The 144,179-nt window shown below is 42.1% G+C and overlaps 1 protein-coding gene across 2 annotated transcripts; it reads right to left on the bottom strand.

Annotated features, from left to right (window-relative positions):
- Positions 1 to 26,621: 26,621 nt before the first annotated feature.
- On the bottom strand, positions 26,622 to 138,796 carry ACYP2 (acylphosphatase 2). 2 transcript variants are annotated; one of them, XM_063441483.1, is made up of 4 exons: positions 138,645 to 138,796; positions 130,933 to 130,949; positions 122,684 to 122,793; positions 26,622 to 27,832 (listed from the first exon to the last, which is right to left on the bottom strand). In XM_063441483.1, exons 1-4 carry the CDS (start codon positions 138,757 to 138,759, stop codon positions 27,718 to 27,720), a joined length of 357 nt encoding a protein of 118 aa, XP_063297553.1. In that variant the 5' UTR covers positions 138,760 to 138,796; the 3' UTR covers positions 26,622 to 27,717. The 2 variants fall into 2 exon arrangements, 1 of the variants encoding a protein (XP_063297553.1); XR_010086563.1 differs by lacking the exons at positions 26,622 to 27,832; positions 130,933 to 130,949 and adding an exon at positions 79,489 to 79,637 and having other exon boundaries at positions 138,628 to 138,730.
- Between the last annotated feature and the right edge of the window lie 5,383 nt (positions 138,797 to 144,179).

Below are 144,179 nucleotides of genomic sequence, written 5' to 3'. Positions count from 1 at the left end.
CCTTTATGGGAGAATGATAATCCACTAGTCTATAATTATAATGCCTTTGTAGCTGCGTTTAGAAGAACTTTTGACCCCCCTGGCAGAAAGGTCAATGCAGCTAGATTAATGTTGCGCCTTAGACAGGACAATCGAACACTTGTGGATTATGCACTAGAGTTCAGGTCCTTGGCGGCAGAAGTTAAGTGGAACGAACAGGCTTATATAGATGTGTTTCTGAATGGGTTATCAGATGTAATTCTTGACGAGGTCGCTACTAGAGAACTCCCTGAAAATTTGGAGGATTTAATTTCTTTTATATCTCGTATTGATGAACGCTTAAGAGAGAGGCAGAACACTCGAGATAGGACCCGTAGACCCTCCTTTAAACTAGCGCCTACCTTTCAAATCTCTGAGTTCGAGGACTTACGTATTCCTGAACCTATGCAGATAGGCAGTACTCATCTCACTGAAAGGGAGAGACAGTACAGGAGAAGGGAGGGTTTATGTATGTATTGTGGAGTCAGGGGTCATTTACGCCTAAATTGTCCCAATCGTTCGGGAAACGCTCGCACCTAAGTTCCTCTAGAGGACAGGCCTTGGGTGTTTCTACTTTGTCCTCTATTCATAACTACAAGGAGCTCAGGCTTTTGTTACCTGTTTCTTTAAAGTGGGAGAAGGGAGTAGTTAAGACTATGGCACTAATCGATTCTGGAGCTGCTGAGAGCTTTATAGATCAGGGTTTTGCTGCCAAGCATGCTATTCCATCCCAGTTAAAAGAGACACCACTGGCTGTTGAGGCCATCGATGGTAGACCGTTACTTGAGCCTGTTATTTTCCATGAGACCATACCGATTAACTTAACTGTTGGCATCCTACATAGAGAAGACATATCCTTACTGCTCATTTCTTCTCCGTCTATTCCCATAGTTCTGGGGTACTCCTGGTTGAGGAGACATAACCCTATTATTAATTGGGAGTCAGGGGAGATAGTTTCGTGGGGACAGAATTGTCAAGAGAAATGCTTGCGGAAGGTCTCACCTCTCGGCTTAACCAACACATCGGCTAACTCTGACAACCCTACAGAGACACAAATTCCGTCTCAGTATCTAGATTTAAAGGCTGTATTTGACAAAAAGAAAGCCGATACCTTACCTCCACACAGGTCCTTTGATTGCAAAATTAACCTACTCCCTGGTACCATGCCGCCCAGAGGTCATGTATACCCGTTATCTACGAAAGAGAACTCAGTTCTAGAGGAGTATATTCACGAAAATTTAGACAAGGGATTCATTAGAAGGTCCTCCTCCCCTGCCGGGGCTGGATTTTTTTTTGTTAAAAAGAAGGATGGTTCTTTGAGACCTTGTATTGATTATCGAGGCCTAAATAAGATAACCATTAAAAATGCCTACCCAATTCCCTTGATTACCGAACTCTTCGATCGTTTGAAGGGCTCTACGATTTTCACCAAGTTAGACCTCAGAGGGGCATATAACTTGGTGAGAATTCAGCAGGGACATGAGTGGATGACGGCATTCAATACTCGATATGGTCACTATGAATATACTGTTATGCCTTTTGGGTTATGCAATGCACCAGCTGTATTCCAAGATCTGATAAATGAGGTTCTTAGGGAATTTCAGCAAGATTGCGTCATTGTATACCTAGATGATATACTCATTCATTCTAGTGACATTGAGATTCATCACAAACAAGTCAGGAGGGTTTTGCACAAGCTTCTCCAGCATGGCTTGTACTGCAAGTTGGAGAAATGTAGCTTTGATCAAACCCAGGTAACCTTTCTCGGCTATGTGATCTCTGGGGAGGGATTCAAGATGGATCCGGATAAGCTCCAATCCATTCTAGAGTGGCCTTTACCCAAAGGTCTTAAAGCCGTACAGAGATTTATTGGTTTTTCTAATTACTATAGGCGCTTTATTAAGGGCTATTCTTCCATTATTGCACCTATCACTAACATGACCAAACAGGGGGCTGATACTAAGAATTGGACTACTGAAGCTCTCCTTGCGTTCAAGACTCTCAAGGAGCTTTTCGCTTCCGCTCCAATTTTAGTTCACCCCGACACTTCTCTGCCTTTTTTACTTGAGGTAGACGCATCAGAGACTGGTTTAGGTGCTGTCCTATCTCAAAGGTTGGGTGTTGATAAACCATTACATCCATGTGGATTTTTCTCTAAAAAATTGACCGGTACTGAAAGCAGGTATGACATTGGTGACAGAGAATTACTAGCGGTTATCAAGGCTTTGAAAGAATGGAGACACTTATTGGAAGGTACATTACATCCTGTTACCATTCTGACAGACCACAAAAACTTGTCTTATATCGGAGAGGCCAAGCGTCTGTCCTCCAGGCAGGCTCGTTGGTCGTTGTTTCTTACCCATTTCAATTACGTTCTGACTTACAGACCTGGGTCAAAGAATTCTAAAGCCGATGCGCTATCTCGCCAATATGAACCTTCTGCTTCAGTTGAACCACTTTTGTCCTCCATTGTACCCAAATGCAATATTATTGCTAATACCAGTCTCAAAATTCATTCTCCGCTACTTGACCAGATCTTGAAGTCACAACATCTAGCTCCCGGAAACACTCCTGAGGGAAGAAACTTTGTTCCTCCTGAACTACAACTGGAGCTCTTACAATGTTTTCATGAAAGTAAAATAGCTGGTCATCCTGGTATTCGCAAGACATACTCTCTGATATCCAAGGATTTCTGGTGGCCTTCACTTCGAAAAGATATTGAGGAGTTCGTCGCAGCTTGTGAGACTTGTGCCAAGACTAAACTACCTCATGCATCTCCATGTGGCCTGTTACACCCCTTGGACATTCCTGAGAAACCTTGGTCCTGTTTGTCCATAGACTTTATCGTTGATTTGCCTGCTTCCAAGAGACAGACTGTTATTCTCACGGTGGTGGATAGATTTACTAAGATGGCCCATTTCGTGCCATTACCTAAACTTCCGACTTCTCCTGAATTGGCGGAGATTTTTGCGAGAGAGGTTTTTCGCCTACATGGGATTCCTTCAGAGATTGTTTCTGATAGAGGTTCTCAATTTGTTTCACGTTTCTGGAGATCCTTTTGTTCTCAAATGGGCATCAAATTGAACTTCTCCTCTGCCTATCACCCTCAGTCTAACGGAGCTGCTGAACGTACTAATCAAAAGATCGAACAGTATCTGCGTTGCTTTGTTTCCGAACACCAGGACGATTGGGTCGGTCTGATTCCTTGGGCGGAGTTCGCACACAATAACCTTGTTTGCGATTCAACTCGCTCTAGCCCTTTCTTCATGAACTATGGCTTTCATCCTTCGATTTTTCCTTCGGTTTCCTCTTCTCAGGGGATACCGTCGGTTGATGATCATGTCGCCAACCTGAAGAAATTATGGGACCAGACTCGGCAAATTCTATTACATAGTTCCTCGCTGTTCAAGAAACACGCTGACAAACATAGAAGAGCGGCTCCTGTTTTTGTTCCTGGGGATAGGGTATGGTTGAGTACTAAGAATATTCGCCTAAAAGTTCCATCTATGAAATTTGCTCCTCGCTACATAGGTCCTTACAGGGTTCTCACTCGTATCAATCCGGTTGCGTATCGCCTTGCTCTGCCACCTGCCTTACGCATTCCTAACTCTTTTCATGTCTCCTTGTTGAAACCTCTCATTTGCAACAAATTCTCCTCTAAGGTCTCCTCGCCTCGTCCTGTTCAGGTGGAGGGTCGGGAGGAGTACGAGGTCAGCTCCATCATTGACTCCAGAATTTCAAGGGGAAAATTGCAATATCTGGTCAACTGGAGGGGATATGGTCCTGAGGAGAGGAGTTGGGTACCTCAGGAGGACGTTCATGCTTCTCGCCTTCGCAGAGCATTTCACCTCCGCTTCCCATCTCGCCCCGGTTCATTCCGCCCGGTGGGCGTATCTGAGAGGGGGGGTACTGTCAGGGTACCTGAGGCCTCTACCTCTAAGGGAGGTAGAGACTTGGTGGTTTATCCGTCCAGGCGAGCTGTTTCCTCCGTTCCTCGCGGTTCATCCAGTCACTTAAACACCGGCCGCGAGGAATCCACGTCCTTTTCTAGCAGGACGCTCAATACGTGACGTCATGACGCTATCACGAGCTATCTGTCACTCAAGTATCCGATATCCAATCGGTACTTGTCAGAGGCGTGATTTCCATCCAGAGCCAGGGTATTTAAGCTTACTCCTTACTTCAGCTCATTGCCCTGTCGTGGTTCTAGCCTGTCTAGTCACTCAGTGCTCTGGTATTCTAGTTTGCTCTATTGGTTTTGACTCGGCTCGTTGTACTATCCTGCTTCTCTGTTATCCCTTGACCCGGCTTGTCTCTCGCTTATCTGTCTTCTCGTTCCCTCGACCTCGGCTTGTCTCTGACTATTCTTTATTTACTCTCGGTACGTTAGTCCGGCCATTCTAAGGCCCGGTATACGTACCTTTCCACTCTTTGTACTCTGCGTGTTGGATCCCTGTCCCGATCCTGACAGCGAGAGACAAGCCGAATCAAGGGTAACAGAGATAAGCAGAGTAAGGTAAACAAGCCGGGTCAAAACCAAAAGGGATAATAGAATACACAAGCACTGAGTGACTAGAACAAGCTAGAACCACGACAGGGCAATGAGCTAATGAAAGAAGCTCTGTTAAATACCCTGTTCAGAGCAGTAACCACACCTCCGAGACGTCCTGATTGATCCTGCAGCAATTGACTGACAGGTCGATCCGGGGGAGTGTCCTGATGATGACTTCCTGCCTAGATGGTGTAAAAGGCAGTCACTCCCTCGCGGCCGGCCTTGCATGACCGGATAGACCGCGGGGAAGGGAGTCATCAGACCGTCTGGATGGTGGAACAGCTAAGTCTCTACCTCTTTTGGAGGTAGAGACCACAGGTACCCTGACACCACCCCCACTCCCGTGGGCATTAAAAATGTAGATTTCACACTGTAGCTTTCGCAGCACTCATCTCTGTTTGGCCGCCCAGCCTCCCTGGATGAGATCATCAACCATGGTGTTTTCAGCCAATCCAATAGTTCCCCAAAGAGAAGCATTGTGCATGTGCTGCAAACCACAGTTTTGCAAAAATCAGCATCTCCTGAGAGAGATGTGCGTAGTCAATGCATCTCTCTGGAGATAAATATAGAAACATAGAATGTGACGGGAGATAAGAACCATTCGGCCCATCTAGTCTGCCCAATTTTCTAAATACTTTAATTATTCCCTGGTAGAGATGTCCCGAACGGTTCGCTGGCGAATAGTTCCTGGCGAACATCGCGTGTTTGCTTCCGCCACGGACGGCGAACATATGCGATGTTCGGTCCGCCCTCTATTCTTCATCATTGAGTAAACTTTGACCCTGTACCTCACAGTCAGCAGACACATTTCAGCCAATCAGCAGCAGACCCTCCCTCCCAGACCCTCCCACCTCCTGGACAGCATCCATTTTAGATTCATTTGGAAGCTGCATATATATATATATATTTTTTTTTTTAATTAATTCTTTATTTTTGTAGTGCATGGAGGTATAACAAATGAGCATGTGGTACCCCAACGACATTCCTCATGCTTTTCAAGTAACAATTGTAACAATAGGGTATATGTTAATACCCTAGTCTGCGCGGAGCCCTCCATGGGTGAAGATGGATTTTTTTTGCGCTCAGGTTTTTTATTTTATTTTTAAGTTCGACGGGTATGATGGCTTTTTATTTGGCCTTTTTTGGGGCTGAAAAATGAAGACTTTAGAAAAAAAAAGACGTTGAATAGTAAGTTGAATTTTACTTTACAGGGTAGTAATTGTATTTCCCCCTCACTATTTTTAGGGTGAGGGGGGAGGTAGGGTTTTTTTATTTGGGTGGGGGGGGGGGGGTGGGTGACTAGGGGCTTGGGGACCCCTTGTCACCTTTGATGGGGGGGGATTTTGATTTAGGGCCCCCACCCGCCGCTCAGGGGTGGGGGCCGGGGGGGACAGTAGGTCCCTCCCTTATTGTTTTTTAGGGCCCCCACCCACCGCGCAGGGGTGGGGGGCGGGGGGAGGACAGTAGGTCCCCCCCCATTATTCTTTTATAGGGCCCCCACCCACAGAGGGGAGCCATGTTATATAGAGGGGAGCCATGTTACTCTGTATATAGAGGGAGCCATGTTACTCTGTATATAGAGGGGAGCCATGTTTACACGGTATATAGAGGGAAGCCATGTTACTCTTTATATAGTGAGGAGCCATGTTTACACTGTATATAGAGGGGAGCCATGTTACTCTGCATATATAGAAGATTAATGTTTACACTGTATATGGAGGGGATCCATGTTACTCTGTATATAGAGGGAGCCATGTTACCCTGTATATAGAGGGAGCCATGTTACCCTGTATATAGAGGGAGCCATGTTTACACGGTATATAGAGGGAAGCCATGTTACTCTGTATATAGAGAGGAGCCATGTTTACACTGTATATAGAGGGAGCCATGTTACTCTGTATATAGAGGGAGCCATGTTACTCTGTATATAGAGGGAGCCATGTTTACACGGTATATAGAGTTACTCTGTATATAGAGAGGAGCCATGTTTACACTGTAAATAGAGGGGAGCCATGTTACTCTGTATATAGAGGGAGCCATGTTTACACGGTATATAGAGGGGAGCCATGTTACTCTGTATATAGAGAGGAGCCATGTTTACACGGTATATAGAGGGGAGCCATGTTACTCTGTATATAGAGAGGAGCCATGTTTACAGTGTATATAGAGGGAGCCATGTTACTCTGTATATAGAGAGGAGCCATGTTTACACTGTATATAGAGGGAAGCCATGTTACTCTGTATATAGAGGGGAGCCATGTTACACCGTATATAGAGGGAGCCATGTTACTCTGTATATAGAGAGGAGCCATGTTTACAATGTATATAGAGGGGAGCCATGTTACTCTGTATATAGAGGGGAGCCATGTTACACTGTATATAGAGGGAGCCATGTTACTCTGTATATAGAGGGAGCCATGTTTATACGTATATAGAGGGGAGCCATGTTACTCTGTATATAGAGGGAGCCATGTTTACTCTGTATATAGAGGGAGCCATGTTACTATCTGAGGTGGTTAACTATGATTGGCCCTAGCATGTTTGTTAGTCTTGCCTGCATCGTTGTCTGGCATGAATAAAAGTAGCATGTTTCAACTATATTAGTAGTTAGACTAGTTTGCACAAAAACATGGAAGACATCCTAGTACGAATCATGATCAACCGCTCCCAGAGACTATGCATTGCGACATGTATATGATGTGGAAAGGTTTCACATCTGTTATGACTGTCTATAGACGAAGTGGCTTTAGCTGCACCTTAAGGATCACCAGTCCGTGGGTGCTGTATCTCTGCGACTGCTATTCAGGAACCATAGATTGCCGGGTATTGTTGCCAATGCTATTCAGGAGCCATAGATTGCCGGGTATTGTTGCCAATGCTATTCGGTGGGTGAGTCCTGTAGCCTCCTGGACTGTTTGTGGTTGTTTGCGGTGCGTTAAACGGGGAGTTTGGTCTGTCACTGTGAAGCGGGCGTAACCCTTACACTACCTGATCGATACAACATCATACCTGATGTTTTAAAGCACGTTATTCCAAACAATTTAGGAATGTTAGGTGATTTATGCCCTTTATGGATTAAAACCAGACTCTGCATCAACTATGTAATTTTCCATGGGAGTTTTGCCATGGATCCCCCTCCGGCATGCCACAGTCCAGGTGTTAGTCCCCTTGAAACAACTTTTCCATCACTATTGTGGCCAGAAAGAGTCCCTGTGTGTTTTAAAATTCGCCTGCCCATTGAAGTCTATGGCGGTTCGCCGGGTTCGCCCGTTCGCGAACATTTACGGAAGTTCGCGTTCGCCATTCGAGAACGGAAAATTTTGTGTTCGCGACATCTCTATTCCCTGGCCTTATCTTATATCTAGCATAGTTTATGCCTATCCCATGCATGCTTGAACTCCTTCACTGTGTTAACCTCTACCACTTCAGCTGGAAGGCTATTCCATGCATCCACTACCCTCTCAGTAAAGTAATACTTCCTGATATTATTTTTAAACCTTTGCCCCTCTAATTTAAGACTATGTCTTCTTTTTGTGGTAGTTTTTCTTATTTTAAATATAGTCTCCTCCTTTACTGTGTTGATTCCCTTTATGTAGTTAAAGGTTTCTATCATATCCCCCTCCTCCCACCTCCCCCCCGTGTCCAAGCTATACATGCATGCAGTGTTTCCATGCATACAGCATACATGTATACATCATACAGCGTTTCCATGAAAAGATTGCAGAACCTCATTCAGGAAGTCCCTCTAGTGGCTGTCCAAGTGGTGCACTTTGGCAGCAATGGAAACATTACCTTTTCTCAGAAAAGGCAGTGTTTACAATGCTAAGCATGAAGAAGAGGTTATATGCCCCAGAACCACAACATAAAGCTATAGTGCTTCTGATGACTATAGTGTCCCTTTAAGTAAATGTTGCATATTACTCTGTAAATAAACATCAGCAGATAGGGAAGTTTTATTAAGAGAAAACTCTTTGTATACAGCATGAGATACTGCTGCAATTCACAAATTATCTATGTGACGAACTGAACCTCGTCAAGGGTTCTTGGTAGTGGCGGATCCAGAGCCTGATCTCGGGAGGGGCACTTGTAGATTATTTAAATAAATAATCCTGGCACAATAACCACTACAGCTCAGTGTAGTAGTTATGGTGCCAGTAGTGCCAAGATCCCACCCCGGACTAAGTAGTCATACCATTTAAGAACAGTTTGACAACTTACCTGGGGTCTGCTGGGATATAGGGCATAGGAGTAGTGGTGTGTGTTAAGGGTGAAGTGTGTGTGAAAGGTGCAGTGTGTGTGTGAGTGCGTGAGGGCGGCAGTGTATGTCAGTGTTGCAGTGTGTGTTAGGGGGCAGTGTATGTGTGGGGCAGTGTGTGTGTGTGAGGGTGGCAGTGTGTGTATGGGGGGCACTGTATGTGTGTTTGGGGCAGTGTGTGTGGGGGCACTGTATGTCTGTGTGGGGCAGTGTGTGTATGGGGGCACTTTATGTATGTGTGGGGCAGTGTGTGTATGGGGGGACACTGTGTGTATGGGGTTGGTCGTGTGTGTGTGGGGCAATGTGAGTATGGGGGGCAGCAGTGTGTGTAGGGCACTGTATGTGTCTGTGTGTGTATGGGTGTGCAGTGTGTGTATGGGGGCAGTGTTTGTGGGGCAGTGTGTGTATGGGTGTGCTGTGCAGTGTGTGTGTGTGTGGGGGGCAGTGTGTGTATGGGTGTGCAGTGTGTGTATGGGGGCAGTGTGTGTATGTGTGTATGGGTGTGCAGTGTGTGTATGGGGGCAGTGTGTGTATGGGTGTGCAGTGTGTATATGGGGGCAGTGTTTGTGGGGCAGTGTGTATGGGGGGCAGTGTGTGTGTGTATAGGGGGCAGTGTATGTGTGTATGGGGGGCAGTGTGTGTGTATGGGGGCAGTGTGTGTGTATGGGGGGCAGTGTGTGTGAATGGAGGGGCAGAGTGTGTGAATGGAGGGGCAGTGTGTGTGTATGGGGGGCAGTGTGTGTGTATGGGGTCAGTGTGTGTGTGTATGAGGGGCAGTGTTTGTATGGGGGGAGGGTAGGGAGGCTTTTTAATTAATAAAAAATTGTATTTAATAAAATTAAATAAATGTATGGGGGACATATTTCGATCCCTGGTGGCCCAGTGGTTAGAGTGAACTCTAGCCCGCGCTCCAACGCTCCTTGCTCGCGAGAGGAGGACCCGGGGGAGCTGCAGGCTGATCTCCCGGGTCCTCTCCCTCCCTCTCCCTCCCCTGCTGGCTGTCAGCACAGTGCCTGCGGACCGGGGAGGGAGATCTGTGATCTCTGATCTCCCTCCCCGGTCCGCAGGCACATTGCAGGGCTGGCACTCGGACACTGCCAGCCCTGCATTAGCTGGCAGGGGAGAATCTCGAGGGGGGCAACTGCCCCGTTGCCCCCCCCTGGATCCGCCAATGGTTCTTTGAGGGGCCTGCTGGCCAGCCTCTTGCATTAGAACTATGGTCCCTGCAATATACCTTGCCCAATGCACTTTAAAAGGCTCTGTTCATGTTAATTTTATGCCCACTACCCTTAACCCTGCAAGTGTAATTATTGCAGTTTTTTTAAACTGCACTAATTACCTTACAGGGTTATCTCCTCCTCTGGTGGCTGTCTACTAGGGCACTTCCTGGTCTATAGCACAGGTTTTCTGTGCTATAGCGTCGCTGGACGTCCTCACGCTGTGTGAGGACCTCCAGTGTCGCTAAAATCCCCATAGGAAAGCATTGAAAAGCATTTTCAATACTTTACTATGGAGAGGTCTAATGCGCCTGTGCGGCATTGCCGTGCAGGTGCATTAGGTTTCCCCCGCCGGCTGACGTGATGAAGGGGAGGGGGAGCGTAAGCGGAGGAAAAAGCAGCAACGTGGGACATGTTGCTGCCTCTGGTAAGTCACTGAAGGTGTTTTCACCCCTTCAGCCACCAGGGATGGGAGGTGGGAGGGAGAGGGGACCTGCAGTGCCAGGAAAACGGATTGTTTTCCTGGCACTGGAGAGTCTCTTTAAGACTTCTAGGAAATTCTTGAACCCCTGAACTGATCTGGGTGATTTATGGATATGTTGGTCATCCAGATCAGGGCTATCAGGTGATGTAACTTTTGTGTTTTTTTTGTATTTTATGTATTATTAGGGTACTTTGGGGGTTTTGGGGAAAAAGTGTGCTTTCTGTGCTTGGAGATAATTGGATTAGATTAGTAAAGTTCCTGATCCAATTATCTCTCAGGCACAGAGGAGGGATTACCTGATTTTGTATGGGTGTGTCCTGGACCAATGTGATTGTGTATTTATTTCTACTGTGGTTTACTCTCAGATCCAGGGGGGAGTGCCCCTTGCATGGGGACTGTCATAAAAGGCCAGTTGTGGCTACCATTAAAGTGAGATTCGTTTTACCCTTCATGAAGTCTAGGCTCATGTTTGGGGGATTGGAGAGCTATATTCACACTCTGGACATTGCTATAAGCACTATACTCCCTTAGATCACAACGATTGCTCTTATAAGAGCAGCCTGCTTCGCTCTCTGGACTAGGAGAGGTCTACCCACTGGAAGCTAGATCCTGGTCTTGGGTGCAGGGTGGGTGGAGGACAGCGAGACCCCAACCAAGCTGCGGCGGTTTGTGGGGTTTTACGGTGGTTATAGTGTTCCAGTGCAGTGCTTATGATGCTCACAAGTACTAGGAAGCAGCGATTGACGGAGGTACCCGGTCGGGGTGCCAGATGGTCTGTCACAATCCACCAACCTGAATAATTACATCAACCTATTAAAAAGTCTAATGAATTGAAAGTATAAATAACTGTGAAACGTGTTCTTTAAATTGGCAAAAAAAAATTTTTATGGAAAAATAATACACAATATATTTCATGAAAGATATTTAAATATTGTTCTGTACCTACCACACACTGAAGTTTAACAGCTTCGAAAAATATTCATTATCTCATTATAGTAATAATATTTTAGTCCAATAAGGTATGGCTTAGGTAAGTAGACAAACTGTTCCCTATAATGGAGGGGGGCACAAGGGTACCTTTAGCACCATAACCACTGCTGCAAGAAATTAGGGTATCATGTGCAAATGGGGCAGCAAAATGCAACATCACATGTGTAATCTTGCATCAATCCTGCCGGTATATTTAAAAATATTGAAAAATAAAATTAAAGGTGGAATTCAATGCCTTTTTATCCTGCATCATGGTGCCTCCGTCTTGACTGTTTGGCAATCACGATTATAGGTTCTGTTCTTTACACCTGCTAGTCAAAAAAAAATAAAAATAGACCATCGCATGAAAATAAATTAAAATCACGAGTTAAAAATTATTTTGATTGTTTTATTTGATGGTTTAATTTCCAGACTAGCGACAATTCCCCTGTATGACTGACTGAGCATTGCTAGAAATATTGTTCATAAATATCTGGGGTGCATAGTTTACCCATCCCTATTATAGACAGGGTGCACATTCTGGGCCATGTTGGTCATAAATGTGCAAAGGTTGGGGGACCGAGGTATAAAGCCCTATAAATCTATTACGCTTTAATTCCAACTGAGTAGCGCGGATTGCTGACACTCTCAAAACAAACTGATGACTACTGAGTAATGTGCAGCCATAACAATGAGCAAAAGAGCAGATGAATGACTTTAAATGCATCATTTGTCACCGCTAATCCGGGGCCTGAATACCGTAATGCTGATTACATAAATTCATTATACTTGCTGTATCATCCAGCATTTTGTAAGGTTGAAGTGAGAAGGAATAGACTTTGTGTTGTAGGTTAGAGACCGTGTTAGATATCTTGGATGTCAATCACTGATTAAATCTAATTGCGGCTTAGCCCTGCGTGATCTATATTGTTTGCCGTGTTTTGGAATTTACATGAAGGCTATTCAGCTGCTTGTCTCCGGTTCTTTTGGACAAAAACAGTCCAGAGTTACAGGAAAATAGTCATATAAAAAGTTATAGACTCTAACAGCAACCAATTTACTGTCTGTCTTTTCACTACGTCACTGTATCTGTAACATATGTAGATAAAATCGACAACAGGTTATTTCAAGGCAAGTAAAAAAAAATATGCTACCGGTTAGGATAATACTGTTGTGCACTAAATTAGCCTTATAATTTGTGTTAGTGATATTTTCAGTCATTCTCCTCTGGGGTTTATCATGACACATCTTGAAAATTTCCTTTAGATGCATATTGTTATCTTCTTTCTATCGTAGTTTTCCTCTTTCCCACCTTAAAGGACCACTTTAGTGCCAGGAAAACATACTCGTTTTCCTGGCACTAGAGTGTCCTGAGGGTGCCCCCACCCTCAGGGACCCCCTCTCGCCCGGCTCTAGAAAGGGGAAAAGGGTTAAAACTTACCTTTTTCCAGTGCTGAGCGGGGAGCTCTCTGCCTCCGATCCTCCTCCGTTCCGCCCCGTCGGCTGAATGCGCACGCGTGGCAAGAGCTGCGCGCGCATTCAGCCGTTCGCATAGGAAAGCATTTACAATGCTTTCCTATGGACGCTTGCGTGCTCTCACTGTGATTTTCACAGTGAGAATCACGCAAGCGCCTCTAGCAGCTGTCAATGAGACAGCCACTAGAGGATTAGGGGGAAGGCTTAACCCATTTATAAACATAGCAGTTTCTCTGAAACTGCTATGTTTATAAAAAAAAATGGGTTAACCCTAGCTGGACCTGGCACCCAGACCACTTCATTAAGCTGAAGTGGTCTGGGTGCCTAGAGTGGTCCTTTAATATTTTCCTTTCTTTTTCCACTTGGCTTTTTTTTCTTTCTTTAAAAAAAAAAGAAATCTATTTTTAGGATGTTTCTGGGATTAGCATTAGTAAAGTTTAAAAAAAAAAATGTGAGTAAAAAAAAAAAAAGGTTTTCAATGGCATAATTTTGATTTCTAATTATGAAATATAATTACCTAGCAATACCATCTATAATCAGCTCCAAAAATCTAAAAAGAAAAAAAAAATGTTTTTAAGGGAAGTTGAATTTTCGGGGACAAGATGGGGTCCTGCTTTGATTTAGATGCACTGCCATGTCCACGGAGTTAGTACTCTTTACAATTTACCCATAGCCTGGCATGGGCACTGCATATGGATAATTTGCTCGTTATTTGGCTTGGATGAAATTTTTTTTTTCTTTTTTTTTTCTGCAGAATAATGTGAATTTAGGTTTCGCATCTAATTTTGACCCTTGAAAAAATCACTTTTTTTGTATATTTTAATGGGCGTGACAGCCTTTTTAAGTTTAAATTGTTAAGAGGTGCCTCCTACCCCTCTTACTATCCTTTCTCTGTGTTTTAGTCTCATTCATTTTACAACAGGAGTGTCTAGGAGAGATTGCAATGAGAGAGATTAGTAAATTAGTAAAATATCCTAGAAATGTATTTATTGAGAAAAACATTTTTGACTAAGAAGATTGGATTAGGACAGAGGCGGAACTACTAGGTTTGCAGTAATTGTTATTGCAACCAGGCCCTGGTGTTTTGCCTGACAAGGGGGGCCAAGTCTAGACATGGTTCCCCTTGCAAAACCATTCTTTAGTTTGTATATTGCCAAGTTGGCAAAATACTAAATAACAATAAACTTACCGCATGGCTCTTGCACTCAGAGTAACTTACCGCGTGGCTCTTGCACTCAGAGTATCAATCTCATTCAGTGAGCGCTCAGACACACTTTCCAAATGAAAGTTGGCCAACCTTGCATGAGTTTTTACTGAGATTTCCGCTACGCACAACCTTACCAATAAAATCCCTACTTGCGGCTGCTTTATTCAATGTATGAGAGCAGCGTTATGACGTTGTGTACCGCCTCTCCACACATTGCTGACCTCCTCTGGGATTTTATGAGGCTGCTTGGAGGGACAATCATGGCTAATTCTTCAGCAACTGCTCAACCAACACTGTATTAGTGACTGTACCTACTAGGAGGAAATTAACTGAAGGAATAAATGGGGAATGTGAAAATACATTAAAAGAATAGGTGCAGTATACTAAGGGTTGGGGACAAACATAATACGAGTTGTAGAAGACAAATATATGTGTATATTATTTTTTTATATAATTCTTTATTTTTGGAGTGACATACAATAATTAGTGATGTCGTGAACATGAAATTTTCCGTTCACGAACGGCGAACGTGAACTTCGGCAAATGTTCGCAAACCGGGTTAACCGCCATAGACTTCAATAGGCAGGCAAATTTTAAAACCCACAGGGACTCTTTCTGGCCACAATAGTGATGGAAAAGTTGTTTCAAGGGGACTAACACCTGGACTGTGGCATGCCGGAGGAGGATCCATGGCAAAACTCCCATGGAAAATTACATAGTTGATGCAGAGTCTGGTTTTAATCCATAAAGGGCATAAATCACATAACATTCCTAAATTGTTTGGAATAACGTGCTTTAAAACATCAGGTATGATGTTGTATCGATCAGGTAGTGTAAGGGTTACGCCCGCTTCACAGTGACAGACCAAACTCCCCGTTTAACGCACCGCAAACAACCGCAAACAGTCCATTTTCACAACCGCAAACTCCCCATTTGCACAAGGTTGGATACCAAGCTAGCCATGTCCCGTTCCTTGTCCTCACTGATGTCATTGAAGGTCTCTTCCTCCACCCAGCCACGTACAACACCAAGGGTCCCCGAAAGGTGACAACAAGCCCCCTGTATTTTTTTTTTAAATGTACACTACTGTTACACCAGATATGAGTTGCACTGGTGTGACACTGTGCCCTGGCCAGCCCTGAAACGCACACATGTGAAGGAAACTGACTGCTATTATTTCACAGTCAAATTTCTAGGTTTTTTTTTAGTGTACACTACTGTTACACCAGATATGAGTTGCAGTGGTGTGACACTGTGCCCTGGCAGGCCCTGAAACGCACACGTGTGAAGGAAACTGACTGCTATTATATTACAGTCAAAAAATTATTATTTTTTTTTAAATGCAAGCTTTTGTGACACCAGATATTAGTATTAAAATATTGGATATCGCTAAAAATCATGATCACTATATACTAGACATGTGCAATTCGTTTCGGTCCGAATTAAAATTCGGCCGAATTTCAGATAATTCGGACATTCGGGTGCTTCCGAATGTCCGAATAGTTGAATTGCTGAAGTGCCAAATTGCTGAAGTGCTGAAATTACCGAATTTCCGAAGTGTAGTAGTGCCGAAGTGCCGAAGTTCCGAAGTGCCGAAGTTCCGAGGTGTCAAAGTGCCGAAGTTCCGAGGTGTCAAAGTGCCGAAGTTCCGAAGCACAGTATTGCCTAAGTACAAATATACTTACCCAGTGAAAGAAGAAGAATGTTACACTGTATACAATTTCAAATAAAAAGTATACAAACATAGACAGGATTCAGCTGTAAGCATTTGCAACATTTACAACAATCAAGTAACACACATTCATATAAAATGTAAGTTACTAAGCCAGTCAGCGTAATGACAGGAATTAATAAGTAGATAACTCCCTAATTCCCACGGTATTAGGGAGCTATCTTCTAAAAGGCTGAAAGACCTAAATTGATCTTTCAGCCAAATTTACTAATACTAAGTAAAAATTACTTAGTATTAGTAAATTATGCCCCTACTCGCTATACCGCGAGTAGAGGCATGTCTATTAAACAGTGAGCAGTCTGTGGCTGCTCACTGTTAAAAAAAAAAAAAAAAGGGTCCCTCTCCCTGAGCGGGTGGGGGCCCTAAAGTAAAAAAAAGGGGGGAGGACCTATTGTCCTCCCCACCGGCCCCCACCCCTGAGCGGTGGGTGGGGGCCTTAAACAAGAATACGGGAGGGGGACCTAATGTCCGCCCTCCTGGCCCCAACCCCTGAGTGGTGGGTGGGGGCCATAAATACAAATTGGAGGGGGACCTAATGTCCTCCCCCTGGCCCCCACCCCTGAGCGGTGGGTGGGGGCCCTAAATACAAATTGGGGGGACCTAATGTCCTCCCCCCTGGCCTCCACCCCGAGTGGTGGGTGGGGGCCCTAAACACAAATTGGGGGGGGACCTAATGTCCTCCCCCCTGGCTCCCACCCCTGAGCGGTGGGTGGGGGCCTTAAACAAGAATACGGGAGGGGGACCTAATGTCCTCCCCCCTGGCCCTCACCCCTGAGCGGTGGGTGGGGGCCCTAAACACAAATTGGGGGGCACCTAATGTCCTCCCCCCTGGCCCCCACCCCTGAGCGGTGGGTGGGGGCCCTAAATAAAAATAAGGGGGGACACAACCTAATGTCCTCCCCCTGGCCCCCACCCCTGAGCGGCAGGTGGGGGCCCTAAATACATATTTAACCCCCCTCCCCCCAGGTGACTAGGGGTCCCCAAACCCCTAGTCACTCCCTCCCCCCAAAAAATAAACTCCTACCTACCCCCCTCACCCTAAAAATAATGAGGGGGGACCATTTAACTAAGTACCTTTAAAAATAAAAATACACTTACCATTTCATGTTTTCTTTCTTCTAAAATCTTCTTTTTTCAGCCCCAAAAAAGGCCAAATAAAAATCCATAATAACCGACGCAATAAAAAAAATAAAAAAATTAAAAAAACAGTGGTGGGTGGGGGCCCCAGCAATCAGAGTGCTCTGAGCCTAATTGAATGGCGGGGCAAGGCTTTATAAGCCTTCCCCCGCCCTGCAGAGCTCAGTCTGCGCAGAGCCCTCGCCGGGTGAAGATGGATTCTTTTTTTTTTTGCGCTCGTTTTTTTTTTATTGCGTCGGTTATTATGGATTGTTATTTGGCCTTTTTTGGGGCTGAACATTTTTTAGGTTGAGGGGGGTAGGTAGGAGTTTATTTTTTGGGGGGAGGGGGTGACTAGGGGTTTGGGGACCCCTAGTCACCTGGGGGGGAGCAGGGTTAAATTTTCATTTAGGGCCCTCACCCACCGCTCAGGGGTGGGGGCCAGTGGGGAGGACATTAGGTCCCCCCCTTATTCTTGTTTAGGGCCCCCACCCACTGCTCAGGGGTGGGGGCCAAGGGGGAGGACAATAGGTCCCCCCCATTTGTATTTAGGGCCCCCACCCGCCGCTCAGGGGTGGGGGCCAGGGGGGAGGCCATTAGGTCCCCCCCATTTGTATTTAGGGCCCCCACCCGCCGCTCACGGGTGGGGGCCAGGGGGGAGGACAATAGGTCCCCCCCCCTTATTTTTGTTTAGTGCCCCCACCCACTGCTCAGGGTTGGGAGCCAGGGGGAGGACAATAGGTCCCCCCCCTTATTCTTGTTTAGGCCCCCACCCACCGCTCAGGGGTGGGGGCCAGGGGGGAGGACATTAGGTCCCCCCCAATTTGTGTTTAGGGCCCCCACCCACCGCTCAGGGGTGGGGGCCAGGGGGGAGGACATTAGGTCCCCCCCATTTGTATTTAGGGCACCCACCCGTCGCTCAGGGGTGGGGGCCAGCGGGGAGGACATTAGGTGTGTCCCCCCCTATTCTTGTTAAGGGCCCCCACCCACCGCTCAGGGGTGGGGGCCAGGGGGAGGACATTAGGTCCCCCCCCCCAATTTGTATTTAGGTCCCCCACCGCCGCTCAGGGGTGGGGGCCGGTCGGGAGGACAATAGGTCCTGCCCCCTTTTTTTACTTTAGGGCCCCCACCCGCTCAGGGAGAGGGACCCTTTTTTTTATTTTTTAACAGTGAGCAGCCATAGGCTGCTCACTGTTTAATAGACATGCCCCTACTCGCGGTATTGCGAGTAGGGGCACAATTTACTAATACTAAGTAATTTTTACTTAGTAGTAGTAAATTTGGCTGAAAGACCAATTTAGGTCTTTCAGACTCTTGGTAGATAACTCCTAATACCGTGGGAATTAGGGAGTTATCTACCAAGCGGCTGCAACAAAAGTCCCGAAAAGTCCGGAAATGCGGGAGGAATAATGTATAATAAACACAGGTTACTGGCTATGGGAGGATAATGTATAATAAAAACAGGTTACTGGCTATGGGAGGATAATGTATAATAAACACAGGTTACTGGCTATGGGGGGATAATGTATAATAAGCACAGGTTACTGGCTATGGGGGAGATAATGTATAATAAGCACAGGTTACTGGCTATGGGGGAGATAATGTATAATAAGCACAGGTTACTGGCTATGAGGGGGGATAATGTATAATAAACACAGGTTACTGGCTATGGGGGAGATAATGTATAATAAGCACAGGTTACTGGCTATGAGGGGGGATAATGTATAATAAACACAGGTTACTGGCTATGGAGGGATAATGTATAATAAACACAGGTTACTGGCTATGGGAGGATAATGTATAATAAACACAGGCTACTGGCTATGGGGGGATAATGTATAATAAACACAGGTTACTGGCTATGGGGGGATAATGTATAATAAACACAGGTTACTGGTTGTGGGGGGATAATGTATAATAAACACAGGTTACTGGTTGGGGGGATAATGTATAATAAACACAGGTTACTGGCTATGGGGAAGATAATGTATAATAAACACAGGTTACTGGCTATGGAGGGATAATGTATAATAAACACAGGTTACTGGTTGTGGGGGGATAATGTATAATAAACACAGGCTACTGGCTATGGGGGGATAATGTATAATAAACACAGGTTACTGGCTATGGGGAGGATAATGTATAATAAACACAGGTTACTGGCAATGGGGGGATAATGTATAATAAGCACAGGTTACTGGCTATGGGGGAGATAATGTATAATAAGCACAGGTTACTGGCTATGGGGGTAATGTATAATAAACACAGGTTACTGGCTATGGGAGGATAATGTATAATAAACACAGGTTACTGGCTATGGGGGGATAATGTATAATAAACACAGGTTACTGGCTATGGAGGATAATGTATAATAAACACAGGTTACTGGCTATGGAGGATACTGTATAATAAACACAAAAAAATAATAATAATACAAAAAAAAATGAATGCAGCTTCAGAATTAATCTAAATTGTATGCTGTCTAGGAGGTGGGAGGGTCTGGGAGGGAGGGTCTGCTGCTGATTGGCTGAAATGTGTCTGCTGACTGTGAGGTACAGGGTCAAAGTTTACTCAATGAAGACGAATAGGGGGCGGACCGAACATCGCATATGTTCGCCATCCGTGGCGAACGCGAACACGCTATGTTTGCCAGGAACTATTCGCCAGCGAACCGTTCGGGACATCACTAACAATAATGTAAAACATACATGGCTTTGACAAGGCTTCAATAATAAAACAAATACAGAGGTACATGAGGAATATATCAATGGTGATATGGAGAAGCGAATTTTAAACCCTGTTAGTGAGTTGAGAAGACATATTTTTGACTACTAGGTAATACGCAAGTTTTATAACACACTAAATTCAGAGTTTAAAACCACAGATAACCCTGCGTAAAGGTTAGCAAGTGGGAAGGGTAAAACATATTTTATATTAATAAAAGCACAACCCCCATTCCACACACAATCACACACAACCCCCACACACAATCACACTCAGTCAACACCACACACAATCACACTCAGCCAAACTTCACATAGATTCTCACTCAGCCAACCACACACAATAACACTCAGCCAACACCACACACAATCACACTCAACCAAACCTCACACACATTCACAATCAGCTAACCTCACACGCATTCTCACGCAGTCCCCATACAAATCCTACTCAGGTGTATTGCTGAGGGGTGGCCAGTGGAGTTATCACTGGACTGTAATGTAAACACTGACTTTTCTCTGAAAACACAGTGTTTACTGCAAAAAGCCTGAAGGGAATGATTCTACTCACCAGAACAAATGCAATAAGCTGTAGTTGTTCTGGTGACTATAGTGTCCTTTTAAGTTGAGACACAGAGTTTCTATCAGAAAGTTCAGGCATTTAGAAGATTTGATGATTTCCGATAGATTATGCTAAAGGTGCTCTGTATGACAAATCTGCAGGACCTGCATGCTTGCTGAAACAAGGAATGTAAAGTAAGGAGCTTAAAGTGGACATTATTATAAGGAATGTCGTGGGCAGGAAGATCAGGGTATATAACTGTGTAAGCTTATAGACCTTAATTTGAGTTCCATACATTGAAAACAAAAAATGAATATCTGGACCATCTCATACATATGGCTAAAGGCTCCAAGGTTAAAGCAAATGGAAAGAGGACACACCTTTCAACATATAAACCAATGCTACTTGGCAACAAGAAACTTTATATATCTGGAGTCTTCTGGACAATCTGTTGGGCGTACGGATAAACGTAATTAGGTGAACAGGATTGTTGTTTGTTATTCAGAATCTTCTGGAAAGGAAACAGGATGAATACTATCTGGCAGCATGATGAGACTATAAGGCCATGACTCCATTCCACAATGGCTGAAGGGAAAAGCATGAACAGCGATGCTTCCCACTTTAATTGTCAGGGGACAGTGATGTCAAAAACATGTGCAGCAATGTAAAGGCACTGCAAGAGAGGCTTGATCTGAGGTTGTGCTCAGTATGTTAAGTTAAAGGGACACTATAGTCACCTGAACAACTTTAGCTTAATGAAGCAGTTTTGGTGTATATAACATGCCCCTGCAGCCTCACTGCTCAATCCTCTGCCATTTAGGAGTTAAATCCCTTTGTTTATGAACCCTAGTCACACCTCCCTGCATGTGACTTGCACAGCCTTCCATAAACACTTCCTGTAACGAGAGCCCTATTTAGGCTTTCTTTATTTCAAGTTCTGTTTAATTAATATTTTCTTTTCCCCTGCTATGTTAATAGCTTGCTAGACCCTGCAAGAGCCTTCTGTGTGTGATTAAAGTTCAATTTAGAGATTTAGATACAATTATTTAAGGTAAATTACATTTGTTTGAAAGTGAAACCAGTTTTTTTTTTATGCAGGTTCTGTCAATCATAGCCAGGGGAGGTGTGGCTAGGGCTGCAGAAACAGAAACAAAGTGATTTAACTCCTAAATGACAGTGAATTGAGCAGTGAAATTGCAGGGGAATGATCTATACACTAAAACTGCTTTATTTAGCTAAAGTAATTTAGGTGACTATAGTGTTCCTTTAATTCATTTTCTTATTATATTTGGTGGCCGATGGTTTGGAAGGAAGGCAACCTAAATGGTAGAGAAAACTGATAGAATTCAACGATTGAATGGGTCTAAAGTTGGAGAATCCTGTTTGTATGTTTACCCAGCCCTAGAAATGAAACAATGCCTTTTCAAGAGAGATGAGATAATCATCTAATAAATAAGAATATAATCTGGTCAGAGTGTTACATGGTTTTAAAAAGTCGTTCCAGATCATTAAAGACTTTCAAGCCCAGCAAATTGTGTGATTTGATAGGTTTCATAACCTTATTTTAGAGAAATTGTTCGATAATAGTGTCCTGGTGAGAAGGTTCTAAGGGTCTAAGAAAAAGCGTTCCTCCTGGATATATATGTATAACATGGGGACCATTGCTTGTAATGCCTGTTCGATAGGGATTGTATAAATGCTTTGGAAACCTTTTTTTTTCCCACCTTTAACAACCATTGCTGCTTAGTTGTAGCATTAGGGCATTTCCATAGAGTAGGCACTTGTGACGTTCAATAAATTATGCAAAATGTACATGTTATATTTTGATATAGGCAGAGGAGTAACATGAAGCAGGACATTTTTTAATGCAAATAGGGGTAGGGATTTCAATATGTCATTGAGGCTATCCCTGATCATCTGAAAGAATGGTCTGAAAAGTAGGCAATCCCACCAAATGTGTTGTGTGAATCCCTCCTCCATTATACACATCCAGCAATTAGGCAGATGGACACATCGTCTGGAGTGATTCAGGGGTGCGGTACCATTAGGAAAACAATTTGGTAGTTGATCTCCTGGTACTTAGAGCTGACAGAGTTCTTATAGTTTAGGAGTAAAACCTAGGTCCACTGAATGCCTGAAAATGAGGTTTCCAGAATCCTTTAGGCTTAACCAGATTGCCAGATGCCCTCCATCAGGAAGAAAGAAAATCTGAATCCACAGGAAAAGGATGAAGTCACCATTATTCTAATATGCCTCTGACTAATTTGCCTCTAATATCCAGGGTTGAGTGTAAAGGATCAGTACTGACACTTAAGGCCATTGAAGTTCAGAATATGTTGGATAGGGTCCTACAAAGGCCAAACTTCTAGATGATAAAACTCCAACCAGAAAGCTATTCTTGGTAAAAGGCAACAATGGGCACTAAGTCACAGAGAGTTTCAAAGTTCTCCAGAGTTGATACCACACTTTGAATGTTTGTGCTACTGGGGAAGTGTAGCATCTCCGGGGACAGCAGAGGGCACATTCCAAATCAGAGAAGGGAGTGGGGTTCAAGAACAAGCCTGCTCTAATTTGGGCTAAAGCTTTGTGGAGGCTGAAGCAAACCATTCCAAGATGATCTGTAATTAGCAGCCAGAAAATATTTACAAAATATACAAAAAATAGGCTAAGCCACCTGTAGCTCTCAGCAGACAGAGAATGTCATGCCTCAGGCAAAGTCTCTTCTCCTTCAATATGTATGACCGCATTGAGTATCTCAAAAATTTAGAAAAAGGCTTGTGGTATGTTAATCAGCATCATCTGGTATATGTAGAGAACCCAAACGAAGATGTTCATCTTGAGGTCAGAAATTCTCCTGAGCAAAGAAATGATAACTCCAGCATTTGAGTTCCAATTCAATAGAATTAAAAAGTAACGTATGGTTCATTTGATAAAGCTTTTCCAGATCAGTAATGACCAATACCCCTAGACATTTCATCTGGTCCTTACACCAGCGAAAGGGAAACTGGGACCGCGGCACTTTAAATTCTGGATGTGGAAATAAAATGTCAAGAACCTCACATTTGGTCATCTTAGGCATGAGATGAGACATAATGTTTAGAAGTGAAATTATGTTATCTACATATGCAGCTACTCTGTGTTCAAAGACCCATTGCGTTAAACCCAACAACATTTGGACTCTGCTTGATTGCTTCTAAAAATGCTCCAAAGTCAGAGCAAAAGGTAGAAGGTACAACAGGACTCCCTAATTGTAAGTTATTAACTACGTTTGTTTTACTTCGGGTATTTGGTTACTACAGTGTAAGTTAACCAGTGTCCTGTTTTGTGTATTAAGGTAAAGTCTACTTTCAATACAATGAGCTTGCATTGCGCATGTTGGCAACTACAGTATAGATTGCTATGAACTTAGCACGTAAGAGCTTTCAGTGTTCCAGTAGAAGTCTTACATGGTTATTATTAACTGAAGTGAGAATTTCAACTTTAAGGTTAAAATGGCTAAACTGGAAATATTAGCCTTTGATTTCAGATTGGCTACTCTGACCTTTCATTTGAAATTCAGTCTGACTACTGAAGGTTGAAGAAACGTTTTAAAGACTTCATTCCATCCAAATAACTGGCAGAATCCATTCATGCCAGGCTTCCCAGCCCACTGAGGTCAGCCCACACATGGAGCACTGTTGTAGTACTCCATGCATGGGCCTAGTGCCTTGAACTCAGTGTGAGCACTTCTAATGACATGCTTGAGCATAGCTTTCTGGGAACAGTTCCCCAAAAGCGAGACACCATGGAAACCCAGGATCACAGGAGAAAACCCTACAATCGGGTCAGGTGGAAGACCTAGTTCCCTGCAGTTTACTGAATGTGTTCAGACCCTTTCTCCTCCCTGGTGACTGTTATAATGCAGCAATAAAGTTTCTACTTCAATATGTGAGTACTCTGTAAGAGGGGGGAACAGGGGGCTGACATTTTCAATCCCTTTTGCCGAGGTGCAGAGGGATAAATAGGAGTTCTGGCAGAAAAAATATTTTACCAAATTAAAGCTGCAAAATTAAAATTTTCTTGTATATACACATTGTTGGAAGCGAACTAGTTAATCGGTACTTTATGCCATTACAAAGGATACTAAGTCGACTTTTTTCTTACAAAAAGTGATCCCAGATGACTACCATGGTTTCCTTATATTGAGACATATTTACATTCCCGTGTAAAACATATATAGAGGTTGGCAGCTTTATGCTTTCATTTCTAATTCAATTTAAATGTAAAGCCCTTCTACGTTACACAATATATCAGCGTTACTAAATATAGCTCAACCTGGCTGAGATGTAAAATTAATTTAATATCCTGAATTGACTCTGCAGCTACACTCGAGAGGAAGGAGCTGAAATAGAATTTGCAGTCAATCACATTCAGCAGCCAACATATTCACAATGTCTTCAGAAATGTATGTCCCTACATTAAAGGGACAATGAAGGGACACTCAGCACACATTCAGCATTTAGGGGCAATGTAACTGAGTCATCTCATTGAAGTGGTTATAGTATCTGGGGGTCTCTGGCGACGTTCTTCCATTCAGTTACTCCAACCCCAATTGTTTGTTTGTTTTTTGCGTTACTCCAACTCCAATTAACAAATAATTAATTTATACTCTAAATGCCCTATGGGGCATACCTATTAGGTCCTACCCTTTAAAAGCCAGAAAAAATGTTTTAACTGACCTTAATTCAACGCTGGGTGAAGCTCCTGACACTGAACTTCCACGCCCCATCATGACATCACCCGGCACTCACATGGACCAATACCAGGCTTCTCATTGAGAAGCCAGTGATTGCATTAATTTACCAGCTCATAGAGCACATTGGTGCGCTGTTGAGTAGGAGGGAGGAAACACCTACAACTAGAGATGTAGGTGCTCTGTCTGCGAAGGGAATATTTATATGTTTGTCGGCAGAGTTCCGTGCACAGAATTGACATTTGGAAGCCAGGAACAGAGTTCTAGGCTGCCCATGTCATGTGTGCTGGAGATGTAACTCGCCTCCGGCATACTAGTGCCAGTTACTCAGTATGTGCAGTGTTTCAAGCTGAAACATACATACTCCTGGCACCATGACCACTTCAAATCTCTGAAGTAGTCAAGGTGGTTGAAGTAACTCTTGGTTAATGGAGAAGTATTAGCCTGAGCAGCTGTAATTGGCTGAGGGTGTCAACTGACTGCCATCACACTATCAAAGTACCCATTGCTGGTATGAAGTGGTATGGCTAGAACATTTTGTTGTAATCTCTTCTTTAGCCATACTCCATTGGATTAATGGGGGTAACGGAGGCTTTGGGTGGCCAGAGACTCAAATTTAAAGTTAATATGCTTGAAATTGGTTTAAAACTAAATGTAGGAACAGCACCATAGGATTCCAGGCACTCTAACCAGCTCAATTTAATGAAATGGTTATAGTGCCTACAATGTCTCTTTAAATAGTTACTAGACCCCGTTTATCATCATTGCAGGTTTTTCTCTTTATTATGCCCTATTAGGCACTACTGAACCTGTCTATCTATACTATACTTCAAAAAAAAGCTATAAAACAGGTCAATTTATATTTTTCTAAATATTCATGACGTTTGGCCAGATTCTAACAAATTCATTCTGCTGACTATTTTTATAAAATAAACCAGCAAAATTTCCCTTATTTGATGAAGAACAAATATAGATCTGAATATTCCATGTGTTATTTCTGCTAAAAAATGTTTTAATCATTTTCAATGTTAATATTATTTGTATCTTCTCATTCTCTCTCTCAATCTTCTCATGAATTTTTCGAATTGTTTTTATTTATTTTTCTATTTTCAGATTCCTGGCTTAATGATAGCTTTTCATAAAACAATACAAAACTGTTTGGCTGAGAGTCAAGGTTCCTAATTCTTCATCCCCACCAACTCTAACCCTATGTGCACCTAATGCTGACCCTTCCTGAACTCTCTCTTACCCAAACTTTACCCTATTGACTCCCCTACAGGTATCATTACAAGGTAGTTTATATAAACTCAGAAGCAGTCCTGCGTTCTTACATCGACTTCAATAGTTATTATTATTATTATTATTATTATTGGTATTTAATCCCAGCGCTTTACAATATTATGAAAGGGGGGGGGGGGATTTACAATAAATGAGACAATTACACAATGACACAGGAACAATAGGTAGATGAGGGCCCTGCTCAAAAAAGCTTACAGGAGTTAAAATTCTAAGTATCAGCTATGACATTTTATATGTATATTACAGGAAGTATTGGTGAAAAGGAAATAATTCATACTGTTTTCAAAAGTCTATATATTACATTTATTGAAAACACAATGTACAACGTTTGAAATATAATGAGACTGACTAGGCTTTGGAGACTTCAGATGCTGTGTGCTGTATTGGTGGTCCTTATACATCTGTCCAGTTTGGGCTGTTTCAAGTGTCATTGGATCATGAGTCAGTTAGTTGGTAGTTTGAGGAGTGGCATTGATGTATGAAGGGAGCCACATGGCTTGTAACCCCCCTCCTGCTTCATTAATGGTATTTATTGAGGTGCAGGTTTGTGTGCTCTCTGGATGTTTAAGATGGACATGTCAAGCATCTAGTGGTCCTAGTGGCCCACGAACGAAGAAGGGATCTATCTTCGCTAGTCTCCTCACACAAATGGATTTCACGACAAGAGCAGGGACAAAGCTCTGTGTGGCCTTAAAATACACACTTCGTTATTTACTAAATTGAGAATTCAGAATTAACTAAAAGTGAATTTCAAGTTATAGGTCGAAGTAGCTGAACTGGACCACAGCTAACTTTTCCAAGTTGGCTATTTTGGCCTTATGTTTGAAATTAACTTTGAATTAACCTTGAAATCTTACTTTACTGTCTAACCCAGACATAACTCTGCACCTCAAATTCTTCAGGGCTAATAGAGGGGCTAAAAATGTCTATAGGCAGATTATAGCTGGGTGATGATATGAAGGAGTGGGAAAATGATATATGTGTATGCATATGACTATAGGAATATGGGGTGGTCAGAAAAGGCTGGGTAGAGTCTGGAGGTGGTATTAGGGAAATCTGGGGCACGATAGTTCTGTGGTGGAGTAAAGAAATGGCTAAATTGCTAAGTAGGGGCTAGAAGCAGAATAAAAGGTGCTCAAAGGCACATGGGAAAAGCTAAATAACATATCAGGATTCAGAGACAAAATGGGATTGGGTTTTGAAGATATTGTGATACAAATATCATTGTTGTTTTGAGCAGCTAAAACCAGCATTAGTTTAATCACTACAAACTCATGAATTCTTACTCCGTATAGATTCTAAATTGAAATCACGCTGTTTGTGTTTTACTGTCTAATTTACATACTGATATTAGGAAGCAGATACACTCTGCATTTTAGTATTTGGTGCTAAATCCATTATATTGGAGTTTTGTGATCTCCTTTTCATTGGAAAAATTTGTTCGATCTATCCGTGAGCTGGGGCTACCCACTTTACTCAGCCAAGATTTCCTGTAAAAGAAAGAAAAAAGAACACAAGATCAATAAATAAAACAAGAAACAAATACAAAATTTAGTTTGTAAGATTGATAGTGGGAGAATTGTACGGCGCTACGGAATTTTGCTGGCGCTATATAAATAATAAAATAATAAGAATAAGAAGTGTAACAACAAAGCTAACAACATAGAAGTGTAACAACCAAGCTACCAGTCATGGTCTTCTGTTTATTTTTAGAATTTAGTTCTTACATATTCTTTTTGCATATGTTGATTTGTGTGTGTTTTTTGTTTGTTTGTTTTGGTTTTGTTCGCAAAAAGTCAGTATTTTTTTGTCTTGTAAAGCAGAGATACTCCAGAGACGTGCTGCTTTGTCTTAGTACATATGTGTGTTGTTTATGGGATCGATCACTTAATGAAACTTTTCCAATTTATTTTGTTATTGTTATTATCGTTTTGTTAAGCTTGTTTTTTTTTTGTTGTGAGAAATTAGGAAAATAAGTTAGAAATCTGCAGCTGTAATAGTTTGCAGAAATTGAGCACTAAAATAAATAAATGTACAAAAATATAACAAAATAAAAGTCAAGTCACTCTAATAAGCAATATGACAGCCCTAGGTAGAGTACACGGTAAAAGCCTTATTATGGGTATTATAATAATATTTACACATGATATTAATGAAGAACATAGTCATAGTTTTGTCACTAATCTTTTATCAGACTACTAAACACGAGTAGGCACATACCTAGGGTATATGGCATCCAGGACAGAATTGTCTTTTGGCACCCCCAGAATTTAAATTTGTATTAATGTGTCTCTACACTGATTGTGTGTCTCTGCACTCCTTCCTGCCATCTTGTATGCTTCTCTGCACTCCCTAGACCCTGTGTTACAGTGAGACACCAGGCAGAAGAGCAGACTTTGGTCACATTTACTTTAAACAATGTCTAATGTCTTCCACTACCATGATCTTCTTAATAAAGTGATATTATATACTTCATGATATGGCAAGGGTGGAAGGCGTTAGTATCACTCTCCTTCAAGTAGGGCCCTCAAACTGATCTGTTCTTTGAGAGTACTGTCTGTCCGTCCGTCCAGCCATCTTCCTGTCTCTCTGCTTGTCTGTCTGTCTATCATTGTCAAAGAAAAAGATTGGTTTGAAGGTTGAAAGTTTCTAAGATTAATTTATGTCCAAGTCAAGATCAGATTAAATAACATGTGAAACCCAAAGGCAAAAAAAGAGTTCCTTTATTTTATTTTAAAAAGGTACCTTGTTCTAGCAATGTTGAAGTATAACATTTTGTCTACCTACTGCATACTTGTTACATGCTAACCATGTCTATGCAATGCAACGTGAAAATAAAGAATTACCAAAAAAAATAACATTTTGGAACGCATATATTCATTGTGTACTACAGGTATAAAATACATTGTATAACAACCATGTCAAACTCACGGTCCGAGGGCAGGATGCGGCCCACAATTAATATATTTGCGGCCCGGCGATCGGCGAGTTTGAGACATGCTTACTAAGGCAGAGTAGGCACCTGCTCTCCTTACATTGCAGGTGCCTACTCTGCTAAAAATTTATCAGGCCGGGGGGCGGAGCCTGACTGTCATGGAGGGAAGACGTGCCTAACTAGAGCTCCACACTAATCCGGGAAAAATGGTTGAAAAGGCACCCCTATCCAGCTACAAACCGTACCACAGGACTCCAAGCGACCTACTAATCCTCTACCCTTACAGGAAACCGGTGATGCGGCTTGTAAGCGGACTACAGACGGCAGAAAGCTCCCGCGAGGACATGTGGCCTGGCGGGCACCGGGTGGGAGAGTCGGCCGATCTCCCAGCCTGGAACCAACCGGAGACCACCTGCCACGAGCGGATACCCCGCAACCCCCCCCTTTGGTCCGGTGGGGGTGATCCCGGACCACCCATGAGGGTCCCCTCCAACACGATGGAGACAACAGTGACATGGGCCGGAGAGGTGAGCGGCCAACCTAAAATGGCGGAGACCATGCGGCCAGTAGACAGCCATGAGACACCACTAAGCCCCCTGTCCAGCATAGACAGGATATTCTTAAACTTCTGGCTCAAACTCGAAAACAGGCTGCAACAAGGCACCCCGCGACCACTCACTGCACGCCGCCCACCTCGACAAATGCCACCCGGCACTCAGCACCAGCTTGCAGCCAAGACGGGGCCTAAACTCACCCTACGGCGAAGTAAGCACGCACCCATCTTGTGCAGAACAGCAAGCGGGAGGAAACCGCGAAAAACAACCCCCGACCTCAAGCAGACACCCACCTCTCCACGAGAGACTCTATTTAGGCCCAGAGGCACGAACAACCGACCCCAACCACACTTGCTCACTCACCGCACCACAACGAATCTGAGAGCATCAAGGGGATCTTCCCCAAAGCACGCAGCGCACCTGCGGAGGGTGAAACCACAAGTCCCAGCAAACACCAAACCACAGCGACATACCGATATCGGAGATGCACGCAGCCCGACAAGCTTGAAACGGGTTCCCACTCAAGCCTGGAGCAGACAGAGTCCCAAGTTACGGATCAATGGGACATTCACCAGCCAAGGAGTAGGGAAGACGAAACTGGGGATTGGGTGAACTTTTTTTTTGTCATTCAGTATTTCAGTTACTGATTTATTTTATGCATCTTATTTGTTTACCTGACATGCAACAAACCCTACCTGGACTGCTGACACTAAGCACTTACTTCTCATCTCGTTAGGTCAGCCTATCGCCAACTCAGTGTTTCTCCTTTTCAAACTCCCATCACCCATAGCCAACATTGGTAAAGCTTGTTCCCAGTGGTCTCCTATAGACTTGCTTGTTTTACTAACCCAAAAATGTGTGCTACCTTACTCCAATCACCATGCAACTGTCCTAAACAGTTTTATTTCTCGCAATGTATTGTTCAGCTAAGATATAAGCCTCAAATAGATAACTCTTGTACTTACTTGTAACGTTAAGCTTGGTTATATATGTTCTTGATCAATCTTGCACAAGCTTATTTTCTCTTGTTCTACATAATCATTTCTTTGTCTAGATAGTACAGCAATGATACTTTATATACCATAAGCAAGAGCTAGACACGTTCACCTAGCATGTTAACTCCACAGGGTCCGGGATTAACCAGCGACTAGCCTACTAAACTCTGAGAAATGTTGATTTTCCGGATAACCGTGTTTTTTCACATAAAAAAAAAAAAGTGCTGTTAATGATGCCATGATACTGTAAAACTTGTATTTCTTCATCGGCTTGTACCCGCTATTGTGGCGATACAAGCGTGTTTGTTAAATCTCTGCACTGCAAAAATAAAGAATTAAAAAAAAAAAAAAAAAACATTTATCAGGCCGGAAGGAAAGGTCCCTCGCGCGCGCCCTCTGTAGTAATGCCGGGTGCCATAATATGACCTCATTCCGGCATCACTAAACTGCGCATGTGAGGGAGCAGTGAGAAGCAGGAAGACTGAGCTCCCGAGAGAAGATCCCCACTGGACACTAGGGAGAGGCCCGACACCAGCTCCCAAAGGTAGGGAGCAATAAAGAAAATTATGTTAGTGTGTGCAAGAATGTGGAATGTGTGTGTGTCTGTCAGTGAGTGTGTGTCTGTCAGAGTGTGTGTGTTTGTGTGTGTGTCTGTAAGAGAGTGAGTGTGTGTGTCTGTCAGAGGGTGCGTGTGTCTGTCTGTCAGTGTTGCGATGGCCACGGCTGGACAGTGGAGGGCCTGGAGGTGCACAGAGACACGCAACGCCACGTCACATTCCGACGTGACGTCAACATGCTCCACCTTTACAGGTTTTCAAGGAGTAGCGGGAGGATCCGCTTTGGCACAGGGTGTGGACGGCACCATTGGGGATAAACCAGAGGCTGGACTCCAGAGTCGGATACTGGCAGCGGCAATGTGAGTCTGCTTGTTGGCTTATATTGTTGTTATTTTTTAAACAAGGGCCGGGGTTTAGTAGAGGGGGTTGCTGGGATTTTTTTTTTTTTTTTTAATTCTTTATTTTTCAGTGCATAAGAGTGGTACATGCAGGTCTGAGGTGCCCCGAAAGCAGGGGTTGCTGGGATTTAGTATAGAGGGGGGGGGGGGGACTGGGAATTAGTATAGAGGGGGGGACTGGGATTTAGTACAGAGAAGGGGACTCGGGTTTTTGGTAGAGTAGGGCTGGGGTTTAGTAGAGGGGGTTGCTGGGATTTAGTATAGAGGGGGGAGGGGGGGGGGCTGGGAATTAGTATAGAGGGGGGTCTGGGATTTAGTACAGAGAAGGGGACTGGGGTTTTTGGTAGAGTAGGGCTGGGGTTTAGTAGAGGGGGATGCTCTGTTTTTTTTATACTGTACTTTTCAAAACAAACCTACGTTTCTGTGAAAATGTAAGTTTTTTTGTTTTGTTTTTTGCAGCCCACATAAACTTAAACCTTGTTTATGTGGCCCGTGCTAGACTTTGAGTTTGACGTGCTTGCTGTATAATGTTTTCCTCCATTGAGATCATCTACATTGGAAAAGTAGCACAACACTTCAACTTTTCTATAATTCATGTTGTTCAACTCATTATCTAGATTGTGTATAGTTTAATACAATGCATGTGTTTTAGACTAGTCAGCTTGATGTTCTTTAAATAAGAACTTTACAATGTAAGGAATCGTGGGATTTCCTTTGCTATCACTGATGTTTCTTACAATGCCACCGTAACTACGCAGAGGTGGTAATGAAGTGATAAGTGATTTGATGCTTTGTTATTACACTAGGATTTAAGTATTAAACTGCAGAAGACAAAGGGGGTTTCATATACTTATACTCGGGAGCAGCAGAAATTCTCTGTGGAAAACAAAAGCGATCGAGAAAGCCAGATCAACTGCCTTTATTTCACCCGAATGTTTTCTCTGCATAATATATAAATTACTGGTCTGTCTAAAAGGAAAACAATGCAGAAAATTGCAATCTCTGTCTCCTGTAAAAGACATCTAGTACCTTCCATGGGGGTTTATCTATCCTTCCATCCTCCCATTTATCCATCTATTTATCCATCCACCCATCCATTTATCCATCTATTTATCCATCCATCCATCCACCCATTTATTCATCCATCCACCCACCCATTTATCCATCTATTTATCCATCCAACCATCCATCTATCCATTTATTCATCCATCCACCCACCCATTTATCCATCTATTTATACATCTATTTATCCATCCATCCACCCATTTATTCATCTGTCCATTTATCAATCCATCCATCCATGTTTCTATCTTGCACCAAAATTGGTCTTTATAAATACAATCAATAAAATTGTTCTCAGTTGTTAAGATTTTGCAGAGGTTATTTACTTGATTTGCATTTGATTAACTGCGTGGCAAATTACATCTTACGTTGTTTATAGAGTAGAAAGTAACTCCAAACAAGTTATGGAAATCTTCCCCTACTGAATGAGTAACAGATATCGTTGAAGAATCAAAGATTGGATTCCTGTACCATTTGTGCACAAATATAATAGCATTATATTTCATTGGGCAGATTTCTTTGAGCAGAGCTGGCTCATTAGTGCAGTTGTGGGTGACTGCCTAAAACCTGGACTATCGAACTAGAAAGAGGTTTTTCCTATTTAGTGCTAATTTAACGTCTACTTTTACATCTAGCAAGTAACCTGCTTGTTTTCCATTATTCAACGTCTTGATTTGCAGATATGTGTATCAAGTTCAGCGAAAAAAATAAAAGCTTTTACTTAAACTAATCCCTAATCAAAATGTTTTTCTTTTGAAATTTGAATATGTGGCAGCATTGTGTAGCCTATTGTTATACCAGGTGTAAGTGTGAAGTAATTTGTTTTCTTACATTTCCAAGTGTAGGCTTCATTGCGGGATTTATTTATTAACATTTTACCGCCGAACATTGCATATGCATGCGCAAGCCAATGCAAAACAAAATGTAATCTGTCAAACCCCACAAATCCTCTGCCCTGTTTAAATGCCAGTCTTCACCTGACAGAGAAACTAAATTCCCTGGGATTCCAATCACTCCCTTTTCTGAACACATAGGGAGTTTAATAGCTTATTATTAGGGATGTGCATAGGCAAAAAAAATTTGGTTCGGTTCCGAAATTCGGGGAAGTAAAAAAATTTGTCTACTTTGGCAATTCGGACCAATGGCATTCAGTTTGGTTCGGCACTTCAGAACTTCAGCACCACGGAATTTCTGCACTATGGAATTTGTGGTGGCAGTCCTGGCACTGGGAGGCGGGAGCCTTATAGATGTGTAAGTGATTGTGGTGGCAGTCCAGGCACTGGGAAGCAGGAGCCCTCTAATGGGCAAGGGGCTCCCAGTGCCAGGACTGTCACTACAACCACTTACACATCTATAGGGCTCTTGCCTCCCAGTGCCTGGACTGCTACCACAACTATTTACACATCTATAGGGCTCCCAGTGCCAGGAATTAGCTTATTGGTCAGCATTCCTATCATCATTCACGTAATTTTCCCTCCTTCTCTCTTGTTTTGCCACTTTTCAGAAATCCAAAGCACTTCAGCAATTCGGAACTTCGGAAATTCGGCACTTTGGACATTCGGAAGCATCCGAATGTCCGAATTGCACGAAATTCATCCGAATATACATTCGGAATGAAACAAATTGCACATGTCTACTTATTATCATCCCTTACTGTACAAGAGCTGAAATTACTCAAAGTAGGTTGGCTGCATTATTGCAGCCATGTAGGCCGAAGGAGAGAGGTGTGATTTCAACTTACCGTAAAGATTATCTACAGGTTGCAAAAGAATCCTGCACTAACATGTATTTTATAGATGTCTGTTGTTGCCAGATAATAATATATATTTTATGTGAGTGTTATGCAGAGTAACAGTCATTATTTTAATATCCCCATGACATTTTTGGGAATTTGTAAATCTTAAAAGTGCGATTAGCTGCCCAAGTTGCACAAAATACTCAGTTTAAAGGCACTGTTTTCTCAAAGGAATGAAGATCTCTTTTCAGAATTAGTTTTAGTGTACATATTGTTACAATATTTAACATTAAATTAAATAAGGATAGGTCACTGAGCTCACTTTATAATTGCGCAATTTGTCACTAATATGTTTGTGTATGTAAATTATCCAATAAGTTAATTAGAAACTGTAACAGGGTTCTTAACCCCTTAAGGACCAAACTTCTGGAATAAAAGGGAATCATGAAATGTCACACATGTCATGTGTCCTTAAGGGGTTAAAGAAAAAATCTGGGCACCATAAAAACTTAATTCTAATGAAGTTGTTATGGTACCAGGAGGTCCCTGGCACTGGATTACCATCATGGGTTAAATTATTCACAAACGCAAAGCCTCCTCTCCAGTGGCGTTGCCCCCTGGCACCATAAAAACGTACTATCGATGAAGTTGTGATGGTGCCAGAAGTGATCCTTTAACTCAGAGTCAATGATTGTTAGAGCTTTTTTGTGCAAAGTTGAATATGGAAACAAATGGTGGAGATATTAGTGACTTCTTTCGTTTCTTTAAAGTTCTTATCATACAACAATAAACATGTCTGCGATTGTTTCATTTCTGTACTTGGTTTGAATAGCGTGGCACTCTATAGTTTACTGGATGAATGCGTGTGTTTCAGATTGCATACTATATAATACATAAGCACCACTTTGGATAAAACTGCATTGTTTTCTTGCTCTCAGTGACTCTGCTAACAGGTGCATGGAACAGTAATGAAAAGCTTCCTTGTGACACAGATGGGAGCTTATCGTACACACAAAGAAATCATTTAGCGTTCTTTAAGGCAATGTTGGAATCGAGACCAGTATTGTGAATTGGACAGCATTTTGCTCAAAAAGGCACTAAACTTCGCAAAGTTTTTTTTCTTTGATTGTTTTAAATCAGTCCTCACACTCACATAGCCTCCAAGGTTTGGGATTTAGGAATTAGAGGGGACTAAGAGAATGAAGAGAAATCCCCAATATATGGGAGAGTCCCTGTCTAGTATTGCTCAGTTAGAACAATGCTACCAGTCAGTACTGTTTCAACGCGACCTAAAAGGAAACAAAGTACAGTGGGGCCTCGGTATACAAACGTCTCAGTTAACATAATTTTCGGTTTACAAATGAAAATCCATTGAAAATAATGCCTCGGTTTACAAATTTGTTTCCCAATACAAAGCAAGTTTCCCCAGGATGCATAGCACCTGGGAGGTTTATAGCACCGCCCCCGGCATGCTGGAGCCTGTGGGTAGCACGTGGCGGCGAGTGTGGATGTGTTGGAGCGGCTTTTGCATCGAGTTTTGGAGCCATTCTGGAAAGAGGATTCAAAGGGGTTATATGCTGCCTTAAAGCATATCTACTGAAGAGTTTGGAGCCCATTTTTCTAGAAAGGCTCCTCACCATGTGAGTTTGTTACCATTTGCTCCCTTTATTTACCATATATTGTACCAACAATCCTGCACTATATACTCTTTATTTATCTCCTTATTTATGTATGATTGAATCAAACCACCCCAAAAGCTTGGTCTAAAGGGTGAGTTCAAGTCACAAATACACAGCACTGCACTAACCAATCACTGGGAGGTTGGGGGGTTTCTCATCTCTATACCTACACCCTGTGTATGTTTCTTTCCATTTTTGACTAGTGGGTGGTTTTGGAGGATCCACACAGTGTTCTAGCTGCTACGTTATATATTACCTCACGTTAAGCGCCTATATCTCACACATTTGTTCTGTATGTTTTTACCATTCTGGAAATTGTTTTCAGTTGTTTTGGGACTTTTTGGTGCATTTCTCAAGCTGTGGAAAGGTAGGGAGCTGAGCTTCGTCGTTTGCATGCCTTTTATTGTGTGTTCTGCATTGTGGGTTGGTTTCCATGCCAGTTAATTTTGACTTTTTTCTGACCTCCAGAACAGATTCATTGGTTTTCAATGCATTTCTATGGGAAACTGCGTTTCGGGTTTATAAACTTTTCACAATAAGAAACGTCCCAGAGAACGCATTAAATGTGTAAACCGATGTCCCACTGTACATCTAGTATGCTATCACCATTCTATGTACAATCATAGTACATAGTGAATTACATATGTATCTCTGAAAGCAGTAAAAACAAGCATAATCTGGAGCTCTATATTATATAAGGAAGACACATCCTTTCTCAGGGTTTATTGTGCCTCTATAGGTTAAATCAGTGGTGTATTAGCTACCTGGTTCTTCTCATTGTCCTGCCTATCAATTTCAGCCAGAACATGTACTATCCTCCCGAATATATACTGTGTGCACCAATTCTAAATAAAGTTATCTACTAAGTCCCTAAACATCCATTTTTTATTGTTTAACATGAAAACTCATAAATGGAAGAGAGAGAGAGACTCTGAGGACATACTGATTGGTGGCATTTTGCTGCTCATGCGCTGTAGTCTCTCAATACTTTCTAGGAAAGATTTGGATTGGCTGAGATTGTCAATTTTGATGATCTCAGTCAAGGTTTGCAGAGCGGCAACATGATCTACAGGGCCCTGGAATATAGGTACATGTTATACCTTTTTAAAGAGAGCCAAGGCGTCCGGTCACCTAAAATGTGTTTTAACACGATAGTGAATTTGTATTCCTGACACTATAGTGTTCCATTAATAGATACCATAGTATCTTCTACCCTCCATTGGAGCAATAAATAGAATATTGCACCATGTAGTTAAAGGGATACTCTAAGTACCAGAACCACTACAGCTTAATGTATTTTTTGGTGTAAAGAGACTGTCCCTGCAGTCTCTCAATTGAAAGCACTGCCTGTTCACATTGCTCCCTAAGTACACCTTTATTGGCTGTCAGACAGCTAGTAGGGGTTCTTCCTATTATAATCCTTGAAGTGTTGCAGTACTGTGGTTTGGCCTGCTCACGCTCTGCTTGAAAACGCTGCATACTCCCCAGAGAGATGAATTGGGATAATGCAGGTCTACGAAAAGCTGCTGACTGGCACAGCCTGGTAATTGCTGCGCATGCACAGTAACTCCTCCCCTATACTTCTCTATGGGGAATTAAATTACCGGAGATCATCAGTAATAATGAACACAGCCAGAGGAGAAGTGTCAGTCGTGGTGAGTAGTATAAAAGTGACAGTGCTCCTGTAATAATTAACATTGTTTTTACAATAAGTGTTCAGTATCCCATAATCTAGATTACATAACTCTCTCTACTCAGTGGAAACGCACTTTGACTCATAAATAATTTATATCTTGGCTGACATTCCTGTTGCCATTTGTTAATGATAAATGATCTGTGTAGAATCTCCAAAATATTTTAAATCAATACAATTCTTAAGTTAAGTTTACACTATATTTACATGTGTCAACTTGGTGTCTGTGTTTGATCCAATCAGGTTTCATCTTTTACCATTTCTATCAGTACATCCCTAACTCATTGTGACCAAATTTCCTTCTGCACGCTTGTTTCATTTTCACTGTAACTTTTTCCTCTCTGCGGACTCCCACCAGGGCTGTAACTTCATAAATCTATTAGCGCCAACCCAGAGTACTGAACCAGGCACGGGCGGTGGATTTAGAATAGAAAAAATGGGCACTGAATTAAACTGCTGCCAAAATAGATACTAACAATGTGTCACCCATCCCATGTTTATTAAAAAAAAACATACCAATTATTTTCAATCCAGTCACGCCATTCCATTCTCTTGAAATCAACTCTTTATACTACTTGAAACCTTTTTATTACAGCGTGTTTTGTATATAAACTATATTCGTGTTATGTTTATTTGAAACATGGGATGCAAAGCCATCATTTAAATGTAGGTTTTAAAAAAAATTGTGTATGGATTGCTGTTTAAGCAAATATAAAATGTTCTGATTACACAGTTTTAATATTTGATTTCTTTGCTTGTCTTTTGCAGAAATGTTCGGGGTATTTAAATAGTTTTGACAAATTTTACAGTAAACCTTTTCTTGCAATATTTCAGACAGGGTCTGAAATACTACCATAGTAGCAGTATCTCGGGAGTTTTATTATCTGAAAAAAGGGACATGGTCTTATTATTGTTGAAAATAAAAGACTTCAGGCATTCTAGCTACTACGTGTTTTTTTTTTTTTTTTTAATTTGTTTTACAATACATATACCATAGTTAATTTCTATTTTCAATGCATCATGTGGTTTTCCAGTGGTCTGTGTGGACAGCCATCTTTGTTTGGAAGCACCACATCTCACCTACATTCACCCTGTAATTTGAAATGACTGTAACAGTGTCAAAGTCACCCCAGGTATTTGTGTGACATCCGAATTTGTCAACACACACTAGCTCTCAATTACTGGCGTGGTTTTTGGTCACATATCCAATGTTTACGACCATAGGGGACTCAAAGAGGGCAGTTGGTGTGAAGTGATTTAAGATTTCCATTTTAAATAGCAAAATAAAAATGACTTATTTTCCTTTAAGAAGAAATTGATGCTACCCTGCTGTATGCAGCAGTAATTAAACATTCATAAGCTGTTATATATTTTCATGCTCTTTGGTCAGGCGCGTCCAAGAGTAACCAGAATACTGCAGATATCATGTTCTGCATTTGTAGTGACCTAAGGAGGTTATATACTAAAAGCCGATTCCTGTTGGATCATGGAATCTGTCCACCTTGCAACGTTGAAAACGTCTGACATTGAAGGCAAGAGTAAAAGCAGTGTCCTGTTTGCTTGGCTGTGTATTAGGTTTAAATTCATTGCTCTTACTACGGCCTCGAAGTGCATTGCTCTCTTCTGTAGCTCAAGTGGAGCGATGGCCGATGAAGTCATGGCAAGGTTTCAGCCACACCCCGCTATACACAGAGCTCTGTTGCTGGGATTCAATCCTCAGGAGTAAAGGGAAGAAAATGTATTTTTGCAGAGTGAGAATAGGAATCTGAGAAATCTTTAAAGACAAAGCATTTTGACAATTATTTTTACAGCTGTTGTCTTGTTTTTTTTTTTTTTTTTATGTATTCTGAATTGTGCATTGCTTGCCCAACAGCTTGCTAAATTATATGCCGCTTTGATGGCACAGGTACCGATTGAAGTATTATCTCATATTACATTCCCAGATGTTTCTGGACTACTTTTCCCATAATGCACTACCAGCCTAGGAGTCAAGGGAAATGTATTTCCAAAACATTTGGGATGTTAACAGTCACTGGTTTACAGGAAGACATAGCAGAAACTGATACAGGGCCATTCACTGAAGTGAAAATTCCAAGCGAATCTCAAACTTAAGGCCAGAGTAGCCAAACTCAAAGCATAGCTTAATTAAAGATGTTTCCAGTTGGGCAATTTTAACCTTAGAGAGAACACTGTAATGTTAGGACTACAAAGCTGTATTCCTAACGCTCTAGTGTCCCTCTGTCCCTCCGGCCCCCACGTGGAACTCGAACCTTTATACACTATCCAATTCCAGCACTGAAGTCCCTCTGTGCTGGCTCCACCTCCTCCGATGTCATTGCGAGGGGGAAACTAATGCGCATGCGCAGAATGCATTAAGCCTTCCCTACAGGAATTCATTGACTCAATGCTTTCCAATGGGGATTTTTAAGACGATGGATGTCATCAAGCACCACAGGAAGTGCCTCTAGCTGCTGTCTGGGAGACAGGCACTAGGGGCAGTCTTAACACGGCGCTGCAAACATTGCAGTTTGTCTAAAACCAGTGTTTTATATTGCAGGGTAAGGGGACTGGGACACAGCACCCAGACCACTTCAATGAGCTGAATTGGTCAGGGGGCCTATAGTGTCCCTTATAATTGGAAATTCACTTTTACAACACCTTGAATTACTCATTTTAGTAAATAATCATGATTTTCTTTTTTTAGGAAGCTGTAATGACTCAAAAAATATCAAACATGACTTTATCTTTATATTTCTGGAGCAAAAAAGGAAACACACGAAGCCGAGGAGGGACAGACAGCAGAAGTTAATTTGAGGGAACCTGAATTTATTCTCCCATGCCTCATGACTGTCATTTTGTTTTCTTGTTTTATGTTTGTTTTTTTGTCTTGTTTTTGCATGTTTTCTGTTTCATTTTGTCACAGCCTGTGGTACCCTGGCCACCACTGAATTTTCACTGAGCATTAATTATTGGATATTACAGGCTTGGGAAGTTAGTAATCTGCAAACGTTGATGACATAATGCAGACTGTTTGGACTCTGGATTACTGGATATGTTTATCTGTCCGCTGAGTACACACCATAGCCGACAGGAGGCAGAAACACAAGTTGGGGGTATGTATTTAAATCTATATATTAAGTGTGGGTCTACAGTCAAGGACAACCTATATCTATCACAGTCAGATTCACCTATCCACCCAATACCAATTCCTAAATACATTATTATTATTTTATTATTTATATAGCGCCAGCAAAATTCTGTAGCGCTGAACAATGGGTGGATAACAGACACGTAATTGTAACCAGACAAATGGACGCACAGGAACAGAGGGGTTGAGGGTCCTGCTCAATGAGCTTATATGCTAGCTGGAGAACATTATGCATACACTCACAAACACACATTACATACAGGCCGTCATAAAAACATTATATACACAAATCGCAAGTGCAAACACAAGGTCAGCTTAGGTTATAAATAGGCAAGTTTCATCTAGTGACTATTGGCAGATTATAGGTCCCCAAGTGATGGTATGCTGCCATTCTTTTAACTGATACAGTGTAGATATGGAATCTTGTCAAATGTACGCCTCTCGTTGGCATAAATCCTTAACTCAGACGTATTAGGTTATATAGTGATTAATCCAAAATTAGCACTGTGACCTGAATTGCCTTGATCACTATAGTTCTTCGTGCCCAGTGATTGGGAATGGGGAGGAACACCCACCATGTGCATAATGCATCCTGCATTTCTCTCTGTGGAGACCGGACATTTTTAAATCTAATATACAGAGTAGAGAATTAGAAAGTGTCTCCTCAGCAGCCTGGCTTCACTTTATTAATTATTCATCCACCATGTGCATTACGCTGCTGCATACACGGCTAGGATTCAGAGAACAGCCAGTAAAGTAGACGGTGCAGCATTTGGGATAAGTGGTGCCTGGCACTCACCTATGCGTGAATGGATTCTCCTCTAATTGGAGAGAAAATGGCCGAAGGCCCCGATCACTGGGGATTTGTAGTATTTATAGATAACATATTATTACATTTTCTACACTCACACTAAGACTTTCATCAAGTAATGGGGTTCTCTGACCTCTGTGGATCCTTCTGATGAGGTTTGGGTAAGTTAAACCAAGCCGTGGACCCAGTTAGAATGTTTCCATATTATTCAAGCAATGAATGTTGTTTTGTCAGCATATTTAAAGACTCCATGAAATACTGAAAAACAGTTTTTCTGGCCTCCCACTGCTTAAACAAAGTATGAAACAGCGTATTACAAGATCCTGGGGCTTATGTGGAGTTATGCTTTTTACAATCCTGGCAGTCTGAAGTATTGGCACAGAATATTATCTAATATGTGCATAAAAAAAAAAATCAAAACAAAACACAACTTTTTAAACAATATTATACAATAACATGGTAAATCACTAACGTGTGAATGGTCCCTTACTGAACAAGGCAAAACCTTAGAATGCCTCCACCCAGTTTTTATTTATTTTAAATAGCTCCCACGTGCCAGTGATCTGTTTACCCCCAACCCCCATTATTTATGCTCACGGGTTGGGGCACGGGGAAGACATGCATTGGTATACAGCACAGCACTAATGTTGGCTCCTGGCAGATGAAGCAGCAGTGTTTGGAGTGGGTCCCCCGGATGGACATGGCTGTGTCCGTAAGGGACATGATAGGCATAAAGGTAAGTAAAACTTTACCTGCACTCTCAGGCCACCGCAACACCTAACGGCAATGTCAAAATGTTACAATGTCACTATGCAATGAGCACAGAACTTGACAGAGCCACAACAATCTGTGATGGAGCTGATACGTCAGATCACATAAAGGCTTAACAACAGATTAGAGAGATGTGTATTGTGAAGATATAACAATATATACAGACCTATAGATGATACACTATCAGGCTTTTTCATTTAAGGGAGAACTGCTAGAAATTCTAAGTTAATTTAAAATTTAAAGGGACACTATAAGCACCAAAACAACTTTAGCTTAATGAACAGTTTTGGTGTATAGATCATGCCTCTACCTTGTCACTGTTCAATTCTTTGCCATTAACCCCTTAAGGACCAAACTTCTGGAATAAAAGGGAATCATGACATGTCACACATGTCCTGTGTCCTTAAGGGGAGTTTAATCACCTTATGCAACCCTAGTCACACCTCCCTGTATGTAACTTGTACAGCCTTCCTAAATACTTCATGTAAAGAGAGATCTAATTTTTCAACTTCTTTTATTGCACATTCTGTTTAATTTTGAATTTCTTATCTCCTGCTCTGTTAGTAGCCTTCTAGGCTTTGCAGAAGTCTCCTGTATGTGATAGAAGTTCAATTTACAGAGCATGACATGAGCTGGTGAAGAGGAGAAAGAGGAACACAAAGGGTCTTGGGGGAGGGAATGAGACACACAGAGGAGGTGGTAAGGGGAGAAAGAGACACACATAAAGGCTGGGGAAAGAAAGACACAATGGGGCTGTGAGTAAAAGAGACAAAGAGGCTGGGGAGAAGAGACACACAAAGGGGATGGCTTACAAAGATACACACATAGGGTCTTGATAATGCAGTCAAGGCATGCATGGCTCTTACTGTACTGTTCCCATATGATTATAACAAAAAAAGATGTAGGCACAAAATTGTTAACAACAAGTACAATAGTGCCATCCATGGTTTAACGGAGGAAATAAACCAATATACAAAAAATCTTTCAGGTACACCACACACTCATCCATTTTCAATGCTCAAAAAGACTTACAAAGTCCACCACCCGCTAAACCACCCAAAAAAAAAACACCTTCCCTAGAAGAACTCCAAGTATTGTTTCTATTGGAAATTTTACCTGCATTTGATTTTGCCATTATACCGAATGTGAACAACTTGAAAAAATGAAGGCTTTATAGGAGGAAGTGATCAACGGATAACTTGTTTAATTCACAGCCGCTAGATTCACACCTACTGACAAACATCGCTGGTTCTCTGAAATAGCAATGCTTTCATTTGTCAGCTAGCAGGGACAGCATCTAGGCCCTAGACTTGGGCAGTCGAGCAATTCTGCCATTCTTTTGAATGGCGACTGGTTCAATGCAAAACACAAAAGAAACAACGAGCAAATTGGTTGTCGGACTAAATATTAATTGTGCAAGTTGTTCCCCTATTTGTTAAATTATAAGGAAGGAGCTACAGTCCTCCCACCCCCCGTGCCCAGTTATGACGAGTTATAAAGTTATATTTAAAAGAAGAAAAACTACCACAACAAGAGGACATAATCTTAAATTAGAGAGACAAAGGTTCAAAAATAATATCAGGAAATATTGCTTTACTGAGAGGGTAGTGGATGCATGGAATAGCCTTCCAGCTGAAGTGGTAGAGGTTAACACAGTAAAGGAGTTTAAGCATGCGTGGGATATGCATAAGGCTATCCTAACTATAAGATAAGGCCAGGGACTAATGAAAGTATTTAGAAAATTGGGCAGACTAGATGGGCCGAATGGTTCTTATCTGCCGTCACATTCTATGTTTCTATGTGTCATATTGATCCCCATATAGTATAAAGTACTAATGACCCCACCCTCATTCGGCAGATAGGGGCATGTATGTTAAATAACGAGCAGCTGCCCAGTCACTAATCCTGGTCCCCATGGCTGGGCAATTAAAAAATAAATAAACAAATTAGTGGGTGTTATTTAAGGGTTTTGTTGTTGTAACATTTCCAAAGGTATCTCCGTATCAGTCTGTCTGTATCTAGTTTTATTAATTTAAGACTTTACGACTAACCGTCATTGTTTGAGGAAAACAAAATGCTAATTTACTCATGTTATTAAAGGGAAGTGGCGTGCATTTTTAGTGAAGGTGTATTTTGGCTGGCTTGGATTACAGACTGTGTTTAACCTAATGACTACGTCAGGGTGCAGCACCAGAAACTATTCTACCAATTCTAGAATAATAACATACGAAGTACATTTATTATAATACTGTCTCAGTAAATAATTTTCTATTAGTGAAAGCACTATATAGTCAGAAAAATCTGCAGTTAGTTATTTAATTTACTTCTAACCTTCTAAGTATGCTCCACTGATAAAAATGTTTTAATAAAGCCTACTCGCTAATCCCGAGCTGCCCTGAATTCAACTTAAAGTTCTCTGGTTAGAATGAAATATAAATAGAAATCTTTATTACTGCTGTGTGCTTTCTAAAAAAAAATGTGTGGTGTCTTTTCCTGATTGACCATTGTAGATGTTCCATTTTTTACTAAAATAATATTTAATCTCAACCTGTCCTTCCCCACACTTTTTTTTTTTGTGACCCGAAACTCTGAAACGTTATCTCTTTATTTGGTAACTACCACAGGTGAACGTGTAAAAAGTGTGATTTTACCTATTAATAGTTAGAAATTTGAATAGTTAGTAAAAGTTGGGTCCTATTTTTGGGGGGTTACATGCTGTATTTATATGGCTTTAGACCCCCCCGTCCCCGTGTCATCTAAAAACTAACTACTTACTAAAACCTTCATTCAATAAGCTTCCTAAATGATTCAATATTGTTAGAAAAAACTTTCCAAAAGACAAGAACGTAAAGGATCACTATAGTGTCAGGAAAACAAACTTGTTTTCTTGACACTATATAACCCTTAGGACCCCCCACCCTCAGGGTCCCCCTCCCGCTGGGCTGAAGGGGTTAAAGCCCCTTCAGCCACTTACCTTTATCCGGCATCGGGCTCCCTCGGCGCTGGTGACCTCTCCACCCGCGCCAATGTCAGCTTCCGAGTGGAGCGGAATGCGTATGCGTGGCAAGAGCCGCGTGCGCATTCAAACAGTCCATAGGAAATCATTTCTCAATGCTTTCCTATGGACGTTCTGCACACCGAATGCAATTTTTGCATCCAGCGTCGCAGTAGTGCCTCTAGCGGCTGTCAGGAAGACAGCCACGCGAGGCTGGATTAACCCTGTAATGTAAACATAGCAGTTTCTCTGAAACTGCTATGTTTACATCTGAATGGTTAAAACCCGGGGGACCTGGCACCCAGACCAATTCATTGAGCTGAAATGGTCTGGGTGACTATAGTGTCCCTTTAAGTATCAAAGGTTAGACAATAATTGTAAAAATCTCATAGAAGATACCAGTATTCCTTGTTTGAGCTTCATTCAATGCCATTGTGGGGATTTCACAGGTAGAAAGAGTTCATTGCTTAGAATGGTATAAATCCCAAGCCTGGGGTGCAACAACAAATACTGACTTGTCCATATCTCAATTTATATTACAGCACTGGTTATGACTATGTTTTAATATAAATAAAGACAATTACCGAATGTTCAATAAAAAAGATATAATTGTTGCAAGAGCGTAGACTGTTCTAGGATGCAAGCCAAATGTCCTTGAGGTGATGTGGTTTAGTTAGATAATGCTAACCTCTTGCAAAACCACAAGCAACATAGCAACCAAAAATAAAGTGATGTTTTCTCTCTTTTCTCTTTCGAAACTGAAAAAAATATATTCATGAAACTTACAAATTACATAACAGCAAAAGGTGTATAAAACAACCATGGAGAACTAACAACAAAAAAAACATATTCATGAAATGATCAGGCTACTAACCGCTAATGTTGGTATACTCCATGTGACGGTGGTCACCATCACCTGGACCTTCAGACAGACTACTTATGTAGGTTCACAGGAAATGTATGGTATACTACGTATACCAATTAGTGGAGTGCTGTAAAATGAGGATAGTGCAGAGGGTTAAACTTACCCCATCAATTCAGTGTGACAACAAACTTGAAAATGCAAACGGTACATATGGAAAAGAAGAAAATATAAAGTTTATAGTGCAGATGGTCTTGGACAATAATCGGTGATTGGTATTCCACTGTGTGTAGAGCTGCTTTTTAATTTAGGCACTTTATTGTATCACTTACTACCTCCTAGTAGAGTTAGATTTTGTTCTTATTGTTTACTTATCTAGGTTTTTGGACTTTACTTATGTTTTAGTCACCCTGTACCCATTATAGGTGCAGGGTGTGTGTAATGTAATTGTTTTATAATGTGTGTGTGTGTTGTGATCCTTGTCTGCAGGTAGCACTGCAGGGTAAACAACAGGCACAGTCCTTTGGTTTTCATATAATCCAGGCAACTTTATTGGCAAGTCCACACAGGAGACAGCAGTAAATGAAAACATAAATATAACACAAATCCCTATAAACAAAAACCTAGCTCGTCTGAGCACTAACTAACATTAGGTTCCATATCTCTCAGGGGTTAAACTAGAACAAAATTATTGGTTTCACCAACCTAGTGTCTTTGTCCGCTCTCAGCACTCCAAGCCAGCCTTGACTGCTTCCCTTTCTGCACTCCCAGTGCTCCAAACCAGCCTTGACTGCTTTTCTTTTGCACTCCTAGTGCTACAAGCCAGCCTTGACTGCTTCCTTTCTGCACTCCCAGTGCCTAGTCTCCTTGACTCTCTCTCTGGAGAGAACAGCCTCTCTCCCACCTGCTTCCTGGGAGGAAGCCAGCAATCCCGCCCTGTACCTGCCTAGCAGGGAGTGGTTTATTCCCACTGCTACAGCTGATTATCTGCAGCTTAGCAGTGGGTTGGAGACAGTTCCAAAAAACTCTGACCTGGACCTTATTTCTCCCAGTTGTGTCTAAACTGAGGAGTGGAGCATTGGCCCACCCTTCTCTCCAAATGCTCCACCCCAGGGGCCCATAACTAAACATAGCTTTGTGTTGTGCAACACACAAACTACATATACTCCCCCTGGGGTTAAATGGCCTCTCTGCCTTCACTTTATCACAGTGTGAATACTGTTAAATGTTTTGCCTGCTCTCTTGTACTGCTGAGGATTGCTACCAGCTAGGCGGATTTGGCTATGGAGCCTGTGTAGTGCCCTCTGTTGGTAGCAACAGCAATATGCACTAGCTGAATAACAAGGCTGGTTAATTTGCATATTCATGGAGATTTCCATATTGCAATTTCTGGAGGTAGGAGATATGGTATTTGTTAATTATTATCATTCCCACCCCTTTATAAATATGTCATTATGTTATTATAAGTTCCTGTGTGTTGTCTAATGTGATTTGACTGTATTTTTGAGTTGTCACAGCAATCTGGATGTAATAATCATATGGGCTAGTCCCAAGAAAAATAAGGCTTGTATGTCAATTCCTTTTGGAAATTGTGTCTTGTGTGGATTTGTATGGATCCCAGTGACAGTCTTCAGACCTGTTTGTTGGTTGCAGGATCCCTCTAGCCCTGGGATAAAGCAAAAGAGCTAGGCCGGAGTGCAGCTTATGCCTAATAGTAAAAAGGTTAGGAGAGGAGCAGACAAGTGAGTGCTAGGGGACAATCCTTGTGCATTTATACCAAGCTCAGGGTGCTGTCTGCACAATATACACTTAGTGGGTCAGCCTGCATGATTGGCTAACCTTCTAATTCTATGTGCAGACACGTGCCCTTTTTGGACATGTTCGCCCCTTTAGGCGGTTCTGGTTATGTGACTCGCATCAGTAGCCCGCCCGTCGACATCCTGATTCACCGGACACTGCTGTCAGGGGTATAGATTTACTTGTAAGATGAAAGCGAGAGATTAGCATAGGGTATGTGTTTTCTGATAGCTATATCCTGTGAGTTTCCCTCTAGCACTACCTCCACCACAGATACATGACATTTGGGAGGTATGACTGTTTTAGTGTTTTCTGTTGATAACATTCTGTAATTAGGTCCATCATAATTGTCAGCACCAGGTCCACTGGGCAGCACCAGGTCCACCGGCCTTGACCTATGTATTGCTAATAACACCTTTCCTTCTTCTATCATAAGCCAGGAAAACTCATTGTGCCAGAAGACATTTCATTTTACATCCCCCACATACACATAATACTGAGGAACATTTTGGTGGATCTTGTCTAGTTCCACACACCGTACAGAGACAGGGACACAATGTACTCAGAGATGAGGGAACTTATCTCTGTGACATGGAGACATCTGCATTATTGCCCTTGGTTACATATAACCCTTGGTTATCTCGTGTGTCAAGTGTCCCCGTCCTGGTCGTTGAGTCTGCTTTTTTGGAGTGTGTTTCCCTAGTCCCTAGGGTGTGTAGGTGGGGATTTGAGACCGGGTGAGCGTAGAGAGCTCTGGCTATCTTGCGTCTCTGAGTGTGGCGGTGGTGGGTGTGCCCTTTACCTATGGTGTGCTTGCTCCTGACCAAGGGAGCTGCGGTGGGGTAGGAGAGTGGGAGTGTCACCACTTTTCATTGTAGGGTGGGTATTCCGTGCCGTGTGTGTGTTGTGCCTCATGCGCAGGCTAGTCGGCACATAATAATATTTTCACTATCTCAAATTTAAGAAAATTAAATATAGTTTGCCTTAATTTGGATCTATACAATAGCCTTTTCTTCTTGTAGTATACAATAAAAAAAATCTGTCTTTAGAATATATAAAGCTGAAATATTCTGTATTACAGCCACCTGTCCTGCCATCTGTCAGTCATATACTGTACACACTTCAAATTATAAAAATGCATTAACGACAAAGAAAGAAGCTGACTTGGGCCATAGCACATGTACATTTAGCAATATCTGATTTTTTTAATTTACAGTCTTCACATAAACATCAAACACTTAACTGCTTGTTATTAAAAATATACAGATTTCAACAGGCTCTGTGTTCTTCAATTTATTTTGTCAGATATATTATTTTTGTGTGGCATCCGTTATTAAATTAATTTAACATGTCCTGATGCGTTGTGAGTGAAAGGTGATGTCATCAGGATCTTTTGAGATCATGCGGGATAGTTTGCAGTGTAAACTAAATACCCTTTTGTTGGAAGTTGGGGTTGCAAGTTGTGTCTCACTGTCATCAGTTGTTACAGATTGATGTGCATGCATTTTCGTCTTGTGTGCATGAGAATTCCATATCGATGCATCCAATAGGTAAGCTAGTCTGTGATGCACACATATTTCTACAGTTCTAAAAACAGGCCTTCTTCTTCAATAAGCAATAGCATGGGGGGGGGGGGGGGGGGGGGGCCAGGCCGCCATGCAGAGAGGATGCACAGTGGAGTAGCTCCTGCAAATCTCCCTAATCTAAGCCTCTAAAATCCAGCATTATACTTACCAAACGACTGACAGCGGTACCCTAGTGCAAGAGGCAGCCTGGTTCTGTGGAGAGGCTTGCCGCAAGGTTCTAGTCCCACGGAGGGGCGACCCCCGCCGCACATGATGGAGACCACTCAGGCGGTGAGCGGGGTGGACGGCCGCCGCCCAGCTATCCTGCCCATCAGCGATTCGGCAGCAACACTAGGCTAGGCGGGTCTGGCCCTGTTTCCCCCCTCTGGGCCCGCGGGGGTCATCCCGGTCCCCACCCTGAGACCCACCGGAGTGCCGCAACACCGGTGGGCCTGCTTCCAAAATGGCAGAGACCACCTGGCGAGCAACCCAGCCACTAGAGCCGCCGGATGTACACACCTCTCCTGATACCATACAGGCAGATTACCGACTCGAAATGAGCGGGAACCGGCGATATGCGCCAAGATCCCACAAGCCAGAGAGGAGCAGCACCGATATCCGACATGCTGGAGGAGGCTGACCCCACAATGGGACAACGCTCCACGGCCTTGACCTAACCTGCCACCTGCAGGGCCTGACCACCTACAGATGGCATACTGAGACTCCTCTCACGTCCTTCCCATGCCTTACATCCAAGACAGACACCCGGCTGGACTGCAAAATGCCCCACAAAGGGAACATCGCACCCCCTACAACGACACCCAACGGGACTATAAGTAATCCTGCAGTCACCAAGTCTTTGTTCCATTAAAGCAATCTTCACTGCATAAAGAAGGGTCGCCTAGCATACCTACACGGATACTCGTCTGGCTGACAAGGGGCCAGCATGGGGTGGACACTTCAAACAACGAAGTATACTATACACTGTGGACACTGCTTTTATGTTTTCAGCTCTGCTTTCAAGACACCCACACCCTAGTTTAAGTCTAGCATAGCATGTAACCACTCAATCACCGCTTAGGCAGACATGAGAGAAGTACAATCACCACGTTAATCAGCCTAGCATGAACCTAACTGTAGAATCTTGTACACATAACCTTGTTTACATAATCGCTGCACAAGTCGTGTTCTCTTCCTTTGTCTCTCCTCTGCATATCCTCTCATGACATGCGCATTTTGCTGAATCGACAAAAGAAATCATATTAAAAAATGTGCCTGCACAACAAATGCCATGACATGTATTGCCAATGTTTACCAATTGTACCTGATGTTGCTGTTGTGGCACACCGAGGCTAATTGTTAACTCTGCACACACCCAATAAAAAAAATAAGCAATAGCATGATTAAATAGGTACCAAAGGCTAGGTGTGTAGGTTATGATTGTAACACTTGGTGACTTTTTAAAATGTATTTTCTTTAATTTTAAAATAATTAGTACATTTTGAGTCAGTATCCCCTATTCGTTGCCCTCTCTCTCAAAATACTGCTCTATGTGAAGTCATGACCTGTAATTCAGTTGTTAATTGTCAATAAGTACAAAGTTAGGATGGACCAAATAACCCCCAAGACGCCGTAAAACACAGCAGCATTGCTATTGAACAACAAAATGGTTATTTACTAAAGTCAGAAATCAAGATGAATTTAAAGTGAATTTCACATTTAATCCAAACTGGAAAATATTATTAAATATTATTAAAGTCGGATGTTCTTTCAGTTTGGCTGAAATTCACTTTAAATTCTTGCTTTAGTTAATAACCATGTACGTTCATCCTGGTCCTAAGAACATTTACTTTACAGAATACTCTAAGCACTAAGTCAACTTTACCTTAATTAAGCAGTTTTGGTGTAAAGAACATGCCCCTGCAGTCACACTGCTTAATTCTCTGCCATTGTGGATGTATCTGTCTATGCAGCCCTAGCTAGACCTCCCCTGGCTGTGACTCACCCAGCCTGCATAAAACAAATGGTTAAATTTTCAGTCAGATCTTATAGCACTGTGTGTTTACTTTAGATGTTCTTATCTCTCTTCTGTTAATTCAATTGTAATCATAAAAATGAAGCCCATGCTGGCTCTAGCAGGCAATCAACGGAGCAGAAAACAAGAAATTCTAACTTAAACACACTGTTCAAAAAAATAATCATTCTGGTACCAAGGACTGTTTACATATGCGCTGTTTATATATTTCCAATAGGAGCACAGAGTCATTGGTGTGAGTATACCTTGTATCTATGGGAACACATCAGGACGCAGTTGGGCCTGTTTGAATGGTTTCCATAGTAATGCACTGGGTGGCTGCGCATGCTCACGAAGTGGGAGACACTGCATGCGTGCACAGAGCAGAGAGACGTGATGCTAGCTCCACCTGGGCCGTAAGTAATGTTATGTTTGTCTATATATTGCCGTTTTTGCAGTTTATTTATTTTCACGGTCCTGAGAAAAGTTCTGTTAGTCAGCTATCGTCAATCTTTTTTTGTACTGATGGAATAAGAAAGAAAAAAAATTGCCCCAAAGACCCAGAGTGCTGTGTTTTTCTAAAGCCTGTCTGATTAAAGTCTATCTGATAAGTGTTATTCCAAGCACTAAAAATGATGGTGGTTGGCTGGTAGGGCTTATTTTGGATATTAATATATACATTAAAAAAATCCATCGTATGATATTGAATGTTATATGACCAGGTATATTCCACTGTTGAAAGAAAATATATAAAAACATGCTGCTTTAATAAATTAATAACCCATTTCACAGCTCTCTAAAACAGGACTTACCGAAGTTAAAAGTTATATCCATTTTCCTGTGTGATTTTGACCTTTTTTTATGTATTATAAATATTTTAACAACCTATGTAAACCAGACACAAATTATAACTTTAATTTATGATGTTGCTTCCATTCAACATAATATATAAAGTCACCAATGGTTTTAACATGCATTTAAATATATTCTTTTTAGAAGCATGGAGGCGTCTTTTTAATTAATTCAAGAATGTTGCTATGACATCTGGTTTCTCTTAGTGAAAATCTACGCAGAAGATCAAGTAATATCAGCCTGACAGATACTGTGAAACACCCATGTCGATGAAAGATATTATACACATTTTAGAATAGTCTTTCTTTCTACAATTCAAATTGATATATTTTTCATGGATTATACTAAGGGGGGAAAAATAATCTGAATTAATACATTGTGAAAATATAGCAATGAGGTGCATTGGTATTCTGATTTCCAAAATCCTGACATTAATTAAAAGCAGACTTCAACTGAAAATTTTAGGGAAAAAAACACGACTGCATAAGATAGCAAAATATTCAGTTTCAACGTGCATTCCAATGAGACTTAGCTCTGCCAAAATGTCTAAATACACAAAAATCCCACATCAAGTTGTTAAGGCGAAGAACTCATGACGAGAAACACAGGAGGTTGATATTAATTTGTGAAAATATCTTTTCGGGAGCAGCTAAATTTTTCAAATATTTTTTAACACTACAATTCTTCCCTAGCAACGGTGTGACAATCTGAGTTAATCATGGTATTTCTACAGATACTGTGAAAAACAGAATAGAGGATTCATGAGTTTGGGATTCAATCCTGAATGACACTGTTTGGGATAATGTATATGTAACGGACCGATTTGCTCACCAGAGGTTAAAAACCATTTAGGCGATATTCCCCTTTCCAGATGTACCGACAGCTACTGTAAGCACCAATCTCCCGAAATGGAAACACACGAACCCGGGAAACAGCCGAACAGGAAAACCATGCAAAAGGGTTACTCTCCTGGCAGTCAGCATACAATCCAATTCCCCATCAAGAATGAGACGACACTTCGTTAAGGGTTAAGAATCTCACTGTCCTGGCACATACAGCCTCTTTTATTCCCAATCCACAACCACAGTACAGCCCACAGGGTTTTACAGAACAACCAATCAATCCGTACAATACACACAGACACTCCCACACAAAATTCTCCCCTCTGCCTGTGATATGATTACTGAACACAATGGGTGATATAATTATCACAGGCAGAGGAATACAGTTTTTCCACATTATTCATAACTTGAAAGTATGCATCACATTCACATAAACATTCAATTCACTCATTTTCAGAATCAGCATACTCCAAATACAAACATATGTCAAAATCATCCAAATTGGTCCATTGGTTCAAAAGATAGATCGAAGTCCTTTGTGACCAAATGAACCATGGCTTTTCTGCCCAAAACCAGTTCCACAGAGTCTTCTATCCTGGAGATAATTGAGAAGTAATCCAATTATCTCCAAGGACAGATGCAAAACTCCATTAGCCACATGGCAGACAAAGGACAATAAAAGACATAAATATACATACTGTTACATTTATCACATAGAACATACACATTCTACCTATCCCCAGATAGCTAAGATCTGAGCGCACATTATTACCGGATGGCGCTCAGATCACATACATACAGTTCAATCGCCATGGAGCCAAAGTCTTTCATACAGTCTTTCAGTATACGGCTGGGCTCCATGGCATAGCTATCTGGGGTAGCATGGCTTTAACAGTCCGCAGAAAGGCACAAATAAACCTTTCGGCAGGGAAAATAACAGGTTTGAACTGCAGGGCCATAGTCTAAAGGGAGCAGGCGAGCAACCAGGCTTCTCCAGTGCACAGTGGCGAGGTTGGTTCCGCCACAGTATATTTTTAGGATCTACACATGTTTCCTGTTACACATGTGGCATCATCAAGTTGGTGTTCATAATCATCCATGGTCTTTTACTGGGGTTCTTCTACAAGAACAATGGTCTCAACTAGCACTAACCTCCATTATTTCTCATTGTAATGATTATTTGTGACTCAACGTGCAGAGTTGCAGAGTTTAGACTATAAAGAAAAAATTGATTGCTATAATATACCAGATCTTAGAGTACAAAGGCTTAATACAGGTGAAATAGCACATCTATAAAGAGGCAAAGGGCATGGGATTTTAGAAAGTCACGTAAGATGAAAAAGAAAAAGTCAAAATATAGTAAAAGACAGAATAATTAAGAATTTGCCGGGCCAGTACTAAAGGAATGCAAGACAAAATATTTGCTTTCTGATACCATAAATAATCTTGATAGGGTAATGTTCCGTGGTGATGATTTAAATTGGTTGGGTGATGTCATAATTGGTACTCAAAACGTCCATGTATGAAGTCATACAGATTACATATCAGGACATGCACAAAAGTGGTGTAAGTTCAGAACAGTCTTAAGGAATGCACAGGACGAGCATTCAGCAACTGACACATAATGCCAGAATGGTGACACTTCAGAAGGCATCATATGGGTTATTGCATCAAGGCTCTAAATCTCTACTCTGGGGTTCTGGGCAGCCCTAGAAAACCTTTATCCAGCACCGGGCTCCTTCGGCGCTAGTGACCTCTCCTGCCCCTCCGACATTGGCTCCTGAGTGGAACCGAATGCACATGCACGGCTGGCAGCGCGCGCATTCAAACAGCCCATAGGAAAGCATTACTCAATGATTTCTTATGGACGTCAACGTCTTCTCACTGTGCTTTTCACAGTGAGAATCGCGGACGCGGCCTCTGTCAGTGAGGCAGCCACTAGAGGCTTGATTAACCCTCAGTGTAAACATAGCAGTTTCTCTGAAACTGCTATGTTTTCAACTGCAAGGTTAAAACTAGAGGGACCTGGCACCCAGACCACTTCATTGAGCTGAAGTGGTCTGGGTGCCTATAGTGGTCCTTTAATAAGGATAGCACTCAAATCTTTGTTTCTAAATGACGAAGATGATAAAGCCATTTCTCTTTGACCATTGGACAAGCGTTGTGTAGAGGTTAGAATTGCACATACTGTATAAGTAAGTTGTCACTGTAGACAAATCTACATAGTATATCATGTAAGTATATACACCTCTATGTATACATAGAATTCCAAAATAATTTTGTAACAATACTCAGTGCCAGAAATGATTGGCATCTTTAGCACATGCCTGTTAGCTTGTTAAATCCATAGAATAGAAGGGAAGGGGCACTATCAGGATTTTACAGTATTATATCAGCTTTATAGTAGATCCAGCATCATGACGTTACATGTTACAGGTGTTCGGCGTGCTCTGAAGTGGAAGAAAGGAGTAACACAACACAAAAAAAAAAACTTTGGATCCCGTACCTGGAAAAAAAGGATATCCTCCAACCTAGGCAGTGGGATTGGGTCCTTGTTGGAAAGAACTTCATATGCACATTTATTCTATATGTGCTATTGCGTTTCTGAGTGTTTTTTTTAATATATTATTGGTTTGATTAAAGTGTTACAGTATGATTTTTCACCCCATTTTATTGCCATGCATGAGAATATCTTTTATTTAAAGCAGTATTTTCCATTTTAAGTGGTAACTATTATTCCTGATTAACACTGGTGTTGTGGCGCCCTCTGTTGCATGTAGGGTTTTAATATAATTTTTGGTCTTTCGCGACGTTAGATGCCACCAGATAATTATGGTCTATGCAGTCTAGTTTAAAAAAAAAAAAAAAAGTAACGGGATTATTGCTATTACGACCCTACCTTCCCCTGCCCTCCATGTCCACTGGACCCCCAGCGGCCATGTCACCAGCGGGGTTCCTTGCAAATTACGCAAAGATCCCAGATAGTATAGAATGTAAGCTCGATTGAGCAGGGTCCTCTTCAACCTATTGTTCCTGTAAGTTTATTTGTAATTGTCCTATTTATAGTTAAATCCCCTCTCATAATATTGTAAAGCGCTACGGAATCTGTTGGCACTATATAAATGGCAATAATAATAATAATAATAATAGATAGTGACAAAGCTGCTATAAAGTAACACTGTAGCTGCTTCGTCTCACTGAAGTGGTCATAGTGCCTAGAGTCTCCTGGCACCATCGTTCCATTCAACGTTAAACCATTTAATAATTCTTTAATGTTAAACAAAAGTATTGGTGCTGCTTGGATTAATTAGGAAGCACTAGCCTGGACAGCAATGGGCTCCTCTGATTGACTGAGAGTGTCAGCTGACCGCTTTCAGCCTATCACAGCGCCTATTACTGGAACGAATTGCTGTGGCTACAAAGAAGTATACAATCTCTGCCTTTGCCATATCCCCATTAGGGGCTTGGCTGTGGGTGGGCAGGGACCTTTTTAGTGTTAAAATGCTTGAAAACGGTTTGACACAGCATGGAGACTCCTGGCACTATAATCAATTCAATAAGAAGAAATGTTTATAGTGTATAGTGTGTATCTGATATGCATTATTACTGTCATATTCACAATATAGCTATATTTTAGATCTCTGGAGCATTTGTCCTTTGTTATTACAAATATATGGCAGTTATGGAACATTGTCCACCCTTTTCCGTGACTCACAAGAGACATTAGATAAACATAGGTCCCTTGGCTTGTTTTTGGACCAACTTTTCTCCCCTTGTTTATTATTTTATTACAAACTGGAGCGATCATGAGACTTTCCCATCCCTGGGTCTTTACAGCCCTCGTTCCTAGTTTTCTATTGAATTCCCATCTCCTATCCATTGAATGTTATAGTTTGCATCTGGTTTGTGTTTTCCAAGCCAAACAGCATATAGTTTGTTTGATATTTTGCTATCTCTTGCATGTGCTTCGCCCCAGCTGTATATCTTCCACTAACTTATTTACCAAAACCAACAAAGCTTGATTTTGGGAAACAAACATGTTTAAAATGAAGAGAACCATTAGACATATCTGCTCTCCAAAACTGTTTACTTTCCCCAACTACTGCACTAGAATTCAAATGTATGACTTTATCTCTTATGTCACTGGTTCCCTGTAGTATGAGTTACCTTTAGAGCAGGACTGTCCACCATGCAGCCCCCCTAGATGTGGTTGAACTACAACTCCCATGATTCCCTGGCTATCTGTTTCATTGAAAGAATAATGGGAGTTGTAATTCAGCAACATTTGGGGGGGGGGTTGCAGGTTGGACAGGTCTGCTTTATAGGGACTACCCAAACCAATGACAACCTTAAAACTGGTAGAGATGTTGTGCATTGCATCGCATCTGTGAAACACATTTTTCTCGTCTGGCATTTTCTGTATTTCCTTTGAAATTACTTGCTATTTGTAAGTACGTGTGAAAAAACAAAACAAAAAAAAAAAACCTCTGAGAACGTTGCTTTAAAATAGGAAATATTCCATGAGAGTAAGTTCGTGCTTTGGCTTAAATCAAAACAATAAAAAAAAGAATCTTTGTGTACATAGAAAATCTTTGTTTAAAGTTACATAAATCATTTAAAAACACTCACACCCTTTCTACTTAGAAACTGGAATGAGACAATGTTAAATACTGTTGAAATGATTGAAAGTACCTTTTGCATTTATATCAGGAAGAGGAAACGTCTGAGGCTATGATATTTTAAACAAAGGATTAAACAAACTCCACCTTCGCAAAGGTCAGGACCACTTAGAAATTCCCTAACTGCAAATGTGTCTCTTATCATTTAAATAAAAGGAAAATAGCAGAGCGTCAAATAATTCTACGCTCTCGCCTATTGTACGTGTATATAGTTTTTGTTTTACAATCCCAACAATATTTATCTGAACCATTCTATTTGTTCAGAGTAACACTTAATGAGCCATCTGATATACATTACTTTTATGAGAAACATGTCCACAATAATTTGGAGCCCACTACACTCTTAATTCGTGAATAAACAAGGCAAATGGATTCCAGGCATGCTGTGTATATTTGTAATATCTGCAGGGGATACGAAATCTTATAACTAAAAAAAGCTGTCATTATATAGTCAATGTAACCCTTCACATGACAGGTAAGGTGATGGCTCCTTTACTTGGCTAAGAGACGGTTGCTCCATGTCACTTAAGGAGTTAAATAAATCGCTTTCTGTTATTTTCAGGGAAAGTAAAAATTTTGAATCATTTCCTTTTGAGACTATATATAAATATTTCAATGTGTTCCTTCAATACAGATTATTTTTGTGTGTTATGCTTTTCAATAACGATAGGTAATATTCTACAGATGTAGATTTGTAATATATAAATTTATAAACACCTGATGTAGGAAACATTTATTGGAATTTAGTTACGGTATATGACTGCGCTGTAGGTGGGTTAATCTCATAAAGCAGGCAGTAGATGCTAGAATTGAACCTGCCACAATCCCATGAAAGGAGAGCACTTGAATGCTAATCAACCATTCTTTAACCATTCTTTATTTAATTAACACATGAATGACATTCTGTTAATTACTTATACACAGGGTAGGCTAAAATTCAAAGTAGGGTTTGAGGAGTCAATATAAAACAGTGAATTAAAAGGATAAAATTGAATCACCTTGTGTGTGTGTCACTCAAACCACACAAAATACAGTCGTAATAGTGAATAAATAAATAATTAAGTGAGAGCACACAGAAATTTGTATATAATAACAAACATGCAGGTTACCATTTATCGGGAATATATCCTAAAAAAACAGAGAACAGTAGATCATACTATAAGCTGTATGAATTTTTAAAAAAATAAACAGACCCAAATGGCCCCACTCACGTGTTACTGAGCCTTTGAAAGTAGACTCAGACTATAAGCGCCTTGGAATATAAGCAGAATGTTGCTGGGATCAAGTGTTGATAATCAAATGCTCCACTGGATACTGCAATTCCCCCTCTGGTTCTTAATAAGTGCCAATATTCGAAGGATATTTGTAAAGGTAGCCAGAGCAAACTTGAATTAAGTATAAGTTTAAAATACATAAATCAACAAATAATCTCTACTGCACAACCGCACTGCTTCTTCTTATATTCCAAGTGGCTTATAGTCTGAGCCTACTTTCAAAGTTTATTTTTTAAAACAATTCATACAGCTTATAGTATGATCTACTGTTCTCTGTTTTTTAGGATAGATCCTGATAAATGGTAACCTGCATGTTTGTTATTATATACAAATTTCTGTGTGCTCTCACTTAATTATTTATTAACTATTTGAGGAGTCAATAACTTTTTTTTTTTTTCTTAAGGAACCAGTTTCAATGATATGACATACAATGAATGCTTAATGTACGGAGATTTGTTTGAAAAGTTACTCCAAGTGCAATGACCATTTCAGTGACTTGAAGTGGTCATGGTGCCTGTAATCTGTATGTGCAACGTTTCACTCTTAAAACACTGCAAATACGTAGTTTAACCTCCCTGCTGCCAGAGGGGTGACATGGAGGCGTAATTCACCAGACTGGAGCAAGAATTGTAAATTCGATTGTAAATTCTGTGCATTTCCAATGCACAGAATTGCATCTATTGGCTGAGAGCAACTGTTCAAAACTGTTTGCACTATTAGCGAAAAAAGGGTCCAGAATACGCCTAGTATTGTAACCACTACAATGGGCTGTAGTAGTTATGATGTGTGGAGTAACCCTTTAAGGTCTGTCTAACAGCATAGGACTACAGATTCTAAGCGCTGAATATATGTATGTCTTAAACTTTTATAATGGCTAATAAAAGAAACATAGAATGTGACGGCAGATAAGAACCATTCGGCCGATCTAATCTGCCCAATTTTCTAAATACACTCCCTGGCCTTATCTTATAGCTAGGATATCCTTATGCATACATAACTGTTATATAAAATCTGCATTGTATTTAGTGTTTTTCTCTCGTTCCTGTTGTTGCACGTATTATGAATTTGTATCAGGCAACGTGGCAGTATGGCTGTAGTGTGCCAGGGGTATTAAATATCCACACACTGGCTCTGAATATACACATGTATATGGTATGATTAAACACAAAAGGCACTTGAAAAACTCTAATAAATAAATGTTTAATCGTATCCTTAAATATTTGTCCATGGACTTTAAACATTTGTAAGCACTGATGTAAACTAGAATTGTTTTGTAGAAACACAAGTGTATCTCTCAACAACTCATAAACCTGTAACAATTTCCACAATGGTTGTGTATAATTACATCCCAAGAAGTAAACACCAAATGCTTTGTGTCGATCGGTCATTGTAACACAGGATGTTGATGCGGAGATTGTAATGATTTTTCATGTGTCACAAGCTATCAAAATGTTCTGATTTTCCATTAGTGTACACTTGTACAAAATTTATAGGGATTTTTGTTATTGATCTTGTGAACGTAGCTAGTGGTCCATTCACTAAACACTGTTTTGTGGCGACCTACTAGAAAAAAATTTAATTGTCAAATATTTTCAGTTCAATCAAATTCGATATTTTGCCAACTTTGCTATTTCAGTCAGCTGTCAAGTCACTACGATTCACCTTTTCCTGTTAAGAACCAACAAGAACCACAACATATGTGCTGTATAATGCTGTTCATATGACAAATTATAGTAATGCAATAATTCTGCATTTATTTGAAATTTCATGTAAGTAAATGTATTCAAAGTCTCTAACAATGAAAGAGTTTAAAATCACATTTCTATTGGATTCAGGCTACTTTATTGGTGCTCCCTCGTCGGATAAAGATTGATGAAGACCGTTGCAGTAGTCCAAAACGTTGGTGTTGTACACTTCAGGCAGCTGAATAAAAGGACACTACTTCTAAAAGGAAGTGCTGAAATTAATTTTTATACTTTCCTGAATATAAACTGGTTTGGGCGGAACCCTTTGCACCCTTTGTGTAATTGGTAGGTGCTGTTCTTATTTCTTATTTTGGAGATATTCCCTTGTCAGGGGTCTGACATTTGCGTTCCTGCAGCTCAAAAATGAGACATAACGAAAGCTCTGAGTTTTCCAGGATCTAAAAGGATTTAATACTGGCTAGTTTGACACCTCCTGACGTATACATTTTGTTGTATGATGTAAAACACAAAGGGAATCAGGTGAGTATCCAATTTTAGATGATTTTGATGGAATACAGAATGAGATATGAACTCTTTGAAAGCTGACACACAGTTTGCCGTGAAATCACAGGAAAACTGTAACATTTTACATTTGCATTAAAACAAATTAGGTAAAACAGTCTCTCATAAAAGGGACTCTATAGTCACCAAAACAACTTTAGCTTAATGAAAGGCTTTGGTGTGTCGATGATGCTTCGGACGTTTCACTGCTCAATTCTCTGCCATTTAGGATTTAAATCACTTATGTTTCTGTCCATGCAGCCCTAGTCACACCTCCTCTGTCTGTGACTCACACAGCTTGCATGAAAACAAAATGGTTTCACTTTCAATCAGATGTTACTTAATTTAAAAGGTTTTTTTTTTTTTTATCTCCTGCTCAGTAAATTGGCCTTTTATTACACACAGGATTCTCTGCAGGGTCTAGCAAGCTATTAACAGAACAGGAGATAAGAAATTCTAAATGAAACAGAATTTGCAATAAAGAAAGTATAAACATTAGATGGCTCTTTACAGGAAGTGTTTAGGAAGTCTGTGCAACTCACAGGCAGGAAGGTGTGACTAGGGCTGCATAAAAAAACAGTTATGTAACTCCTAAAGGGCAGAAATGTGAGAAGTGAGACTACATGATCTATACACCAAAACAAGCTAAAGTGTTGTCTTGGTGACTACAGTGTCCCTGTTAGCTACACACAAAATTTCTCTTAACTTTATGTATATGTGCTATGCATCTCCTTCGTCAAAGAATACATGTTTTATTATTTTGAATTACAAAACAGCTTGCTAGTATAGGGATTAATGATGAGAAATATGCCATGTATATCTTGATATAATGGGAATTGTTTCACTTTGTCATGAAGGATGTATGAACCAAATATTGTCAATGTAGGGATTGTGTTCACTATTTATTATTTATTGTGAGTTATGCTCTTCTGACACTGTAAAGGTTATTTCCAACAAACTCAGAGGGCTATAGAGAATTTTTAGGGTTCTGTGCAAATGTACTGTAAGGCACCAAGACATGACCTGGACATAGGAGAGCCTTAAGGTTCATGTCTGGAAGCAGGTGTGGACCAACAGCAGGACACTACAGAGTGATATTTTTCCAACTGGTTAATCAACACTGTTATAGGCATAGATACAACAGTAAACATCTTGAATGTCGATGTATGCCAGAACTCATCGGATGTAACCTACTTTCACAGTCAATAAGCAAACAAAAAACAAATTGTGTATACGTCAATAAATAGTTTTGAAAGTGGATCTCTGACAGCCTTTCCATACAGTGGTTCTAAAATAATGTCCCCACTTATATATTGTGCGAATGTCAGAACGCAGAGTAACATGCATGGCTGACTCTGATTTCCAGACTAGTAGATCAGTGATGGCAACCCAGTCCCCAGAGGGGTAGCTATAAATTAGAGACGGTACAATGATGCAATCTTAAATGGGCCATTGTCTGTATCATAAAGCTTGCAAAGGACCAGAGACAGACCACAGTGTATACTGAGGGAGAGAAAGAGAATTATGAATTATTATTTTTTTAAAACAATCATACATATTTAAATAGTTTTCAGCTGGGAATCACACTGGAAATGAAAGATCATAAAATAACTGTAATCATCTGTGGGTTCTATTAACTGTATTCAATATATACTATATTGTATACTGCATGTACTACATGTAGTATATACATGTACTCTTCTTCTTCTGTGTACCATGTAATGGAATACTGTTCTTGCTATTAAGAAAATAATTGTGATAGTTGTAGCGGAATGAACCTGTGGACATTACCCTTTTTTCCCTCTATGGGCTGTCCGTATCCTTCCCCCTGTTATTTTGTATGTTTTTACTCAGATTTCGTGTGTGTGACAGATTACCTTGTCCATGGATTATCCTGCTATATGCCCTGGTCGCATGGTTGTTCGGTATATAGTATTCACCTCCCATATTAACAGTATTCTGTTCGACAACCGAACAAATCACCATATGGGGAGTGTGCCACTTGTTAACCCCAGTAACCTCCATTCACACCTCCACAAACCGCAATAACACTTACATTCTAAGCGGTCGGCTGGGTGGCCGCCGTTCCTATGTGCGAACACGTGGTGGCGGCCATCTTTAACCACAGAGACAGTGGTGTTTGGTCGTCGAGTGTATGGAACTAAAATCAGACACTCGATGGCGTGAACACCGCTGGGACTTCCACCTCCGGTTATGTTCGTCGGAATTCATACGAACCGAATGGCGTTCGGGGGGAGCAGACTCCCGAACAAGATACATGGGATGAGTTTACGCACGAACAGTTTATTCGTTAGTTTTGAACTCCCAAAAGAGACCGACCGCACAGCCTGATTTCATGGAACCATTTTGGGCAGGCTCCTCATGTGCTGTTGGTCTAAACTTTATCGGGTGGCATTTCGGCTGCGTTCATGGGATCTGATGGCTTTTTTAGGATATGTTGGGCACTAGGATCCAGGCTATCCAGGGATATAGGACTTGAGGGGGTAACTTGTTGTTAACTGTATGTTTTGGGGTGTTATTACTGTATATGTCCTGGACCTGAGAGTTTATATAATTATGTTGTGTATTTGATCTCAGTCTACTCTCAGGTCCAGTGGGGAATGCCACTGTAATGTGTATCAGGAAACCCCTTGCATGGCGATGCACATAAAAGGCCGTGTGTGGATCCATTAAAACCAGTTATACCGGGGGCGGCGCCTGACTTCCGGTACGGATGGCCGCACATTGAAAGAGCTCCGTACATCAGGGCCCTAAATAAGCTAATTTAAGCACGCTCAACCGCCCGAAAACCACCGAGGCTTACCCCTTTACTTCCCCAAAGCACGTTCCAACCCCAGAATGGGTAGGAAAACGAGAACCGACCCGATGGTAGCGCCGATATTCCGCAACCGCGCTGACAAAGGCCGCACAGGCGCAGAGGACCGGCGGGAAACTGACTCCGAATCTGAGACAAGCGAGGTGGAAAAAGGTACTGCAGACCTCACCCCAATTACCAGAGGGGACCTGAAGGGGCTTCTGAGGGACATTAACGCCAACATGGCTGCAGAATTAGCCAGACACATGGCTCCCATCAAAGAAGGCCTGGAAGACCTGACCAGACGCACTCTAGCAGTCGAAGACAAAATGGAGGACATCTCCACGACGACTAGCAGACATGACACAGCTATACAAGACCTCCAAGCACAGGTACAAGCCCTTGAGAGCGCGCAAGAAGACCTAAACAATAGGTCGCGCAGAAATAATGTCAGGATCAGGGGGCTCCCCGAATCCATAGCCCCTGACACCCTAAACACCACCCTCAGAGAAACATTCAGCGGAATGCTCCCCGAGGCCCCCCAGCTGAACTCATCATCGACAGAGCACACAGAGCTCTCAGAGCCCAGCCTCCATCGAACACACAGCCTAGGGATGTCATTGTCCGCCTCCATTATTTCCACGTGAAAGAAGCGCTGATGAGGGCTGCACGAGACTCCCCAGTCCACGTAGACGGACACCAGGTTCAACTATTCCAAGACCTGGCCCCTAGCACGCTTTTCAAAAGGAGGATCCTCAGACCACTGACTCAAGCTCTCACGAGACAGAACCTCAGGTACGCTTGGGGGCACCCCTTTAAGCTGATGGTCCGCAAAGGAGACAGGACCTACACTCTCCACGACACTGCGGACGCTGCAGACTTTGCGGCCCAACTAGGCCTGCCTCGCTTGGAACCGGAACCAGACAGACAACGAGATCGACGAGAACTACCAACCACTGCAGGAAGAAACTGGCAATCCCAACAGAGGGGTCGCAGACCCTCCAGAAGAGACCAGTCCCAGCATTAATCCTGGGCTTAGACACCTGCCTTCCACCCGGCCTCCTAGCCAACCAACCGGGAACAATCCCACCAGCAACCACCCCTCACACTCCTAAATAGACTCCACTTGCCACCCCCAAAGCAGCATAACAACACATCTCCCCGAACAAAGACCCTGCAAATATGGACACGAGATGAACAATCAGACTGGCACACAACTCACCGGCCACTAACTCATCACCAGCACATGAAGACTTATCCCCAACATCCCTCTGCCTACAGCCCTCCTCCACAGACGACCACCCAAGGGACACTAACCATCGACAGGACCAGCTGCAGCTAGACCACCGGCTACCATGCCCCGGCGGACAAGAAAACTAAACCCGGGGACCGCACGCCCGCTAGGGCCCACGAACTTTCTCCACCAGCTCCATAGAACCGGGACATTGCCTTACTTGGTCCACCCAACATTCATAAAATGCTTATATATATGCACGGGTGGGAGAAAGGGTAGAGGGGGAAAAGGGGATAGCACACTGGACGGACACAGACCAAAACCACGGCCTCGCATTCACCACTAGGGAGGCCCCAGACCCAAGACGGACCCCCCCAAATTAGAAACACCACCATGACAAGGACGCAGGTTTAGGGAACGACCCACCCCGACCCTAGGGACACCACACACGCCACATCCCATGGACCCCCGAGCATAGATGCCAGCTCTCCATTCTCCCTACTAAACACCCCCATAGGCCCACATCACCACCAAACAGCCGCCCACAGACCCCCTCACGAGAAACCGAAAACCAACAGACATGAGGAGGGGACCTTAGGCGACCTTTACAAACCCCGCACCCCCCAATGACAATCAGAGGACCACGGACAGGACGCCCACTCCAAGGACTCATAGCACCGACACCTTAGTAGACGACAGCAATGATAACACAGGTGAACCATGCTGAGGGATCCGGAGGGGAGGCGGGAGGGAGGGCAGGGAATGTCTGAAAATGTCTAAGATTGTCAAACTGAATGTACCACATATAACGTTAATATGCTCTTTTGCTGATCTCTTTCTTCTATACTAGTATATAGGTTCCAGTGTACAACATGTTTTACTCTACCATCCCATGTATAATACCTTTAACGTTTGAAATGTTTTGTTCCCACTAAATGGACAAACGACAGACCAGACGGGCGGGAGAGCCCAGAGAGGCCCCACGGAGACTTTCACTGCGGACGACACACCTACTAACTCCACCACACCTCCGCAGGGAACAACCCGACTGTACCTCCCACGGAACGTTGGACGACACTCCCCACCGCCTGCTGGCCTAAACTGTAAGTCCAGCAGCAACACTCCCACACACACACTCGAACCCGGCTGGTCCGGGTTGCAGGGACCCACGCCCCTCCGTAACCCCCAAATACCCCCTACCCTACCCCAACACCAACCCAATCACCCGCTCCCAAAGGGACACCTCGCACACACAACCACGCAACATGCCGACTCACCTCAAATGCACTTCCATCAACGCAAAGGGCCTCAACTCCCCCAAGAAACGCCACGCACTACTTAGATGGGCCCAGAGGCAACAAGCCGACATCCTCCTAGTCCAGGAAACCCACTTCACCGCACTTAAACACTTCCCCCTCACGAACCGGACATACAAAACTAGCTTCCTAGCCAATTCCCCAACGCCCAAAACTAAAGGGGTAGCCATCATCTTAAGAGGCACATGCCCCTTAACAGATATAACCGCACACCCTGACCCCTCAGGACACTTCCTCACAATAACAGGGAGAATAGGCACCAATCATTACTCCTTTTGCTCTATATACGCGCCTACCCAATCAGACCCAGACTTCTGGAATACATTCTCCGCACACGTAGCCACACTATCCAACACCCGCCTCATCATAGGAGGGGACTGCAACGTAGTACACTCCCCACACCTTGACAGAACACACCGCGCACAACCTCCACACCGACCTGCCAGAAATGACACACTGTTCCAGCAGTTCCTCTCCTCTCGAAACCTCATAGACATCTGGCGCGCCCAACACCCCTCCACCAAAGACTTCACCTTCTACTCTAACCCCCATAACTCATACTCGCGGATTGACTACTTTCTGATCTCCCCCAACGTCCTCTCCCAGACAAAGTCCACGAGCATAGGTACGATATCATGGTCAGACCATGCCGACATCAACCTAACACTGTGCATTGCAGACATCACACGCCCATGGACGTGGAAACTAAATCCCATACTACTACATGACCTCCCCATCACAGACACCATCTCCAAAGACCTATCAGACTACTTTGAACTAAACTCAAACCCAGCAGAAATATCCCCCACGACCCTGTGGACGGCGCACAAAGCGGTCATCAGGGGCAAACTCATAAGCTTAGCCTCAGCCCGGAAAAAACGTAGAACACAACAGATCACAGACGCAATAGCGGAGATACACCGCCTCGAAGCCATACACAAAGGGACCAGAGACAGCAACACTCTAGATCAATTGACCGAAGCCCGAACCCTACTAAAACGCCTCACCATGGAGGACACCGCGAAAGCCCTCCAGTGGCTCAAACAGAAATACTACGAAAAAAGCAACAAAGCTGACACCATGCTGGCAAGACGCCTAAAACGCCGCATTGAGGCCAACAAAATCACAAGCATACGCGACCCAGGCCAAAACATATGCACCCAACCCGACCAGATAGGCTCCATATTCCAATCCTACTACCAACAACTCTACAACCACACGACACCACTAGGAGACACCACGCAGGACGCCTCAAGCCTTACACAGACATTCCTGAACGCACTTAAGCTCCCAAAGCTAACCACAGAGATCAGCCAGACACTAACAGACGACGTAACAGTGGAAGAGATGACTCTAGCCCTCCGCGCATTCCAGCCCAATAAAAGCCCCGGCCCTGACGGATTTGGGGCAATATACTACAAAACCTTTAGCCACCTCCTGCTCAAACACCTCTGCCCGGTATTCAATGCCATGCTGCGCGGCGAGAAGCTGCCGACAGACATGGTAGCAGCAAACATTTGCCTCCTCCCAAAACCAGGCAAGACACTAGACGAACCAGGACATTACCGACCCATATCCCTCCTAAACGTAGACCTTAAAATCCTTACAAAAGTCATGACCAACCGCATAAACCCCCTACTACAAGCCCTAATCCATCCCGACCAAGTAGGCTTCATCCCCCACAGACAAGCGGCAGACAATACTAGAAGAGCCATAGACCTCATTTGGTACACCACTCACAAACACACCCCCACGGCAATAATCTCCCTAGACGCCGAGAAGGCATTTGACCGCCTCCTATGGCCCTTCCTCTACCAGACCCTATCCCACTTCGGCTTCCCCACACAATTCATCGCCTTCCTAAAAGCAGCCTACGCACACTCACAGGGCTCCCTCCTCCTCCCTAGCATAGCCCCCCCCCACATTCACCATCTCTAACGGGACGAGACAGGGATGCCCACTATCACCCATACTATTCGCCCTATCCCTGGAACCCTTACTGGAAGCAATACGGTCTGACTCAGACATTGGAGGAATCACCATAAGAGACCAGACCTACAAGGCATCCGCCTATGCGGACGACATCCTCCTTACCCTCACAAACCCAAGCACCTCCATCGACCACCTTATGACACTGATCCATTCCTACTCTCGCATATCCGGCTACAAACTGAACATCACAAAATCCGATCTAATGCCGATACACATACCCCCACATGAACTAACCAACATCAAGGACCAATTCCCATTATGCATCCGCCCAACGGCCATCGACTACCTAGGCATAAAGCTCACAGCCGACATCTCCACCATGTATCAAACTAACTACACACCCATACTCAAGCGGGCTCACGCAGACTTGCAGACATGGGCCCCACTAGGGATCTCGTGGCTGGGCCGAGTTGCCTCAATCAAAATGAACCTCCTACCACGGTTGCTGTACATCTTCCAGACACTACTCATAGCAGTTAGAATAGCAGACATAAAATCTTTACAGAAAGCGGTCAACAATTTCATATGGAACCACCGAAGGCCCAGAGTAAGGCGTGAAACACTATACGTCCCTAAGCGATCAGGCGGCCTAGGATTACCCAACTTTATGCATTACCTGTACGCTGCCCACCTATCCCAAATCCAAATGTGGCATCTCCCGCCCATGGAGAAAAGATGGGTGGACATTGAACACTCAATCTTTGGTCATGACCACCCCTCCCAATACATGTGGACCCCCAGACAGCACCGACCACTGCCCCCCCCAACCGCACCCACCATAACACACTCACTCGACCTCTGGGACAAGGTACACCTGAAATACGATCTCTCCTCGGAACTCTCCCCAATGACCCCGATTCTTAGGAATAAACTCTTCCCCCCGGGACTCACAGCCCAACACTTCGCCCAATTCGAGAGGAGAGGAATTGCCAGACTAAGCCACCTATACACGAACAACCAGCCCATCACCTACGAGAACCTACCCGAACCCACCACACTCACCACGTTTGACTACTTCCGCTTCATCCAACTCCGCAGCCTGGCAGCAACACCTTACATCCAACAAGCAGGCAAATCCCAACCCACCAAGTTCGAACGGGACTGCACCACAGCCCCGGCCAGAAAGGGACAAATTTCCGACATATTCCTCTCAATAGCAACCCACACAACCCATATCACCCTCCCATACATCAGGGCATGGGAGACAGACCTGGGCGCACCAGCTGACACAGGAGTCTGGGCCGACATTTGGGAAGCCACCGCATCGCTAACGATATGTGTAACATTCAAAGAACAGGCATATAAAATGCTATTCCGCTGGTACCTCACCCCCCAGAGGCTAGCAAGCATGCACATACTACCCACAAACCAGTGCTGGAAGCAATGTGGAGAAACAGGCACTTTCCTCCATTGTTGGTGGACGTGCCCAAAACTCCAACCCCTCTGGCACTCCGTAGGAGCAATCCTCACCAGAGTACTGAATAACCCATGCCCCTTAGACCCATGGACCATGCTTTTATCCAAACCAATGGACACATTCACAAGAGCCGAAAACAAATTGATAGCAAGAGTGGCCCTTGCCACACGTAGAGCAATTGGCGAAGTATGGTCCACAACCACAACACCCAACCAACAAACAATACTTAGGAAAATCCAAGATCACATGGACATGGACAGGCTCACCGCCCAAATCCACGAAAACACCAAACAGTTCCACAAAACATGGGACCCCTGGCTCATGGCCGACACATCTTTACCCTGGTAAGACAACACATACCATATACCACAAATTAGCACCAGCAGAATATGAACCACGACCCTCACCTAATCACTAACCCACCATCGCTACCTGAGACACACACAGAGGTGTACCCACCCCCCACCCACCCTTCCCACCCCCCACCCACCCTCTCCACCCCCTCCCCGGGGGGGCCGTGGGACCCTGCAAACGAACACTTACTCTCCACCGACGACCTGACCCCACCGGGCCGACGACCCCCCCCAAACAGTCCAGACGAGGACACCCCACCCACACCCTGACAGATGTACCCACCAGCCGCACCCCTCCTGTAATCACAGGACCACTCACGACGCAACTACCACACCTACACAGACGCGGTACCCACCCCACGAGACGACAACCACTTCTTATCCCAAGGACGATCCTGACAGAAAGACCGGAAGGGCCATACACGGCCAAAACAACTCGGAAAGAAGCTAATTCAGCAACGAAATTAAGATCTTGTAATATATGTACGCTGATCCGACACTTGCTGTTACAACGCTTGGACCCTACAACCTCCCCCCCCTTTTTTGTTCTTTTTGTTCCCTTTCACCCTGTACCCCTGCCCTTGAACACCCAATTCTACAAATAAGGAATCTTAAACAAAAACAGGGCATCAGTATCCCCTTCATTTTCTATTCTTGTACCCCTCCCTAACCCTTAGATCCAGAGCAGCAACGAATGTTACATACAGAGTATAAATGTACTAACAATCATCCAACAATGTAACCAAAGATAGACAGCACCTAACCTGTTTCTTATGTATGATTGTCATTCACATGGTATATAAGCTCTGCGATCTTTGTAACTATAACCTTATTCCCTTATTTTCTTCTGTACCCCTACCCCAATGACTATGAAAAATTCAAAATCTGACAAAATAAAGAATTAAAAAAAAACAAAAAAAAAAAAACAGTTATACCCCCAGAGCTGAGTGTCATCCAGTTGCTGGGGAGGAGGTGGGAGATTCCTGGATTATTTTACTGTGTTTGGCTTTCCCCTTAGAGTACTTTACTTGTTCAAGAGTATCTATCGGAGTAACCAGCGGAGGAGAGTTCCAGCTAGGACTAGAGGTCCACTACAATAGTATGGCATGTAATTTGATGGGTATACTCCATGGTGTATCCCTGGTAATAAGATTTCTAATTATTCACTGATACAGATATTATTCACTGATTACGTGAAACGACACTCGACGTCCTCACACTTTGCTTGAAGATGTCCAGGGTCTCCTAAAACCCTAAATGCAAAATAAAACACATTTGGTGTGTATTAGTCCACTTAACCATAAACACACCTCCACACAGTGGTAATTAATGTGTGTAAATGATGCCAGGTGATGATTCCCAGGTGGGTTTTTTTCCAATTTACCACTACTTTTAAACAATAAGGTACATATAATATTTGTGATTTAGCTATATATCTGTAACAGGACAAATCACTATGTGGTTTATTTTTATCTCTTTACAGATGTATAGCTTAATCCCAAATAGTGTTTGTATCTTGTCTTCGAAAACCCCATAGGAAAGCATTGAGTTAGTGCTTTCCTACAAGGAAGGCCTAATTGTGTGCACGGAGCTCGCCACACATGCACATTAGGTCCCATAGACTGATGCCAGTAGTGGAGGAACAGCCCAACCAAGCACTGAGGGACTTGGCACTAGAATCAGATAAGTGAAAAAAGGGTATTTATTTGCCATTGGGGGAGAAGGGGAACAAGGGAGGGTTAGGGCAGAGGGACCCTTTAGTTAAAAAAACAACAACTTGTATTTATAATACTAATTCATGCCATAACACAACACGTCTGTTCACCTGAAAGTCCATACTGTAACATATTAAGGCATTAAAGGAATACTCCCACTCCATATTAACTCACGTTTAATTAAGTTGTTATGGGGTCAGGAGTGTCAGGGCACCTTTTTCCTTCAGGGGTTAAACCATTTAGCTGCCACCCAGCTTCTGTTCCTCTCTAGAGAATGGTACAAGGAAGGGCCACTGAAAGGTGGGTAGGTGGGTCTAGGTCTTTCACCAAACATACACACAGCAATCAATGGGCATATCATCCCAAAAACTATTTTAAGCTGTGTGTAGTTTTGGGTAAAGTCATAGAACCACACCCAACTTTCAATACCCTTTTTTCTCCCACTCAGAATACAGGGAGTGCAGAATTATTAGGCAAGTTGTATTTTTGAGGATTAATTTTATTATTGAACAACAACCATGTTCTCAATGAACCCAAAAAACTCATTAATATCAAAGCTGAATATTTTTGGAAGTAGTTTTTAGTTTGTTTTTAGTTATAGCTATTTTAGGGGGATATCTGTGTGTGCAGGTGACTATTACTGTGCATAATTATTAGGCAACTTAACAAAAAACAAATATATACCCATTTCAATTATTTATTTTTACCAGTGAAACCAATATAACATCTCAACATTCACAAATATACATTTCTGACATTCAAAAACATAACAAAAACAAATCAGTGACCAATATAGCCACCTTTCTTTGCAAGGACACTCAAAAGCCTGCCATCCATGGATTCTGTCAGTGTTTTGATCTGTTCACCATCAACATTGCGTGCAGCAGCAACCACAGCCTCCCAGACACTGTTCAGAGAGGTGTACTGTTTTCCCTCCTTGTAAATCTCACATTTGATGATGGACCACAGGTTCTCAATGGGGTTCAGATCAGGTGAACAAGGAGGCCATGTCATTAAATTTTCTTCTTTTATACCCTTTCTTGCCAGCCACGCTGTGGAGTACTTGGACGCGTGTGATGGAGCATTGTCCTGCATGAAAATCATGTTTTTCTTGAAGGATGCAGACTTCTTCCTGTACCACTGCTTGAAGAAGGTGTCTTCCAGAAACTGGGAGTTGAGCTTGACTCCATCCTCAACCCGAAAAGGCCCCACAAGCTCATCTTTGATGATACCAGTCCAAACCAGTACTCCACCTCCACCTTGCTGGCGTCTGAGTCGGACTGGAGCTCTCTGCCGTTTACCAATCCATCCATCGGGCCGATCAAGACTCACTCTCATTTCATCAGTCCATAAAACCTTAGAAAAATCAGTCTTGAGATATTTCTTGGCCCAGTCTTGACGTTTCAGCTTGTGTGTCTTGTTCAGTGGTGGTCATCTTTCAGCCTTTCTTACCTTGGCAATGTCTCTGTGTATTGCACACCTTGTGCTTTCGGGCACTCCAGTGATGTTGCAGCTCTGAAATATGGCCAAACTGGTGGCAAGTGGCATCTTGGCAACTGCACGCTTGACTTTTCTCAGTTCATGGGCAGTTATTTTGCGCCTTGGTTTCTCCACACGCTTCTTGCGACCCTGTTGACTATTTTGAATGAAACGCTTGATTGTTCGATGATCACGCTTCAGAAGCTTTGCAATTTTAAGAGTGCTGCATCCCTCTGCAAGATATCTCACTATTTTTAACTTTTCTGAGCCTGTCAAGTCCTTCTTTTGACCCATTTTGCCAAAGGAAAGGAGATTGCCTAATAATTATGCACACCTGATATAGGGTGTTGATGTCATTAGACCACACCCCTTCTCATTACAGAGATGCACATCACCTAATATGCTTAATTGGTAGTAGGCTTTCGAGCCTATACAGCTTGGAGTAAGACAACATGCATAAAGAGGATGATGTGGTCAAAATTCTCATTTGCCTAATAATTCTGCACGCAGTGTAGGAATATGAGAAATATTTTCCAGTACATAATCAGTGTTATAGCTAGAGTATGAATGTGTATTTATGTTTGTCCATTTTTACACTACAAAACAAAATACAGTTTATGTAGACCCTGGAACTACAGAAAGTGGAGTTTTCAGCCAAATTACCCTTTGACAGAAAGTAATTTAATCAATAAACTGATACCAAATTTACAGATTACGTTTTTAAAAGTGCCTTCTTAAAATGTTTCCTAGTCATATCTACACGGTAAATGTATTATTTGGGAAACAGATCAATACATTGCCCTATGTTATTCTATGAATCCTTTGGCTGAAAAACTAGGCTTGCATAGGATAATAAAGGAGATAAATCTCTCCAATTTCTCACCGCTTAGTTAATCTTACATCTTAAACTATTTATATGCTTTTGAAAGGTCATTGAATGATATGCATTTTTTTCTGAAGCCTTTGATGGCTTGTGATGTACAGCTAACAGTTTGTCCAAACAAATAGCCTATTGTTCATGAATGTTTTCACCAATGACATTACCAACCACCCTTGGGAAGCATAAACCTTGTTGATATGCGCCCTTGTTTTATCCACATTAGATCACGTCTTCATGTATTTAACTCCAGCAGCTGTTTCCCCCATGCACTCCCAGTGCCACATACTCCAACGTAGAGTGCTGAGGTTTTCAGAATACTTTCTCCAGCTTATTAATTGAGCTACTGTGTGTCATCGTCAATGTATCTGGATTAACTGTATAAAGATTCACATTTCTGTCTTGGTTTGTTTTCACGTATCTGAATTAACACTGCTTTAGATAGCCTTGGCAGATCAACAAGGTTACCCAGCGAGATCAAATCACAACAATTCCGTTTAATGTAATGGATGGTGACTCCAGCTACTCTATGGAACCATTTGGCTCTCTGACACGAAACCCTTTGGTTGTCCTCTATGGAAGATATATATTGTTCTGGACTGTACGATCAGTGACCATATCACCTCTCACGATCAACGCTGTGCACATGTGACTTTCAATACCCAGTACCACAATGACAAAATGTTTATGTTTTTAAATGGCAAGCTATGCTCTTAATATAGATTTCCTTCTATATTAATAACGCCATGGTTCATTGTATGATAAGTCAAGTGCGTTTTGGATTTTAAATAAATACTAGACTTGGAGATTCATTTTGGATTGGATTGAAATTTTGACAAATTTGCGTGATCGGATGTTCTATAGAATGTCCACATTTCTGAAAACAAATATATCCATATATAACCGAAACACGAAATACCGAACATGTTTGTTTTGGGGAGGGGGGCAGGGGGGATGTCAATATTCAAAATGTCACTCATAGTGCCAAATATAGAAATGATTGAAGGGGGAAAAAAGGTGATCGATGGTTATGGTCATTATAAATGTTGATTTTATTCACAGATTAAGTGAAAAGTAAGCAATGGAGGGAAAAACAGGAGGAACACGAACCTCTCCCTGCCTCCTATATTTATATATTATATATTTAATAAATATATTGTATGTAATTTATAAATCAAGGCTTTGTTTACTTTATTTGTTACTTTTTCTCACTTGATCTGTGAATCAAATGGTGAGAAAATGCTCCTATCAGTGTACTGCGAAATATATACACAATGTTACATTGATCAGTCACAACATTAAAATCACCTGCCCAATATAGTGTAGGTGCCCCTCGTGCTGCCAAAGCAGCTCTGATGCATTGAAACATGGACTCCACAAGACCTCTGAATGTGTCCTGTGGTATCTGGCACCAAGACATTAACAGCAGATCCACCTTGCAAGTCCTGCAAGCTGCAAGGTGGGACCTCCATGGATTGGATTTGTTATTCCAGCACATCCCATAGATGCACAGTTGGATTGAGATCTGGGCAATTTGGAGGCCAAGGCAACACCTTGAACTCTTTATCATGTTCCTCAAAACATTCTTGAACAATTTTTTGCAGTGTGGCAGGGTGCATTATACTGCTGAAAGAGGCCACTCCATCAGGCAACTCCATTGTCATAAAGGGTGTATGTGGTCTGCAATAATCTCTAGGTAGGTGGTACATGTCAAAGTAACATCCACATGAATGCCACATGTTGATAAACCGTTAGTTGGTTGGCTGACTGTAATAATAATTCAAAAGAGTTCTACAAAGGAGAAATCTGCCTTCGGAGGTGGGATGCCTGAGTGCGCTGCACATTATGCGCCTCCTGAGCTCCCTACCAATGTTATTTACTTCACCTGTCAGTGGTTTTAAAGTTGTGACTGATCAGTGTATATTATGTTATGTATATATTTTGCTGAATACCTATTGGCCCATTTGACATACGGCCAAGCCGAACCGTGGCCCCCAAATTGTGCGCTCTCTGGGAAAAATAATCCGGCAGAACTGAAATGTGTAATAAATATTCTAGAGGAAGCCATTTGCCAGTTTTGCATGCTTATGATGTATGTTTGGCTTCGTTTGGTCCCAAACTCTATTGCCAGTTCCTTCAAATAATTATCTTTACAACAGCCAAGAGAAAAATGTGGTTAATTAACATACCATATTACCAAGAACGACATCTTATTAAAGATGGTCTTACACATAGATCAATGTTTTTTTTTTTTCAATTCTTTATTTTTGCACACGATAGGCAAGGCAAGAATGATACAACTTGAAGGCTTGCGCAGAAGCCAAAATACAAAAGATCAGTTTAGTAAACATAATAAGTAAAATCCGCCCATATTACAAGCCACCTTATTACTTCTATTCAACTTGCCTCCCATCGAGGGTTTTGTGTTTTTTATGTTGCAACAGTATTTAAATTCCTTATTTTTGCCCGCGATAGGCATAACAAGAACAATGCGACTGTGTGGCTTGCGCAGAAGCCAGAATGTAAAAGATCAATCGTGAAAAAACACAATAATCGACATCTGCCTACAAGACACGCCTGTCTATAAATTCTATTCCACCTGCCTCCCATCGGGGATTTTGTATTATTTTTATACATTTTGTTTTAAGTCTTCATTTGTCGTTTCGACAAGAGGAACAAATACACCAAACTACTTGTTGCGTGAGCAGTAGCCAACGGTGGTGATACAAAAAGCAAACAAATAACGATGCAAAAACACCCCTGGCTTCCCTGCTCAGGTCATCTCAGTCAATTGTCCCTCCTCGAAGGTTGTTTATAAATCTCAGGCGTTTGTAATTTGTCCCAGAGGAGACCTAATAGGAAAATTTAACCGGATAAAACCAAGTCTCCACCTTCCCCTATCACACTGATAGCGCCTGAGGAGATTTTGGTAAAACAAGGAGAATAAGGAATAAAAATAGGATAAGACCTACGATAAGAGGAGAGACCTACCCCCATAACTCGGGAACCGAGAAAAAGGGGTGGTCGGAGAAGGAGAAGAGAAAGAAATATATAAAGAGATGAGGTGCTGGAACCGGGACGCGGCAAGAGCGGGACAACCAACCGGGGCCAGAGCGGGACGGGAAAAAAAGGACCCCCTATACCCTGTCTTCCTGGTCTATATGATCAGTCTACAGCGGATCCTGCTACACTATTATCCCAGGGCTCCCAAAGTTTCGCAAATTTCTCTGTCGTCCCCTTCACTCGTGCTGTCAGATCGTCCATCAATCGGCAGTCTCGGATCCTAGATATCACGCCCGTTATCTCTGGACCTTCAGGAGAGAGCCAAGCTGTGGCAATAGTACGTCTAGCCCCAAGGGTTATTTTGTGGACCAGAGTCTGCTCCCTTTTGGTCCAACCATCAAGGGATCTGTTCAGTAAGTACACCCATGGATCTAGTAGTAGGGGCTTGTTAAAGGTCTGTGTCAATAAGTCTTCAACTGCCTTCCAGAAGCTAAGTAATTTCAGGCATTCCCACCACATAATAGATCAATGTTTTAACAATGAAACATTCTAACTGATTTCAAACCTAAATCCCCTTGATTTTGTTGACTATATAATTTAGGTTAAAAATGGTCCCCTAATTTAAAGTTTATGAAAATGATAAAGGGAAGATTCATAGAGGATTCAAGTATGGTGTATATGTTCAATTTAATTTTCTCAATTAAGAGAACATTTAATTTGTACAAAGTACCATGTACAAATAAAAACAGATATATTAGCTCTATTGGTGGAAAAAAAGCTAAAATGAGAAGATTATTAAGCTCTTACCCAAAGGGTGCTTTATATATATAGATAATATTACTAGTATTATATAATAATTTAGATACCATTTTTTTTATACTCTTTCCTGGATAACTGGTTATATTATGTTTATACACTTGGTGCCAATTTTAATAAGGAAGAGATGTACAAATTTTGTTTACATTTAATCATTGGCATGACTCCTGTATCGTTTGCAGAAGAAAAAACAAAAACCCAGCAGCCGTGGGTATACTGATTAAAATTATAATAGGAAAGCTTTGAGGTTTTACAGACAGGCTTTGAAAACTCTGTCCACAATCTCATAAACAAGAAGTTGTGGAATAATTTAACTGAATAAACTTTATAAAATAGACCACATTCTGTTACTAGACTCTGCGCAAATCCCTTTGTTTAGATTTTTACTTTCTATACTTCAATTTATGTTTATGTTACTTACATAATGGTACAAAATGACACAAAATGGTCTTTTAGAAAAGTGGTTCCCAACCCAGTCCACAAGTAGCCCCTAACAGTCCAGGATTTAAGGATTACTTAATTGTGTCTAAGGTGTTTTGGGGGAAAAAACAAAAAACACTTTAGACACAACAGGGTAATCCCTAAATCCCAGACTGGTAGGGGGTACTTGAGGACTGGGATGGGAACCCCTGTTTTAGACTAACAATCTAAATCCGAATTTCCGAACCAAACTGAATATCTTGCCCATGCACATCCCTACATTTTATTACAGGTGAGTTTGTAGAAGGGCTGGACCTTGCCAGCCGGGGGTTGGTCAGGTGCTTAGTTACAGATGAGGTTCCCACAATTGCTGCATCACTGTTGCATCATAGCTCTGTAATATAGATTCATCATTTACCCGAACATCTGCCTATTTCAGTAAATCCCCCCATCTGTGTTGACTCTTTTCATCCTAATCCATATAGGAACATACAATTATCTTTGTGAGTATAATTGAATATAATGCAATAAACTGTTTTACAATCCCCACTACAGACAATTCTAAATGATTCCTATAGAGATTGAGTATCTGCAGAATCCATCTTTACTTGCAGACTGACATCTAGTGAGTGAACAAGGAATTGCAGATAATATACTGACGTTACATGTTTAGAAAGATACATTTTCTATTTAATGCTTAATAAACATTTTTTAGTGTTGTAAGTGGACAGTATGTAACATTTCGCAAACCGCAACAGTTTTATTGACAAAAAAAAGTTTAACAAAAAATAAATTAACAAATAAAAATGTGTCTTCATGACATCAACCTAAAAGAGTTTTGGTTGCCATTTTATCCAAATTAGAAAAGTCTGAAAAGAAAAGTTCTTATGGTACAAAAAAAAACAAAAAACTCTGGAATGGCGTGTATCATTAATTAAATCAACGAGATTAATGAACACAGTGATATATCGTGGAAAACAATTGCTGGCATTTCAAATTTCAATTCCATTCCATGTGGTTTCAAGTGTCGCCTTCAATTAAAATCGCATGTGTAAATAATGAAAATTACTTTAATTAGAGCACTGTTAAAACATCTGGCTTTGCACAAAACCAGCAATGTTTTTACAGCATGTATTTAACAACTATTCATCTGCAACTTGTGGTGTCTTGAGAACCGAGAGCCGTGCTGCAAGATATGTTGGCGCTTTATAAACAATAATATTTTTGCAAGAGAACCGCTAGACGTTACCATACCTTAAGAAAAAACGATTAGAAATAGGATGGCGCAAATGGGAGAAGGATCTTAGTACATGCAGCAACCAGCAAAAACAAATCCTGGTAAAATGATTTGAACATAAAATAACTTACAGTAGTGATGGTGTGCAACAACAAAAATTGTTTTTACTACGGACCTCTTATAGAGAGTGAAAGCACCCCTATGTACATGAAATGAGGTGTAAACAGATTTCCGCTCTGTATACACCTCATTTCATGTATACAGGGGTACTTTCACTCTCTATAAGAGGTCCATAGTGAATAGGATTTTTGTTGTTGCGTACCACCCTACTTTGAAGGAAACCCCCAAGGGTCTGAAAAGATCCATAAATGCTCCTTAGCCCAGTGATCTGGCTTTGCCAGCTGAACAGCACTGATCTCTTCATGGTGCAGCATAACAGGGTGATCTCCCTCTCATGCTGCAATCACACAGTACAGAGGACTCACAGCGCAAACTGTACTGTGTGAGCTAGGAATTCAGTAGAGGGACATCAGCAGAGGGAATCCCTCAGAGGTGGGATTAGGGGGTGACATTAGGGGATGGAATTAAGGGGTGGGATTACGGAGTGGATTTAGGACTTGGATTAGAGGTAGGATTCTGGGTTAGATTAAAAGGTTAAATTAGGGGTTGGATTATGCATAAAATTATAGGTTGGATTATGGGTAGTATAAAGGATTGGTTTAGGGGTTGGATTAGTGGCTGGATTTAGGACACGATTAGGGATATGGTTAGGGGCAAGGAAAAGGTATTACATGTGTGATATCATTGTAATCAAGATACTGTACTGTCTGCAATTGCATATGATGTGGAAAAATTATTAAATGTCAAATTGAAAAAAGTGTTTTTTCTAAAAAAAAAATGTTTTTTCTAAAAAAAATGTTTTTTCTAAAAAAAAAATGTTTTTTCTAAAAAAAAAATGTTTTCCAATTTTAAAGTATATTGTATTCCTATGTAATATTGCATTATGTATGCATATAGGGTATCAGAAGAAAACCATATGTCCCCTTTAAAAAAGATGTATAATGTGTATGGATGCATTTATACAGAAATGGGAAAACTGTGGTAGAATGAATACATGGCAAAAATGCCAAAAAGGCTTTGGTCAAAAACGAGTTACGCGTCACATCTAAAAAAAGCATGAGTCCTTAATGGGTTAAATATAGAAAATCATCCATTCATATCTCTAAGACGCAACTTGCGCCGCTGCAGCAGGCGATAGGAAATTTTGTTTGGCAACACAAACGCCATAGGATATCGAGACAAACATTACATAGGCCAAAAAACAGGGGGGGACTAGGTTTGCCTAACCTATACGGGTACTACATGGCGACACAATTGTCGCAAATAGCTTTATGGCACTCGCCACCCGGAGAGAGGAAGTGGGTGGAGTTGGAATCCTTGATGGTGGGTTAGAATCCTTGATGGTGGGGGCGGACATCCCTCAGCTGCTCATATGGGTTCCCAGAGCACATAGACCCATCATTAGATCAACATGCCCGGCTATCTTGAACTCTATGCATCTCTGGGATAGAGCTCAACAGAGATACCGGTTGGCATCCACCCCATCCCCTCTGATGCCGTACCTACGAAATAGAGCATTCCCACCGGGCATGGCAGCACGTAATTTCAGGAATCTAGAAAGAATAGGCTTGCAACGCATACACCAGCTGGTGCAGGATTTGGAGATAGTGATATTTGACGCTTTGCAACAAAGAGGCCATCTCACTCCCACCGACTTTTTTAGATACCTCCAAATAAAAGATTTTGTAAAAAGGCCCTGGGTCAGGGAGGCGGCTCGAAAACCCATGACATTCTACGAACAAATATGCATCCAGGACCAAATGCCTACGGGTTTGATTACCTGGCTGTACGTCCACCTCTGCTCAGCAACTAGGGGAGCAGCTGGAAGGGATAGAGTGGCAGGAAATATGGGAGGCCAACCATAAATCCTCTGTCTGTGTAACGCTACAGGAGCAAGCAATTAAGACGATGCTCCACTGGTACACAACTCCTGTCCAACTATATCGTATGAACAAGATCCCTACCGATGTATGTTGGAGAGGGTGCGGGGTAAAAGGGACATATATTCACATGTGGTGGGAATGCCCCCTGATTGCAAGATTCTGGCAACAAATTAGAGATCTACTAGCCCAGGTACTGAACAGAGCTCCCCCCCTAGACCCATGGGTATACCTACTTAGCAGAACAATAGACGGGTGGACTAGACACGAACAAGCACTTATTCATAAGATAACTTTGGCAGCCAGGAGAGCAGTAGCGGCGGATTGGCTTAAACAGTCCACACCACCGATTAATGGAGTCATTAATAGAATCAGGGAAGTACACTTGATGGACGACCTGACAGCAAGAGTTAGAGGAACGCAAAAACGCTTCCAGAAAATATGGGCACCTTGGGAAGATAGCCCTCTGCGTTGACTTGCCTAATGGACATAGGCACTGTATGATGGGTAAGCAACGGGACATTGCTCCTTGCCTCCCCCACCCCCCACTCTTCTCCTCTCTCTCTCTTTTCTATCTCTATCTCCCTGTGTAACACCACTACTCTCCCAATGGGAGAAAGGAGATATACAAACAGGACAGAACTCCTGACATAGGGGTGCCTAGTGGGACATACGACACAGCCCTTGGGGGTCCTTGCCGGATACCGGCATAAGGTGGGAGCGCACACTGCTGTTTGCGGCGGGGGACCCCATGGCCCCTCCGGCAGATGGAGAGTGATAAACCCACAATAGCATTCTGCCGCAGGCATATCACGTTAGCATATACACACCACCTAAACGAAATAGAAGCACTCCCCCTATAGGCAGGTGCACTCCTGCGTCATACATGTCACTGTCCAATGACAATGGTACAGGTGTTACTACTTTTCTTTGAGTTTCTCGTTCGTAACTCTTTAAAACTAAAGTTGACAGCCAGTAGCTGGACATACCGAGGAATACTGACAGGCATACAATATTGTTAAAGGACGTAGTGGTGATTCTTAGGCAATCACTACACATAGGTCGAACTACTGTACCCTGTATGCTGTATATATGTCAATTGATGTGCATTATGTGATGTTCTCGATGTATGCGCAGTGTTTCCTGTCAACAAAAATAAAGAATTAAAAAAATATATATATATAGAGAAAATCATTTGCCTCAAATTTTAATTTTAATTTTAATGCTTGACAGTTGGTGTTCTATCAATGCAAGACTTGCAAAGGGTTAATCTAATGAATTTTTCCTTTTTTTTTTTTAACAAAATATAGTAATTAGACCCTCTTACTCCAAAAGCAAACCATATTTTTTAAAAAGTGTTAATTATTCAAAGCAACTGCAAGTAAATAACAAAATATTACCTAAGGACTACAACTGAACGACTGTGCCTTTTCTCTTTGCAGTTAGATGGGCGCTATTAGAAGTATTTATAGCAGTGTTCTTTAATGGCTAGTTACTGCGGCAACAGGATGTGTTTTATTTTCCTAGTAGGTGGATTTGGAACCTTCTCAAACTTCCTCCCAGTCATCTGTACCAGGAACAATTAGCAGTGGTACAACCGAATTCACAATAGAAATACCACCAACACAGCATGTTTAAAGACAAGGTAAGTACCACCTTCACAGCACCAACTGTCATCAGTACAACTATAGCTGTGCTAAAGATGTGAAAAACAACTGACGCTCAGAAATATATGTGTTTCGTTGTGGCCCTAACAAGGTAATTAGTAATTAGTAGAAAATATATCCCATATTTTTCATAAGAAAAGGCTCACCCATCTATTGTAACTAGAAATGTACAATCAGTACCATAATTACAGTAATTTCAGCTTATGTGTATGGTGTGTAGGCATAGGGGATGTAGTGTGTGTGTATAGAGGCTGTAGTGTTTGTTCATAGAATGTAGTACATGCGTGTTGGAGATATAGTGTGTGTTTGTAGGGTATTTAATGTGTTTGTTTAGGGAATGTTGTGTATGCGTGTATAGGGAATCCAGTGTGTATGTGTGAGTTTGTGTAGGGGAGGAAGTCTGCGTGGTGAATGCAATATGTGTGTAAGGGATGTAGTTTATGTGTGTGGGTGTCAGGGTCGGATTAAGAGCCCATTGGGCCTGGTGCTGACAATTATGATGGGCCTAATTACAGAATCTTATCAACAGAAAATACTAAAATAGTTATACCTCCCAAGCGTCATGTATCTGGTGGAGGTGGTACTGGAGGGAAACTCACAGGATATAGCTATCAGAAAACACATACCCTATGCTAATCTCTCACTTTAATCTTTCAAGCAAATCCATATCCCCTAACAGCAGTGTCAGGTGAAGCAGGATTTCGGTGGGCCACGTAAAAGGGTGGGCCACTGATGTGAATCACGTAACTGTAACCACCCAAAAGGCCAAAAGAGGGCGTGTCTGCACAAAGAAACAGATGGTTAGCCTGGCGTGAATACACGCCAGGTTGCTTGCCAATGATGCAGGATGATCAACTAAGGGCATACTATGCAGACAGCACCCTGAGCTTGGCATAAATGTGTCTAATGATGCGTTTGCTCCACGCTTTCTAAGGACTGTCCCCTAGCACTCACTGGTCCACTCCTCTCCTAACCTTCTTACTAGCAGGCAGAAGCTCCTGTCATACAGTCTGGGACAGGGAAAACATGTATGTAGTAAGTGTTGAAGAAAGCCACAGTGTTATAGAGACTGAAGCAGGAAGAGCATTTGCATAGTGCGCAAAGCCAGCATTACCTTAACTAATTTCATTGTCAGCCAGTCCACACATGTTTTGTTCCCCTACATCCCTCTTAAGTTTCCATACTTAAGCAAGAGTATGTGAAGAGCAATAAAATCAATGGGCCTATTCCATATGCATGGGCTTGGAGCTGCAGCTCCATCAGCCCCTATGTTAATCTGGCCCTGGTGGGTGTATAAGGAATCGAGTATGTGTAGGGGATGCAGCGTATAAAGGATAAGTATCTATAGTAGATGCAGTGAGTGTATAGTGGATGTAGTGTTTGTGTGTGTTTCATCTCTCACAGCCTTTGTTTTTAAACATCAGGATGATAATGAAGGCATGAAATCTGTAATTAACGTGTGGATTAGTGACTTTTAAGGTCCAAAATATCCTCCTCTGTGGTCTTTATGTGTTAAGTGACTGTTTTAATATCTTCATTAAGTAGTATCATGTCTCCAGAAAATAGCTGGGTGCAGTTGCAGAACTAATGTATTGAGAACCCTGGGGCAAAACATTTTTTAGCCCCCTCTTGCACAAGGGTGGCTGAAAGATCAACTATCTGCAAGGATTGTATTTATGAGCAGTGTTTGTGCATTTGAATATAATTATGTATGGAGTACATGTGTGTTTGTGCAAGTAGGGGTTTATTTGTATGTACCGTTGCCATTGGAATGCAGTGGTGGTGTACTATGTAATGTTTGAATGCAAGATTGTGTTTATATGCAGTGTTAGCTTTTGAATGTAGATGTACTTGTTTGTGTAGTGTTGGTGTTTGAATAAAGGGGTATCTATTTACACAGATACACACATACATTGACACACTAACACATTGACACACACAAATGCACACTGACACATACGCACAATCATACACACATATAGACACACTGACATAGACACATACTGAGACATAGATACACACATATAAGCACACAGACTAGCACCTACATACACAGATACACACATGTCATAATTCGGATATTTTTAGCCACCCTTCGGTTAATATATCTTTTTTGTGCAGGACGGTGGCTTACTAGGAGCAGGGTCTCTCCTTGCTCTCCCTCCTACATCAGCTACTCCTACTCCTCTCTTCTTCACGGCACTCACCCTATATCCGGTCACTTCCTCCCCCGCTGCCAAGATTACAGGGGCCTAGTCATGCTGTCACAGGGTTGCGGTGCACGACTGGGCCCGTATTCAGCACCATCAGGTGGCCCTAAGCGCATGGGCCACCAGATGGTCCTTCCAAGTGGGCGGGCCCAGGTGCAGCTGAACTGGCTCATAGTTCCACCGCTAGCTGGGTGTCACATACCTTTAAGAGCCAACACATTGTCCTTGACTCCAGCCAGATACAATGATGCAAGATGGGACACATCTGTGGGATTTGTTTGTCAAAATTAAGTACTAAAAGCAGGACAGTCACCAAGGAAACCAATCAGACCAGAAGATGCATTACATTAGAGACTCCTCCCCTTTAAATTTTTGCAACATTTTGCAACATTTTTTAGAACACAATTCTTTGATAAATACCCCTTTTACTGATGCGGCTCAGAGCTCCTGGAAGATGTATCTGCTCACCTCTACAGCTGCTCCACCCCTAAGGTTACACTAAGTGTTACATGAGGATACTCCTAAGCAGAATTGTGGAATTTATGCAGTATAATTAGCTGACATCAGGCCAACATCAACCACGTTTTAGTGTTCTTTTAAAATTTCTTCAACCAAGCGGCACACATTAGGACATTGCATTCAAAAAAGTCAAGTTTGAAGCGATGTAGCATTCATCTTAATAGGGAAAAGGAGACATTTATTTGAGTGTTTTTCTTGCAGCTTAAGTCTGTGTAGAATGAAATTGCCATTATCCTCAGTCAGACAGACCCAGTTAGGAACGATGGTATCTATAGCCTAGAACATGTAATAGCCTAGAACGTGTAATATGCTAGGTTTCTCATTGATGTTAGAGTCAGGCTATGAGAGGAAGGGTCAGGCTAGGCGCTAGGTAGTTGGTAGGGTTAGGTTAAGAGTGTCAGCCCCTTTGTACTTACCCTGGCGGTCCGCCGAGATGCTGATGCTCCGATCTGGCGGACCAACGTTCCCACCCAGTATGAGACTCCTGACGCGCCCCTTTTGCCTGGCGTCATGATGTCACAGGAGCTCTAAGTAGTAGAGCCCAGCAAACACGCACCTTTTGGGTGCTTGGTAATGCTAACCATGCACCCAAACATATGAAATCCCAGTCTGCCCAAAGTACAGTGCCCTGTTGTGGTTCCTAGTGTCCCTATAGTGCATTTTTTTGTCCCTTTTGGTATTGATTAGTTTTGACCCAACATTCTCTCGACTACTCTGTTTTCTGGCTCCCTTGACTCGGCTTTGTTACTCGTTCTTGTGTATTTCTGGGTCCCCTGACTTGGCTTTTTTTATCTTTTGTATTAGTATATTTCTGGCTTCCCTTGATCTTGGCTCTTTCCAACTCTCCTTGAATTATATTATTCTATTATTTGGCCATTCTAAGGACCGATTTAGAGACTATCTATCTGTCTCCATTTATTTTCCGGTGGGATTTCACTCTGCGTGTTGGGTTGTACGTTACAAAGAGTTATAGCAAGTAGTGTGAATTAGTTTTGAGCTAGGAAATATGGAATTAGAGTTATCGAATAGTGTTAGGTTAAAGGTTATAGAGGTCAGGATTAGAAGTTATAAAGCTTGATAAAGATCTGGTTACAGGTCGAAACGTTGCAGTGTCCATTAAATCTGTTTAAAGTTATCACAGTAAGTGCCTGAGATTTTTTTCTTTTGATATCTGATTGATGGGGTATGCTGACCCATGCTCAGTTAGCACCCTGTGATTTTCAGGATTGAATGTGTCACATCCTGCTCTGTTCTGTGGAGATGTCTGGCCTTGGCTTCTGGTATCCAGTACTTCTTTTTACAATTCTTGTTTAGTTTTTCTTGTTTTTTTTTGTTTGTTTTCTAGTCTATGTCTGGTTTTCTTTATGCTGGGATTTCTGGGTTCATTCCTATAGTCCGTCCCTGGATTTCCCAGTCTCTTGGATTCATTTAAATGTTTGTTTTATTTGCCACACCCGTTTGTTTTCCATCATTCTTTTTTGTTTCAGTGTCCTGCAGGCAGCTGCTCAAGACTTCTGCCCTTTCTTGCAGGTAAGTGCTATATATGTCTTCTTTGGTTGTTTTAGCATACATTAGGCAGTGTAGGTCCTGCCAGATATGGGGCACATTGGCATTGTGGCAGGCTTATGCAATGTATGATCATATAGTGTGACTAAATCCCCATGATTTTCATATATAGTGCTTAGTTATTTCTCATCTTGTTTTGCCTATGTTATATTGTTTTGTTTTAGTTTGTATACCCAGTCCAAGTACAGTCCTGTCCAGTCATGCCCATGTTATGTTCATGTTTTCTTCATGTCTTGTGTATATGTTCTGGGTTTAGCTTACTATCCTTCTCTGGTTCTGGGTTCTATTAGTTCTGTCTTGTTTTCATGTTTGGTGTCTATATCTAGTCTTGCCTTGTTTCTAGTACTGGATACATTCTTGCTGCAGAGCCTCCCTATTCAGCTCTGGGAGGTCTGCTTAATTCTTGCTCCTAGTTCCTGGGATCTGCATTAGCTGCATCAGGGTTCTGGTATGTGGCTGCACTAACACTGGTGCTCAACACCAGGGGGCATGCGGTTACCCTGCACCAGACCCTGCTAATCCACCTCCACACTGTGACTCCTACTCTGAACATCAGGCATACTGGGTCCCGGTCCACGCACCGCCGCCCGGATTGTGTCTGGGTCCCGGGCACCGGACCGCCACCCTGACAGAATGCAACTTTCATTTTTCTTTAGGATTAGAAGTTAGGCTTGGAGTAGTAGTGATTGGAGGTAAGGGTTTTTCATTTCTTCACTGCCTTGACAATATTTTTTTACCTTATTAACAATCACTTTCAGGCAGACAGAGCCACGCATGAGAACAAGCAAGAATCTGTTAGGATCCCTCAATTATAGCAGATGTTGCCAGTGCCCTAAACCTGTGCTTAAGTGAAGAGATGTTAAAAGTATGTAAAAAAAAAAAAAGCAGCTCTGTTATTTTTATGAAATACTAATATTGACTGTGGAATTCCAATGCAATCTAAAGATACCAAGATACAAATTAGGGATTACTTTGTGTTATGGTAAATCTGAGGTTCACAAAAATTGACAAATGGTTGGCCTATGCCGCCAAGGTTTGTCCAATCTCAGCAGCTGTCAGAAGTGATGGCTTTAAGATTCAGGCATTGTTTTGCTTATCGCAAGATATGACCTTTAATGGCTCCCATGGTCTTGCGGGATCCTCCGTCTACCTCAGTGTTGTACTCTCACACATGTCTGAGAGTACAGCACTGGAACAACAGGTGAAGTGCCAGGAAGTTAGGAGGGTTCAGTTTCAGGCAACTACACAAAACACAAAAACACTTGTATCGTTCTGAGGATCCTTCCGTATCCTACACCTTCCACTGCTCCTCTCTGCCACCTAACCCCAACCAGAGATGTTGCCTTTGGGGGTCTTTGCTAAATATGCAAAGACACTCTAAAGGGACAGATCTGCTTTAACGAATGTTCCTTGTAGATTGGGTTGGGAAAAATGGTTTATATAAGTAATAGAAGAGAGAATCGAGAGGAGATGGATAGCCCAACTAACTGTACATTGTGTCTGCTTATTATACATTGCCATGGAATATGTCAGTGCTTTATAAATAAACTCATAATAACTAATTAAGATATGCTGTTTCCCCTAATATTTATGCAGAATGTTCGCACTATGCTCTGAGTTTTGTATAATTTATAAATTGTACCGGAATGTTTTAAGAAGTAGTGGATATATGAAAAATTATCTGTCAGCAATGTTTTATTGGCAAACTGTTTTGGTTTCCATTAAATCTGAAAGAACACAATGGCCTTAATTATAGATCCATTTAAACTGCAAAATGTTTTGCCAGTCATTTACGATTGTTTATTGCTTATGGAAACATACAAACAAGATTTGCTAGGGAATTTGGTTTTAACAAGGAACTAACTTTTACAAAATATTGTTTAAATAAATGTAATCATTTGTTTTATTTAAACCGTTCTCTGATGAGTGCTTTTCAGTATAGAAAAAAATAAATAAGTATAATATTTGTTTGAAACATGGGTTGCGGAGCTAAAATCCCAAAGTAAGAATAATAGTGATCTGGTAAAAATGACAATACTAATATAAAATAGATGACAATCATTTATATTAAAAAATTATATAAAATGTACTGAATCTACATTTTTTATTTGTTCATTCATCTTTTACAGAAATATTGATGGATATATCATAAGGAAAATGATATACAATAAGCACACGTATTAAGCACAGCTAGCTACCTGGCTAAAACCAAGTATCTGTAAAATATAAGGCATCACATACAGTTGTTACAGCCTGCAGCTATGTCCTGTAGTGTGCCTAAAGTATTTCCTCCATCCTTCTCTAGGTTGCTACAATTTAGCACTGCACTTATTTAGCTTTGTGGGCTTACTTAGTGCTGCAAAAGAAAGGAGCCTATTTATCTCTGTCTGACGGAAACTAAGTATGGAGCGAAAGAGTAGAAACCAGGGTTTTTCTTTTGAATTGCTCATCTATACAATAAAAACCAGTCTTATTCGATGTGTTTGCATGAGATTCATGCCATTAGCTCCTTTTACAGGCTCTCTCATACTTTTAAATGAGAGAGTTGGTGTTGTGCATGGCTGAGCCTCAATCTATTCACGGAAAATGAAAGAGACAGCACAAGCTGCACAGCAGTCTATTCATTTGAACAGCTATTTCATTTGAGAGTTGAACTACATATCCTATAAATTAATGCCTAGCACTCACACAATTTTTAATCTTGGTACCAGGCTCAGCTTAATCTCGTAAACCAGGCTCAGCTACTTCCTGGTTTCAGGAGAGCTCCAGAATCCAGAAAATGTATAACAAACCCTTGAACCTAAAAGATGATTATTTTTCTATATTGTAATATATATCATTTAAATCTGTTGCAATTTTAAAAGAATTTTCAATATAATGCAAAACATGCGTCCTGATGCATGCCTTTAATATTTGATAACTTACTCAAAGTTTGCTTGAAATAAAGAGACAAATGCTAAATTAATGACCTGCTGAGCTTGGAAGCGATTCCCCTCATTTAGATAATTTTGTTGGTCATTATTTTCGGCATCGGAGGAATGTTAACAAATCCTAATTACGTTTCAAATTCTTTGAGAACGTTTAGTCTACATACTTCATAAAAGATAACGCATTTATAACACAAGTACCTCTGTGTACTGCAAGTCACCCAGAAACAGATCTTTGTATCACGCAAAATGCTAGATTGGAAAAAAATTCCAGTCTATTACAGTGCAGTTCTAGAACAGAACCTCAGAATCATCTATATTGAACTTTTTCCTTGTTTTGCCTGGAGTCATGATTAGCAATATGTAGTTAGGTGACTTCAAATTATATAACAAAACAAGCATACCTTAGATAAGAGCAGGCTCGGTAATCCAAAAGATCTGGACCTCATGAAAAAAATCCATAACTAAATCATACAGTCGACGTCAATGTGCTAATGATAACTAATATCAACATACAAGCAAGAAATGCTGACCTTCATTTTAAAATCTCAGCTGCAGCAAGTTAATTGAATATTTAGACAAATTCCTTCGAACTAAGTTACGCTAATGACTGTTTTACTTTCTTATCCCCATGGTATATTTAAGTTCTTTCTCATAGGCCTCCCCTTGCCTCTGAATAAATAATTTCATATTTGCACAGATCATAAAACAGACTATTTCTCTAATCAGTGGCAGATCCAGAGCCTGATCTCGGGAGGGGCACTTGTAGATTATTTAAAGAAATAATCCAGACACAATAACCACTACAGCTCAGTGTAGTGGTTATGGTGTCAATAGTGCCGGGACCCCCTCCCAGAGTAAGTAGTCAAACCGTTTAAGAACAGTTTGACAATTTAGCTGAGGACTACTGGGAAATGGGGCTGTAGTAGGGCGTAGGAGCAGTGATGTGTGTGAGTGGTGCAATGTGTAAGGGATGCAGTGTGTGTGTGAGGGGGACAGTGTGTGAGCAGTGTGTGTGTGTGTGTGAAGGTTGTAGCGTGTGAATGAGGGCGGCAGTGTATGTGTGGTGCAGTGTGTGTGTGTGAGTATTGCAGTGTATGTGTGAGTGTGGGCAATGTGTGTGTATGGGGAGGCAGTGTATGGGGAGCAGTGTGTGTGTATGGGGGTAGTGTATGTATGTAGAGTGTATGTGTGTGGGCAGTATGTGTGTATGGGGGCAATATGTGTGTATGGGGGCAGTGTGTGTGTATAGGGGGCAGTATGTGTGTATGGGGGGCAGTATGTGTATGGGGGCAGTATGTGTATGGGGGCAGTATGTGTATGGGGGCAGTATGTGTATGGGGGGCAATGTGTGTATATGGGGGCAGTATTTGGGTAATGTGTGTGTATATGGGGGCAGTATGGGGGCAATGTGTGTGTATGGGGGCAGTATGGGGGCAATGTGTGTGTATGGGGGCAGTATGGGGGCAATGTGTGTATATGGGGCAGTATGGGGGCAATTTGTGTGTATGGGGCAATGTGTGTATATGGGGGCAGTATGGGGGGCAATGTGTGTGTATGGGGGCAGTATGGGGCGCAATGTGGGTGTATGGGCAGTATGGGGGCAATGTGTGTATATGGGGGCAGTATGGGGGGCAATGTGTGAGTATGGGGGCAGTATGGGGGCAATGTGTGTATATGGGGGCAGTATGGGGGCAATGTGTGTGTATGGGGGCAGTATGGGGGCAATGTGGGTGTATGGGCAGTATGGGGGCAATGTGTGTATATGGGGGCAGTATGGGGGGCAATGTGTGTGTATATGGGGGCAGTATGGGGGGCAATGTGTGTGTATGGGGGCAGTATGGGGGCAATGTGTGTGTATGGGGGCAGTATGGGGGGCAATGTGTGTGTATGGGGGAAGTATGGGGGCAATGTGTGTATATGGAGGCAGTATGGGGGGGCAATGTGTGTGTATGGGGGCAATGTGTGTGTATGGGGGCAATGTGTTTATATGGGGGCAGTATGGGGGGACAATGTGTGTGTATGGGGGCAGTATGGGGGGCAATGTGTGTGTATGGGGGCAATGTGTGTATATGGGGCAGTAAGGGGGCAATGTGTGTGTATGGGGCAGTATGGGGGGCAATGTGTGTGTATAGGGGCAGTATGGGGGCAATGTGTGTATATGGGCTCAGTATGGGGGCAATGTGTGTATATGGGGGCAATATGGGGGGCAATGTGTGTATATGGGGGCAGTATGGGGGGCAATGTGTGTGTATGGGGGCAGTATGGGGGCAATGTGTGTATATGGGGGCAGTATCGGGGCAATGTGTGTATATGGGGGCAATGTGTGTATATGGGGGCAGTATGGGGGGCAATGCGTGTATATGGGGGCAGTATGGGGGGCAATGTGTGTATATGGGGGCAGTATGGGGGGCAATGTGTGTATATGGGGGCAGTATGGGGGCAATGTGTGTGTATGGGGGCAGTATGGGGGGCATTGTGTGTATATGGGGCAGTATGGGGGGCAATGTGTGTATATGGGGGCAGTATGGGGGCAATGTGTGTGTATGGAGGCAGTGTACGTGTGTAGAGTGTGTGTGTGTGTGTGTGTGATAAGGGAAGGGTTTTTTTCTTTTTTAATAATATATATATATATATTAATTTAATTTAAATAAATATTGATGTCCCCCCTCCCTTCTTACCTTTATTGAGGAGGAGGAGGGGGAACATGTCTTGATCCCTGGTGGTCCAGTGGGATTCCCTGGTGGCCCAGTGGGGAAAGTGAACTCTAGCCTGTTGCTCCAGGGCTAGAGTTCACTCTCGCGAGATTTGGAGCGTTGCCATGGTAATCTCGCGAGAGGAGGACCCGGAGGAGCTGCTGGTAAGAGCTCCCGGGTCCTCTCTCACTCCCTCCCTGCCGGCTGCCAGCATAGTGCCTGCGGACCGTGGAGGAAGAGCTCTGATCTCCGGTCCACAGGCACATTGCAGGGCTGGCAGGGGAGAGGGAGACTGTTTTTCTCGGTGGGCAATTGCCCCGTTGCCTAATCCCCCCACCCCCGGTTTTCCCCCCTTCCCCCCTGGATCCGCCACTGTCTCTAATCCTTCTTTACAGAATACTTCAATGAAACAGTGATGTACAAATGTAACCTCTCCGTGCTGGCTGCCGTACAGAATACGTGCAGCCACCTATGCATTTGGTACATTATACTGCATCTATTACAAGAGAGCTCAGAAAGCCATCCTGTAAGGATTGGTGAGATCAAAACAGTTATTGATGCCACGCGAGTGATGCATCATAAAATTAGTAACATGAGGGTCCTTCCAAGATAGAGATCACGGGGAAAGCACTTCCCAGAAATTGTTTTGCCTATCACTGTACGTCCATTGCGGGGGGTCTCCATTAACTCCCATATTCTCCGCGATCACTCTAGTTCTGAGTTGCCTCGTTCGTTTTGTGAGATCTCTGATTAACATCCTAAATCGCAAAAATCCTATAACAATTACCATTATATTTGTTTATATAGCGCCAACATATTTTGGAGCAATGTGTAACAGGAAAACAAGACAAACATTTATTTATAATAAAACAGGAACGGGACATGATGAAAGGCCTGCTAAAACGTGCCCACATTATGATTGACAGCAGAAGCAATTCATGCCAGAATCAGCATGTTGGCTACTGCTGGCTAATCGTCAGTGAGCAATCTAGCAGTCATGATCGAATGCACCCCCGAATGCCTGATCACCTTGGATGACAATGACAGTAATTGTGTGCATTACTGACGGTTAAGGCAATCTGATCACTATGATGGACTCTCATAGAGACTACAAAGCCCTGGGGAGGGCAATTATTATGTTATTATTTATATAGCGCCATCAAATTCCGCATCGCTTTACAATGGGTGGACGAACAGACACGTAGTTGTAACCAGACAAGTTGGACATACAGGAACAGAGGGGTTGAGGGCCCTGCTCAATGAGCTTACACGCTAGAGGTAGTGGGGTATAGTGACACAAAAGGTAATATACTATACAGTTTATTGTTAGGGTAAGTGTTAGGGTTATTTAAAATTTAGGTTAGCTATTGCTAGAATTAGTTAGGGTTAACTAGATTTAGAATTAGTTCATGTTGGTTAGCTAGGGCGAATGTTACTTACAGTTAGAGAACTTATGGTGAGAGTTACCTATGGTTAGTGTTAATTAGGGTTATGGTTAGATAGGGGTTAGTTAAAGTTAGGGTCAGAGGAGGTTTAAGCCCTTAACGCCGTTACGGCGTTCTATGCCGTCGCGGCTTTAAAGGGCTTAAAGCCGTTGCGGCAGCATAGAATGCCGTAACGGCTTAAGCCCCCAGGACCTCGGCGGTATTTACCTCTGCCGCGATCCTCTTCTGGAGGGCTGCCTGACAGCCCAGGCAGCCCTCCTCTGGCAAGTGAGGCCCCCGGGGGCCATGTGATCGCTCTCAAAGAGCGATCACATGGCCCCCTATAGCTGGCTGTGGATCTGCCAGCAGGGGGACTGTCTAAAATATCAGACAGTCCCCCTGCTGGTAGGTAGTGTAAAAAAAATATTAGACATGTTTAAAAATAAATTAAAAGTATTTTTATATATATAATATATGTATATATAGTATATATATATAATATATATACATATTATATATATGTAACGTCATACGTAATGTATGTACGTATAATTACAATAATAAATAAATAAAATAATAAAATAAATTATGTAATATGTAATTTCATTCTAACTGTATTTAGTTATTAATATATATATATATATATATATATATATATATATATATTGGTAACAAAATACACTTAGAATGACATTCTATATATATCTATCTATATATAAAATACAAATAACCGCAAATATATATATAGAGATAAATACATATAATTACATAAAAGATTACATTAGTATACACGTAGAATTTAAATACCTATAAATGCATATATATTAAAATTCTACGTGTATATTTAAGTAATTTTTTAACATAATTATGTCATTTGATTAATTAAAATTTGATTGACATGCCTGACAACACAGGGAGAAAGTGCAGAGAATTTAATTCGCAAGCACTATATTTGACCCTGTAACTCTCCAAGACACCCTAAAACCTGTACATAGGGGGTACTCTTTTACTCGGGAGACTTCGCTGAACTCAAATATTAGTGTTTAAAACTGGTAAATAGTATTACAACGATGATAATTTAAGTAAAAGTGAAGTTTTTTGCATTTTTTACAAACAAACTGCACTTGTTGTAATATGTTTTACTGTTTTAAAACACTAATATTTGTGTTTAGTGAAGTCTCCTGAGAATAACAGTACCCCCCATGTACAGGTTTTATGGTGTTTTGGAAAGTTAGAGAGTCACATATAAGGCTTGCATTTAATTTTTTTGACATTGAAATTTGCCAGATTAGTTATGTTGCCTTTGAGACCATATCGTAGCCCAGGAATAAGAAATACCCCCATGATGGCATACCATTTGAAAAAGTAGACAACCCAAGGTATTGAAAATGTGGTATGTCCAGTCATTTTTAGTAGCCACTTAGTCACAAACAATGGCCAAATATTAGTTTTTTGCTTTTTTCACACAAAAACAAATATGGACGCTATTTATAGCCAGTGTTTGTGACTAAGTGGCTACTAAAAAAGACTAAACATACCCCACGTTCAATACCTTGGGTTGTCTACTTTTTCAAATGGTATGCCATTATGGGGGTAATTCTCATTCCTGGGCTACCACACCGTCTCAAAGGTAACATTACTAATCTGGCAAATTTCAATTTGAAAATGGAACGTTCTATATTTAACCCTGTAACTTTCCAAAACACCATAAAACCTGTTAATTGGGAGTACTGTTGTACTCGTGAGACATCGCAGTATTAACAGTATTATGACATTTTATGACATAATTATGACATTTAAACAGTATTATGACATTTACAGCTAAAATGTGAGGCGGAACTACAAATTTAAAAAAATAAAATAAATTCTCAGTGTTTTTTAAATTTTATTCATAATAAATTATGTTTCATATATAAATATTTGATATGAAATGAAAGCCCTGTTTCTCCTGAACAAAATGATATATAATAAGTGTGGGTGCATTTAATATGAAAGAGATGAATTACGGTTGAACAGACATATAGCGCAAATTCCAGTTTTTGTTTACGTTTTGTTTTGATCAGAACGTGTACTATTGACTCTGTCCTGAAGGGGTTAAAATGGTGACATTTGGGTAAACATTGTGACACGAATAGTATAATTTTATCAAATGCAGAAAGATAAGTCCTGCGCTCACTCCCATCACTGGGCGGCTGCAAATGACTACAGTACACATCAGCCCCAATATATAGTAAAAACCAAAGAAAAACAAGTTACCTGCGCTCTCTCCTTAATACCTATGTATTTTTAAACAAATGGAGGTTTTTTAGTTACCTCCAATGGCCATGAGATGATGAGCCCACCTGCCAACGTCAAGGCAGACCCCCCTAGGTGGGTCCTAACTCTAACCATTCACCTTGCTTCCTTGAGCCTCTGGCAAAAATCTCTACTGAAACAGAAAGGGGTATTTTTTTTATATGCACCCCTATACATTATTAACCCTTAATAGGGAACACACGGGATGGGCGGCTGCATTGTAACAAGGCTGAGTGATCCGAAAAATGGATACAAATGCAGAAAGAAAAGTCCTGCGCTCACTCCCATCACTGGGCGGCTGCAATGACTACAGTACACATCAGCCCCAATATATAGTAAAAACCAAAGAAAAACAAGTTACCTGCGCTCTCTCCTTAATCCCTATGTATTTTTAAACAAATGGAGGTTTTTTAGTTACCTCCAATGGCCATGAGATGATGAGCCCACCTGCCAACGTCAAGGCAGACCCCCCTAGGTGGGTCCTAACTCTAACCATTCACCTTGCTTCCTTGAGCCTCTGGCAAAAATCTCTACTGAAACAGAAAGGGGTATTTTTTTTATATGCACCCCTATACATTATTAACCCTTAATAGGGAACACACGGGATGGGCGGCTGCATTGTAACAAGGCTGAGTGATCCGAAAAATGGATACAAATGCAGAAAGAAAAGTCCTGCGCTCACTCCCATCACTGGGCGGCTGCAATGACTACAGTACACATCAGCCCCAATATATAGTAAAAACCAAAGAAAAACAAGTTACCTGCGCTCTCTCCTTAATCCCTATGTATTTTTAAACAAATGGAGGTTTTTTAGTTACCTCCAATGGCCATGAGATGATGAGCCCACCTGCCAACGTCAAGGCAGACCCCCCTAGGTGGGTCCTAACTCTAACCATTCACCTTGCTTCCTTGAGCCTCTGGCAAAAATCTCTACTGAAACAGAAAGGGGTATTTTTTATATACACACCTATACATTACTAACCCTTAATAGGGAACACATGGGATGGGCGGCTGCATTGTAACAAGGCTGAGTGATACGAAAAATGGATACAAATGCAGAAAGAAAAGTCCTGCGCTCACTCCCATCACTGGGCGGCTGCAAATGACTACAGTACACATCAGCCCCAATATATAGTAAAAACCAAAGAGAAACAAGTTACCTGCGCTCTCTCCTTAATCCCTATGTATTTTTAAACAAATGGAGGTTTTTTAGTTACCTTCAATGGCCATGAGAGGATGAGCCCACCTGCCAACGTCAAGGCAGACCCCCCCCAGTATAATTTTATCAAATATTGTCTGAAAGCCAAGAAGCCTGTATTGTAAATAATTCTAATGGCAAAATAAATGAATCTATGACCTACAACTTCTACCCTAAAACATTTGGAGTTAAAGGAACATTCTAGGGTCAGGAACACAAACATGTATTCCTGACTCTATAGTGTAAAACCCATCATTAAGGTGGCTTTCTCCCCCCACCCCGTGCCCCCGCCCCTTACCCCCTTATAAGCTCACCTTATTTCCAGCGCCGTGCGGGTCCGCCAGCACTGGCCCCTCCCCCTTGGTGACATCATCAGAAATGCCGATTTTTAGCCAATCCAATGCTTTCCCATTGAATCAATGCATCTCTATGAGGAAAATTCAGTGTCCCCATGCAGTGTGTTGAGACGCTGAATGGCAGTACTGCCTACTGAGCAGCCCCGAGCCAGGAAGCACCTCCAGTGGCCGTCTGTGGAGTGGCCACTTGGAGTGGTCCCTAGGGGCAATGTAAACACTACCTTTTCTATAAAAAGGCAGTGTTTGCATGAAAAATGCCTGAAGGGAGCAATTATACTCACCAGAACAACTACATTAAGCTGTAGTTGTACTGTGGTGACTATAATGTCCCTTTAACCCCTTAAGGACCAAACTTCTGGAATAAAAGGGAATCATGACATGTCACACATGTCATGTGTCCTTAAGGGGTTAAGACAGAAAACAAACTTTAAAAGTTTAAAAAGGTATAAATTGCAGAATTTAGGGCCTCCGATTAGTCATTAAAAAAAAGAAAGATATATGCATCACGAATGTTTAGTTTTATCCAACTCGTTATCTGGCAAGGAAATTACAGATTAAAAGAAAATGTAGTTGTTACAAGAAATAAAACAGTGACATTAAATGGCTCTCTCCCAGCTTCCTCTCACTAATGTTCTACAGGAAATGGATGACACAGCCATTAAAATACCGAGGGACGCATTTATCAAGGAAACAGCTCTTCATTGTTTCACAGCTCTGTCTTGCTGCTTTTCAGCACCGGGATGTCTTTGTAATTATGCTACACAATATTTATACAAAAACTGGATCTCAAGTAAAAATAGCACACTGGGCTCTGAGCTAGTTCTATGATTGTGGTCCCCCTAATCAAAACTGTATTCTGTCACATATGTTGGTATGGCCTTACTGACACCTTTTTACAATACATGCATATCAATCAAATGCTATTATGATCAGAGTAAGATTAAAAATACCCAGGGCCCTAGGCAGGATGCCATATTGAGGCCCCTTCCTAGAGCCCTGGGTTCTTTGTTGTGTGAGGGTGTGTGTAGTGTGTGGAGGAGGTTGAGAGCTGAATGTTGAGGGGAGGGTGTGTGTTCTTGTGTGCTGGTTGAGTGTTGGGTATGTGTGTGTAGGGAAGTTTGAATGTGTGTAGTGTCTGACTGTGTGTTTTGCCCCCCACCTGCTTATCTTTCCGTGGTGGTCTGGTCGAAGGGGAGCATGGTCTCCACCACTATTGAATGCAGACCACTTCACCCAGCTCGTTTTTGGTATGGCACTCAGCTAATGACTCAAAGCCCTGGGGAACCATGAGGCATCTGTTAAATTGGCCTGCACCCGATAGATGTGCAGACCACAATGATCCCTCAACAAAGTGAGGGGGTGCAGGGCCAAGCAGGGATTTCTATTGATCTCCTTGATGGCTCAACTAGGAAGGAACCAGAGGTCCAGGCCAGGCAGGGACCCACCATGCACCTGTTTGAGCTCAGACTATAGGAAGTCACATAGGCATCTTAATGGGTAATCTGGCTCTGAAGTAGGGGCCAATAATGGACCAGGAGATTTTCTAGTGCTTTTTCAGAAATGTTAACTTTATTTCCGAATGTGGCAATGATTTCCTTACATTGTCGAAGATTTATTCTGAACCCCATACTCCTTAATTTCTTTCTTTCATTATATCACTTTGTAGTAGTGCACAGGGCAGATTATAATTTGTCCGTTATAGAATCAGAACCTACAATTTATCGTTTATTCACACAGCAGAGAATTGTTGTGAATTCAACACTGATTTGCAAAATTCAAGTTAAAATTTGAGAATTTTTCTGACTTGGAGAATTTTTCTATATCAGCTGTCTTGGCTCAGAAATTGCAATCTGGTTTGCAATTCACTGTTTAGAGAATAAACCTTTTTTTAAGGAAAAAGTACATCCTGCTATAACAATCACATCCTGTAGAATCAATCTATACAAGCAGACATTGCTGTTTGAAGAACCAATTCAGAATCCATTATATACAGGCCAGTTTTCACTCAATTATTTAATTGTACACCATTGTACGTCATGTAATTTACATGGACGTAAAACATAATATACTTATTTAATGTTATTGAATACTGCATCATAACCAAGCTTCTCCTGTCACTCTTTGGGTGGCTCAATGAAGGGAGCAAGAGAAGGCCTTCTTCCGTCAACATATCCACCAAAACAGACAAAGAATAGATATTTGACTCCTTGGTTCTTGCACCTGCACCTCCTACCATCTCTATAGGTAACCCCAAACTTTTAAGATTTGCTACAAAACTGAAATTATGACAATTAGTTGGCTTCTCTGAGTGTTTCACAATCTATTCATAAGAAGATATGTGAAAAATCTTGAATTATTTTGTGAATTTCACACAATCACCCCAAAAGGACAACAATTATTACATGGTAGACCAAATATACTTGTACTATGGTTTGATATCTGGGAATTGGTAAACACTCAAATAAATCTCATTATCAGAATGGAGTGAGAAATATCACTTATCAAAGAAAAAGGTTTTGATTTGAAGAACAGTCACAGGCTCAATAAAAGACAGACGAAGGGGGTTTGGATTTTTTTCTGCCTTTCTTCTTTAATTAATTGCATTCAGTATGGAAAAAGCTCATATAAATGTTGTAATTAACAATTTACCCCTCTGCAGCCAACTAGTAAAAGTTACATGATTTTCCTCTTTCTCTAATTATGGTTGTTAATCTGTAAATATTAAATGCATTCAGGTTCACACTGATGGACCACAGCCGTGCTTCACACTGTGACTATGTCATACTTAATTCCTATGGAAATAATTACTGTTAAAATGAACTTCCAAGAAGCATCTACTGTTCTATTTTCATATTATATGAATGACCTCACTCTCTTTCTCTGTCTTCACACTTGTTCACCTATCTTTCCATCCAAGACTGAGCATGACATTCCAATTTTCCACTAATAGCTATGATCCTAATCCTGCTTTCCATCTATTCATAAAGGTTATATTAAACCCACTGGGATCTTTCGTAGCATTTGGAATAAAAACATATTAAATGTAAGTATGTCCGTCATAAACTAAGGTTCCAAAAATGGTGCCTGTCTGTTTATAAAAGAGAGAGTTATAGTCCTATAATGTAAGCTGTGTTAAACCATGCTGGGGCTTATCAATCCCCATGGTGTAGAGAAGGACATATCGAGACGGGGAGGTTGTGACAGTGAACTGGTAATATGGTGACACTGGGGTGGGAAAGTTGTGGAAATTGGCTGAGGAGATGGAGACAACATGATCGGATGGTTGTGACAATGGGCAGAGGAGATGGACCTGTTGGGCATGTGTCTTCAGTGGCCCACTTTGCGTTAGTTCCGCCACTGTGCAGCAGCTTCCCCGGCACACAAGCTCTGCCGCTGCAAGGAAGATTGCCTCCCTGTACGTAAGCTCCGCCCCCAATCTCTGACTGAGACACACACTGACTGAGACACATATACACACACACACACATTTTCTCACACACACACAAATTGCTATTTTTATTTTCATTTAAATCTACCCAGCCTCCCTACCTTTGGGAGAGCTGAGTGGATCTTTCCCTGGCGTCCAGTGTGTCTCCTCTCAATCTTCCTGCAGTTTCTCTCTGCTCCCCTGCTCCCTCTCTCTAGTGATGCCGGGGCCGGAGTGATGTCATGTCACTAAGCAGTGCGCAAGGGAGCAGAGAGGAACTGCAGGAAGGCTACTGCTCCCTCGCGCCCCGCCTCCATGCTCTCCGCGGGGACCGGCTTAAATGTTTCCTGTGCGGCTTAGCAAAGGGCTGACAAATGCCAGGTGCCGGGGTGAAATGTCTAGTCGCCATGGTGACCTGGCGCCCGGGGTTTGTCGAGCCCTGTGTATGTATGTGTGTGTATATATATATATATAGAGAGAGACGTTTTATAACTGCCCCCCTACTTTTGTCCCTGGTCCCTTATTTGCCTCCCCCCCCCAAGTATGAATCCTGGAGACACCACTGAGTGGAGTTGAACACACTGTGGTGGGTAGGTTGTGATATTGGAGCAGAGAGATGGACAAACTGTGGTGGCAACCTGGAGATCGTGACACTGAGATGGACACATGCTGAATATGAAAACACTTAGAAAAATAAGTGACTGAAGAACATGCACCTACACCCTCACTAGTACACAGTTATTTCATTGTTCTCTGCAAACTCCTCTGACAATTAAGTTGAAAGTATTACCAACAAACTACTGTCTACAATGTTTGTTGATGGCCAGCCAAGTAATGGTAAAAGAATATCTGAGACTAGTCGTGCTAAGGTGTCAGAATGGGGTTGTAAAATCTCCAAAAGAGATGAATGATTGGGTCAGTGTCACCAACCAGACAAATGGTCCAATGAGACTGTGACAACATTCAAAGAGATGGTCAAATAAGACTTTGACACCACCTAGAGAGGCGGTAAAATCAATGGGACAATGTTAGAATACAGAAATACTATGGTACATAACTACACTGCAATAGTCTTTAGCAGTTGTATTAGTGTTTTCTTGTTACTATTTTTGTCTATATATAGTAAGCATTTTCTCTTTGTGCAGTAAGGAACTGATGCATATAAGCAATTATTGAAAACAAGAGTTTTGTTATAATGTTGCAGAATAAGTTCACTTTCAATAAACTATTGGAGAAGACAAACCACATAAAAAACACAACAAAAGAACCGCCATAGTTTTACGTACTTCCCAACACTAGTTTCCAAAATTTCTTTGGAAACTGCAGGACAGCAGCACGTACCAACGAGTGAATTACACAGCAAGCTTAAAGCGACCCGCCCTTCAGAGCGCTTTGTGATTCTAACTGGATAATAACCAAATGTATCACGTTACTGATGAAGGTATCTGTACAGCTGTAAAAACATCTGCGTTCATGATGAGAGCTACATCTGGCTGGACCTGGTCTAGTGGCAAGTCTGTACTCTACAATGAGCATAACTTGGTCCCAATGCGGTCACTTTTCTTTTCAATCTGGGGAAATTCATTTGATACAGAGCGTCAAGGAATTGTTGCAAAAATAATACAACGTAAACTGGAATAGCAAATGAGAAGTACAGTAGGAATGTTAACAGAACTAGTCAGTCGTCTGGTCAGTAGTAAATATCACAAATGTCTTTCTAGAGCATTCAAATATTTGGCAACCTGTACCGTCTTCCCAAACTGTAAATAATCATCTGAATTAAAGGTCAGTTTCCTAAGCCATCTTGTTTTTATTATATCGCACGTTTTTAAAATGCTTTTTATTTAAGATGAAACATGCAGACATAAGGAATTAGACTTGAAGTTAAGTTGAAATATCTGCTTTCAGTTACATATAAGAGTAATGGTGTAAAGGATCTAAAAGTCGAATTGGGGATTGCACAGAACTGACAAGGGAATTGCAAGTTTTAGGTCAAAGTTGGAGACTTGCGTCCATCAAATTCAGCCTTTCAGGTCTAAAAACGAATTGAATTTGCCTTGTTAGTTCTTCCCAATTCCCAGGTTCTCTTACTCCAGTAAACACTATTTCAGTGTTTACTTGGGTGAATGAAGCAGCAGAGGTTTAAAAAAAAAAAAAAAGTATTTACCTCTGGTATTATTATTATTATTAACATTATTTTTTCTTTATATAGCACCAACCTCTACTGTATCTCTACGTTGTGGGCAACTTTGACACCCCATGATTCCTCAGGCACAGTCGTGCATGCTCACGCATTAATGGACAGATTCCTTACAATTGTACGTGTGCTTGGAATTTTTGCCAAAAGTGCTGTATGCACGCGCCATGTGTATGGCTATGCAGGTATCAATTAATTTGCATACAGTGCCCTGTGTGGTCTGGCACAGCATGTAAATTAACATGAGTACAATTATTAAAATGAGAACCGCTGGGACTACAAAGTGAATTAATTTTTTGGGGATAAATTAGGTTCTGTTTTCAGTTTAGCTATCCTGACTATAAATTTGAAATTCACTTTGAATTCTCAGCAAATCATACTTTAATACAGGAGTATAGGAGGGCATATGTTCCAAACACCACAAACGTATCTCCAGCATTCTTACTTTATTAAATAGCTCTGTCTGAGTTTGTCTCAGAACCCAGCTCAGAGAACAGATACACAGTTACTATATGCAGTACCATCAGGGTTAGTAAATACGAGCTTGAATGCTGAATATAGGAAAGCCATAATTCATAAGTGGTTAATAGAGGGAAGTTTTCTCCCAGCTTCCCTTTATTGAATACCCAACCTGCCAAGTTTTAACCTTTAGCTGGCAATGTCATTCAACGTAGTAAAACTAATCTGAAAATTCCCTGTAATGCAGCCTTTACTAACATTCAATACCAAACTTTCATAATTGCACTCAAAAAGTTTTTGTTTAGTTTGTTTGTGTTTTTTCATACAAATATGTAAAAGAGACTTTTACATATCTGCATTACATAAAAGAGCATTCAATCATGCTTCTCTGGAGGGGTGCAGGGCCTAACTGCCAAGCAAGCAGGACATGGGTTGAAGGATTAATGGGTTAACTCAACTGAGGTTTTTTGGCATTTAACCCAAATATTTTGACTAATCTGACACTGCAGCTGCTTGATATCCTGCAGAACTAGCAGTAGCACCCTCTACCTAAACCTCCCTGATTTCCGTGGGTGTTCTACGGAGCCCTGAGACTTTTGCGGCCTACACACGAACGTGGGTGGGAGACACGGCCGGTCTCTCATCACACCGACGAATCGACCACAGCCTGGGCCTCGCTTCTCCCCTCTGGGCCGGCAGGGGTCATCCCGGTCCCCTACAGTTCTGACCAGAGCTTGGCTCTACACACCTGGGCCACGATCAACGGGCATATGAGACCACCTCACACTCCTACAATGGCGGCTGAAGTTTCCAAGATGGCGCCTTGGAGCAACTCCGATAGATTGCTAGCCTGCTTCGATCATGTGTGCGCAGCATTTTGGAACCGCTTACAGGAGAGGCAGGAAGGAGGACCTGGGGCCGCACCACAACGCCTGCTGGGCCCTTTTGAGTGACGGGCCTGATTGCAGCTGCGACTCCTGCGACTGCGATAGTTTCACCACTGATTGTATAGTCGAAATGTTGATCTATTTATGCGAATTTGAATACACTCTCATTATTTCTGGGATTGTTTTATGTATATATATCTTTTCCCAGCACGTGCAACCGTGGTGTTGTCAATATATTGTGTGTATGTCGTATCATGAAAATAACCAAATAAATTGAAACATCTGCAAAAACCCCTTTAACACTTGTCAGTTACTGCGTTATAAGCTATAACCTAAATTCCTCTTCGGCTTCTGGCTTAAATAATATTATTTCAGAAGAGCCAAGTTCAGATCATTAGTCCATAGCTTGGCTCTGGTTCCTCCCCAATATTACCCTTCCATATGTCAGTAATAAAATGATTTAATCACATATGTTTTCTTTTTGGACATACTCAACGCAATGTTGTTTTAATGTTTTTCTAGCACTATGAGAGTTGTATAAGTGACTCTTAATCATGTTTTACAAACAATGGAGTAGATTTCTGTTATTTTAATACATGAAATTCTAATTGTGCTTCCTTCTCAAATTATATTCTTTAGGATTCTTGTATGCACCCCACCCAGTCAGGTCGTGACATTTTTCATTGTTTGCACATTACCAGGACTATGTATTTTATACAATTCTCAGATTTATAGATCTGAATGGTATACAGAGATTAGTTAATTTACTGCAGTTTGGTTTGTAAAATAAATTGTTAAAACAGCATAAAACATTTGAGGTCCATTGGAATTTCAGAGGTATGTTTGATTATGAACCCATAATGAACTAGTGCTTATTCACAAAACAGTAAACTGTAAACTGAACACAAAAAATTTAGGCAAAACATTTTCAGTCCTGGAAACATTCCTCATTCCAGTTATTAAATGAGCTAGGCTGTCTTGGACTAATTATGGCAATAATTTATTTTAATATTAGTCCCTTTTTTGGGGGGGAGGGGGGGGAAATAGGGATTGAATGTATTAATGTATTTAAAGTTGCTGGTTAGGGGTGAGTTTGATTTTCATCCTGATTACTAAAAATGTCAAAAATCAATCACAATATAATGCTTCTTTTTGGCTGATTCTCCCACTACATTCTTTTTTGAGGTTTGATAAGTTTTATACTAAGGCATTTTATCTCCATTCTGTTTGCAAATTGACGGGAATTCCTTCTTATGGCTTCTGGTCAGTGGATCAGCTAAGTGACCTGCACAATGCAAAATAATTTACACTTTCCTAATTAACACTCATTTTAATTGATAAATTAAACCATTTATACATTTACACGTAGCTTTAAAAAAAAATCTCAATATGAGAGATTAATTAAGTGGGAAAATAAATAAATAAAAGAGGTGTAAAATGTCAGAGATTAGACCATATAGTATAAATAATCCAATGTGGCATTAAATATGTACATCTATAAAAACGGACGGAAATTAAGTCCCATCAGAGAAGCCACCATTAAATAGTGAGCGGAGGAATACTCGACAGATTGTTATTGAATGTTATATAATAAGAGGATCTATCCGTAATATTGAAGGATATAGATATAAGTATAAAGAGGGGGGAAACATATATATATATATATGTGTGTGTGTGTGTGTGTAGGGATAAGCTCTACTCCCAGCACGTCTATCTGGCTGCTTTTCCCAACCTACTGCTTTACCATCTAGCTGCTTTTCCCAACCTGCTGCTTCGAGGCAGCCCCCCCTAGATACTCAACTCTAACAAATTCCTGCCCACATACATAACTTTAAAATAAGGGGCCACTAATAGCCAACTATATTCCTTCCACCATGTGAAAATTTAAATCAAAAAGAGTGCATCAGCAGAATGGCTCGACTCGCGTTTCGGCATGAACACCCGCCCTGCAATTTTTACTAATTTTTGGCAGAGACTGAGAGAGAGCCTGAACAACAATTGCAGAGTGGCCACCTATCTCAGAACCCACCTCTAAATATGCATTAACCAAAGAAGAGGAGAAAACACGGTGGCTGAGGCCACAGAAACAAGTCTTGGAGGGCAGTGCACCGGAACCTGAAGGGCAGTGCACCTGCACCGGATCTTGGTCCACAGGAAGCAAGCTTGGGGATTTCCTGAAGGGCCAGGTCACTGAATGGACCAATATACCTATTCCAATATAACATGGGGACAACACACTGTCATGCCTTAACTATGGTATCCTCTTACTTCCTGGTTCCACGGAGCTTAGCCACACCCCTTTATGACACGGTCTCCCTATTTAATCCGACCGCACCAGCTGATCGACGCTGGATTATTGAACTACGTTCCGTACTCACGAACCGGCTACAACATCGTTGTGAAAGCCCTCTGTTACCGGACCGGACTGGAAGACTTCAAGTTCCCTTCACCTCTCATCATCCACGACTAAAGCTGAACTCTCTCCTTCCAGGATAACCGCCTCTGAGGATATCTCGGGAACCAGTGTTCTATGTGCCGGAAGCTAAGTAAAACCTCTGTGATAAGCGTTGCATCTCAAAGCTGTTATTTCCTGTCTCCAAAGTCCTTCGATAAAACAAACCCGTTACAGCTAACTTCAACTCATACTTTATCTCAGTTAGCTGCATCTGTCTTGCTTCAGTTAAAGTCTATGGAACAGCTATTGTAACTTCTTATCACCTAATTCATTAATACTACTAAGAGACTCTTTCTGATTCAGTGTCTGCTAATTACTACCGTTTACTACTTAAAGCTACAGTGCCTGTAATTGTGGACTTCAGTTATCGTTTACTACTTAAAGCTACTGTGCCTATAATTGTGGACTTCAGTTATCGTTTACTACTTAAAGCTACAGTGCCTATAATTGTGGACTTCAGTTATCGTTTACTACTTAAAGCTACAGTGCCTGTAATTGTGGACTTCAGTTATCGTTTACTACTTAAAGCTACAGTGCCTATAATTGTGGACTTCAGTTATCGTTTATTAATTAAAGCTACAGTACCTGTAATTGGACTTAAAGTCAATACCTTTTACTTTTGATAATAAATATTCAAACTATAAGAAATCTGCAGTTGTGTTCCTTCATAACAAATGTTTAGACGTGACAGAATAATCCAGCCATTGTAATGGATCCAGCAGATTTCGATTCTACGATAACTACGCTGAATCAAAGAGTTGATACACTAGCCCAAGGTGTGCAAGACCTGCAAGTTACTAACGAAAGAATTCTCACTTATGTCAGAGATCTACAAACTCATACTCCTCATGCCATTCTGCACTCGGCTAGTGATCCTGCTGTATGTAACCCTGAAAAGTTCTCTGGAGATCGTTCCAAATATAGGGAGTTCCTCAACTCTTGCAAACTATTAATTGCTTTGAAACCTAGATCTTATCCTACAGAAAGAACTAAAGTTTGTTCGGTTATTTCCTTTCTAAGAGGTGAACCTATGTCATGGGCCCATTCCTTTCTGGAAAACGATGACCCCATCTTAGACTCACTGGATGAATTTTTTGAAGCCATGTCTCTTCTCTATGAAGATCCTAACAAACAAGCAACAGCTGATTTAACAATCAGAACACTACAGCAAAGACATAGACCCATTGAAGATTACATTGCTGAGTTTAAAAGATGGGCAGTAGAAACGCAATGGAATGACATCACATTGCGCAACCAATTTCGAATTGGTTTATCTGAAGCTGTAAAAGATGAACTATCTAGAACAGAACTCCCTACTACTTTGAACGCTCTAATTCACTTATTGTCACGGTAATATACCCCAACACGCAGGAATAGTTCAACAGTCACGAGACAAGAAACAGAGTTCGTCTTACCGGACCTTAGAATGGCCGGACTAGGACGAGAGAAAGACAGAGTCAGAACAAGCCGAGGTCAAGGGAACTGAGAGACAGCGTAACGTAGAACAAGCCGAGGACTGGTACACAGAGGACAAAACAGCGGATAAGCAAGCAAGGATAAGGAGAGAGCGGAGTCAGGAACAAAGCCAAGGTCAAGCACCAAAAAACCAACTGAACGATACAAGCACTAAAGGGAACTGGACAGAAACCACGATAGGGCAAAGAGCAAGGGAAACAGGTGAGTATAAATACCCTAAGGTTCACTTTGATTGGCCCCTGTCATATCCACGCCCCCAAAACGTGAGTGTATGGGGAATGTGGCCTGACAGGGGCCAATGGGAGACTGATTTAGTCTCCCACTGTCCCTTTAAGAGCGCGCCCGAGACGCGCGGCGCGCTCTTAGTGTCGGGCGGGACATGTGACCGCTTCTCGCGGTCACTGCCCGCCTGACTGATCCCATCGTTGGCTGAGCCGCGCGCGGCTCGTGCAGGAGCAGGACCGCGCGCGGCGAGAAGAGAGGACCCCGGCCGGCCCCTGGAGAGGGTCAGTACCGCTACAGTACCCCCCCTGAAGACACGCCCACCGGGCGGGGAGGAGCAGGCCTGGCAGGAAAACGAGCGTGGAAAGAACGCACAAGGCGAGGAGCGTGAACAGCGTCAGCGGAAATCCAACTGCGTTCCTCAGACCCATAGCCCTTCCAATGTACCAGATATTGGAGGCGACCCCGAAGCAAACGAGAGTCAATTACAGCCGCCACTTCAAACTCCTCATGGCCCTCCACAGAAACCGGAGGAGGAGGGGGGACATGCCGAGTATAACGGTTGCACAGGAGGGGTTTTAACAAGGAGGTATGAAACACGTTAGGAATGCGTAAATTTTTAGGAAGATCCAATGCATACGAGACAGGATTAACCACATGCAAGATACGAAAAGGACCAATAAAACGAGGGGCCAACTTCATAGAAGGCACACGAAGACGAATATTGCGAGTAGAAAGCCAAACCCGGTCTCCCACAGCATAGGATGGAGCCGCCCTGCGATGCTTGTCTGCCTGAACCTTCTGGCGAGCAGCTGAGGCCACCAAAGAACACTGAACCTGCTCCCAAGTATTACGTAGACTAGCCAAATGTTCGTCCAGAGCTGGCATGCCCTGTAAGGAGAATGCAGCTGGAAGAACCACGGGATGCCGGCCATAAACAACGTAAAAAGGGCTGTTACCGGAGGATTCATGAGCAGCATTATTACGAGCAAACTCAGCCCAAGGAAGAAGGTCAGCCCAATTGTTCTGATGGTGGGACACGAAACAGCGAAGATACTGCTCCAGAGATTGGTTGGCACGTTCAGCAGCTCCATTAGACTGGGGGTGGTAGGCTGAAGAAAACGAGAGGGAGATACCCATCTCTGCACAAAACGCTCTCCAGAATCTGGAGATAAACTGGCTACCCCTATCGGACACGATCGAAGTGGGAATACCATGCAACCGAAACACCTCCCCGGCAAAGATAGAGGCAAGTTCCTTGGATGATGGCAATTTGACAAGAGACACAAAATGAGCCATCTTAGAAAAACGATCCACAATCATCAGGATGACAGTTTTACCATTAGAGGGAGGTAATTCAACAATAAAATCCATGGATATATTGGACCATGGCCTCTCGGGTATGGGCAACGGATGCAACAACCCACAAGGAACTCTGTGGGAGGACTTCATACTGGCACAAGTGCTACAGGCATTAACGTAATCGGTGACGTCCTTGCGCAAGGAAGCCCACCAGAAATATCTAGAAACTGCTGAGACTGTCTTAGAAATACCAGGGTGTCCAGCAGTTCTAGTGTCATGATATAATGACAAGATGTCTCGTCTCTCTGGTATATCAACGAATAGCTTATCAGCAGGCCTCCTACCACAATAAAGACAAAGTCCCTCCTTTCTCCTATAAGGCTTTTCAGCGTCAGTGAGTTTGGCAACCCCTAACTGCATAGGTTCCTCCTCAGAACCTTTAGATCCCTCGGGAGTCTCAGCTCTAGGGGAGTTAACGGGAACAAAATGTCTATTTCTGGACCTGGTATATAACCTGTCACGGATCCTGTTATCTATATCGATAAGATAGTCAATCAGGTCCTCCAGGGATACAGGGAGGTCCTTAGCTGCTACCTCATCCAACATAGTTTCAGACAGACCTTCCAGAAACGCGGTAGTAAGCCCATTATTAGTCCAATCTACCTGTGAGGCCAGGGTACGGAACTGAATAGCATAATCGGCTACAGATTTAGATCCTTGCTTTATTCTCATTAATGCCCTGGCGGCATTTTTTGACCTTTTAGTCGTGTCAAATGTTCTACGAAACGCTGCGAGGAAGCTAGTGAAGTCGTGTACCATAGGCCCATTAGCCTCCCAAATAGAATTTGCCCATTCTAGTGCCTTATCCGTAAGTTGGTGCATAAGAAAACCCACCTTAGATCTATCAGTGGGAAATGAACGTGGGTACATTTCAAAGTGGAACTCCACTTGATTAAGGAATCCCCTACATGTCTTAGCGTCCCCTCCATACCTAGGTGGCGGGGTTAGATGTGCTGAAGCATTAGGCATATTAGCAGTATCTGGTATAGGGTTTACAGGAGGCGCAGGTACAGGTACCGGTGTCTGGATGGCTTGAGCCATTTGATCCATACGGTGATCCTGTTCTGCGAATCTAGCCTCATGAGTGGCCATCTGTTGTCCTAAACCTGCGGGGTCCATGGCCCCTATCGTAATGTCACGGTAATATACCCCAACACGCAGGAATAGTTCAACAGTCACGAGACAAGAAACAGAGTTCGTCTTACCGGACCTTAGAATGGCCGGACTAGGACGAGAGAAAGACAGAGTCAGAACAAGCCGAGGTCAAGGGAACTGAGAGACAGCGTAACGTAGAACAAGCCGAGGACTGGTACACAGAGGACAAAACAGCGGATAAGCAAGCAAGGATAAGGAGAGAGCGGAGTCAGGAACAAAGCCAAGGTCAAGCACCAAAAAACCAACTGAACGATACAAGCACTAAAGGGAACTGGACAGAAACCACGATAGGGCAAAGAGCAAGGGAAACAGGTGAGTATAAATACCCTAAGGTTCACTTTGATTGGCCCCTGTCATATCCACGCCCCCAAAACGTGAGTGTATGGGGAATGTGGCCTGACAGGGGCCAATGGGAGACTGATTCTAATTTAGTCTCCCACTGTCCCTTTAAGAGCGCGCCCGAGACGCGCGGCGCGCTCTTAGTGTCGGGCGGGACATGTGACCGCTTCTCGCGGTCACTGCCCGCCTGACTGATCCCATCGTTGGCTGAGCCGCGCGCGGCTCGTGCAGGAGCAGGACCGCGCGCGGCGAGAAGAGAGGACCCCGGCCGGCCCCTGGAGAGGGTCAGTATCGCTACACTTATCAATCAGTATTGACAGAAGATTAAGAGAAAGAAAGGCCGAAAAAGCCCTTTTACATTCTAAAGACCGCAAACCTTTCACTCCCTCAAAAGCTCCAGAAAAGACTTCCTTACCAAGTGAACCTATGGAAATAGGGGTAATAAGAAGTCCTCTCACTCCTGAAGAGAAGAACCGAAGACGTCAATTAAACCTATGCATGTATTGTGCCTCTCAAGATCATTTGGTTTCTGATTGTCCCTTATTAAAACGGACAAAGGCCGGTAGGCAAGCCTATACCTCTGCGATCTTCAGTGCACTCCCTTCTACACCAACCACTCAGTTCACTCCTATATCTCTTATACTACAGTGGGACAAGGTGAGAATTGTGACTGAAGCTATCATCGATTCTGGTGCAAATGGAGTATTCATCGATTCAACCTTTGTAACAAAGAATAAAATTCCTTGTGTTCGAAAAACCATTTCTGTTCCTATTAAGGTGATTGACGGCTCCCTTATATCCTCGGGACCGATTCTTCATGAAACCATCCCTCTAAAGGTAACCACCAATCATATTCATACTGAATTTCTAGTATTTGATGTTATTCCATCACCTCTCTATTCCGTTATAATAGGGATCAACTGGTTAAGGAACCACAACCCTCAAATTTCATGGTCTCCTTTCTCTCTCACCTTTAACTCACATTATTGTAAAGAAACATGTTTACAGCAAATTCCTATTCTTCAGATCTCCAAAGAACCAACTATACCTTCTTGTTATTCAGACTTTTCAGACGTATTCAGTAAAAAAGAAGCTCCTATAGACCTCATACCTGGTGCCCCAGTACCTTTTGGGCACATCTACCTTCTCTCTGAGGCTGAATTGCAAATTCTCAAAGAATCTCTGGATGAAAACCTTCGGAAAGGGTTCATTAGACCCTCTAGTTCACCTGCTGCCTCAAGTATGTTTTTTGTGAGAAACAAAGACCAGACTATACGTCCTATCATTGATTACAGAGCCTTAAACAAAATAACAGTTAAAAATCGTTATCCTCTTCCCCTCATCAATGAACTGGTTGAACGATTGAAAACTGCTACCATCTACACCAAGCTTGACCTTCGCGGGGCATATAATCTCATCAGGATAAAGGCTAATGATGAATGGAAAACTGCTTTCCGAACAAGATATGGCCTCTTTGAATATCTGGTGATGCCTTTTGGCCTCTGCAACGCCCCTACAACTTTTCAACATTTCATAAATGATATCTTTAGAGACTTATTGGACGTTTGTGTCATCATTTATTTAGATGATATTCTCATATACTCCAACACTCCTGACGAACACAAAAAACATGTCAGATGGGTGTTATCCAGACTCAGAACTCACAAACTATTCGCTAAACCCGAAAAATGTATATTTCACGTCAAAGAAATAACCTTTTTAGGTTATGTTATTTCCCCTCATTCAATAGGTATGGATAATTCAAAAGTCGATTGTATCATCAACTGGCCTGTTCCCTCTACAGTAAAAGAATTACAGCGATTTCTAGGGTTCGCCAATTTCTACAGAAAATTTATTAAAAACTACTCTGAGATAGCTCACCCACTCAATCAACTTAACAGTAAAAAACATCCCTTCAATTGGAACGAGAAGGCTCAAACTGCCTTCAATGAATTAAAGAGAAAGTTTACAACAGCTCCTGTTCTTCAACTTCCAAATCCTTCATATCTTTATGTCCTTGAAACGGATGCTTCGGAATTTGCAATTGGAGCTGTCCTTTCTCAACACAAAACTCCTCAGGAACCTCTTCATCCTGTCGCCTTCTTCTCACGATCATTATCTCCTGCCGAAAAGAATTATCCTACAGGGGAAAAAGAATTATTAAGTATTAAAGTGGCTTTAGAAACCTGGAGACACCTTCTTGAAGGTGCTCAGAACTCTTTAATCGTATATACTGACCATAAAAATCTCGAATATCTTCACTCCAATAAAACACTGTCTGCTCGACAAGTAAGATGGAATCTTATCTTCTCTTATTGACGACATTAACCCCTTAAGGACCAAACTTCTGGAATAAAAGGGAATCATGACATGTCACACATGTCATGTGTCCTTAAGGGGTTAAAGATCTCAGTGAAGATGCTCTTGAACTTCCTAAATCAATTAAATTATCCAAGAAAAACGGTCTCTACTATTTTAAAGACCGGATTTACGTACCTCCCTCTTTCAGAATTAAAGTACTCGAATTTATTCATGATTCTCCTCTGGCAGGTCATTCAGGTATAAAAAAGACCCTTGAATTGTCTAAAAGATACTATTGGTGGCCTCGTCAAGACCAAACTATTGAATCTTATGTCAAATCTTGTTCTGTATGCCAAAGATCCAAACATGTCCATCAACAACCATTCGGTCAATTATTGAATTTACCGATTCCTGAACGACCTTGGCAATCCATTTCTATGGACTTCATGGTGGACTTACCTCCTTCTCATCATCATACCACCATTTTAGTGGTAGTAGACCGCTTCACGAAAATGTCTCATTTTATTCCTTTAAAGAAGTTATCCTCATCCTCTGAACTTTCAAAAATATTTCTTGACAACATAGTTAAACTTCATGGACTGCCAGACGATATCATTTCAGACCGAGGAACTCAATTTACCTCCAAATTCTGGAATGCATTATGTGCCACTCTTCATGTCCAAAGTAAACTATCATCTGCATATCATCCTCAAACAGATGGACAAACTGAAAGAGTCAACCAATGCTTAGAACAATATCTACGCTGTTATTGCTCTTACTTACAAGACGATTGGATAACATGGTTACCCATGGCAGAATTCGCATACAATAACTCTTTTCATACCAGCAGCAAAATGACTCCATTTCTATCCAATTATGGATTTCATCCTTCCTCATTTCCTGCTCAGACAGTTTCTTCATCTAATCTCTCCGAGTCGAATCAAATCTCTCATATGTCCTCTTTATTCAAGAAATTACATGAAAATCTAGAATTGGCCTCCTCCAATCAAAAGAAGTTTTTGATACAAAAAGACAACCTTCACCCTCTTATAAAATCGGTGATCTTGTCTGGCTTTCCTCAAAGAACATCTCTACAAACCGTCCATCAAAGAAGTTAAGTTCCCTTTTTCTTGGTCCTTTTCCAATACTATCGGTTATCAACCGTAATGTTGTTAAATTGAAACTTCCACCTACTTTGAAGCTACATCCTGTTTTTCATGTGTCCTTACTGAAGCCTCATCATCCTGACCCTTTCCAAAGAAATGTCACTACTTCTCCTGATCCCATATTGGTCCAGGGCGAAGAAGAATACGAAATTCAAAGTATACTGGATTCAAGGATCCATCGTGGCTCTTTACAATACCTCATCAGATGGAAAGGATATGGAATTGATGAAGATACATGGGAAAACTCCTCTGTCGTTCATGCTGACAAATTGATTTCCAATTTTCACAAGCGTTACCCTTCTAAACCAAGTCAATAGCACCCAGAGGTTGCTCATTAAGGAGGGGGTACTGTCATGCCTTAACTATGGTATCCTCTTACTTCCTGGTTCCACGGAGCTTAGCCACACTCCTTTATGACACGGTCTCCCTATTTAATCCGACCGCACCAGCTGATCGACGCTGGATTATTGAACTACGTTCCGTACTCACGAACCGGCTACAACATCGTTGTGAAAGCCCTCTGTTACCGGACCGGACTGGAAGACTTCAAGTTCCCTTCACCTCTCCTCATCCACGACTAAAGCTGAACTCTCTCCTTCCAGGATAACCGCCTCTGAGGGGATCTCGGGAACCAGTGTTCTATGTGCCGGAAGCTAAGTAAAACCTCTGTGATAAGCGTTGCATCTCAAAGCTGTTATTTCCTGTCTCCAAAGTCCTTCGATAAAACAAACCCGTTACAGCTAACTTCAACTCATACTTTATCTCAGTTAGCTGCATCTGTCTTGCTTCAGTTAAAGTCTATGGAACAGCTATTGTAACTTCTTATCACCTAATTCATTAATACTACTAAGAGACTCTTTCTGATTCAGTGTCTGCTAATTACTACCGTTTACTACTTAAAGCTACAGTGCCTGTAATTGTGGACTTCAGTTATCGTTTATTACTTAAAGCTACTGTGCCTATAATTGTGGACTTCAGTTATCGTTTACTACTTAAAGCTACAGTGCCTATAATTGTGGACTTCAGTTATCGTTTACTACTTAAAGCTACAGTGCCTGTAATTGTGGACTTCAGTTATCGTTTACTACTTAAAGCTACAGTGCCTATAATTGTGGACTTCAGTTATCGTTTATTAATTAAAGCTACAGTACCTGTAATTGGACTTAAAGTCAATACCTTTTACTTTTTATAATAAATATTCAAACTATAAGAAATCTGCAGTTGTGTTCCTTCATAACAAATGTTTAGACGTGACACACACCTACTTCCACCTGGGCAACTAGGCCTAAAAAGCTTTTCCTTGGTGCAGGACTGTGTTCTGCCACTGGAGGGTATAGGCTGAGCTGATATCTGGGCCTCTTATTGGTATATTGCCATTAATCACTACTGCACAAATAAATCTACATCTATGTGGTGTAACCGCTTGTTAGTTTTTTTTTTTTTTTTTACTTTCGCTCATGTTTATTGAGCTGCGATTAAGATTTATTTTTTATTTTTTTTTCATTCCAAGGGAAGATTTTTATCTTACTATTTTTTTTCTCAGTCCTCATTTTCTCTGGACATCAGTTCCCTATATGACCAGTCTAGCGGCCTCCTGGATGGATCTTTATGTTAGAATTATGTCTGTAAACAAGACTTCTTTTACTAATATAAAATGTGCAGATACATAGCTGTATGAATACTGCGATATTACCAATGTAATCTTTTTTACTATCCTTAAATTCCATATTTATCATTGAATTGCTATGCCCTTGCACAAAAAAATAGATAAATGAATAAAAAAATTGCTGAACTGGAAAAATTAATCTAGGGTTTCAATTCAGTTACTTTGGCAGTACATTTAAAAATCACCTTCAATTCTCACCTTACTAAATAATCTGCAAACATAGTGCATTTCAAAGCACGGCAGCCATTTTCATGTATCAGTAAATGGATATTCTTCTTCTAATTATCATTATTATTTATTTAGCACCAAATGTATTGAGCACTGCTTTACAATTGTGCAATGGGGATGTAATGAAGAAAGGTAATTGACAAGCAAAGTAATGTAACCAGAAACAAGAAACAAAGGTTCCATATAGGGTCCCATCTAGGATACATGCTCTAGAACATTATCAAAAAGTGAGAGATAGACTAAACGACTCCAAAACCCATCAAACGAGACACCAACTGAAAGCTGCTGACAAGGGCTACGCGTTGGTGCCAAATACCAGGTACCGACGACAGGACACCCGGCAAAGTAACCTGAGGCCTACAAGCACGGCTGGCATAGGGGAGGCGGCCGCTCCTCCGTTGCCGGCGACGGCTTACAAACAGAGCCTAGGTCCACGTTCCCCCCCCATGGACCGGCGGGGGTTATCCCGGTCCCAGCGACTCAATACCTGCTGCCAAGCGACGAAGGGGTAACCCGCAAACGACGACCAATCTGTGCAGCTGCAGACAAGATGGCGGACTCCACATGGTCTCCCACTACATGGGACCTACTGGAGCCGCTGGAGGTCCGCCTTGATAAGCTATTCACAGCCTTTTGGGAGAAGCTCGAAAGCACACCGCGAAACATGAAATCGCCACCTGGCCCGCCGCACCCTCCCCGCTCCGCTCCAAGCTTGATCAGCCGGAAGGCTTATGAGACACCATCCGACAAGAGGCGGAGGAGACGTGTGAAACCCAAAACACATTTAAGACCGCTTCACTCAGGCAACGGAGTCTCTACCAGGCCTAAAGATGCGCCTCAAGGCCCGAAGCTATACCTACAACGACAGGGACGCGGTCCTGGGGGCCGCCCACTCTGCCTTCCCAGGCTGAAGACCACATGGAGTCTGACTCCAAGACACCGACCACACCGTCAGAGGCTCAACCGCTGCTGGCAGCAGCGAAACATCCGAGCCCCACAAGGCGCCCAAAAAAGGGAAGACCCGGCCTCTTTGAGCTACCGAGTCAGTGGAACACAGGTGACGGCCTTCACGGAAACCTGGGGCTGGCAGACGGCTACCGCAGGCCCGTACCGAGTCACACCCCTATGGAACTTTCAAATTGCCGAGGCCATCTTTCTCCCCTCTCAGATGCGCACGGAGGAGCTACCCAGCAACGGTATAGGCTGACCCAGCCCCACTAATGGACAGTTTCACTACCGTCACGCTTGGCTAGGAACTGTTCAGTTGTTGATGGTGTTACCAAGTTCTCTTCTCTTACTCTGTAGAGCGTAATATCTTGTGAGATTACTATTATTAAGCACATTACATGGCCTCTATGCGGCATAGGCTGAACATCACAAGCGGACTCATAAATGACCTAATGCTACCAGGGTATCAGCCAGATATATCCCTCACCAGCGTGATCGTAGATTGCATTTATTTTCTTTGTTATTTCTTTAGTATTATTATGTTTATTGCCTCTGCTAGTTGCTATGACTGGATCTATTAATACCCAGTGTCAGGTCTTTACAACCTAACTTGAATAGAATGTTTCCTATGCATAAACCCGCGACCTCCTACTTTGAACAGCATGTTTAATACGTATACACTCGTGACCTCTTAATTTGCCGTGACCTCTCAATTTGCACAGCATGTTTTCTATGTGTAACCTCGTGACCTCTTCATTTGAATAGCATGTTTAATACGTATACACTCGTGACCTCTTAATTTGCATAGCATGTTTTCTGTGTGTAAACCCGTGACCTCTTAACTTGAAGAGCATGTTTAATACGTATACACTCGTGACCTCTTAATTTGCATAGCATGTTTTCTATGTGTACACTCGTGACCTCTTAATTTGATTAACATGTTTACTAAATTTAGACTCGAGACCTCCTACCTTGAATAGCATGTTTACTATATATATAAACTCGCGACCTATCCTCTGGTAACTTAATATATATATAAAATTGTGCATCGTTCCTATGTACCCCGTTGTAACCTGTGTTTCGAATTGTGCAGGTGGACTGCCTTTGGGGCACCATGTGCTTGTTTGTTATCTCAATATGCACTGCAAAAATAAATATTTACAAAAAAAAAAAGTGAGAGATAATGTCCATAGCACTACGAATCTGTCAATAACCCAGAAACTATTCAGGTCTAGCCCTGTTACCTGGGATGGTGCTAGGTTCCAGAAACACTTGGGGCTTATCTGAAGGAAAACTCAATGACCTCTACAGTAAGAGAGAGACGGGGCTATGTCATGACATAGCCCACCTCTCTATATTATCTTCTCTCTACCCATGCTCTCACTGAGATATCTGGGATCTCAGCAAGGCCATGCTGCACAGTCAGATATTCGATGTGATCACAGCATGCGACCTAACTAATAAATAAGAACGTTCTTTTCCCCAGCACCCCCTCTCAACAATTACCTGAGGGTCACCACCCCTACTCCTAAGTAGCCTGGCAGAGCTCTATTCATCTGGTCTTTCTTTTTCTAAAAACCGGCTGCGTTACAAAACAGCCGCCTGACGTAAAATTAAAAAACCCTAATATCATGCATTACCTATAGAGATTCAGGGCTAAGAAGTCCTACTCTAACAAAGACAATAATTAAAGCTACAAAAAATTATAATTTTTGTTCGTACTTCCATGGTGCCTTTAAATTTTAATGCCAGTTTCATAACACATAATCCATTTCATAGTGCTGATTATTTTCAGTCGTGTAGGCTGTAACTTGCAGGCTGACCTAATATCTATGTAGGAATTGTTTTAAAAAGCTAAAGCTGGCAACAGCTGCTGACATTAAGATGCAAACACACGAAAGGAACGCAGTCTGTAATAGAGATGTTACTGTAGAAATGCAGAACGACCATGGACCAAAGTCTGGAAAGAAGGTCTGGTCTGTAGACCAGATGCAAAACAGACCAACGGATACAGAGAGTGCAATAACGTAACGCATTGGTGGTTGCATATTGGTCAGTTCTTGAAATTATATATTTATAGGTCTATTCAATAAAGTGTTGATTGTTATGAAATTAATTTCAAATTTGAGATCATATTAGCTGACTTGAAAACATTTTCTGAGTTGGCTTGCATTATTTTCAGTTCGGCTTTAAATTCACGTTGGATAACAGACAATACACACTTTAGTAAATCTGTGAGAGTAAATGTTTAAAGTGACATGGGGCTCGTTAAGAAACTATTGAACTTATAGGTACTTAGGGAGATACATGTTGGGGCAAATGACTGTATGGGTTGATGTCAACATGAGTCTTTTCATGAATAATATATTGATTTATGGAAACTTCTATAGCAGTAGGCCTTCTGCTCACTTTTTATAAATCATAGTTTGTTTTTGCTTCCAACATGGTGCTTATTCTTTGGTATGTTTTGATATCCATACTGTGTATGGTTGGCAGTCATCGATTCCAGAGAACATTAGATAATAACTATACGGTGCGTGACACAAAGTATTCATCCATTCGTAACAATGCATTTTTTAGCCAAGCTGTCTGCCAAGATGATTTCTTTAGATTGTTCAGAAGAAATGTATGAGCCAGCATCTTGCAGTGTTTAGACGACTGGTGCTAATTAGCACCAACCGAGCTCTGCACAAAGGAACCCATTAATAACTTATTAGGCTGCTCAGTTCCAGTAAAATAATTCAAACTAACTGATGCATCCATTCTAGAACACAAGGAATTCCACTAACCAAGATCCTTCGTTTCAACTGGCAACTGACTTATGCAAAAATTTCATCGATCAATCTTTTTTTTCTAATCACCAAGACTGGAGAAGGTTCGGATTATAATTCCACCCAACTTTAAAAAGTTGGTTTACTTTGTCCAGCTAAGGTTTACAGTTGCAATAATACCTGATCATTGGTTTAAACATGTCAAAAAGCCGATATTAAACTACATAGATATGTAAAACAATAATAAATCCTTTTAGATTTTTAAAAATCACATGAAGAAACTTACATGGTATTCACTTTCTCTTCAGGGCCCTGAACCTGGCCTTGGACTGTCCCCTGTCTTGTGTTTTTCACCCATCCAACCACTCCGAGTTTTCTAGCCTCATCTTCAGTATACTGAAATAAAGACAGAATCTTAAGAGTATTACATAAACACATAAATAAACAAACAAAATATAGCCAATAAAATAATATAGATCAACAAAACATTTCTACTTTTAAAGGTTCATAATATTTTTATTCTGTGCAAGGTTATGCACACTTTTATTTTAATTAGTAAGCATTCATATTTTCTGCTGCCACACATTAGATTTCCCCGCCAGCATCCATAGGAAAGCATTGTGAATGCTTTCCTATGGACTGGCTGAATGCGCGCGCGGCTCCTGCCGTGCATGCACATTCAGCCGAAGAGAAGGAGGAGGAGATCTCCCTGCCCGGCGCTGGAGAAAGAGGTAAGTTTAACCCCTTCCACCCTCTAGAGCCCGGCGGGAGCGCCCTCAGGGCACTATAGTGCCAGGAAAACAAGTTTGTTTTCCTAGCACTATAGTGGTACTTTAAAACTAATTACTGGACGCAGGACACAAAATACCATAGATGTACTCCCCCCTAACCCCCAAGTTTTTATGGAATAATCAGTTTTTGCATTATGTGAAAACTGATGGAGATATTTATTCTCGGGGGAGGTATGCGGCATTGTGCACTGTAAATGTTATCTATACCACAAAGTATAACCAGAGATAAAAAGATACATTTTATTATTTTTTGCATTAATATTTGTTTTTTGAGCAGTATTCTTTTCTATTTTCCTGCATAAATTAGAATTGAGACTGAATTCTTGATGTTTTCGTCAGAGACATTGCCATTTTATTTAATGGGTTTTATCTGCCAGGATTTTGTTAACAGTCCAGTCACAATGCGTTCTTTGTGGGTTGATTACACAACAACCTGATTGTTTCGATTACATTTGAACATGAACACATTTACTGAGCATCCCAACATCTTTAGAATCAAGGAATAAACATTATATGAAAGATCTAAACATTGCTTATTGCTGATGTTAATTTAAACATTCCATAACTAAGGCAGATATCATTTTATCTTTCAAGTGGTTCAGAACAGACCGATATAATAAAATAAATATTTATTTCTGAATGTATCACTTTTGCAGGGTTTCTCACGTTTTACCATAACTGCTTCAACCAGGAAGTGGCTGCGATCCTAAACCAATCTATAGTCTCCCACTGGAAAGAATGGGCTCAGAATTGCATAGGCACGAATAGGTGATGTCATTCCTGTGATTTTACTTAGAGATAAACTGACCATGTCATGGTAGAGACTCTGTACCCTGCCCATTTAATAGAGACTGTGTACTCTGCCCATTTAATAGAGACTCTGTACCCTGCCCATTCATTGCAGCCCTCTGACAAAACAAAAGTGAAGCTAAATTGGCATTGCCAACATCGTAGAGTTTCTACCAGGTTGTGCTAACAATCTAGCTTGCTAATGATGACACTATCACTGCAAGTGGTGAAGTGTTGGCCATACAGATTCCATGATTGAGCGCCATAATTAACCACATCAAATCACTGAAATGGTAATGGTCCTTTTAGCAATTTCCATGGTTAATACAATTCCACTGCCAAAACAGACTTTGTATTAGTGAAGTCATTCTCTTAATCCCGCAACATGGGATGTTCTAAGGCAAATATCACACTGCCAGATTTCCCACCAATGCACATGAAGTAAGGTAATGGTGGTGGTGTTGGGAGGGGGGGAGGGGGGAGGAGGGGGGAGGAGAAAGGGTGATAATGAGGGTCACAGACACAAATTTTGATAAAATAGGAAATACTTTAGTTTAAGTAGTTTAACTTAATTCTTGTTTGCTCTTTTTTGATTAAAGTAATTTTTCGGAATTTCACATAATTTTGGTCTTGTCAAAATTTTTTATTTTTTAAAGTGACACTATAGTCACCAAAGCAACTTCAGCTTAATTCAGCAGTTTTGATGTGTAGATCATCATCTCACTGCTCAATTTTCTGCCATTTAGGTGTTATATATTTGTTTATACAGCCCTAGTCACAGATCCCTGCATGTGACTTACACATCCATCCTAAACACTTCCTGTAAAGACAGATCTAATGTTTATACTTCCTTTATTAAAAAGTTCTTATTTCCTGCTCTGCTCAGAGCCTTCTAGATCACGGAGGAGCCTCCTATGTGTGATTAAAGTTCAATTTACAGACAGGAGATAAAAACTTCTAAAGCAAGTTGGCATCTAAATGAAAATGAAACCATTATAATGATAATGAAACTGGTTCATTGGGATATAGTTGTTTTGATGCCTATAGGGTCCCTTTAAGTAATCCTTGTAGGCATTTGAAACAGAGTATATGATTCCATTCTTCTTAGATACGTATGTTTGTACTGCAGTGTTATTTATGCAATGTTATGCAGGGTTATTCAATAAAGTGAGAATTCAAAGTTAATTACAAATTTTATTAAAGACACGGAGGCTCCTATTATGCATATCTCTTTCTTTATTTCCTCAGCAGCAAAGATAGAGGAATATAAATATTATCAAAAAAATGAAAGAAAAAACTGTATAGGCATAACAGGTAGCCAATCACATAACAGAGGAAGTAGCTATATAAGTCCTGTGTCTCCCACAATCCCCCTCTTTCTTTGCTGCTTCCTCAGACAGCTAAGTATTTTACTTGAGCTCTCCTATTCATTGCATTTCGTTTTGTGATGTCATTTTGGGCGGTCATTCGCATCACCCTGTTCTGCCGTGCGGTCGGTCCTTTTCTCCGGGCCCCCTGCTACACCAACGATCAGGTTTAGCTTTTCTGTTCTACTGGGTTAATCAACCCATTTCTAGTGTTTTTCATTCCTGGCTTCTATTAGTGCCCGTTTTTTCTATTGTGCCTCATTATGCAGGATAGTAAGGATGGGCCTACTGACCCCTCTGGGGATTTCCCTATAGATAATCCTGAGGGTGCTATGGCCTCTCAGGAACTCCAGGCCTTATTAGAAGCTACTATGGCTTCCTCCCTTCAAAAGGCTATTGCCTCCGCTATGGGGGCTGTCTCGTCCTCCTTTACCCAGTCACTTCACTCTGTGTTTTTGCCTTCCATGGCTACCCCTAACCCCCTGGGTGTGGGGTCCCCTTCCCCTGCCCAAACTGTGCCGGGTGCCCGTAAGGCGAAGGCAAAGTCTCGTCATATCGGCTCCCACTCCTCGATGCAGGCTTTGCCTGCCATGATTGACACGCCTCTGGCGGTCGCAGATAGCGCGCACCCCACGCGCACAAGAGCCCCTGGCCGGGCTAAAAAGGCTAGATTGTGGAAACGGGCTAGAGCCCTGGATGATGGGTCGGATACCGACCGGAGTGTGGAGGATGATTCCGATATTATGGAATATGACTCCTATGTGGAGGACGAGTCAGGCGAGGATCAACCCCTTACGGGTGTAACCCCTTCTGGGTCCTCTGCCGCCCCCCGAGGAAAAGTGCCAGAGCCCGCTGGGGATAATAATAAAGGGCTTTTAGACCCACAGGGTAACCCCCTGTTTGACCCGGACGACCTGCGTCACCCGCGGTCTGCTGAATGGGTCCCTCCGGACCATATCGCCCAGTATGTGGCTAAGAGAATACGCACGCCTCTGTCCAAGGAAGGCCGCAATAAATTGCGTGCCGAATGCCCACGACCTTCCCTCCCTGGCGCTGCCTGTAAGACCCCAGAAGTTGACCCTCAAATTGCCCAATTTCTAAATAAGTCTGGGTGGAAGCCTAAAAAGGGTCTTGATCACTCCCTGAAAGGGTGCCAAGATAAAATTCTAGATACGCTGGGCCCCCTATCCAAGCTGTACGAGCTTCTTGAGGCCGCTCGTAATGGTGACTCAGTTCTGGATGTAGATGTGGCCATCGGGTGGGTCCAGCGAGCTATCTGCCTTGTGGGGAATGCCAACACGGCTATGTCCTCCGAGAGACGCAAGGCTATTCTTTTGAAAATAGACCCTAAGCTGGCGGCTATGTCCGTAGCTGAGCCTGACTCAGCCGATGAAGGGATGTTGTTCGGCACATCCTTTGTGAAGGACATGGGGTCCTATGTTAAAACCTTTACAGCTATCGACAAGGCGCAGGCGAATATGAAGCGCGTCTTCGCGCCCAAGGTTTTCGGTGGGGCCGGGCGTAGCAGGAACCGTCCACCCGGCCGTGGTTTCCGAGGCTCATTCCGTGCCACCAGAGGTTCCTTTTTCCCCTCTCGAGGGTTCCAGGATCCGAAAACGCCTCCCTTCTTCCCGGCTAGAGGGAGATCCTGGGGCTCCAGATACCCCCGTGGTGGGTCCTCGGGCAGACGCCCTTATGGTGAGTACCCCTTCTTCCCTTCTCGATCAGGTTCGGGTGGCGGGGAGGCTGGCCTTATTCTCCCCAAGGTGGGCAGTTATAACCTCAGATGCTTGGGTTCTACATTGCGTAAAGGGTTACCAGCTAGATTTTGTCTCCCTGCCTGTTCAAACGTATACCCCCAGGGAATTGTCTCTCCCACAGGAGCAGGACGCGATGATCTCCGCGGAAGTCGCGGAGATGTTCTCGAAGGGCGCCATCGATGAATTGCCGTTCGCCACTCCAGGCTTTACGAGCAATCTCTTCCTTGTACCCAAGAAAGGGGGCGGTGTCCGCCCAGTGATAAATCTTCGCCCTCTCAACGCCTTCCTGCGCTACCAGCATTTCCAGATGGAAGGCATTCATTGTCTCAGAGACCTTCTGAGACTGTCGGATTGGATGGCCAAATTGGACCTGAAGGATGCATACTTCACGGTTCCAATAGCAGTAGAGTCCAGAGACTACTTGCACTTCACCTGGCACGGACGGCGTTGGCGTTTTACATGCCTGCCGTTCGGTCTCTCCTCGGCCCCTTGGTGTTTCACCAAGGTAATGAAGCCGGTGGTGTCGTTCCTCCGTACCCGAGGGGTTCGACTGATTATTTACCTGGACGACATCCTAATCATGTCCCAATCGTTGCAACGCCTGAGGTTGCATTTGAACTGGACAGTCAATCTCTTACAGAACCTAGGTTTTCTGATCAACTGGGACAAGTCGGTCCTGAACCCTGCCCAGTCTATGGAGTTTTTGGGGTTCCAGGTGGATTCCGTACGGCAGTTCCTGTACTTGCCGGAGTCCAAGATAAAGGCCATCCAGAAGGAGCTTCGTCGAGCTCTTCGTGCTTCGGACTTGTCGGTCCGGCAGCTGGCAAGGATCATCGGTCTGCTGGCCTCCTCCATTCAGGCGATATTCCCAGGCCCTTTGCACTACCGGGCTCTCCAACGGCTCAAGGGGTCACACCTACGTTCGGGTCGATCGTACGAATCCCGAATTTGTCTGGACGAGGAATCCAGAGACGAGCTGGTATGGTGGTTGGCACACATGGAAGCCTGGAACGGACGGGCGATTTTCGGTTCCGTTCCGGACGTGATCATAGAATCAGATGCCAGCTTGCACGGCTGGGGGGCTCGTTGTGGCGACATTTCCATGGGGAGCAGATGGTCCGACGCAGAAAAGTCGTTACACATCAACTGCCTAGAACTTCTAGCGGGAGCCTTTGCGATTCGCAGCCTTACCCCTGGAAGGGCGAACTGTTGTGTTCTCCTCAAATTGGACAACGTATCGGCGGTCCGGTACATAAATCACCTGGGCGGCACCAAGTCCAAGATGTTGGCTCTACTGGCGAAAGACTTTTGGCAATTCTGCCTTCTCAACAACGTCTCGGTGACGGCGGAACATATTCCGGGTCTGGACAATTCCGGTGCGGATTGGAACTCCAGGCACTTGAGAGACTCGGGAGACTGGCGATTGCACGCCTTGGTCTTCCAAGGCCTAACCAGGCTGTGGGGACGGTTCGAGATGGACCTGTTCGCCTCTCGACTGAACACTCAGTTGCCGAAGTTCTACAGTTGGAGACCGGACCCGGCGGCTGTGGCGACAGATGCCTTTCTTCAAGAATGGCCTCCGGGCCACCTGTATGCCTTTCCTCCATTCAACATGATCGCTCGTACGATCTCGAAGCTGGTTCGTCACGACTGTTGTCTAGCTCTGATCACCCCTCTGTGGAGATCCCGTCCATGGTTCCCTCGTTTGATGGAGTTGTCCATAGACTTCCCTCGTCTGTTGCCGAACTTCCAGAACCTCCTTCTGGATCCGGATGGGAACTCGCACGAATTGGTGCTCCAGCACCAGTTGCCCCTAGTAGCATGGTTCCTTTCAGGGGACGCTGGCTTGTCCCTGACGTTCCACAGTCAACTCTCTTGCTCCTCGATAGCGCCTGGGCTCCGGGCACACGATCAGCTTACCGAGCAGCATGGAAGTCTTGGTCTGATTGGTGCATGGAACGGGCAGTGGATCCCGTATCTGCCCCTCTCCATTTGATCCTGGGGTTTCTCACAGCCCTGTTCGACTCAGGCAAGGCGTACAGGACTGTCAATGTTTTTCGCTCGGCCATATCTGCCGGTCACGGAGGTTTGGAAGGTTTACCCGTCGGCAAACATCCTTTTGTATGCCGTCTTCTCAAGGGTATTCGCTTCGTTCGTCCACCTAGGTCGCGGTTTTCGGCGTTTTGGGATGTCAACATTATGTTGCGGTTTCTGTCGGAGTGGTACCCTAACCAGGACTTGACTCTTAAACAACTATCCTCCAAGATGGTTATGCTGTTTTGCCTGGTCTCTTGTAAGAGAGTCTCCGATGTTAGGGCCCTTGATTGGGGTGCCTTTGTGTTTACTCCTGAAGGCGTTACTTTCAACATATCTAGGAGAACTAAGTCGGCGTCCAAGTCCTTCGTATATCCTAGATTCTCGTTATGTCCGGCACTCTGTCCGGTGGATTGTTTGAAGGCCTATCTAGAGGCTACGCGACCGTTGCGTTCATCTGACCGCCATCCTCTATTCATTTCGTTTAGGGCTCCGCATCGCCCGGTGTCGACACCGACGCTAGCGCGTTGGATTCGTTGGCTTTTATCCCTAGCGGGTATAGACACGTCTGTCTTTACGCCTCATTCTGTACGAGGTGCTATGGCCTCGAAGGCATCCACAGTTGGTTGCCGTCTGGAAGACATCATGCGCGCAGCGGACTGGTCCCGAGAATCGACCTTCAGAGACTTCTATTTCAGACCAATTGAACACGTCGCATCTCAAGTGATAGCACAGCTTTGAACTTGCATAATAGGAGCCTCCGTGTCTTTAATAAAATTCCCAGATTTTACTAGTAACATGACGTAAAGTCATGATTTTATTAAAGACACAGAGGCGAGTATTATTCCCTCCCACCCTCCCGGTGTGGATTTGGGATTAGAGATGCTTCGATGCTATACAGGTATGTTGTCAATTATGTCTGTATTGAGATCATGTTTTTGTTTCGTGTAATTTTATCATGCTTAGATGATTTGACAGTTTTATATTGGTTTCTAATCTTATATGTTTTTTTCTATTTCAGAATCTTATTTCATGTAGAATTCCTCACGGTTATGTTTGGTAAGTCTTTTTTGTTTTAGCTTGAAGTTATCGTTTTGTTTCCCGTTTCCTGTTTGGATCAAGTGGGACATCGTTTATCTTACCTGGTCTTCGGTTTCGCAAGAAAGAGGGGGATTGTGGGAGACACAGGACTTATATAGCTACTTCCTCTGTTATGTGATTGGCTACCTGTTATGCCTATACAGTTTTTTCTTTCATTTTTTTGATAATATTTATATTCCTCTATCTTTGCTGCTGAGGAAATAAAGAAAGAGATATGCATAATACTCGCCTCCGTGTCTTTAATAAAATCATGACTTTACGTCATGTTACTAGTAAAATCTGGGAATTAAAGGCCAAAATAGACAGACTGACAGCATAGCGGACTTAGCGAATTTGTCTGGTTCAGATTTATTGACCTTAAATTTGAGATTCACTTTGATTTATTACATGGTTATTAACTAGACTTGGAATTTAAAGTGAATTCCATGTGAATTTCAAGTTCAAAGCCAAAGTAGCTGAATGGAAAGTATAGCTGATTTATTTCTAGTTTGGCTATTATAACCATAATTCACTTTGAGTTCTTACTTTAGTAAATAATCACGTTTCTTTAATAAAAAAAAAAAAATTAAAATCAGATAGATGTACATTTCTGCACAAAGCATTAATCACATCCACATTATTAAAAGGTTCTGTGTTTCTTTTTTTCTCTACAGAATATCTTAATAAAAAAAAAATCCAAATGAATGTTCTTACCATTCTGAAGCAAACTCCTGTACAAAAAAAGCACAAAATAATAAATTAGAAGATATCATCGTAAACGTTTAATTTGTATTTGCAAGAGAGGTGTATACAATATGCTAAGAAACAAACACAAGTACAGTGGGACCTCGGTTTACAAACGCCTTGGTTAACATAATTTTCGGTTTACAAATGAAAATCCATTGAAAACAATGACTCGGTTTACAAATTATTTTCGCAATACAATGCAAGTTTTCCCAGGATGCATTGCACCTGGGAGGTTTATAGCGCCAACCCTGTGCATGCTGGAGTCTGTGGGTAGCACGTGGCGTCGAGTGTGGAGGTGTTGGAGCGGCTTTTGCATCGAGTTTTGGAGCCATTCTAGAATTTTTTTGCAGTGGTTTTGGGACTTTTTGGGTGCATTTCTCAAGCAGTGGTAAGGTAGGGAGCTGAGCTTTGTTATTTGCATGCATTTTATTGTGTGTTCTGCATTGTGGGTTGGTTTTCATGCCAGCTCATTTTGACTTTTTTCTGACCTCCAGAATGGATTAATTGGTTTTCAATGCATTCCTATGGGAAACTACGTTTCGGTTTACACATTTTTCGCAATATAAAACGTCCCGAAGAACGCATTTAATTTGTAAACAAAGGTACCATTGTAATATCAACTCCAGGTATAAATCAACAATATGCACTCATATTGACAAGGAACTGTCTATTTCAGCTATCAGCTATATTTCTCAATGTTTTAATTATGTGTAAGTGCTCAACAGTAAAGAACATGTAAACAGCAAACCAATCAATAAAAAAGAGAAGTTGCATAAAGCAGTGTGTAGCGTCAGATTGTAACATTTGGCCTATTTGCTGTGGATGCTGACAAAACAAGATTTAGGGATCTGGCGATGAGTTCCTTTTCACTTAATGGATAGTAATACATTTTTTTAGATAGACACATGCAATGATTATGGGAACATGATTAACTTTGGGATGATTTCATTTCCTGTAACTGCTCCCTCCTGGCCTATTGTCTCTCTACATTAAATCAGAGTTTTCACAGGTCCAGTGTTCACTACGCCCCATAGCTTTATTAGCTCTGATAGGCAGAATAACGAATTGGTTTTACATAAAATACATCCCTGGCAAACACTTTGCTGACAAAATTATACTACCCCTTTAAATGGGACATCTAAAAACATTCCAACCCTTTGTTTCCACCACTATGCGATATAGAAAGTAATCTGTTACATTATCTGTGAAGAATAAACGGCTGTATTCTCTGAGCCAATCCTTGTCTTCCCAATGCTCTCAATGTGAATTCTGTTCTTATTATATAAATCCTGCACAGAAAGAGAGTTTATTGCGATATGTAGTTTAATTTCTTAAAATCAGACACGCAACTACAAGTCAAGCGGACGGTAGTGATAGTGCCATTTCCACTAACTTCCATCAGCTTTATTCATGTTTTTCATGAATGAACAAATTGCCTCGTGGTTATAAAGTATATGGATGCAACTGCAGTACCTGTTATCTCAGAGTGCACATACAGGGTCCATTATAGCATTGCAAAAATATCACTTGCCATTAGTGATGTCGCGAACATAACATTTTCCGTTCGCGAACGGCGAGCGCGAACAACCGCAAATGTTCGTGAACGGGCGAACTTGGCGAACCGCCATAGACTTCAATAGGCAGGCGAATTTTAAAACCCACAGGGACTCTTTCTGGCCACAATAGTGATGGAAAAGTTGTTTCAACGGGATTAACACCTGGACTGTGGCATGCCGGAGGGGGATCCATGGCAAAACTCCCATGGAAAATTACATAGTTGATGCAGAGTCTGGTTTTAATCCATAAAGGGCATAAATCACCTAACATTCCTAAATTGTTTGGAATAACATGCTTTAAAACATCAGGTATGATGTTGTATCGATCAGGTAGTGTAAGGGTTACGCCCGCTTCACAGTGACAGACCTAACTTCCCGTTTAACGCACCGCAAACAACCGCAAACAGTCCATTTGCACAACCACAAGCTCCCCATTTGCACAAGGTTGGATACCAAGCTAGCCATGTCCCGTTCCTTGTCCTCACTGATGTCATTGAAGGTCTCTTCCTCCACCCAGCCACGTACAACTCCAAGGGTCCCCGAAAGGTGACAACAAGCCCCCTGTATTTTTTTTTTTTTAAATGTACACTACTGTTACACCAGATATGAGTTGCACTGGTGTGACACTGTGCCCTGGCAGGCCCTGAAACGCACACGTGTGAAGGAAACTGACTGCTATTATTTCACAGTCAAATTTCTAGTTTTTTTTTAATGTACACTACTGTTACACCAAATATGAGTTGCACTGGTGTGACACTGTGCCCTGGCAGGCCCTGAAACGCACACTTGTGAAGGAAACTGACTGCTACTATATTACAGTCAAAAAAGTTTTGTTTTTTTTTTAAATGCAAGCTATTGTGCCCCCAAAACGTTTGTGTGTGGGTGTGCTGGAATGACGTGGGCCAATGGGAGCCTGAATCAACTTTTGGCTCCCACTGCCCCTTTAAGAGCGAGCTAGTGACTCGAGCCGTGCTCCTAGTGCCATGCGGGCCACGTGACCGATCACTGCGGTCAGTGCACGCGGCTAAGTCAGAAGAGGAGATCAAGCCGCATGCGGCTCGTGTGGAGGCAGGAGTGATCCAGCCACGCGCGGCTCAAGCTTAGGAGCCAGGTCGGTCCCAGGATAAGGTAAATACAGCCACAACCACTTATCCCAATCACACACCTTTCCTAACGTCCTATCCCATTAAAAGCATATTACCACGTATTTAATAAAACAGATAGAGCCCTACTTCATCCAGGTTACCGATCGATGGTTCGATATTCTGAGCCCTCTCTGATTTACTGTACACGACTATTCGATATTCCCACAAATTTTATATAGCATTTTATGTTTGTTTGAGACCACCTTAAAAATATTGGATATCGCTAAAAATCATGATCACTATATACTTTCTCTACAAACCTCTAAAACAAACCAAACTACTCATCCATCCGCTATACCACTTTATCCCACCTAGAACTAGTGCCCAGTTAAAATACTTGACTCTTACTCACCCACACTCAGTCATGCCACACACATTTCACCACTACTCTCACTGAATCCCTCTGACTACGGCTAAATTCATCTTCTACATCAGAACACTACTCCTAAGATTGGGTTGTATCCATGTCTCGGGACTTTCATTTAGAATAGGGGCAGCTTCGGTCTCCTTCAACACTGACACTCCAGTGCATATTATTAAAAGATTTGGCAGATGGAAATCCTCAGTCTACAACCGATATATTCCTCATCCCGAGAAAGAAATGAGGAAAGCTTTTAAAAGTTTGGCTTTGTAAATTTGATGCAATAAGTGTGTTTTTCTTTAATACCTTTTCACCCTCTTTGCATGAACCCGATTTACATATATTACTAATATGTTTCTGAACATATATATTATATTATTCACTCACTCACTCACTCACTCTCTGGGCCGGCCTAAGACATCATGCTGCCTAGGTCCAACGATAAATGACTATGGGGGATAATGTATAATAAACACAGGTTACTGGCTATAGGGGGGATAATGTATAATAAACACAGGTTACTGGCTATGGGGGGGGGGGGGGGGGGTACTGTATAATAAACACAGGTTACTGGTTGTGGGGGGATAATGTATAATAAACACAGGTTACTGGTTGTGGGAGGATAATGTGTAATAAACACATGTTACTGGCTATGGGGGAGATAAGGTATAATAAGCACAGGTTAATGGCTATGGGGGGAGATAATGTATAATAAACACAGGTTACTGGTTGTGGGGGGGATAATGTATAATAAACACAGGTTACTGGCTATGGGAGGCTAATGTATAAAAAACACAGGTTGCTGGCTATGGGGAGGATAATGTATAATAAACACAGGTTACTGGCTATGGGAGGATAATGTATAATAAACACAGGTTACTGGCTATAGGGGGATAATGTATAATAAACACAGGTTACTGGCTATGGGGGATAATGTATAATAAACACAGGTTACTGGCTCTGGGAGGGATAATGTATAATAAACACAGGTTACTGGTTATGGGAGTATAATGTATAATAAACACAGGTTACTGGCTGTGGGGGGATAATGTATAATAAACACAGGCTACTGGTTGTGGGGGGATAATGTATAATAAACACAGGTTACTGCTATGGGGAGATAATGTATAATAAGCACAGGTTACTAGCTATGGGGGGATAATGTATAATAAACACAGGTTACTGGCTATGGGAGGATAATGTATAATTAACACAGGTTACTGGCTTTTGGAGGATAATGTATAATAAACACAGGTTACTGGCTATGGGAGGATAATGTATAATAAACACAGGTTACTGGCTATGGGGAGGATAATGTATAATAAACACAGGTTACTGGCTATGGGAGGATAATGTATAATAAACACAGGTTACTGGCTATGGCGGATAATGTATAATAAACACAGGTTACTGGCTATGGGAGGGATAATGTATAATAAACACAGGTTACTGGCTATGGCGGATAATGTATAATAAACACATGTTACTGGCTATGGGGGGATAATGTATAATAAACACAGGTTACTGGCTATGGGGGGATAATGTATAAAAACACAGGTTACTGGCTATGGGAGGGATAGTGTATAATAAACACAGGGGGATAATGTATAATAAACACAGGTTACTGGCTATGGGGGGATAATGTACAATAAACACAGGTTACTGGCTATGGGAGGATAATGTATAATAAACACAGCTTACTGGCTATGGGGGGATAATGTATAATAAAAACAGGTTACTGGCTATGGGGAGGATAATGTATAATAAACACAGGTTACTGGCTATGGGGGGATAATGTATAATAAACACAGGTTACTGGTTGTGGGGGGGGATAATGTATAATAAACACAGGTTACTGGTTGTGGGGGGATAATGTATAATAAGCACAGGTTACTGGCTATGGGGGGATGATGTATAATAAACACAGGTTACTGGCTATGGGGGATAATGTATAATAAACACAGGTTACTAGCTATGGGAGGGATAATGTATAATAAACACAGGTTACTGGCTATGGGGAGGATAATGTATAATAAACACAGGTTACTGGCTATGGGAGGATAATGTATAATAAACACAGGTTACTGGCTATGGCGGATAATGTATAATAAACACAGGTTACTGGCTATGGGAGGGATAATGTATAATAAATACAGGTTACTGGCTATGGCGGATAATGTATAATAAACACATGTTACTGGCTATGGGGGATAATGTATAATAAACACAGGTTACTGGCTATGGGGGGATAATGTATAAAAACACAGGTTACTGGCTATGGGAGGGATAGTGTATAATAAACACAGGGGGATAATGTATAATAAACACAGGTTACTGGCTATGGGGGGATAATGTACAATAAACACAGGTTACTGGCTATGGGAGGATAATGTATAATAAACACAGCTTACTGGCTATGGGGGGATAATGTATAATAAAAACAGGTTACTGGCTATGGGGAGGATAATGTATAATAAACACAGGTTACTGGCTATGGGGGGATAATGTATAATAAACACAGGTTACTGGTTGTGGGGGGGGATAATGTATAATAAACACAGGTTACTGGTTGTGGGGGGATAATGTATAATAAGCACAGGTTACTGGCTATGGGGGGATAATGTATAATAAACACAGGTTACTGGCTATGGGGGATAATGTATAATAAACACAGGTTACTAGCTATGGGAGGGATAATGTATAATAAACACAGGTTACTGGCTATGGGGGGATAATGTATAATAAACACAGGTTACTGGCTATGGAGGATAATGTATAATAAACACAAACACAAAAAAAAAAAAAGAATGCAGCTTCAGAATTAATCTAAATTGTATGCTGTCTAGGAGGTGGGAGGGTCTGGGAGGGTCTGCTGCTGATTGGCTGGAATGTGTCTGCTGTCTGTGAGGTACAGGGTCAAAGTTTACTCAATGACGACGAATAGGGGGCGGACCGATCATCGCATATGTTCGCCGTCCGTGGCGAACGCGAACACGCGATGTTCGCCAGGAACTATTCGCCAGCGAACCGTTCGGGACATCACTACTTGCCATTTTAAAGAGATGATGAAGGGAAACGTATGCTGATGGGTTCTTTTTATTGGAGGGGTACCACCAATAACGTTGATGACACCCAGGTGCCAATGTCAGTTACGGCCTTGTCCATTTATTCTTTTACTGTGCCCTCAGAATAATGCTGATTGGCCAAAGTGGCATGTGGCTCCTCCTTTCCTATGGGAAAGCATTATGATTGGCTGAGATGATCAATTATGATGATGCCAGCCAAGGAGGTGGGTAAGGCAGGGCCAAAGGCGAGGAACCCGTGCGGCGCTTAAAAAATTTAAATAACTAACCTTTCTAACTCGAGGTAAGGGGAGCCGACCAACTAAACGGTGGTTTTAGAACTATAGTGTCACAAATACACGTTTGTGTTACTGACACTACAGTGCCCCTCTAGCTATAGTGATATCACAGACAACTGGAAGGATTGTGGGTGTTTGAAGAACCCATGTAAGCGTCAAACCGATCAAAAACTGTTTGACTTCTCACTGTGGACAGTGCCTATGGACTCTTGGTCCCATAACCACTATAGCAGTCTGCAAGTATTATGGTGCTTGGTCTACATCTTTAAGATAGTGTTATCACCACATACACAGCCTATATGTTGCGAAGTATGACTGTTTAGAAGTATGACTGTTTAGAAGTATGGCTGTTTAGTTCTCAAAAATAAGTTAAGCAGACACTCATACACCCCCATTATGCTTACCATATTTTAAAATTAAGTCATACAAAATCCATCTGCTGGCTCAGTTGGCTAACAAGCCAAGAGAAAACAAATTTTGCAATAGAACTGAAATCAATTCCATGATTAACTATATGAGCACCATTGACTTTATTGTTAAATAATAAAAAGAGAAACAAATCTCAACGTATCATTCCTATAAAAAATTCCAATTATTTAAAATGTTATTATTAATGTCCTCAAGCAAGCATCTAGTTTTGCATCAAGTATATATATATATATATATAAAGTGATGTGATTTGTGCATCTGCCTATCCTCCTTGCTGTCCATAATTTCACGAGATGATATAATTTCCAGGAGACCCATACTCCATCTAGAACTTTCTACTGGTGTGGGGTCCACTATCTCATTATTGTGATGTGCCATCATGATTTTAGGATGCACACAGATCAGTGTTCATTAATTAGCGCATGCTCTGAGTGCATTGATCACATGGTGCCCAATGAAGTATATTTCCAATGATTTGGTTCTTGATCCACTCCGGTTTTATACTAAAGTCCCACTGCTGTCTGTGGAGCCGAAAGTCAGTGTTCGCATTGCATCTCCGTCTTTCAAACCAAGGATGTGACATTAGCAAAATATAATTAAAGAAAAGGCACGAGATTAATAGCACTCTATAAATGAAGATTTCTGAATTAAATATTAAGATCGTCTGTCCTGGGATCATTGCTCTTCTTCACCCTTGCTACATTTGGACATCTAAGTACTTTGTATCTATCTTTAGAAATTGGCAGACTTTTCCTGATTTGCTCAGTGTGATGATATGAGTTATGTCCCGACATTTTAAAATAGATTTACGTAAAAATCTCACCTACCCTGTACACGGCCAAAAACTTCATAATCTACCGACTTCAGTTTGTTTGCAGCATTAGCTAGGTTAGACATTGTCATACAAGAGTACGCAAGCACAAAGCACACAATGTCGTGCATGGACGCAGCTGCAGTTCTCCCTGCAGGCTGATGGCTCGTCTTACAGGTATCACAAGGCCTAAGAACACCAACCAGAAACGAGAAAGGCTGCCACTTCCATCCAGCCGAGGTCTGCGACCATCTGATCAACCGCAGAACTTTAACTGCTGCATTGCCAGATTGACCTACGGTAACTGCAATCTGGCGAATCTGAATCATCCCCAATGCCCTTGTATGGTTAATTATCCTGGTGAAAACAATGACAAGAAGACAAGACAAGACAAAAAGGAAAAAAGCTGGAAAACGTACAATATAGATCTACTTCAAAAGAATGCATTGGTATAAATTTGTATTATTTAAAGGAAAAGGTTCATATGTTTACATGATTTGCTTGTATTCTCCGTTTCAAAAATGTTGCATGATTTTCTTCAAGCTTTCGCCTTTGTATTCTTGAATTCCTTAGGAGCTAGTGCCCTCCACAGACTAACTCAGAATATGCAGGGAGAAAATGGAGGAATAAGTTTCATGGACATTTTGTAACATTTGTCTCTCAAATCTAGAGTGAAATAGTTTAGTATTTTTATGATATTTTAATTCCTTGTTATAAAACATGAACTTTTGAGAAAGAAGATTATGGCTGCAAATTCTTCGTATACACAGATATTTACAGACTTCGAGATTCGTATCGATCAGAATCTAAATTTGGCAGAATTTTGACCAATTTGGTGTTAGTTTGAATCAAAGATTTCCGAACTGAAATTCTTCTCAACCAAATAATTTAATAATTTTGAAAATCAAAGTCATATCAATTCAGAAGAACCGAAAAATGTTCACCGTGCAAAAGTCTAGAAGCCTCTGCCATTTAACACCAATTTTGAATCTCAATTTAATATTTGAGGTTTGGTTTTGTTTTGTTTTTTGTTATAAGCACAATTTTGCCTTGATTTTAGGGCTTCCCCAGCAATTTTCAGATCACATATTTCAAATAAAACCAAAATTACAAATCTAACCAAAAAATGTTCAATCGGAATTCTTCAGAACAAAAAATTAGGAAAATCAGAACCATATCAATTTGAAAGAACTGAAAAAATATGCCTTGCACAAGTCTGGTTATTTGTCAGTAATGCTTATACTTAGCACCCCCATCATTTTATTAACTACATTTCCTACAGCTTCCATTCAGTTTGAAATTCCATTCAGTTGTTCAATGCTTTCCTATGGGGATTACAGTTACGCTGGAAGTCCTCATGCATAGCGTGAAGACGTCCAGCGTCATTTAGACGACCAAAAGTCGCCTTCGAGCCTGGAAGTCCATCTGGTGGCTGTCTAGTAGAGGAGTTAACCCTTGCAGGTAATAATTGCAGTTTATAAAAAAACTGCAATAATTACCACTCTAGGGCTAAAGGTGATGGGACATTGCACCGAGATCACGTCAATGAGCTGATGTGGTCTGGGTGCTTACAGTGTCCCTTTAAGTAAATAAAAACTAATAGTAATTTTATACTTCTAAGACCTGTTTTAAGACCTTTGCATCAAAAATATTCCAATGTGTGATGACGTATTTGCTTTTCAGCCATTAATTATTGTATGGATGCATACAGCTTGCCAGAATTTAAGTATAAATAATGTCACTGTCTAGACCAGCAGTGGCGAGCAATTTTGCACTTATGCCCTTGTAGACCATGACCCCCATGATCAGCTAAATGCCTGGGAGGGGGTGTGATAAATAACCACCAGAGTGGAAAGCTTAACGACCCATGGTCTAGCCTCCTAACCTTTAGATCAGTTGCATACCTATAGCAGTTACCCATGCAACTGGCATAACTTCAGGACCAGTACACAGCTGCACTGACCTGGGACTTGCAGTTGCTGGGTGACCGGCATGAGTGGAGCACACAGTACAGTGATCCCCTGATGCCAGTCACTGTATGTAGCGTGGCCGAGTGTACTGCGCTCTGAGAGGAAGTGCTCACTGAGAGAGCACCTCCTGTCAGACTGTTTCCCGCGGTCCGCACGATCACGCTACACAGGGCCTTAGGGCGCACCGGCCGTGGGGGCGCAATGTTAGGCTGTCCAGCTGGAGGGAAGCCGGTTATTTTATTAAGCCGCGCGCTAGCGCCTCCCCTCAGCGCAGCCTCTTACCACCCGCCCAGCTTACTGCCACCCGAGGAGCCTCCTTCACTGGTGTCTGCCGTAAGCTGTGTGGAGGGGGCGGGGATATGAATTATATCATATCCCTGCTCCCTGTGTACCACACAGCATGGCTGGCGCTCTGTGATGGGGCTGGGCTGCAAGGCAGGACTCCACAGAGCCGGTCACCTGTCAGCATGCACCTCAAGAACCTGTATGTACAGTAGGTATGTAATTGTGACTGTCTGTGTGTGTTTTTATTGTATGTATGTCTCTGTGTGCATGTATTGTATGTGTCTCTGTGTGCATTTGTGTATGTATTGTATGTATGTCTCTGTGTGCCTGTATGTATGTATGTCTCTGTGTGCATGTATGTATGTATTGTATGTATGTCTCTGTGTGCATGTATGTATGTATGTATGTATTTCTCTGTGTGCCTGTATGTATGTATGTATGCATGCCTCTCTGTGCATGTATTGTGTGTATGTCTCTGTGTGCATGTATTGTGTGTGTGTGTGTGTGTGTCTCTGTGACTGTCCGTGTGACTGTCTGTGTGTGTTTTTATTGTATGTATGTCTCTGTGTGCATGTATTGTATGTGTCTCTGTGTGCATTTGTGTATGTATTGTATGTATGTCTCTCTGTGCATGTATGTATGTATGTCTCTGTGTGCATGTATGTATGTATGTCTCTGTGTGCATGTATGTATGTATGTCTCTGTGTGCATGTATGTATGGATGTCTCTGTGTGCATGTATGTATGTATTATATGGATGTATCTGTGTGCATGTATGTCTGTATCTGTATGTATGTCTCTGTACACATGTATGTATGTATGCCTCTCTACGCATGCATGTGTATGTGTCTGTATGCATGTATGTATTTCTCTGTGTGCCTGTATGTATGCCTCTCTGTGCATGTATTGTGTGTATGTCTCTGTGTGCATGTATTTTATGTGTGTCTTTGTGTGCATTTGTGTATGTATTGTATGTATGTATCTGTGTTCCTTTATGTATGTATTGTATGTATGTCTCTGTGTGCATGTATTGTATGTGTCTCTGTGTGCATTTGTGTATGTATTGTATGTATGTCTCTGTGTGCCTGTATGTATGTATGTCTCTGTGTGCATGTATGTATGTATTGTATGTATGTCTCTGTGTGCATGTATGTATGTATGTATTTCTCTGTGTGCCTGTATGTATGTATGTATGCATGCCTCTCTGTGCATGTATTGTGTGTATGTCTCTGTGTGCATGTATTGTGTGTGTGTGTGTGTGTGTGTCTCTGTGCATGTATGTATGTATGTCTCTGTGTGCATGTATGTATGGATGTCTCCGTGTGCATGTATGTATGTATTATATGGATGTATCTGTGTGCATGTATGTCTCTGTATGTCTGTATCTGTATGTATGTCTCTGTACACATGTATGTATGTATGCCTCTCTACGCATGCATGTGTATGTGTCTGTATGTATGTATGTATTTCTCTGTGTGCCTGTATGTATGCCTCTCTGTGCATGTATTGTGTGTATGTCTCTGTGTGCATGTATTTTATGTGTGTCTTTGTGTGCATTTGTGTATGTATTGTATGTATGTATCTGTGTTCCTTTATGTATTTATTGTATGTATGTCTCTGTGCATGTATGTGTGTATGTATATATGCATGTATGTATGTCTCTGTGTGCCTGTATGTATGTATGTCTCTGTGTGCCTGTATGTATGTATGTATGTCTCTGTGTGCATGTCTGTCTCTGTATGTCTGTCTCTGTCTGTATGTCTCTGTACACATGTATGTATGTATGCCTCTGTACGCATGTATGTGTATGTGTCTGTATGTATGTATGTATGTATGTATCTGCATGCCTTTACGTCTTTGTATGTATGTTTCTGTATGCCTGCATGTCTCTGTACCTCTGTATGTGTGTATGTGTCTCTGTATGTGTGCATGTCTCTGCCTGTATGTCTCTGTGTAACTGTCTGTATGTCTCTGTGTGACTGTTTCTGTATGTCTGTATCTCTCTGTCTGTATGTCTCTGTATGATTATGTCTGTGTTTGTATGACAGTGTACCTGTATGACATTGATTGTGTGCCTGAAAAACAATGTCTGTGTGCCTCTATGATCGTGTAAGTATGTATGTATTTTTGCCTGCATATCTATGCCTACATGGCTTGGAAGATAAGACACACAAAGGGATCTGGAGAGGAGGGACACACAAAACGGACTAAAGGGAGAAATAGCCACATAGAGGGACTGTGGTGGAGAAAAAAAAACTAAGAAAGGGGATGGGTGTAAGTAAGAGACAAACAGAGGAGGCACTAAAGAAGGGATATTAAACAGTAAAGAGGGTAAGAAAGTAAGAAATTCAAAAGGGGGGGCGCGGTTACATACAGGTGGGTGGGGGGAAGGGGGATGGCAAAATGCATCTTCGCCTGTGCACCGGCCCTGACGCTACATAAAGGTGAGGGGGATGGGGAGAGACCTATGGGGGAAGGGGACACATGGAAGGCTTGTGGAAGGAAAGGAGACACATGAAGGGCTGGGGGAGACACATGGGGGAGCTGGGAGGAAATGAGACACATGGAGTGGCTGGGGGGCAGGAGACACATGGATGGGCTTGTTGGGAGACACATGGAGGGGCTAGTTGGGAGACACATGGAGGGGCTGGGGGAGGAAAGGAGACACATGGAAAGGGTTGGGGAGGATAGGAGACACATGGAGGGGCTGGGGCCGGGGGGAAGGAGTCACATGGAGAGGCTGGGGGGGGGAGGAGAAACATGGAGGTGCTGGGGAGGAGAGGAGACACGTAGAGGGCCTGGGCGGGAATGAGACATATAGAGGAGCTGAGGGGGGATGAGACATGGAGGGGCTGAGGGTGGAATGAAACACATGGGAGAATGAGACACATGGAGGGGTTAAGCTGCGTATATTGCTAGTGATTTAAGCCAAAATTGTCTTGTTATATCATTCTAATATTTTCCAGGGGCTAATTCATTCTTAGCAGTATCAGTTATTCATCACTGTCCTGGTTGGAACTGATATGGGTAATGGGAAAGTTTAAAGTTCTTAATATGAATGTAACTGGAGGGGGCAGGCTATGTGTGCCTGGGTGAGTCACAGTTTTGGTTCCAAGAGAATTAGAACTGAAACTGATAAATATTGATAAAATCAATTGTAATCGATTATGAAAATAGTTGTCAATGAATTTCATTTTTGATTAGTTGACCTGCTGATGATGCTGAAGATGATATCTGTCTGTCTGCCACTCGAGGACAGACATACTGCAACAAATATCACAGCATGAATGGAGAAGG

The sequence above is a fragment of the Pelobates fuscus genome, chromosome 2, assembly GCF_036172605.1.
Source record: "Pelobates fuscus isolate aPelFus1 chromosome 2, aPelFus1.pri, whole genome shotgun sequence".
NCBI lineage: Eukaryota > Metazoa > Chordata > Amphibia > Anura > Pelobatidae > Pelobates > Pelobates fuscus.
Note: the sequence above shows the minus strand (reverse complement) of the source record. Positions and strands in the feature narration are given on the sequence as shown.

Bases quoted from the DNA above. Each gene is read 5' to 3' on its own strand.
- ACYP2 (XM_063441483.1), bottom strand. From the start codon at position 138,759: ATGCACGACATTGTGTGCTTTGTGCTTGCGTACTCTTGTATGACAATG. The intron at 27,833-122,683 runs GTAAGTTTCTTC...TTTCTTTTACAG, and splicing joins GAAGAGAAAGTGAATACCAT to GAAATCTTGGCTGAGTAAAG.